The sequence below is a fragment of the Homo sapiens genome, chromosome 15 (genome assembly GCF_000001405.40).
Source record: "Homo sapiens chromosome 15, GRCh38.p14 Primary Assembly".
Classification (NCBI taxonomy): Eukaryota; Metazoa; Chordata; class Mammalia; order Primates; family Hominidae; genus Homo; species Homo sapiens.
The window spans coordinates 20,874,033-20,994,006 of record NC_000015.10 but is presented as its reverse complement, the minus strand read 5'-3'; the positions used below and the strand labels follow the sequence as shown (position 1 = coordinate 20,994,006).

General features: G+C 38.0%; 1 long non-coding RNA gene, 1 other non-coding gene and 6 pseudogenes across 2 annotated transcripts; 5 read left to right on the top strand and 3 right to left on the bottom strand.

Moving 5' to 3' along the window:
* Window positions 1–702: 702 nt before the first annotated feature.
* Window positions 703–53,569, bottom strand: LINC01193 (long intergenic non-protein coding RNA 1193). The gene is made up of 5 exons (NR_040094.1): window positions 53,241–53,569; window positions 51,447–51,632; window positions 21,858–21,901; window positions 12,027–12,184; window positions 703–3,387 (listed from the first exon to the last, which is right to left on the bottom strand). It is a non-coding gene; the product is annotated as a long intergenic non-protein coding RNA 1193 (long non-coding RNA).
* Window positions 23,798–24,757, top strand: OR11J5P (olfactory receptor family 11 subfamily J member 5 pseudogene; annotated as a pseudogene).
* OR11J2P (olfactory receptor family 11 subfamily J member 2 pseudogene) lies at window positions 32,400–33,345 on the bottom strand (annotated as a pseudogene).
* Window positions 53,570–53,673: 104 nt separating the features above from the next.
* Window positions 53,674–53,755, bottom strand: MIR5701-1 (microRNA 5701-1). Its single transcript, NR_049886.1, has one exon. It is a non-coding gene; the product is annotated as a microRNA 5701-1 (primary transcript).
* Window positions 58,299–77,325, top strand: NF1P1 (neurofibromin 1 pseudogene 1; annotated as a pseudogene).
* Window positions 91,932–93,468, top strand: ZNF519P2 (zinc finger protein 519 pseudogene 2; annotated as a pseudogene).
* Window positions 100,045–100,900, top strand: VN1R61P (vomeronasal 1 receptor 61 pseudogene; annotated as a pseudogene).
* VN1R60P (vomeronasal 1 receptor 60 pseudogene) lies at window positions 103,392–103,890 on the top strand (annotated as a pseudogene).

The following is a 119,974-nucleotide window of genomic DNA, read 5'->3' as shown; positions in this document are numbered from 1 at the left end:
AGAGGATATGGAGAAATAGGAACATTTTTACACTGTTGGTGGGACTGTAAACTAATTCAACCATTGTGGAAGTCAGTGTGGCGATTCCTCAGGGATCTAGAACTAGAAATACCATTTGACCCAGCCATCCCATTACCGGGTATATACCCAAAGGACTATAAATCATGCTACTATAAAGACACACACACACGTATGTTTATTGCGGCATTATTCACAATAGCAAAGACTTGGAACCAACCCAAATGTCCAACAATGATAGACTGGATTAAGAAAATGTGGCACATATACACCATGGAATACTATGCAGCCATAAAAAATGATGAGTTCATGTCCTTTGTAGGGACATGGATGAAATTGGAAATCATCATTCTCAGTAAACTATCGCAAGAACAAAAAACCAAACACCACATATTTTCACTCATAGGTGAGAACAATGAGAACAAATGGACACAGGAAGGGGAACATCACACTCGGGGGACTGTTGTGGGTTGGGGGAGCGGGGAGGGATAGCATTGGGAGATATACCTAATGCTAGATGACGAGTTAGTGGGTGCAGCGCACCAGCATGGCACATGTATACATATGTAACTAACCTGCACATTGTGCACATGTACCCTAAAACTTAAAGTACAGTAATAATAAATAAATAAATAAATAAATACGCCAAAAAAATAAAATAAAATAAATGCTTGGAACAAGAGATGAGAAAACTATTTTAATGTCTCCAAAGGCAAACTTATGTCATTGTTATTGCAAGAACAGAACAGAAGCAGAAAAAATATTCAAAAGGGCTTCAGTCAAGTCAAACAAAATATGAATTAGAGTATGGGGACTTTTCTCTCTTTGGGAGATTAAATTACCAAAACCCAGTTCTGGCTTTGATTTTTTGACTTCCTTCCCAAAAGTTTCCCATTGGCCTGTGTCCTCTGGAAAACAAGATCCGACCATTCAGATAAACATCCATCTTTCCTCTTCTCCCTCTATTCCGTAATCCCAACTTCAGTAGGAAGGTCATGTTCCTTCAGCAAGACTGTGGGTCCCTCTTCAATTGTACTGCCATAAAGGGAGCACTGGGATGGGGAGGTAGAAATGGAGAGATGATGGGGTGCTCTTACTGCAAGGAAAAAAACTCTCCTGGAAAATGGAGATGGAACTTGTTCTTTCAGAGATAGGAGGATATTATACAAAGTTAGTGGGAACTGAAATCCCCAAATCAGACTGAAAAAGGGGAAATCAAAAATAGAAAAGGTAACTGGGAGGGGAAAGGGAGAGAATATGATGCAATTTGGGGAGATGTTAAGAGGTTAACAAAGCACTCTCCTTCTTCCCTAGAAATTCCCACCTGACAGTTAATAACAAGGGAGTCACACCTGTGTGTGACAGAGGGCAGCCAATGGCCATTGTGGAGGAAAGAATCACCGAAAAAAAGGCTTTACTCTTGCTGCACGATAAAGTGGAAAAAAAAAATCCTTCCTGAGAAATTTCAACCTTGTCTCTGCTGACTTCCATTTTCTCTGCTCAGAGGTAAACAGCCGCTAGATAAGCCTTGTGGACAAGGTGGAAGAGCAAGTAAGTAGAAACTGACAGGGCAGAAAGCAGAAATGAAGAATCTCTCACACAGAGAGACTCTGCCCCTCTCCAAGGGAAGCCAGAGGCTTGAAGCCAGGCAGGGATTAGGTGGCATTTAAGAGGAATCTGTGTGTTAAGACTTGCCACAATTTAACTGCTCAAGTAAGGAGCTGTCATTTGTGGATAATGTAAGTATGCTTCAGGTGATACTATCAAACTTGATTTCCTGAAAGCAAAGGACCACTGCATAGCTCAGAATTCTATATTCCTAGGATCTCTACCTCAAAACCATTGCGTCTTCTTGGTCTGAGATTTACCCCAGCCTCTGAAATCTCCCTGAATACTAGAACAGAGAGGGAAGCCCAAGAATAACAGGGCATGCTATTTGACACAGTCAGGGCTCAAGAAACAGACTTTGAAAAATGTGAGGAAATAGCCATGGAAATAGGATGATGGAGCACCAAATGTATTGAATGATATCCACAATGAGGTGGATGGCTTTGCAAGGTTGAGTCATCTAGATGATTCATTCCCAGGACCTTCTTCTCAGGCCTCCTCTGAACTTTTCACTGAAATCTGAGGCATGTACACTACTCATGCTCCAGCTCCCTTTGAAGAGACATTATTACTCAAGGAAAGGCAGCTTCTGTGCTTCCAGAGCCAGCTTTCTGTGGTCACCCAGCAATGTTATCTCAAGAGAAAGACACAGAAATCCATGTCCTTTGATAGAAAATCCTCCTTTGCTCAAGGGCATGAGTTACTGAATAAGTCCAAGGAGGGTGACACTTTTCATTCTTGTTTGATGTCTGTCATTCTCAGAGCACCAGCCTGATCTGCCTCTTTCCATCTTTTCAGGGACCCAGACAGGGGACACATGATTATTGCTGATTTCATAATAGGCAACTGGAGGCTTTACCATGAAAGATGAATAAGTAAACAGTGCAACTTGGAGGTAGGGCTGGCCACCTACCACTTGGTGGCCAACGCAGGGACTGCTCACCTCCTGCTGCTGTTTCTGGAGCCTGTTGATCAGCAGCAGCTGCACAGCTACCACCGTTTTACCCGGTAGCTTCAGAAGGAGGACTATTTTGATTTACCCCAAGGTGAGGTTGAGTGGGATGCCTTCTGTGAGTGACTTTGGAGAAGGCTAAGGAAAGCCAGATGAGAAAGAGAGGATTAGAAGCTGTGAGAGGTTTAACCAGGCAGAAATCTCTCCCAGCAGGGGCCTGGATTGCCATCACATCACTGAAAGGAGGGCTCACAAAAGTGGTCTGCAGGCAGTGCTTACTCCAAGCCCGCTTTTTACACTGAAAATGATAGTTGAAGACAACATATTTGAAAGCACCTGCAAACAAAGTTCTTTCAAAAAACAGTTCTGATACCCTGCTAGTCCTCTCACACAAGGCATTCCCTTAAAAAAGAATATGCAAAAATGGGTTGGAGAATGCTATGTGCATTTTTCAAAATGAATTCCTTCTGCCTCCACTGAAAGCAATGTGTTCACTTGTTTGATAAAAAGCTACTTTATTCCAGAGGAATGAGGCAAGAATCAATGAGCTACTTGTCAGTGTTCTAAAGCTAAATTGCAAATTCAGAGTTTCTCTAATTCATGAGGTTCTCACAATAGTAGTATTGCATGAGTGAGAACAATAGTTGTGATCCTGTATTACATATGAGGAATCCAAGCACATAAAGGTTAGGTGACTTACCACTGTGGCACAGCAAACTGGATCTGGTGCTCATCCTCTGAGTCACAGTCCAGGGCTCTGTACTCTCTACTGTCTTCTGCTTACCTCCAACTGATGACAGCTTACCTTGCTATGGAGTTAAATGGGCAAAAACGAGGTAAACATCTTAAAAATACACACACGTTATCTATTTCTGAGAATATTTTCACAAATTTACAGAGATTTTGCATAAAATTATAAGTGCCCCCAGACAGAAGGATAAAGTACATTGATAAAAATGGACTATAATGTTCTCATTAAGAATCATGTTTCAAAGAACACGTAGTGCTATGGGGAAAGACACATGATATATTAAACAAAAGTATTAACAAAACTGCATGCACTACGATTCCAATTTTGAAAATAATTACATAGATATCTAATATACGAAATACAGAGAAACAGAGGAGGCTAGAAATGGTCTTAGAAATGGTATTGTGGATGATTTAAACTTCCTATACTTTCCTGTGTTATTATTTTTTTCTAAAATAAGCACATGTTGTTTTCATAATATTAAAATAAATTCTCTTTTGTAAATGGAAACCTTAGTGTAGACTAATTAGTTTAATTCTCTACTTTTTGTTGGCATGACATGAGCTTGAGAGAAAGTATAAATGTCTAAATCTGGAAAAACACAGCAAAAAAAAAAAAGGTAAAAAGTCACTGCAAACAATTTCAGAGACCATCTGTTAGACAAATGGGCCAAAGAGGGCTTCTTTATATAGCCCCCTAGGGTGTTTACTTCTTTACAGTAAGCTGAATCCTGTTAACTCAAATGCCATAGATAAGATAAATTCTGGGGCTGTAAAGACCCCAAGTTGCTGCTGTACTTTGGAGCTCTCTGACACAGAGTCCACACTGGGCTACTCAGCAACATCACCTAGACAAGCAAATCTCTCTCTTATCGCCCTCTCCCCTGAGCGCTCTCTAGTCCTCCTCCCCTTCTGGATAGAGGCCTGATGCCATAGCCTCTGAAAGGTAATGCATTGAGGGACTATCCCTGCATGAAAAGCTATCTAAGCAGCTCCCCCAGGAAAACTGCCACCTCAGGGTCAGCTCCTCAAGTTTTGGCTCAGAAAGTGAAAGACTTCCACACACATTGCTTCAGGGGAAAAAAAAAAATTAGCAATTTCTTCCTTAATAGAGTTGGAGTACTTGTAGTCCTGTGGCATAACCCTGGGGCTTTGCTGACCACAATTCCAGTATTTCATCCCCCCTCCCTTTGTCTGCTGTCAACTAGTGTTCCTTAGAAAATATTATTATTATCAATGTTAATAAAACTTCACGTTCTAATTAGCCTTAATATTTTCCATTACAGTTTTTTATGTTGTTGAAATCAACCTGAATGGTTTTTTTCTTGAAATATCTTAGATCGTATCATGGAATTTCAAGATTGAAAGAAATTTGCATCTGATGCTTAGATACCCTCTCCCACTTTCCCAACCTATATCTGACAAAAGCAACTGATAGAAAGTATTGTTCTTCAGCTCGTTCCATCATTGCATATATTTCTCTGTTAAAAAGTAAGTCTCCATGATGAATTAAAATGTGTCACCCTATAGAATTATAGTAATTCTGTACTTTAGAGATTAAATGGGACAAATTCAATTGCTTTATTAATTACCCTTCATTTGTTTCAAGAAAACTTTTTGTTCTCCAATTTAAATATCCCAATTCCTTCTACTGTTACTCATTTTCCGTACTTCTAAGTCCCCTCTAGTTGTTCTTCGCCAAATTCACTATAGTTTGACAATGTACTTCTTAAGTGAAACTAAAATGACAAATTCATGAAACAAGTGGGCAAATAGTTTAAAGTTAAGTGCCACTAAAACAGATATTGATCCAAAAATCTCAACATAAGTACAGAATCCTTGGGGCTGGCACATGTGCAGAATTGTAGAAAGAAGGGAAGAGATAGATAAGCCTTTGAAGCGTTTTGTAAATTCTTTGCCATAACTGACTTCTGTCTTTATATCCTTGGACTTCATAGAACCCCTTTCTCTTACATTTTCAGTCCTAAATCCAGTATCATCTATTTTGTGGGAAAACATAGCTATGTTAGTATAAAAACATATATCAAGGCTTCCAATTATATTTGATATTCTGATTCAGGCTTAAGGTCAACTGATTATTCAGATTAGACCCAGGCCTCATCATCTTTCCCTTTTTCCCTGAAGGCTGAACCAATTAAGATCTCAGTTAAAGAAACACTTTTTGAGATCTTCCCAAAACTTTCTCACTGTTATCCCTAGATGAGTCCACTTGGAAATGTTGGATGATCCAGAAGGGTCAAAAATAAACCTTGGCACATTTATTTAAAAATGAAGCAGGTGGAGACTGGAGGTCAGCAGTGAAGACTGAGCGTACACACAGCGTGCTCTTAGTCACCACTCCTCCAAGAGGAGCTGTCCAGGGTATGATAGCCATGGCTCAAAATGTGTCTGCTACATACTCTCCTAAAGAGTCAGGTGTAATCGGTGCTTCCTAAATCAGGAAAGACTGCAGTGCCCTTTACATCTGCTTGTAACCACAATATGGTTATTGGGTGGGCTCCAAATAACTGCTGTACTTGATAATGTTACCTTCCAACACTGACCCTTTTAAAGGCCTTCTAAGAAATTTTGGATGTGAGCGCCACTGTGTTCCTCTTTGCTGAACACTTTCTCAAATGGGAGACCAAGGAGGATGAGGTTGACTCATGTATTCCAGCAGACAGTAACCTAACTTTAGATGTCTACTCTCTACATGTTTCTATAATTCTCACACAACAGCTTCAGGTAAGGCACAGCTCAGATTTTTTTCATGTCTTTTCCACTTTCCTTTAACCCTGTGTTGCATTTGGAATCAATCACAATCTTGAAAGACACAGTTCCAAACACCATAATCGAATGTTGAAAATCAAAAGAACAAAATCCTTAAAGTCTAAAATTCCAAAAATCGCCATCCCAAAAGACTGAAATCCTGAAAATTTAATTCTGGAAAAAATAATTTTAAAAATTCTTTAAGATATATTTATTTACATTTTTAAAAGGTATTTATTTGAGTAACATATAAAAACACAAAAATAAAAACACAACAGAACACTTCAAAGATCACCTTACACAATAAAATAAGCGATAACACACATTTTTGCAAGCATAAACATTCAGGCCTTCTATCAACAGTCACACAAGTATAAGAGTTATAAACAGATGAACTATATTCATGAAGAAATAGGTCAAAAGGTGAAATATGTAAATGCATATCATTGTGGTTGGTAATTGTATGCACCCAGCTCTATAACTGTAGTCTTCTGAAATACCATGATAGACAACATAAGTATTTTCATGATACTGATTAATCACCACCACAACAGTCACCTAAAGAACCAAGATCTCAAGAAATAATGTTTTAAATGTTTCTGTAGTACTGTAAGGTGAATATAGTTAACTATAATTTATTGTGCATTTTTACAAAGCTAGAAGAGAGGATTTTGAATGTTCACAAGACAAAGAAGTGCTAAATGCATGAGGCGATGTGCTAATTACCTTGATTTGATCATCCCGTATTGTCTATGTGTATTGGACTAGTACTCTATATCTCATAAATATAATTATTACATGTCAACTAAAAATAAAAGGAAAAATATATTTTTAAAATGTTAACTCAAAAATCTTAGCTTAATAGTTGTAAAGAAAGAAGACTCTCCCATCAGAGTGAAGTGGGAGGGATCTTGCTTCAGGAAATGAAGCTGCATCAGCATAACAGGACTTTGACCTGAAGTCCTAGCTGCTGGCTGAAGCAGCCACTGAGGAGCCTTTGACAGCAAAATCTGTAAAAAACATTGCGTGATAGGCATACCTAATCGTTAAAGATAAAAACAATACATAGGTACACGAAGACATTCGTTGTATCTCATATTTTCTATAAATGTTCTAAGGAAAAGTACTTGTTGCCTAGAGCTCATTTAAGAAACAAGGTTCTCTTCAGTGCAGCATGTGCTGTTTTAGGGACCCTGCCAGTGTCCTTCCAATAGGACCAATGCTCTAAAATCATCACATAAATAAAGTGTGACAAGAGTTTCAGCTTCTTGGTTTCGTACTCCTCCCTCAGACATACTCTACTTTGTACATTTACATTTCCTCTTATCTATCTCAATTCTTCAAGCTTCCTCATTGAAAAATAAGCCCTGGAGAATGAATGGAATATGTAAATAAATGAAACATCCACCAGTAGATTATTGTTAAGAACTGTAGTATGTGTACATGATAGAATGCTTCCCCGTATTAAAGTAAATATTTTTAAAGATTATCCCAAAATATGGGTAAAGACTTAAGATAGGCTATTAAAGTGATAAAAATAGAATAAAAAGTAGAATTCAAAATTAGTCATAATATGATTCAAAGTAGAAAAAATAGTAATGCAGCAAAGTATTAGTAACAATTTGATGTAAATGAACTGTGCCATTAATAATTTTTCTATATTTTTCATATTTGTCCATTTTTTGTTTCATTTTCTAAATAGTTAAATTGTGCAAAATTTTCTCTACAGTATAAATGTCTACCAACAACTCAGAGAGAAAATGTCCTACAGTGGCATGTAACTTCAAATGATCCAGACCTTTACATAAGTGCTAAAAAGTGTTAATGGTGTCATTTCTGGGAAGGAGGTGCCCTAGAAGAGGGAAACAGACTGGATTCTCAGGCCTTTAAGGTTGTCTTCTTGAGACAGTCTCAGTGTCCTAACTATCAGCACCGTGTATGGAGCCGAGACCCAATTTGCATATTTCAACAAGCTTAATTTTCTCAACAGTTATGGCTTTCACTTTCCCCCATCTTCTTCCAGCCATCTCTATTTATACACCCAAGAAACTTTCAGATTTTCCTTAGTTTCCTCTCATAACACAAACGTGCCTGAGATGTTATCAGGCACATTTATCATTCACATGTCTCTTGAAGGCGTTCAGAAGAAATGAATGGTATCCTTTCTCCTGGAACTGCATCCCACCCTGGAAACCAAATGCTGTTTACATTACTCTTATAGGATTTTTCCAGACATATGATAAAAGAAAAAACTTCAGCTGAATTAAATTTAAAGGAGTTGAATTGAGCAATGAATGATTCACAAATCAGGCAGCCCCCAGAATCACAGCAGATTCACAGAGGCTCCAGCACAGCCATGTGGTGGTAAATTTATAGACAAACAAAAGGGAAATGACATACAGAAATCAGCAGTGAGTTACAGGAACAGCTGCATTGGTTACAGATTGGCATTTGCCTCATCAGTGTATTAATGATTGAAGTATGGCCACTGAGATTGGCTAAGACTTAGCTATTTGTTGCAGGTGCATACTCGTAAGTTAGGTTTTCAATTTTGTCTGCCTATTAAGCTAGGTTACAGTTCATCCACAAGGATTCAAATATGGAAGTACAAGTCCTTCTCAGGCCATATTTAGTTTGCTTTAACACCTATGAGCTTAATACCGACAAAGTGAACACTATTTCCTCATATCATACAAAACCAAAAGTGTTGAAACTAAATTGTCAGGATCTAATACTCAAATATCATAGTATGATATATTTTCACTTTCCCATGGTGTTCTTTCCCTCCTTTCATATATTCCTTCACTCTTATTTTTTAGCATATTCATTCATCACCCAAAACTTCATCTTATGTGCTAGGTGTTGGGCCAAGGCTTGGAGGAACAAAGTGATGCAAAATACTGATAGACTTTTTAAAATGCTTATTGAGTCAGAGGGGCATGAGATTCTGCATTTCTTTTTATAGATATATATACTTTAGGTTCTGGGATACATGTGCAGAACGTGCAGGTTTGTTACATAGGTATACACGTGCCATGGTGATTTGCTGCACCCATCAACCAATCATCTACATTAGGTATTTCTCCCAATGCTATCCCTCCCCTAGCCCCCCACCCCTGAAAAGCCCCCAGTGTGCAATGTTGCCCTCCATGTGTCCATGTGTTCTCATTGTTCAACTCCCACTGATGAGTGAGCCAACATGCGGTGTTTGGTTTTTTGTTCTTGTGTTAGTTTGCTGAGAATGATGGTTTCCAGCCTCATCTATGTCCCTGAAAAGGACATGAACTCATCCTTTTTTATGGCTGCATAGTATTCCATGGTGTATATGTGCCACATTTTCTGTATTCAGTCTATCATTGATGGGCATTTGGTTTAGTTCCAAGTCTTTGCTATTTTGAACAGTGCTGCAATAAACATACTTGTGCATGTGTCTTTATAGTAGAATGATGTATAATCCTTTGGGTGTATACCCAGTAATGGGATCACTGGGTCAAATGGTATTTCTAGTTCTAGATCCTTGAGGAATCACCACACTGTCTTCCACAATGGTGGAACTAATTTACACTCCCACCAACAGTGTAAAAGCATTCCTATTTCTCCACATCCTCTCCAGCATCTGTTGTTTTCTGACTTTTTAGTGATCACATATGCAGAAAGCTGAAACTGGATCCCTTCCTTACATCTTACACAAAAATTAACTCAAGATAGATTAAAAACTTAAGTGTAAGACCTAAGCCCATACAAACCCTAAAAGAAAACCTAGGCGATGCCATTCAGGACATTGGCATGGGCAAAGACTTCATGACTAAAACACCAAAAGCAATGGCAACAGAAGTCAAAATAGACAAATGGGATCTTATTAAACTAAAGAGCTTCTGCACAGCAAAAGAAACTATCATCAGAGTGAACAGGCAACCTACAGAATGGGAGAAAATTTTTGCAATCTATCCATCTGACAAAGGACTAATATCCAGAATCTACAAAAAACTTAAACAGATTTACAAGAAAAAAACAAACAACCCCATCAAAAAATGGGCAAAGGATGCGAATGGACACTTCTCAAAGAAGACATTTATGCAGCCAACAAACATGAAAAAAAAGCTCATCGTCACTGGTCATTAGAGAAATGCAAATCAAAACCACAATGAGCTATCATCTCACACCAGTCAGAATGGAGATTCTGCATTTCTAAAAGTCTCCAGCTGACACTGATGTTGCTGGTCAATAGACCATACCTCATGTAGCAATGATCTAGTGATGACCTAGTTAAAATGTCCAAGGAGACAAGTTCCGGAACAAAAAAGCCTCAGAAATATCTCTACCTCACCCACATAATGATGAGAAAAAGTCAGAATTGGGAGTGATTCTTAAAAATCAGTGTTTCTCTCTCAAAGTCAGGTTAAGGAGTAGACATTGCCTGATTTCTATTAAATCCTACTAAGATTCTGCCAGATAGTAGAAAACATTGTAATACAAATTGAAAAACATCTTTGTTCCTGTCATTTATTGATTTATATAACATGTTATTTGTTGAGAACCATGGTGCACTGGGATGTGTGGTACTAATCAGGGATACATGGTGACCTAAACTAGACCTGGAACACTCTTGAGGAGCTTACAATCTAGTATAAATCCTAAACACTGAATAAAATAGCCAGGTAAATAAATGCCAAATTAATCATTCAGTAAGTGTTATAAAGGAAAGGTACATTAAGGCCTAACATGATTCAATGGAGGTGGCGCAGGGAACTCTGTCTCACTCTTCATACCATAAAAGGCTTCTTGAGAAAGGAATGCTTGAGTTGAGACCCTAGAAAAATGAATAACATACTTTAAATAAAGGGAGATGAGGGTGAAAAGTGGATTTCAGGCACAGAGAATAGAATATGACATGATTTCATCTCCCTTTTTGAAACAGTAACTGTGGCCACGGTAGTGAAGAGTTTAGAGAAGGACAAGGGTAAATGTGAAACTAATTATGAGGCAAGTATATTTGTTTTTGTATTTTTGTGTATTTTTGCAAGACAGGATGAATTTTATTCTGTTTTTAAAATAAGTAAATTTATCTTTGTTCTTTGGAAGACCTCTAGTAAAGAATAAATGTCATGACATGTTAATCCTTAAAATTGTTATAGTTGCTCAAAAAAGAAACTCAAAAACTAAAATTGGATCCTATCAACCCAGATAAAACACTGAAAATTATGAAACTTTCACTCAAAATACAGTGATGACTGCAGAAAAGCAGCAACTATTTAATCATGCCCACCAACAATGTGCAGTGTCCTCCATGGGCCAAACACACTCCAGGTGGCGGCCATGGATGGAGGGGAAGAGGACTGGGGTTTTCTATGGGGTGATGGCAGTGTTTTGGAGCTCAAAAGAGGTGGTGGTTGCACAATGTGAATGTGCTGAATGAGGCAAGTATATTTGAAAAAGATGGAGGCAGTCAGTAGAGGTGGTGGTAGAAATTGAAGGAAATGCATATTATTACATATTTGGGAAGTAAAATGTATTTAAAGATTGGAAATGGAGGTGAACGGTTAGAAAGATGGTCAGATACCTTGCCATGGCGCCTCACCCTAATACTTCAGTGCATGCCAGCCTGACTTCCAGCATTCACCCCTGCATTTCCTTACCTGAGGGCTTTCTCTGATCACAGAAGCCGCTTTTGCTGTCCCTGCTGCAGGTTGGGCATGCTGAGGAATCAATGCCGCTAGGAGACAGTCCATAACTAATGACTATCAGAAACTGTTGTACGAATACCCTTTATCTCTCAGCATGTTTCTGAGATGAGTTATCTACACTGGATCTCAGAGTTATTCCAAGTTTAATCCACAGTTATCCATTCTGGTAACTGCTTCATAGTTCACTCTTTATAAGGGTCTTTGCCCCACTTCCCAGTTCTCCTACCAGAGATTATGATACCTACCAAATGAATCACCTGCAGGTGAATCTTAGTCTCTGGATCTGCTTTCAGGGTAGCACTGTAGTCAGATGAATGGGAATCCATTCTCTCAGAAATGCAAGAAGGGAATGTGGTTTGGGAAAGTTCATTAGATCAATTTTGGAGTTGAGTTTGAGGTGCCCCTGAAACATTCAAGTAAAACTATCATCCAGCAGTCAAATATTAATACCATGTAGCAGTTGTCATCTGGAACTCTGAGGATGCAATTTGTATTAACAATTTGATATACTCATTGGCAAATAAGTAATAACCAAAGCTTTGGAGAAGAAAATGACCTAGACAATAGTATAGCATTGAAAGATGTGAAGGCCTGGAACTCAGCCTCACAGAGCTTCAGAATTTAATGGCCAAATAAAGGAAAAGAAGCCCACAAATCAAATAGAGGAGTTGTAGCCAGAAATGTGGGAGTTTTCTGGGCAATCAGGAGGCAAAGTAGAATAGAGTTGACACTGAAGCCACAAAGGAAAAATGTGTTGGAACAGCAGTGCTGAATTCTGCTGAGAAGAGATACATCTTGAAAAAAAAATGTCCATAAGACTTAGACACATGAATGTTATTGGTGATTTCTGCAATGGCCATTGCAGGGTTATGATGGGGAAGGAACCATATTTAAATATATTGAATGTGAGGCAGGCATGAAGAAGAGATGAGGCTTTCTTGCTGTGTGTTAAGCATGCCAGCCATCCCCCTGCCTTGTGGCGCCTATACATACCATCTCCTCTGCCTGTAATGCTCTTTTGCTAGATATTTATATTTCTTGCCCCAACACTTCCTTCAAGTCTTTTCTCAAATATCACCTTCTCAGTGAGGCCTTCCCTGACTAGCTATTGAAAATTACACCCAGTGGGGATGGGGAGATATTGGTTAAAGGGTTCAAAGTCTCAGCTAAACAAGATCAATAAGATCTGGAGATGTACTGTATAGCATGGTGACTGTAATTAATAATAACATATTGTTCAGTTGTCTCTTTATATCTAGGGGAGACTAGTTCCAGCTCACCCTGGAGACAACAAAATCAGCAGATGCTCAACCGCCTCATATAAAATGGTGCAGTATTTGCATATAACTTACACACATCCTTCCATGTAGTTTAAATAATGTCTACATTTCTTATAGTAGCTAAGACAATGTAAATGCTACGTAAATAGTTGTTATACTATATATTTGAATTATTTTTTGTCATATTGTTATTTTTATTTTTTTCTAAATATTTTCCATCTGTGATTGATTGAATCTGCAGATGCAGAACCACAGATACTAAGGGCCAAAAGAATACTTGAAAATTGCTAAGAGAGTTGATCTTAAATGTTCTCACAACAATAAAATGGCAAGCATGTGAGGTGACAGATATGTTAATCAGTTTGATTTAATCATTTTGCAATGTACACATATATCAAAATATCACCTTGTATACCATAAATATATACAATGTTTTCAAATTAAACCTTAATTAAGCTGAGGGAAAAATGTACACCTGCCACCTGTCACCTCCAACACACACTTCCTATTGACCTGAACCTTCTAATTTTTCTCCATCTTTACTCATCGCCCCCCAAGCATGCCACATAGTTTATTTACCCCGTCTTCCCCCATTACAATATAACTTCCACAAGTCAGGAATTTTTATCCATTTTGTTCACTGCTGTATTCATGAGTATTTATAGTAGTGTCTGGAATGTTAACAATTATTATTGTTGAATTAACTAATCAATTATTAATATTTTAAAAATATAAATAAACATGTATATTACATTTTGCATTTAAATGCCATTAGAGCCCAACTATAAATATAAGTATAGATGGAAGGGGAAACCTTAAATGGTTTTATCCTTATATTCTTTTTGCCAATATGTTTTCCCACATTTCTCTACAATAAACTTCTACACCTTTATAATATTGAGAGTAAATACTTCTTAAGAAAAATTAACCTTAAGAGAGAGCTCAAAAAAATAAATAATTCACAAAAAACTGCTGTGAAGGCTATGCATGGAAAGGGCAGAAGGGAGATGGAGGGACTGCAGAGACCTGTGGGCTGAGTCTGAGCCTCAAGGCTTTTTCAGCATGAAACTCAGCAAAGACAGGTGTTAAAAAGGCCTGCCTCCCACCGCCCCTGCTGTTCACTAAGCTTAGGCAATCAAAGTGTACCAGTGTTTTTTCACTGCCCAGCATATACTGATTTAAGGACTCAACACTCTGACTTGAGAAAACCTAAAACATGAAGTTATCTCAAAGGTGGGTGAGATTCTAAGGAGGCTCAAATATATAGTCCTCAATTAATTCTCACCTCAACTTAGTTACAATCTGATACAACATATTAGGAGACAGGAACAGCACAGTGGTAAAAATCAAACCTCACCTCAAAAGATCGTAAATTATTGCTCTCAGATTAGTATTAACTGACACAATATGTGCAGTGAGTATCTTCTCTTCCTCCTCCCGAATTACAGAAGAGAACGTGAAAGACTAGGAGCCATACACATTACCCCAGGGAAAGCAGAGTGAAAGGGCAGTCTGGGTGTCCTTAACTGCACCACTCACAGAGGGGGCCTGTCCCACAACCAGCCAGGTTATTTCAACCTATTCTTACCTGACAAAAAGGATCTGGGGGCCTTGGCTCCACTGTAGGTGGGTAATTTTATTCCAACTGGTTTTGGGTGCTAGTTTTCTGCCTAGTGGTCAAATTCAGAAACCCAATCAGGACCTAGGTCTCCACCTGGAGCTCTTAGGTTAGCTAATCAATGTCTTCTTGGTCCTCAAGGAAGGGTTTATTGTTTTTGTTTGCTTGTTTGATTGGTTGTTTGCCATTGCATTAAAATTCTTTCTTACCCAGCAATTGATGAGTTCAAGGCTATCCTGTCACATTTCGTGATGTGGCCTGAGCCCTCCCAGAGTGTTACTGACTGGGACCAACTACTAACTAAAGTTTAGTGAAGAGAAGACAATGAGCTTGCTGGAACGTCACAGAGGCTTGGTTGCCATGGTAGTGATTGTCAGATGAGATCACAGAGAAGGGTGTAAGAGAAAAGAAAGAAAAACATGCAGGAAAAGCTGAAGCATAATATTATACTAAAATATATATATATTATATATATATATTTTATACATATTTATACTGTCTAAACTTACAGTGGAGTAATGTGTTGAAACTTGAGGGGAAAACTACTTTTTGAGAAAGACTGACTTTCCAGCATCTTCTTAGAGAGATGTGGTTTCATGGAAGAATGGTGTCTGAGCTACATTTTGTCTTATTCTAAAAGTAAAAGGAATGGGACTGATCTGGAAGCACATAGATTCCAGATCAATACTAATACCAGACTATTGTAATGCCAATTTATAAAAGGAAGCTAGGTATCCATTAAAATGACAGAAAATCAACAGGTATTTTTTGTAACAGATCATTGAGTTGGATGTGAAATGGTTTAAAGCTTTAACTATTCCAGGGGCTCCTGCAAAGTGTAAACTTAGTGTTTCCTTGAGTTAGCACTGAAAGGAGAGCAGGATTGAGGGACAAAAGAAGCAATCCAGTCATCTAGTAATATGACTCTGGATGATGTTTGCTCTAAATTGCTCCCAGCATCAGTATGTGGAAGGTGGACAGTGTGTGTGAACTTCAAAGCCCCCGCAGGGCTTCAGTTGGCTTGAATAAAATGTTACTGGTTATCCTGCCACCTTGTGGCTATGGGCCAACATGCCAGGGTGTGGAGGAGGAAGGGAGGAAATTAATGAATCACAGAGTTGCCTGACTGAAGAAGGAAAGCTCAGAAACACATCCTCTTCTCTCTTCCCTATAGATGTCAACTTGCCCATCACTTGATTAGCTAAAAGTGAATAGGGCTTAAAGTTCAGTCCTTGAGTGAGATTTTGCTTATATAGCCCTCCTAGGACTTTTGTCCTATCAGAGTAGCTTGTTGCACAGTGTGCTCCTTGTGATCAACGGTTAGTTAATCTTGTCTCTCCAAAATCTAAAGTTTAAATCCTTATTCATTAAATCAGACTGTTTATCAAGTATAGTGCTTTACTAACGAGATTATTTCAGAAATAAGCGAACAAAACAATAAGACGTATGCTGTTTGTTTTTTGAGACAGGGTCTTGCTCTGTTTTCCAGGCTAGAGTGCAGTGACACAATCACGGCTCACTGGAGCATTGACCTTGTGGCTCAAGCAATCCTCCTACCTCAGCTTCCCAAGTAGCTGGGACCAAAGGTGTATACCAACACGCCCAGCTAGGTGTTTTTATGTCTGTCTGTTTGTTTGTTTTATTTTGCAGAGATGGAGGTCTCCCCAGGTTGTCCAGGCTGGTCTCAAACTCCTGGGCTCAAGTGAACCTCCCGCCTTGGCTTCTCAAAGTGCTGAGATTATGGGCGTGAGCCACTACACCTGCCCAATATTGTTGATCAGAGTAAAGAAATGACATAAACACCCAGTAACAGTTAGAAGCCGTATTCAGATTAGCTATAATTTTCACTAGAACCATCCCAATCTCTTGAAAGATAAAACATCAAATTAAATGTAGCCAAATCTAATTGCTTCACCTCTGATTTTTTTTTAATCACTTGAAAAGGGTAATGGTTCCCTCACATTTTGTATATAAAATCTACTGGCTAGGGGAAGGCTCAGAAACTTGAATGTTAAATAGGATCCCAGGTGATTCTTACACACACTGAAGTATAAAGGTCACTGGACCATTCTAGTGGCCATGGGTCCCCTCTGGTTGGCCTGTAGTTGAAATCTATGGGAACAACTTTCAAACTACCACATCTGAGGAATCAGTGGAGGTTAGGAGGTTACTTTTAGAAGGTGATTGGGAATGTACTCGAATTTGAGATTTGTTAAAGTTCATTATAGTTATCACATATGAAAGAAGCAGCACACATGAGGAAAGGAGAGCTCTGGGGCTCCATGATAATTCAGCATGCCACAAGAGAACACTGAGACACAATTAAATGAAATCACAACAATGATAGATGAGCAAGATAAAAATATTGAAGTAAAGATATAGAAATTTTACAAGAAGAAACAATTAGAAATTCTGGAGCTAAGAATTCTATGACGGAAATAAAAAAAATCACTAGGGGGTGTTCACAAGTAGACTTGATCAAACAGAAGAAGGAATCAGCTAATCCAGACACCAGTCATTTCAAATTACATAGACAAAGGAGCAAAAGAAAAAAGAATAAAAAAGAGCCAATGAACCTACGGACTTAAGGTACATCATAAAGTGAAATAATATACTGATCACAAAAGTTCCAGATGGAGAAGAGAAAAATAAGAAGGAAAGTACAGTGCTGGCTAAAAGCTTGCCAAATCTGTAGAAGAAAAAGGACATACAGATACATGAGGCCAAATGCAACTGAAATAAAACAAATTCAAGGGAAGTCCACACAAAGACATATTATAATTATATGTCAAAAGTCAAAAAGAGTGAATTTTGAAGAAGCAAGACAATGCTGAAAGAGAGAAATTCTCAACCAAGAATGCAATTTCTGGAAAAAAAATTTCTTCAAAAATGAAGAATAGATAAAGACTTTCTCAAGCAAAAGCTGAGAGAAACAACTTCATCACCACTAGATTTGTCATAAAATAAATGACAGGTGAGCTCTTTAACTCAAACAAAATAATACTAAATAGCAAAACTAAGCATAACTAAGCATATTAAAATATAAAACTTACTGGAAAAGCTAATTATTTAAACAAATACAAAATTGTGCAACATTGTAATGGTGGTGCACCTTTTTCTAATATGAAAGTCAAAAGACAACAAAGTAGAAATTACTATAACTACAGAAGTATAATAGTAGATATACACATATAAAAGATGTAATTGTGACATCAATAACAAAGTGGGAGAAGTGCAGAATTTTTTATGTGATTAAAGTTGAGTTGTTATTAGCTTAGAATAAACTTTGCCTCCATATATATGATGTTTTACATAAGCCCCAAGGTAACCAAAAAAATAAAATACTACAGAAAATATACAAAAGAAAAAGGAAATAAATACATATCAATACAAAAATATCAATGAACACAAAAGAAAACAGCAAGAGAAAAAAGAAAGAAGAATTATAACACAGACAGAAAAAATAAAATGAAGTGCCATAGCAAGTCCTTACTTATTAATACAACTTTGTAAATACAGTTGTCCCACAGTATCCATGAAAGATGGGTTTCAAGATCGCCTGTGGATACCAAAATTTATGGATGCTAAAGTCCTTTATATTAAGTGATATAGTATTTGCATATAACCCATGCACACCATCCCCTATACTTTAAACCTTCTCTAGATTACTTATCATATCTAATAGAATGTAAACAGTATATAAATACCTGTTACACCATCTAGTTTGCATTACTTTTATTATTCCATTTTTTATCATTGTTATTTTTATGGGGGTGTGTGATTTTTTTTATGCATGGTTGGTTGACTCTGTGGATGTGGAACCTACATCCAGCTGACTGTAAATGGATTAAAAATTCCCCAGTCAAAAGACAAAGAACGTCCAAATGCATTAAAAAATAAAATCAAACTATAGGCTGTCAACAAGAGACTATAGATTCAAGGATGCCCAAAGGCTGAAAGTGAAGGGAGGGAAAAAAATATTCCATGCAAATCATAACGAAAAGACAGCAGGAGTGGCTAAATTTATACCAGGCCAAATAGACTTTAGGTTAAAAACAGTCACATGAAATAAAAAAGGTCATTATATAATGATAAAAAGGTCAATTATCAGGATGTTAGAACAACTATAAATGTATAGGCACCCAAGATCAGAGTACCTAACTATATATAAGGCAAACATTGACAGATTTGAAGGGAGAAATAGACAGCAATAAAATAACAATGAGACACAACATTACGCCACTTTCAATAATGGGAATGAATCTCTAGCAGAAAACCAGTAGGGAAATAGCAATCTTAAACATCCTATAAAACAAAAGGACCTCATAGACATGTACAGAACTATCCAGTGACAGCAGAATACACATTCTTCTCAAGTGACTATATAACATTTTTCAGGATAGGTCATCTGTTAGGCCACATAACAAGCACAAGTAAATTTAAGAATATAGAAATTATGTAAGTAGGAAAAGTATCTTTTCTATCTATAATGATATAAAACTAAAATCAATAACAAGCAAAACTAGAAAATTCACAAATATGTGGAAATCAATACACTCTTGAAAAACCATTATGTCAAAAAGATATCGAGGGAAATTAGAATGTATCTACCTATAAAAAAAGACCAAAAACGCAAAATAACAAAACTTATGGATGCAGCTAAAGTGGTATTGAGGCAGTATAGCAATAAACATCTACTCTAAACATAAGAAAAATGTCCAAAAACAAACCCACCTTACTTTAAACTTCAAGGAAGTAAAAAGGAACAAATTAAGCCCAAATTTACCAAAGGAATTAAATAACAGAGATTAGAACAGAAATTAAATAAATCAAATACAGAATAGGAAAACAATAGAAATAATCGATGAAATATAAAATAATGTTGGCAAATCTTAGCTAGACTAACCAAGAAAAAATAGAGAAGACTCAAATAAATAAAATCAGAAATGAAAGAAGAAACAATACAACTCATGCCATAAAAATACAAATGATCATAAGGGATTACTATAAACAATTATTTGACAATAAATTGGAAGGCCAAGAAGAAATGATAAATTTCTGGAAATATACACCCTACTATGACTGAATCATGAAGAAACCAAAAATTTAAACAGACCAATAGTGAATAAGAAGATTGCATCACCAATAAAAAACTGATTAAAAACCTCTCAGCAAAGAAGCTCAGGAAGAGATGGCTTTGTTAATAAATGCCACCAAACATTTTTTAAAAATACCAGTTCTTTATATACTCTTCCAAATTATTGAAGAAAAACCACATTTCCAAACTCATTAAATGAGGCTAGTATTTCTGTGATATCAAAGCCAAAGACTTTATAAGATAAGAAAATTACAGGTCAATATTCTTGATGAATAAAGATGCAAAAATTCTCAACAAACTTAAATACTCACAAACAGAATTCAACAGCACATTAAAAGTATCACACCTCATGATCAAGAGAGATTTATCCTTGAGATGCAGGGATGATTCAACATATGCAAATCAATAAATGTAGTACACCACATTAACAAAAATACTAAAAACATATAATCTCCATAGATTCAGAAAAAGCATTTGGGGCCGGGTGCAGTGGTTCACGCCTGTAATCTCAGCACTTTGGGAGGCCAAAGTGGGCAGATCACGATGTCAAGAGATCGAGACCATCCTGGCCAACATGGTGAAACGCCATGTCTAATAAAAATACAAAAATTGGCTGGGTGTGGTGGTGTGCACCTGTAACCCCAGCTACTCAGGAGGCTAAGGCAAGAGAATTGCTTGAACCTGGGAGGTGGAGGATGCAGTGAGCGGAGATTGCACCACTGCACTCCAGCCTCGTGACAGAGTGAGACTCCATCTCAAAAATAAATAAATAAGAAAAAGAAAAAGCATTTGGAAGTGGCTGGAGCAAAATGGTGGAATAGAAGGCTCCATCAATTGTCCTCCCACAGGAACACCAAATGTACCAACTGTCTACACAAACACAGCACCTTCATAAGAACCAAAAATAATATGAGCACTCACAATACCTGGTTTTATCTCCGTATCATTGAAAGAGGCACTAAAGAGAGTCAGAAAGAGAGCCGTGAATTGTTGATGCCAACTCTCCCTCATCCCCACTACAGCAGCCACATGGCACAGAGAAATGTGTGTTTGGGAGAGGGAAAGTGCAGCAATCGTGAGACTTTGCATTGAACTCAGTGCTGCCCTATCACAGTGGAAAGCAAAACTGTGCTGAACTCAGCTGACACAGACCCACAGAGGGAGCCTTTAGACAAGGTCCAGCCAGAGGGCAATTTGCCCACTCCAGCAGATGGAGCTTGAGTTCTGGCAAGCCTTGCCGCCATGAGCTGGCGTACTCTAGGGTCCTAAATAAATTTGACAGGCAGTCTAGGCCACAAGGACAGCAAGTCCTGGTGCTGAGCTGGGCTTGGAGCCAATGGACTTGGGAACACATGACTTACTGAAACAACAGCTGGGGCAGCTAAGAGAGTCCTTGCCCACACCTCCCCTAACCCCAGCAGCACAGCTCGTGGCTCCAAAAGAGATCCTTTACTTCTGCTTGAATAAAAGAAAGCGAAGAGTAAAGATGATCTTTGTCTTGCATCTTAGATCCCAGCTCATTACAGTAAGAAAGAATATTGGTCCGTCATGAGGCACCATTCCAGGCCCTAGCTCCGAGATGACATTTCTAGACACACCCTGGGCTAGAAGGGAACCTGCTGCCTTGAAGGAAAGAACCAGTCCTGGCAAGACCCATCACCTATTGACTAAAGAGCCCTTGGGCCCTGAATAATGAGAAGCAACACCCAAATAGTATGCCATATGCCTTGGGTGAGACTCAAGACATACTAGCTTCAGGTGAGACCTAGCACATTCCCAGCTGTGGTGACTACAGTGACAGACTCCTTCTGCTTGAGAGAAGCAAAGAGAAAGGTCAAGGGGACTTTGTCTTGTACCTTAAGTACCAGCACAGTCAAATGGGCATAGTGCATCAAGGGGGCTCTTGAGGTTCCCTATTCTAGCCCATGGCTCTTTTATGGCATTTCTGGAGCTTCTCTGGGCCAGAGGGGAGCCCATGTCCATGAAAGGTGATTCCCAGGCATAGCAGCATTCACCACAAGCTGACTGAAGAGCCTCTGGGCCTTAAGTACACACAGGTGGGAGTGTGGCAGTTACTCACCATAGGCCTGTGATGGTGGTGGCCACAGGGTCATTCTCCTCTGCCTGTGGAAGGAAGAGGGAAGAGTGGGAAGGGCTGTGTCTTGTGGCTTGAGGGCCAGCTCAGTTGCAGTATAATAGAACACCAGGTAGACGTCTAAGGTTTTTGACTCCAGTCCCTGGGTACCAGAAAACACCTCTAGACCTACCTGGGGCCTGGAGGACTCGCTGCATGGAAGGGAAGGACACAAACCTGGCCTCAGGTGATGTATCTAATGTAAACTACATAATCTATAAGAAATATGTAAATAATATTTTCCTATGATATATAACCTCAGTTCCTAACACAGATGTCCAGAGGCAAATCTTTCAAATTCACAAGCAAAAATTAGATAGAAGCAAGTTACATGTGAACAAATGGAATCAGATGCAATGAGAGAAAACAGCTAGCACATTATATACATAGCTGAAAGCTGGACAGAATAAAAACTTGAATTTTAGATTCAATGTATTTAGAAGCACAATAGAATTCAAATGGTACATTTAAACATGTGAGAGTGTTTTTCTACTCTAAAACTGGAGAGGAGAGGGGAGGAGGATTTAATGAGATAATGAACATTATGTAACTGTCACAATAAACATTTAATACATGACAGTGGTTGTTGTTATGCTTACTATCTTAGAAGTCAAATGTTCTTTAAAGAAAGTGTCCAAAAGTAGATTTATGCCATAAATGGTGCCAAGAATTAGGGCAAAGGGCAGGTCAAAGGTGAATAGGGGATATGATGTAGCAATTGTCAGCTTTGGTTAGTAACCTGGTTAATGTCCTCCTTTATTATAAATAGGGATCTAATTCAAAGGAAGGAACAGTATAATACATACACAATATACTTTTGCAACCATCTGAGCTGACAAAAAAAGCAGGGTCCCACAATAGCAGAGGCTTATGAGAAAAAGTCTGAACTGAATATATGAACACCTAAGTTTTAGGCCTCTTTCTTCTAACAGCCAACATAACTTTGGATCATTCTAACCTCTCTGGTCTCAGTTTCTGTGATACGAGGAAATTGAGCTTAATAAGACTAGAGGTCCTTTCTGACACTAACATTCTACACTGGTGTATTCCTCTCACATTTTTAAAGTTAAATTTATGGTTTATTTTTTAATATAAGATAATTCATCACCAGTATAGTAACAAGATGAGAAGGCATCTGAGCTAAGGAAATAGATGTTTTTCCATCTGCCTCTTGCTGTTTTTCTATCATAGAGCAAGATCTTCCTAGTAAAGGGTTGAAGGCAACTTTTCTGTGTCAAATTAGCTGTTGCTCAGCAAATAGAAGTTAAATGCCACTATACGGAGCAAACAAACACGTGCTAGCATGAAATCTGTGGCAGCATCCTCAGTACCCTACTTCAGTCAACAGAACTATCCAGGACAGATCTCCTAAAAACATAATTTATTGACAACATAATGAGGTTCTCTTTTTGTACTGACCTAATTCAATTTTAGATTATGTTTAAACTGATTTTTCTTAGAATTTTTCAAAATACAATACAAAATTTTCTAATAGGGAGAAATTATATGTATAAATATTTGAATATGTGTATTACAAAACATTACATCAAAGCAGAATTAATTTAAATGCAAATAGAGAAAGTCGTTTGGACCCTATGTTATGTGATGTCAATGAAACTTACACTCTGAAAAACAGAGATATGATATAGTGGAGGCTGTGGGATCACGTAGTAACATGTTGAGCCACATTCTCCCATAACCCTGATTTCATTGAACTAAGACAAAGATGGGAGGTGAGTTATTGAATTGAGAACTATATGGAACTTTTCACAAAAGTGCATTAAAAGATTGTCTTGGAGTCAAAAGAAATAAATATAACACTTTAAGAGAGAGAAAATGGCTATTGTAGTGGTCCCTATCGTTCATTTCCTTCATAGATTAGAAGAATGAGTGTCGTAGAAGCCAATAACATTTCTGGGCCTGTGAGTGAATTTATCCTCCTGGGCTTCCCCTGCCTGCTGCAGGGAGACCAAGATCCTCCTCTTTGTGGTCTTCTCCCTCATCTACCTTCTGACCCTCATGGGTAACACATCCATCATCTGCGCTGTGTGGTCAAGCCAGAAACTCCACACACCTATGTACATCCTCTTGGCTAATTTCTCTTTCCTGGAGATCTGCTGCATTAGTTCTGATGTCCCAAAATGTTGGCCAATCTCATCTCCCATATCAAGAGCATCTCCTATGCTGGCTGCCTGCTCCAGTTCTTCTACTTCTCCATGTGTGCTGCAGAAGGCTACTTTCTGTCTGTGATGTCCTTTGATCGGTTCCTTACCATCTGTCGACCTTTGCATTATCCCACAGTCATGACTCACCACCTGTGTGTCTGATTAGTGGCCTTCTGCAGGGCAGGTGGTTTTCTATCCATACTGATGCCTGCAGTGCTTATGTCCCGAGTGCCTTTCTGTGGCCCTAACATCACTGACCATTTTTTCTGTAACCTGGGACCATTGCTGGCACTGTCCTGTGCCCCAGTTCCCAAAACTACTCTGACTTGTGCTACAGTAAGCTCTCTCATCATCTTCATCACCTTCCTCTACATTCTTGGGTCCCATATCTTAGTTTTGCGAGCTGTTCTGTGGGTCCCAGCTGGCTCAGGCAGGAACAAAGCTTTCTCTACATGTGCTTCCCATTTCTTGGTTGTTTCTTTCTTCTATGGCTCAGTCATGGTGATGTATGTGAGTCCAGGCTCCAGGAGCCGCCCTGGGACACAGAAATTTGTGACATTGTTTTACTGCACAGCAACCCCATTCTTTAATCCCCTGACCTACAGTCTCTGGAACAAAGATATGACAGATGCCCTTAAAAAAGTGCTGGGAGTGCCATCAAAAGAAATATCTTGGAACACACTGAAATGATATACATTCTTCTACAATTATTCCATAAGAAATGCAAAATTTCTCTCATTTTAAAAAAAACTATTTTCTGGTGATGTCTGAGCACTTGGCTTCTTACTCATAAAAGCGTGACTCATTACACACAAAGAGCCCTGATCCTATCTCAAAGCAAAAAGTATACAAAGTCCTAAGTTTCATCGTAGGTAAGATCTGTACAATTTTTATTCATCTATGTATCATTTTTCCATTTTGGAGATTTTTTAAGTCCTAAAACTATATGTAATTCAGTTGGTATGTACAAAGCTAAGACCCATGTTTCTAATTTGTATTTTGGCTTTATCCTAATGCAACTTTATGCATCTTAAATGTGTTTTAAATTTATCAACTGTTTTTTCCTTGCCAACTATAGGTTTTTCTATAATGAAAAACAGCATCTACTCACTGTACTCACAAAAATTAAATTGCTTTATCTATAATATCAAAGAACGAGAATCCGTCACTGAAACAAGAATGTTTTTTAATTTGTATTTTCCTTATTACTAAGTCTTGGTAAGGTGTTCATGGTGCGCAGCAAATAAAAACTAGAAATGGTATAGATTCTTAAGGGAAATTCCTGTTCCAGCTCTGAAGAGAATGCATAGAAGGGCATGCATACATTCAAATATGCCAAATAATTAAATATTTCTTACTCAAACCTGGGCTTCTATACTTTCTGAGCTTATAGTGAAGAAACATCTACCGTTACAGAAAATAAACATAGGATACCAGGGAATCAACTCTATCAACCAAAATATAAGCTACCTTAAAGCAGTCACCACCTGGATTAAGAAAATGTGGTGCATATACACCATGGAATACTATGCAGCCATAAAAAATGTTTGAGTTCATGTCCTTTGTAGGGACATGGATGAAGCTGGAAACCATCATTCTCAGCAAACTATCTCAAGGACAAAAAAACAAACACCGCATGTTCTCACTCATAGGTGGGAATTGAACAATGAGAACACTTGGACACAGGAAGGGGAACATCACACACCGGGGCCTGTTGTGGGGTGGGGAGAGGAGGGAGGGATAGCTTTAGGATATATACCTAATGTAAATGACGAGTTAATGGGTGCAGCACACCAACATGGCACATGCATACATATGTAACAAACCTGCACATTGTGCACATGTACCCTAGAACTTAAAGTATAATAAAAAATACATATAAATAAAAATAAATAAAAAATTAAAAAAAGTCACCACTTAACATAAACTTCTTTACTTAACCTGATCACCTGCCAACACTCTGAAATTTTCATATTTTTAACTAAGGCACAAAAATTAGGGGGATAGGAAAGAGAGGTGTTTGTGATGTTGTCTCCAATATGTTGAAGAGAAAGTTAATGATTTGACTAAAAACATCCAGTCTACATTAGACTTCATATTCAAGTTTTTTCTGTGAACATATACCTCTTTTATTATTTGTTAAATTTTATTTCTAATGAACACATGATAATTATATATTTATGGGATACAATGTGATGTTTTGATAATCATTTACATTGTGAAATGATTAAATCAAGCTAATTAATAAATTCATCATCTCCTATACTTATTTTTTGTGGTTAAAACATTTGAAATCCACGCTTTTAGTAGTTTCTAAATATGTGGTGCATTATTATTTATTATAGTCACATTCTATGAAACAGATCACTAAATCTTATTCCTTCCATCAAACTGAATTGTTGTATCCTTTGATCAACATCTCTCCTCCCCTCAGCCACCTCTTCCCTCCAGCCTTAGTTAACCACCATTCTACTCTCTACTTTTAAGAGTTCAACTGAATGAAGTATCACCTCATATCTGTTAGAATGGCTATCACCAAAAAGATGAAAGATAAGTATTGCTGAGGGTGCAGAGAAAAGTAAACATTTGTGCACTGTTGGTGGAAATGTAAATTAATATAACCGTGGAAAACAGTATAGAAGTTCCACAAAACACTTAAAATAGAATTACCATATGATTAAGCAATTTCCCTTCTGGGCATATATCCAAAGAAATTGAAATCAATATGTCAAAGAGATATCTGTACTTCCAAATTCATTGCAGCATTATTCACAATAACCAAGACACGGAAGCAACCTAGGTATTTGTCATCAGATGAGTAGATACACAAAATGTGATATATACACACAGTGGAATACTATTTGGCCCTTAAAAAATAGAGAAATTCTTCCATTAGTGACGATGTGGATGAACCTGTAGAACATTATGCTAAGTGAAAAAAATCCAGACACACACAGACATCTTAAAATCCTCTTCCAAGTTATTTTGACTTTTGGAATATTTTCTTCAATAAAATACGTTAAGGGATAAAGCTTCATAGACCACTGTGGAGCTAAGGGAGAATTCAGAGCAACCTGCAATGCCAAAGCGTTAGTTCTTCTTGCCCTCTGCAGATTGTAGAGACTATACCCACCTGAGATAACTCTATTAGAGTATAATTCTGCCAGTGTTCTCACTTACATCCAATAAAAGCTGACTCTAGCTGATTATGTAAATGAAAAAGGACTTATTGATGGAGTAGCAGGAATCTCACAGAACCAATGAAAGCTAAAGAGCCAGAGTTGAGGCTCAAATTCAAAGATACATATGCAAACCACCATGCAGAACTGATGATGAAAAATCATGACTGCAGTCATGGCTGTGCTATAGGCCACCAAGATGCTACATGAGCACCACTGTCATTCTGTTCTAGGAACTTGTCTTTTCTGCAATAAGTGTGCTACCTTCTTGTCTTTTTTTTTTTTTTTTAATTGAGACGGAGTCTTGCTCCGTCTCAGGCTGGAGTGCAGCGGTGCGATCTCGGCTCACTGCAAGCTCCGCCTCCCAGTTCACACCTTTCTCCTGCCTCAGCCTCCTGAGTAGCTGGGACTACAGGTGCCAGCCACCACGCCCGGCTAATTTTTTTGTATTTTTACTAGAGACGGGGTTTCGCCGTGTTAGCCAGGATGGTCTTGGTCTCTTGACTTCGTGATCCGCCCACCTTGGCCTCCCAAAGTGCTGGGATTACAGGCGCGAGCCACTGCGCCCAGCCTGTTCATTGTCATTTCTTATGCCAATATTTCAACATTGTTGCTCTTCCTACTTCTGCTTCTTGATTCAAAGCCTGGTATAGCTGTATCTGGTAAAGGCAAGAGTACATTCCTACAACTTTAAGTGCAAGGGAAGCTAGGAGAGCTAATATCTGGCAATATAAACAACAATTACATAAATAGAAGCTCCAAGCCTGATAATATTGGGATTACCTCAAACATAAAAAGGGATGGAGATACTGGACAGCAAACACACACACACACACACACACACACACACACACACACACACACAGAGCGAGAGAGAGAGAGAAATAACTCAAACAACCCATTCATTTTGACTATTCCATATCTCTGAGCTATGTTTCCTCTAGAGATTACACAGGGTGGAAATCAAATTATCCACCTATGCAACAGCAGTGAAAGGGGAGCAGGATGAGTAAGGGGTAAAACACTGTCTCGGGTAGTTGAGGACTTGTCTATCTCATGATGAATGCTGTTAGAAGATACTGTGCTGCTTATAAGTTACTACTGCATTATCTGGAGTTCTGAGAGAAAAAGTTAAACTAAAGGTAAATAAATTATCATCTGGAAAATCTCTGTAAGCTGCAGTGAGATTTAGTGTTGTGCACTTGCCTTTCATCTTTCTTAGAACTAGTGAAGAATGGATATAGAGGATTCTTCACTTACTCTTTCTCTTTAAGCCAAAAATTCTTAGACTTGGGGGAGGGGGCCAACGAACCATAATTAACTGAATAACTAAAATCCTCACTTGTATCTAAGCTCTCATTGTGCTTGAAAAAGATGTTCATATATAAAATTGAAATATTTTAAAGTATGTTTTTAGTCTAAATGTGTACATAAAAACATAAAAGTTTTACTAACTGGGGCTTGCTTAGCTACACTGAAATGAATTGTATTCCATTTTGTCTACTTTTTAATTATACAAATAAATCATATATTTTATAGTGAATAGTCGTTGTAAAGAAAAAAACTATAAAATAGTGAAAATTTTCACATCTCCACACCTCTACACACACACATGCCTCCTCAGCAACGTGTTTAGTTTGGTGGATGTATTTCTAAGTCCTCTTTCTGTACATATAGAAGCAAAATCTCTGGGTTTTGAGTGGGTATATAAATTGGATTATACCTAAGTATTGTTCTACAACTGATTGACCCTCCCAACCACTCTGTACTCTCACCTAAACAGCAATGTCTGAAAGGGAAATTTTAGCCAGCTCTGCAGGTACTTCTGTCAGTTTGGGACAAATCAGGACAAACAGACTGAAGATACAATTCTTCAGGAAAGACTTTCCCAGGAGATGGAGCATGGATGTGTAAGGTCACTAGTTCCAACATGTAGCACACTCAGTGGGTTCTTTCCCCTGCCAAAATCAGGATTTCAATTAGGAAAATACGTGAAATAAGAGCATGCTTGTTCTCTCCAGGCAAAGAAACTTCATTCTGAAAAATAAAGTCAATTTAGTATTTGTTTAACCTCAATATTATTTGAGGTCTGTATTTAGTCCTTAGACCTCTCTTTAACCTGTACTGTCCAATACAATAGCCACGACCCACATGTGGTTACTGAGCACCTGCAAAGTGACTAGTCCTAATTAAGATGTGCTCCAAGTATAAAATCAAATACCAGTTTTGAACACTTGGTGGGATGAAAGAATGTAAACATCTCATTAATAGTGTTTATACTAATTCCATGTTGAAATACTATTTTGGGTGAGTTGGGTTAAATAAAAATATTATTAAAAATTTCACGGCTGCTCTTCAGCAAGGTGGAGTGGGCGCGCCACATGCCCTTCTTCCCCAAGCTGCCGGTGGCCGACCAGGTGGCTTCGCTCTGAACGCGGGTTAGGTGGCATTGTCCCTGCACACTGCTGCCATTTTTCAATGGTGCATCTTCAGGCACATTTTTAAACCAAACTTCTTGCCTTTCTTAATAGCCACCATTTGGATTTGGATCTCTAAGTGTACTTGTTAGAGCATTTCCACACTCATTTTGATGATTGCCTTGCTTTCCTGCTCACCGTAAACTTGAAATAGGAAGGACAGAACTCCCTCACTTCCTATAGGTCTCCTCAAAATTTAGCTTAAATGAAGCCTTCCCAGACTATTCTATTTAAAAGAGCATCCCCACTCTCACTAGTATCTATTCCCATCATCTGCTTTGCCCTTCTTCAAAGAATGTATCACCACAGGAAATATTGTATCCTACATATTTATTTCTCTATTTCTTGATCCCTGTCTTCCCATACTGTAATATAAACTGCATGGGAATAGGTATCACTGCTATAGCTTCAGTGCTCAGATAATGCCTAATACATAATAGGAGCTCAATAAATGTTTGTCGAATAACCTTGTTAACTCAATAATTGAGCTATTACTATTGCAGAAGCCATTCAGGAGCAGTAAAAAGATCATATTTCCTGCCCTAAAGAAACTTATATTCTAACTGGTAGGAAAGTAAAAAATAGCACAAACAATGCTGTAATAGATACCCAAAAGGCAGACCAATTTTGAGTAAATATTTGGCAAAACTCAAAAGGCAATGAACTTAGAAAATAACATTATGATATACTGCAGTGGGCAAGGAAAGTTTCGTATGAGGCATCTAAACATGGGCAAGGTATGAATAGAACAATTTTAAGCTCAGGTTGTAAAACTAAGATTATACTCTGTGAATTAGAGAGAGTGAGTCAAATGGGAGTGATGAGACATATATTAAGGTAAAAATAAAGTTTAAGAAGAAATTCAGAACCTAAAAACATTTACAAGCTAAAGAATTTGGGATTTTTTCCTGTGTTTAGGTAGAGAGAAAATAAGTGATGGAGGTTCAAGAACATAATTCTGGAATTTGACATGGGAGATAACAGAGACAGACCATTTATGAAGTGATTATGCCATCACAGATATGGAGTGCTAGGAACCTGCACAGAAAAGACGAGCGTAAAGATGACAAATGATCCCAGGGAAGATGCCTAATCTGTTTAATGACAGATTAGAAGTGGGAATGAGATGGTAAGGAATTCTACTGTCAAGATTTCAAGTTCATGCTATAAATCAACAGATCCATGAGAAAATAAGGATGGCTAGAGCTAATTTAAAAGGAGATTAACAAATTTAGGATTAGACATTTGAATTTGAAATAGATCGTCATGTAAAAATATCCAGCAGAATGCTGCAAATATTTAACTACACTTTGGTAGTAAAGTCAGTGCTGGAGTTACCCCAGAATCAAGATTTAGCACAAGATTTCCTCATGGAGTGCAGTACTGCAAATTAATAAATTGCTACTCAAAAAAATAAATTAGAGGGTAGAACTTACCCGAGGAACACTTTTCCAGAGTTTAATGAAGAACTACACACACAAAAAAGTGCTTAGTAGGCCTAGATTGTCAGCGATCTCACAGATTCTATGGCTCTTTGGTTTGCACTGGGCATCACCTGACCTTCTTGTGTCTACATATGCCAAAGTGTTAGCATTGGCAAAATGTGAGGTGTCAATCAAGTCAACATAATATTATTGAAGGCCCTTGTTAGCCCCAGAAGTTATACTTCAAATTATAAAGAATAAAAAGGCAGAGCTTAAAATTGTCCCTGAATTGTTGAGAGTTTTGGGGGTGTGTATGTGTGTGTGTGTTTTAATCTGGTAATTTGAAGGATCAGTGGAAAACTATTTGTATAGTTGCAATACATTCAACCATTGCTATGCTCTCAAAAAAAATGAAACAACTTGCTTCAATGAAGGCAGAATCTGAGGATGTTGAAACATACCAAACAGTATGTACTGAAAACCAAAAGAGTAAGCAGAAGCTCAGTTTTAGAGAAATAGATGAAAATATTAAGTAGAATTGCAAAAATAAAAAAATCTATTTAAGGTACAAACATATCTGGACCATAATAGTAATAACTTCCTAAGACTGAAACCATGGGTCCAATTAATTCTTTCAAATTATCTTCCCAATATATAAAAGTAGAATAAAATGGAAAAAAGCATGATCTCATTGGTCTCATCATCTTTCATCCTTCTAAACATTAATGATGAATTATATTAAATTTGCCTCTTGGATCCTTTAGAAATTTCCTACTATAACACATACATAAATTTTTTTGGCTATCCCTCCCCCCCCAAACCCACAACAGGCCCGAGTGTGTGAAGTCCCCCTTCCTGTGTCCAAGTGTTCTCATTATTCAATTCCCACCTATGAGTGAGAACATGCGATGTTTGGTTTTTGTCCTTGCGATAGTTTGCTGAGAATGATGGTTTCCAGCTTCATCCATGTCCCTACAAAGGATACGAACTCATCATTTTTTATGGCTGCATACTATTCCATGGTGTATATGTGCCACATTTTCTTAATCTAGTCTATCGTTGTTGGACATTTGGGTTGGTTCCAAGTCTTTGCTATTGTGAATAGTGCTGCGATAAACATATGTGTGCATGTGTCTTTATAGCAGCATGATTTATAGTCCTTTGGGTATATACCCAGTAATGGGATGGCTGGGTCAAATGGTATTTCTAGTTCTAGATCCCTGAGGAATCACCACACTGGTTCAATCGACAGTGTGGCGATTCCTCAGAAATTTCTTTAGTGCCTCTTTCATATCCTTGTTCCGGAAACTGTAGATCAGAGGATTAAAGAATGGAGTTGACAAAGTATAGAACAAGGTCGCAAATTTCTTTATCCCATGATAGTCCCCAGAACCTGGGCTAACATACATCACCATAAGAGAACCATAGAAGAGAGACACTACAGCAAGGTGACAGCCACAAGTTGAGAAAGCCTTATGCCTTCCTAAGCCTGAAGGCACCTGTAGCACTGTGCTTAGAACACAGAAATAAGTCCCAAGGATATACAAGAAGGTAAGAAAGATGATGAGAGCGCTAATGATACCACAAGTCAGAGTAATTCCAGGTATTGGAGCACAAGACAGTGCCAGCAAAGGTGCCAGATCACAGAAAAAATGGTCGATAGTGTTTGGACCACAAAAGAGCACCTGAGATATTAGTGTCAAAGGGGTCAATAACCAGAGACAGCCACCCACCCAGCAGAAGATCACAAAAATGAGCACAAACGTGATGGGTCATTAAGGTGGGATAGTGCAAAGGTCTACAAATGGCAGGAAACCTATCAAAAGACATCACTGACAGAAATAAGCACTCTGCAGCACACATGGAGAAGAAGTAGAACCGGAGCAGGCAGCCAGCACAGGAGATGCTCTGTGTCTGGGAGATGAGATTGGCTGCCATTATGGGCACGTCAGAACTGACACAGCAGATCTCCAGGAAGGAGAAATTGGCCAGTAGGATGTACATAGGTGTGTGGAGTTTCTGGCTTGACCACACAGCACAGATGATGGATGTGTTACCTAGGAGGGTCAGAAGGTAGATGAGAGAGAAGACCACAAAAAGGAGGATCTGGATCTCCCAGCGGCAGGGGAAGCCCAAGAGGATGAACTCATTCACAAATCCAGTGATATTAGTAGTCTCCAAGGTCCTCACTGGTTTGGCCTGTAGAGGTGACAGAGATAGTAAGAACCACAGAAATTCTGCCCTGTCTCCCTTCTATCTCTTCTGGTGAATAGATATATGTTTATTTTCTTCAATTTGGATTTGGGATACTGCTCTCTTCCCCTTGGAAGGATGAGCTGTTCTTTCCTTTTCACCTCCGTCCTAGTTTATTCAATAAATAGTCATTTTGCAAATTATTGCTCTAGAAGATAAAGAACAATGAATAAAATAAAAAAGAGTCCCTGATCTTATAGAGCTTATGTCAAATACCTTTTGTTCAAAGCAACCTCAAGCAGTACGTTGATGGCTCCAAAAGTTCTACATAGGGCAGGCCTTGGAGCATACATGTACTGGAAGGGATCTGAGGAGATTTACCTTGGAACATCATTTGGATAGCGAAGATACTGTTTTTACTTAAATTGTATGCTTCTGATAACTTCAGGAGAAGCTGACACAAATTATGGGGTTGATGTGAGCGTCCCTCCACCTATATCAAAATGCTGCCATTGACACAGTAGCAGTAGAATGTGACAAAAACAAAACTTTCTGTGGTTGTCTGAGACACACATAATATTCATTTGGAAATAATAACAAAAGGCTTTTGAGAAGAAAATGAACGTTGACAAAATATAGAATTTTCCATAACGATGGCGGGAAAATGTTATTTGCATATAATAAAAATGTAGAAAGATTTGGATACAAAAAATTATACCCAGAGAAGAGTATAAAATAGTACAAGTGTACTTGCAAAAAGTTGTGAGACATAAGGTATAAATATACGGTAATCACATGGCAGAGGACTTGCTGCCAGCCAGTCTAACTAGTTCAAGCTTAATTTGCTAGTCAAGGAAAAACAAGATGTATTAAGTAGAAGAATGAAATAATTGAAGCTTTATGAAAACAGCATTTTTCAAGACCATTTGGTGCAGGTTAATAAAATTAGCAGAAAAATTTGGAAATTATTTCAATAGCCCAAGGAAAAAGTGTAAAAAGCTTGACCTGGGGCAATTACATACAAACAAATACCAGGGAAGGGACAGAGGTAATTAAATTCTGCCCAAGAGGCAGAGAACGAGGACAAGGAAAAAAAAAAAAAAAAAAAGCAAGGTTTCACTTTCCATTTGCCACAGATAGTCCTCTGCATGGGGTATCTCACAGGCGAGATCCACTTTCAGCACAGTAATTGTGCATTGAGGACCTTTCTGTACCAAAAGATTAGCCTACTGAAGGGTCATGTTGGATATCTCTTAGATTCCCCAGTCCTTTTTTCTTTTGACTCTTTTGAATCAGAATGTTAAATTTCATGAAATAAATTAGCTACCACCTACAAAGTTTTCTCTCCAAGTCACACACAATGAGTGAATATGTGCTACGCTGTATCTGTGTGAAAGAGAATAAACAAGAGAGTTAGTCCAAATTATTGCCCAAACCTGCACCAAATGGTCTTGCAAAATGCTGTTTCCATAAAGCTTTGAACATTTCATTCTTCTAGTACATCTTGTTTTTCATTGACTAGCAAATTAAGCCTGAACTAGTTAGACAGGCAGCAATGACTCCCATTTTCCTGTCTTCTAAGAATATAATCCTTTTGAAGATAATCTGCAAGGACAAAATTACTATTTGACAAAATTTCTTAATTCTGTGTCTAATAAGCCTAATAATAAAGCTGTTTGTGAAGGAAAATAGTCATGAAAATTTATGCTCCTTTTTATACCAACATCTGAAACAAAGTGGACTTCGAGATACAGAAAAGTTACTGCTCCACCTGCCCATAATTCCATATCCTAAATGTTGCCCGGGAGTCAAATAGCCTCTAAGTAAGGCACCTTTTGATTCTTTTCTTTACAAAGGCCCCTTTCAGGCTTTACTCAGATGTAGAACATGCCACAAATCTCCCCATTCCTCATTACTTATCCCTTCCAGAGTCTGAGGCTCTGTCTCTGGAGATCTCAATCCTGGGACCAGTGGGGGCAATTAACGTGCATTATGCAGGCTTGAGTATGTTTCATCTTCAGAGATAATCATATTGGAGACAAAAACTACATAATATGCATACACGCTCATGTGCAGTCACACACACACTTACACACACACAGATCAGGCTGTTAACATAGCAGTATTCCTTCCAGAGTTTCCTCTCCTAATCTTAATAAATTATCTTTGCGCTAACAAACTTTTTCTGCCATGAGAGGCACCATTACCTTCAAATTTTGTTAATCTCAGAAACTGAGAAGAAAAAAAAAATTCTGGGTCTAAACAGTTTAATAACAAATAAACAAAGGTACCACACTTGGCAGATAAAAAATGACTTTTTGTCTATGTGTCTGTGCAGTTAAAACAGATTTAGATTCCCCATTGGGACAAAAGGAAAAACACACAAAAAAAGGAAGGAGGTTCTTTTGAAAAACATACTCCCTTGCTCCAAATATGTAACAATTTTTTTTCTCTTTTTAAATTCACTACACAAACTCTGTGATGAGGTAAGAAAAGCGACGAGGGCTCTTCCTGCTTTTTTTCTTAAACCATTAAAGTAAAACCCGTAATTTTCTACAGAGTACAACACAAGTTCACACAAAAAAGACATTTTCTTTTGCAAATCAAAACAGGAAAGAAAGGAAAAGCTCAAACAAGGTGAAGGAAAAGCATTTCTACAGCTGAATCACGACTGAGTTGATCAAAGCCCATTGTTGCTGCACAACAGACTGTGCGTTTGGTCACAGCGGCAATTTTTTTTTCTCTTCACATTGTGAAATCACTTTACATTGTTTTCTAGTAGAAAAGGCAAAAAATTGTACAAAACCCCTAGTGTTAAATACGTTTGTACCAATAAAACACTCACACAGGTTTGTCTCCAAAATGTCAAGTTTCTTTTTCTTTGCTTTTTAAATTATTCACAAGACCCAAAATTTTTCATCCATGTTGCCCAATTGGCAGTTTGAAGATCTTGCCCACTAAATCCAGAAGGATCTTATGCCCAGAAATCCACAGAGCTACCCATCTTTATTTCTTATAAACTCTTTTTCTCCACATATAGATCAAACAAGGTAGATGTTAGTCAACCCAGAAGTTAAGATATCAATTGTGTGAAAAAGACAAATCCATTTCCTCTTTTTCAAGTGTAGATCACATTTCTGGGTCCCCTTTGGAGTTAGGTGTGGTCATGTGACCGAGTTCTAGTTCAGAGAAAACAATTAAAACTGCTGTGCAACACTTCAGGCCCTACCCATATAAGGGCCTTGATGATTTTTGATACCATTGAGCACAATGACATTGAAAGACATTTATGAAGATGATGAAGTCAAAGAGAAGTCCTGAATTCCAGAATCAGCACTTGAAGAACCTGCCAATCAGGAGCACCCATTCAGATTTTAAGTGAGCAATAAACTTCTTTTGGCCCAGCATGCTGGCTCATGCCTGTAATCTCAGCACTCTGGGAGGCCGAGGTGTGTGGATCATTTAAGGTCAGGAGTTCGAGACCAGCCTGGCCAACATAGCAAAACCCTGTCTCTACTAAAAAATACAAAAATTAGCTGGGTGTGGTGGCACACACCTGTAATCCCAGCTACTCGGGAGGCTGAGGCAGGAGACTTGCTCGAACCCAGGAGGCAGAGGTTGCAATGAGCCAAGATTGCGCCACTGCACTCCAACCTGGGTGACAGCGAGACTCCGTCTCAAAAAAATAAAGAAAGAAATAAACTTATTTCATGTTTGATCCACTTTAAAAAAATTGTTTGGAGAAGAAAGTGACCAATTGAAACCAACATTTTTACATTTTGAAGAATGTATTAAAAAAGCAATTTGTGAATGGCTGTATCAACATATAATTCAGTGGGCTTATTCCCTTCAAAGACTCAATTCTGAAATAACAGGAATAAATTACGGAAATAATTTCTGGAGACTGAACAATTACTAGGAAGGAATAGAAAGTGAGTGTTAGTGGATACATTTACCACAAGATCACCATTAGGTTGTATTTGAATTTGAATATGATTTCCTTTGAAATATATGATCTTGTGCCTATCTACATTCACGGCAAGCACAATCCTTCCTTTAGCTTGAGCCAAAACCTGTGGGGCAGAAATAAGAAAAACCTTTAGCAGTAGGAAGCAGTGTGGAGTTTTTTAGTTTTTTGAATGCAAAGGTTTACAGAGACCTGAGGACCTTGAATTAAGTGAACATAGTTACAGGGGGAAAAAATAGTAAGAACTATCCCTACCATCAGCATTCAATTAACAGTAGTGAGAAAATACAGCTGTAAACCCAGTTGCAGAAAGTTGAGGATAGGACAAATTCAGAAGCTCTTAAAATCCTGGTAAGTAGAATTAAATTTAATTTAAAGCCAGCCATGGAAATTAAAAGATATAATTAAAGTTTAATTAAAATGTAGAGCGTTTAAGACTTTATGTGAGTGGTATATCACTTTCTTAGATGCTATAAAATTAAATTAGAAATATTGATAGAAAACATGTTCTTGAAAATATTATTTTGCTGCCCTGTTTCAGGTATCTCTATGTCTATAAATTCAATCCCTGTCTTCCATGGGTTTGCTAATGCTGGTCTTTCTGCCCATATGCCCTCACTTTCTATCTCTGCAGTAAAATGTCACCATCCTTCTTAGGCAAATCACACACTAGCTCTTACAACTTCCATCTGAAAATTGCATGCCATTACATCTATTCAGAAATCGATAGGCAAATCAGGGTAGTCTTTTGGTCACACCTAATTTCCAAGTGTCAGGGAGGTACAATTCTATCATGCACTCAGGAGGAAAAACAAAATACTGGTGAACAGAGTAACAACTACAACATTTAAGCTTCCTTTGTTCTTCATGTAAGCATATGATTAAACCTTTATTAAAAGAATGTAAAACAACTATATGTTTAAATTAACTATAATACTTTAAGCTCTTTGATGCAAAGATCTTTTCTTGCCTTTTGTCTTTTTACCTTAGAAAGCCCACAGGACCATGGGTTCTTACTTTGTATCTAATAAATTTTTTAAAAATTTTCCTTCAGTCAAAAATTCACTGAGTGAAGATGAGTACTATATACAACCTCTTCCAGGATACCCCTTTCTGGATATTGGTCATGCATACACTGCATACACTCAACACCATTGCCAAAATTTTGACAACTTGCCCTCAGAAAGATTAGCTACTTTGTTAAATTTTGATTCTTCCCTTTTTTTAATTTAGTTTCTACCCTTGAATCACAGGATTTCACACATACATTGCTATACATATCAGAGTTCAGTACAAGATAGAAAAACAACTCCAAATATTTTAAGCAGAAAGAAATTTAACAGGGAATTAATGCTTGATTAACTCTTTTTCCTTGTTATTCATAGTCATCCTTAGAGAGGTAGCATAATTTTACCACATTAGGATAATCTGCACTTTCGGTGTCTTGTCTTTCAATATCTTAAATGTTTCAAAATGTTCTGTACTATACATTTGATGATATTTATCATACATGGTATCATTAATTGATTCAATCCTTGAGTCAATAAATATTTGTGAAATAACTACTATTCACCAGACACTTTTTTCACTCACTCTTGATATCACAGTAAGGAAATCTGCCTCCAAAAAGTAATTAATTTGTGACATAGCAAACCCCAGAAGGGAAAATTTGAGGTAACACAATGAGTTCACTTGTACACATGGTCAACTATGTGTCACTGAGATATCCAAGTAAAGACAACCAGTCAGCGATTGGACAGAAAAGTCTCAAGCTCAGGAGAGGGTAATAGATATATTAGATATTAGAAGCTGCTAGCACAGAAAGGGCATTTGGACCTGAAGTGGGTATATACTTCCTAAGAAATACTGCCTAAGAAATATGTATGAGAAAAGAGCAGAGTGTCTAACGTCAAGCCACCAGCAATGCCATAATAAGCACAAATAAATATATAGTGGATAGGTGGAGAAGCAAAATACCAAAAAAGAAACAGGAAAAGTAAATAAAGAGGGAAAAAAAAACAGAAGAAAATAAGCAAAGAAAATGGGATTTTCTTTGAATTTTCATTTAGAGAGTTGTCAGTCTGGTCAAACACTGCTAAAAAGTCAAACAATTCACGAACTTACAAGTAACCATTTGATTTAGGTACATAGAAATCACTGGTGACTTTGGCAAAATTTCAGAGACATTGTGGAGAAGGAAACCAGATTGCTGTAGGCTGAGGAGTGAAGTGACAATGAGAGATACAGAGAACCGGTATAGACATGGGGCTTGGCTAAAGGAGAGGAGAGAGATGAAAACTGAAGGGGGATGTTAGATCAAGGAAGAATTATGTTTTTGTTTTTGTAAGGTAAGGTTGAGCAGGGAAAGGAGAGAAAGGTGGTAAGCAAAGGTACTCGCTCCCTGTAACTGTGGTAGAGGATGGAATACAGAATGTGAAGGGGGAGATTTCAATTTGAACAAAAGGGTAAGAATCTCTTTTATTGCTTATAGGAAGAAATGAAAAGAATGTGAGGACAGATTTTTTTACTTTAGTATGTTCCAATCATCAATAACAATCTTCCTGTGTTAAACTATTGGTTTGTCTTAAGTGATGTCCTAAGTGAAACACACAGTACACTAGCTTTGCCTTCAAAGCTTTCTTTTACTTAAGTAATCCAGCCACATAGAAAAAAATAAATATTGAATAGTATTTTTAGACAGTAAGATAGCTCTCCCACCCAAGACCCTCAGTTCTTCTAAAAGAAAACTGCTATTCCTAAGTCACATATAGATAATCAGTGCATTTACAAATATGTGTATAAACACATGGCTTTGGGCATTTAATTTTTAATTTACATAATGCATAATATTAACAGGTAATAGTTTTACATATTTACAAGGTACACGTGTTATTTTGATACAGGTATATAGTATGTAGTGACCAAATCAAGGTAATTGGGATATCTGTCACCTCAATCATTTATCATTACTTTGTAAGCACGTTTTTAAATAAATTATAGCGTACTAATCACACATTTCTGTACTTTATTTCACTTAGAACTACTTCTTGGACATATTGCTTCTTATCAAAATGTATACATCTATCTTAATTCTTAATGGCTGTGTAGTTTTTCATTCTCTAAATGTAACATGATTTATTGATTCAGTCACCTATTAATAGACGTATTTGTTTCCAAGATTCAGCTATGACAAATAATGCTGAAAGCTTATTAATTTATGTAGAAATTTGCAAAATACACAATATCTGAAAGAAATATTCTGAAAGTGAAAATGCTGAGTCATAAACTGTGCACTTTTTTTTTTTTTTTTTTGAGACAGAGTCTCTCTCTGCCACCCAGGCTGGAATACAGTGGCATGATTTCAGCTCACTGCAACCTCCACCTCCCGGGTTCAAGCGATTCTCCTGCCTCAGCCTCCTGAATAGCTGGGACTACAGGCACCTGCCATCACACCCGGCTCATTTTTGCATTTTTAGTAGAGATGGGATTTCACCATGTTGGCCAGGCGGGCCTCAAACTCCTGACCTGAAGTGATCCACCCACCTCGGCCTCCCAAAGTGCAGGGATTATAGGCGTGAGCCACCACACCTGGCCTAAGTGTGCACACTTTAAATTTTGGTCAATATGGCCACATTTTCCTCCAAAGAGGTGTCAGTGCTTTCCTCATTACTGTTGCTTTTCTCTCTATCCTTGGCACCAAGGCCTAGCTTTTCACAAGTTCTTCAAAATGAGCTTCACAAATTATTTTAGCCACAATGTTTTATGGCTTCATTATGGTGATATGAATACTGTCCATATCAGTGACATTAATTACTGTCAGTTGAGAGAATACGGTACATATTCTTGAAGTAAGACTCTTTCATCAAAGGTGACCCAATGTCTACCCTTTAAATCTATATTGTACACACTTAATAATATAAGGTCAGTGACCACATGAAATAAAGATATGGAGTAGGAGAAGGCTGCAACAGCTACCCACAATGCATTATAGAACAAACCTAGCACTGCCACTATTTCAATATGGGCATAGATGGGATATATGATTCTTCAGAACTCACTAGATCTGTTACCAGGCTAACCAGTTATTCCCCATAAAACTCATGACTTCTTACAAATCATTTGCTGGAAAATTTTTATATCCTAATTTCCTGAGATGGGCTCTACATTGTGGCAGATGGCTTTTTGACCTCTTAACTGTACACTCAAATTTTATCTGGCTTGTAAAAGCTCTATGACATTTAGCACAGACTGTATCATACATTCTATATGCAATAGAAAAAAGGTTCCCAAGGATATAAGCTATAAACAAAGCGCTTGTAGTAGTGTAATATAAGGGAGTAATAGTTGTTGCTATCGTTATTTTTTAATTTTAATTGACATACTAATTATACATATTTATGGGATAAAATATGATGCTTCAATACATGTATACATTGTGTAATGATCAAATGAAGGTAATTAGCATATCCATCACCTCAAACATTTATAATTTTTGCTGTGAGAACAGCAAAGAGATACATTCTGGTTGAACTTGCTACAGAATAGTAACAACTGATGTGCTTCTGCTAGTCTTTTTTTTTTTTTTTTTTTTTGAGACAGAGTCTCACTCTGTTGCCTAGGCTGGAGTGCAGTGGCACGATCTCAGCTCACTGCAACCTCTGCCTCCTGGGTTCAAGCAATTCTCCTGCCTCAGCCTCCTGAGTAGCTGGGATTACAGGTGCCAGCCACCATGCCTGGTTAATTTATATTTTTGTAGAGACAGGGTTTCATCAAGTTGGACAGGCTGGTCTTGAACTCCTGACCTCATGATCCACCTGCCTTGGCCTCCCAAAGTGCTGGGATTACAGGCGTGAGCCACTATGCCTGGCCAACTTCTGCTAGTCTTTTTGCAGTTTGCCTATTTAGTTATCTATGATCTCCTCTACTTGCATAACTTACCATGAACTAACTTAAGAGCATTCTATGTCAACTAACCTTAGTAACTTTCCCTTGTCTGATGCGTTAAATTTCCTTTCCAATCAATGTGATTGACTCAACATCACACGGTTCAGCAGTTACTAAAATGCACCAAAGAGTTACTACAAGACTGTAATTTAAACCCAGGCAGGCAATTTCAAAAAGCTGTACCTGGTAGCTTTTCTGCAAAGTGGTTGTGACCCAGATGTTCTATCTATGTGAAGGCAGCTCAACAATATTTCTATGAAAAAGGCATTAGCGAACAACCTGACACGTTATCTCAAGAGATACACTATCATTCTACTGTTATACTGGGTACACTTTTGCATTGTCAATAGCTCCCATGATTAAAAGAGAGAATTAATGACAGACATCTTGATTCATACTTTATTTCAATCATCTCACTTGATCCTTCAAACCCTATGGTATTATGTATTTTTTCATTGTAGAAATTAATGCTCAGAAATAAATAGCGCACTACAAAATGCCATAATTGAAACCCAAGCTTGCCAGCGTCTAAAGCCCATTCTTCTACCATGATACCATGGTGCTTTTTTCAAGCGATATGGCTTTTCCCTCTCCTCTAATGACTTTTTTATTCACCTCTCCACCTTGGCTTTATGGCGTGCGCGCACTCACACACATACACACACACACACACACACACACAGAGCTTAGGTTAGCTCATCATTATTTCTTTAGTACCTGTTATTTGATTTTTTGCCAACCAGGCACCAGACTTAATTTTTTATATTGCATATAGTTTGCTAAATAAGGGACATGTAGTAATAAAATAATATCCCAGAGGACATTTTCACATTTTACTTGCTGTTTCTCTTTCAAAATTTCCAACTTTAGAAGAGGCAAACAGCCATAGGCTCTGGATATAATAGCTTCAGCTGCAAATAAAAAAATTGTCTTTCTGGATGGAAGGTGTGAAAAGGACTATTATTGCATCAGTCTCTCAGCTACTCTCCCACAGAACATTGCGGTCTGTTCAAACGAATGAGGACAGTAGTGAATAAACCAGTCTTTTAAACTTGTGTAAGATTTTCCATACCTGGGTTTCAGATCATTTTAGAGGCAAGTATTAATTTATTCTTTTTTCTCCTAATTTTTCATATGGACAAATTTAGGCACAGAGGAGATAATGAACTTGGCAGAGAATCAGGAGCAAAACATTGATGGAAAATGATGCTGATTTAAATGTTTCCTGCTTGCATTTCTCATAATGAAAGCACAGCCATATTGTGACACTTGTTATTTTATGGTTCACTGAAGAGCCGCAATAACAAATTTTAAATACCTATCAAATGTCATAAAATGTCATTTAATATTGTTCTTCGTTTGTTAAAGGGAAAATGAAAACTGATAAAGTTCATGTATATTTTGTGCTAGTTCAATAAACTAAATACCATACTCTAAGACTTTCAGCAAACATACAGTCAATTGTAATATGGTAATATTAAATAAGAGGGTACTACACTTTTTCAAGAGAAAGTGGTCTTATTAAAAAGGTTATTTTAATGATGCTCTAAACAATTTCTTTGGCTGCATCACAGCATAGGTTCAGTTCATAATAAAAGTTGCCTTTGAACGAAGTATTCTAAATTTTTACAAGACTCCAATTCTCCTGTGCAATTACGGAATTTGAAATGTAATTCTCCTGGAACCATAAAAGAATTAAGACCAGAGAACTGCTGTTAAGAATAAAGCAAGATAAAAAGGAATTGCTTCAAAGACCCTTTTTATTCTTCTATTTTTTAGTGCCACGTTATATTCCAAGTCACTATGTTGTTATGGAAAAGGACAATGAGAAAATCCACTCTAGACAATTGAACATTTCTAGAATGTTGACTCAGGGCTATTTTTCTCTTGATAATTATGTATTAATTCAATATGGACATCTGTATGTGAAATCCTCAAAGAATTTCCAGAAGAATGGATGATATATCAATGCACAACTGTTTGGCATTGGCTTATTGTGGACTCAGCACTGTGTTAGGCACAATGGCTCAGGCAAATTGTTTGGGAACATGGCCCCTGCTCTAGATCTGCATGGCATTTGTTTATCATTTGAACTGAGATGTGGTTATTACAACTTAACTTCTATCTCTATTTCACATTCCATTAATCATCAAGTACTATAGATTCTATCACCTTCATAATCTTTCAAATCTGCCCATTTTACTACATGTGCAATACCACTGTTAATGATGATCACAATAAGCTCCTAACCATCCTCTTTGTCTTCAATCCTATCCACTTTAATTCATTCTGAACAACAGTTTGGAAATAAAATTGTGAGTGTATCACCCCTCCATTTTAAACTGTTCCAGAGTATTTTCATTTAACTCCTGCCACAGTTTAAGCCCATCAGCATAACCAGGCAAGGTCCTCCGTAAGCTGACCCTTCTTAAACTTCTAGCTTAGAATTTTTACTCCTTCTGCAAATATTTCATCCAAATTAAATATCATGTAGTTTCCTAAGAGAGATTCTTCTCTCTTCTTCTCCCAAGTCCTTTTTTATTTCCTCCTTTTAGAGCGTACTTCCTCTCACCTTTCACCTGACTCATGTTACCAGTCTGTTGAGACTTAGTTCAGAAATCACATCTTTCATTTTGTCTTTCCCCACCCTCTCCTCTCCTATGAATTAAGTCTTGCTTCTATGTAAACAATTAGCTTAGATATTTATAACTGATGCTGTACTTATATGGTTCTGTTGTCTTCCATGAACATGTGTTAGATCTTTGAAGACAAATATATGTTATTCATCTTATGAAATTTGTCCTACACAGAATTTGGCACATGGTTATCCATTCAAATGTTTGTGGAATAAATATGAATAAACTCAAAATAAAGAGAACATATATTAATTTTGTCCTAATTTGCAAAATTCTCCATTTTATTTCCCTCACTGCAAACTATCCCCACTGACAGAATTGGTATCTGATTTCATAGTGTTGATTTCTAACATTTTTAAACAAAAAACTATGTTTCAATTATAAATCATGTATTTAGGTAAGAATCCTTGCTTCATCAACTATAAGAACATAAATTCTAAGACATTTTCTCTACTGAGATGTTAAAATGTAGGGAGAAATGTGTGTTTTATAATTAACGAAATAAAATTCCTTAAGGTCTTACCATATGCTTGGCCCCATGCTGTGTTTTATATTAATTAGTTCTCTTAATCTTCACCACAGTCCTATGAGGAGGGTATTTTTATTATTCTCATTCTAAAAGTTAATAAAATAAGTTCAAAAGAAAGGTAATTTTCCCAAAGTTACCCAGATTATAAGTGGCAATTGTAGGATTTATCTCTATCTTACTCTACTGTCTGAAACATTCTCGATATTCCTTTTTTGGGTTCAGTACTAAGAAAAAACTATAGAAAATAACATTACTGGTCCTCATTTTAGAATATTCTTTCCTTGGGTTCATCATACACACACGTGCACACATAAACACAAACATACACAGTAATTGTAAAAAGTGTGGTAATTTCTTTAAATTTTGTTAAAATACCTCCCGAGAAAAATGGAGACAAGTAGGGGAGAGAATCTCAGAGCTTGAAGACTATCTTTCTGAAATAAAACAGGCAGGAAACAATAGAGATAAAAGAATAAAAAAGACTAAACAAAATCTCCAAGAAATATGGGATTATGTAAAGAGACAGAACCTACGACTGATTGGGGTACCTCAAAGAGATGGGGAGAATGGAATCGAGTTGGAAAACATACTTTAGGATATCATCCAGGAGAACTTCCCCAACCTAGCAAGACAGGCCAACATTTAAATTCAAGAAATTCAGAGAACTCCAGTAGGACACTCCATGAGAAGATCAATCCCAGGACACATAATGATCAGATTCTCCAAGGTTGAAATGAAAGAAAGAATGTTAAGGGCAGCCAGAGAGAAAGTCCAGGTCACCTACAAAGGGAAAGCCATAAGAGTAACAGTGGACCTCTCAGTGGAAACCCTCCAAGCCAGAAGAGATTGGGGGCCAATATTCAACATTCTTGAAGAAAATAATTTCCAGCCTAGAGCTTCATATCTGGTCAAACTAAGCTTCCTAAGCTAAAGAGAAATAAGATCCTTTACAAACAAGCAAATCCTGAGGGAATTTGTCACCCTCAGGCCTGCCTTGTAAGAGCTCCTGAAAGAAGCACTGAAAATTGAAAGAAAAAATTGTTACCAGCCACTACAAAAACACACTGAAATACACAGACCAGGGACACTATGAAGCAACCACATGCACAATTCTGCAAAATGACCAGCTAGCATCATGATGACAGGATCAAATTCACACATAACAATACTAACTTTAAATGTAAATGGGCTTAATGCCTCAATTAAAAGACACAGAAAGGCAAGCTGGATAAAAGGCCAAGACCCATCACTATGCTGCCTTGAAAAGAGCCATCTGACGTGCAAATACACACATAGGCTCAAAATAAAGGGAAGGAGGAAAATTTACCAAGCAAATAGAAATCAAAGAAGGGGTTGCAATCCTAGTTTCTGACAAAACAGACTTTAAACCAAAAAGATCAGAAAAGACAAGGGCATTACATAATGGTGAAGGGTTCAATTAAGCAAAAAGAGCTAACTCTATTAATCTACATATGCACCCAACATAGGAGCACCCAGATTCATAAAGCAAAGAGTCACAAAGAGACTTAGACTCCCACACAATAATAGTGGAAGACTTTAATACCTCACTGACAATATTAGACAGATCATTGAGACAGAATACTAACAAAGATATTCAGGACCTGAACTCAGCTCTGGATCAAGCAGACCTGATAGATACCTACAGAGCTCTCCAGCTCAAAACAACAGAGTATACATTCTTTTCATCACCACGTGGCACCTTAAAATTGATCATGTAATCAGAAGTAAAACACTCCTCAGCAAATGCAAAAGAATTAAAATCATAACAAACAGTCTCTTAGACGGCAGCACAACCAAATTAGAACTCAAGATTGAGAAATTCACTCAAAGCCACACCATCAAATGGAAATTGAACAACCTGCTCCTGAATGACTCCTAGAAAAATAACGAAATTAAGGCAGAAGTCAAGAAATTCTTTGAAACCAATGAGAACAAAGAGACAATGTACCAGAATCTCTGGGACACAACTACAGCAGTGTTAAGAGCGAAATTTATAGCACTAAATGCCCACATCAGAAAGTGGGAAAGATCTAAAACTGACATTCTAACATCACAATTAAAAGAGCTGGAAAGGCAAGAACAAACAAATTCAAAAGCTAACAGAAAAAAAGAACTAAGATCAGAGCAGAACTGAAGGAGATGCAGAAATAAAAACTCTCCAAAAAATCAATGAATCCAGGAGCTCGTGTTTTGAAAAAAATACACAATCAATAGACCACTAGCTAGACTAATAAAGAAGAAATGAGGGAAGAATCAAATAGACACACAAAAAAATGATTAACTCCACCGAAATACAAACTACCATCAGAGAATACTATAAACACCTCTATGCACATAAACTAGAAAATCTAGAAGAAATGAACAAATTCCTGGACACACACACCTTCCCAAGACTAATTCAGGAAGAAGTTGAATTCCAGAATCGACCAATAACAAGTTCTGAAATTGAGGCAGTAATTAATAGCCTACTGATCAAAAAAAGCCCAAGACCAGGTGGATTCTAGGACGCAAGGCTGGTTCAACATTTGCAAATCAATAAACACAATACATCACATAACCAAAACCAAAGACAAAAACCACATGATTATCTCAATAGATGCAGAAAAGGCCTTTGATAAAATTCAACATCCCTTCATGTTAAAAACTCTCAAACTAGGTATTGGTGAAACACCGCAAAATAATAAGAGCTATTTATGACAAACCCATAGCCAATATATTGAATAGACAGAAATGGTACGATGGACATAATACTATTGCACCCCTACTAGACTACAGTGTAGTATAAACATAAACTTTAGATGCACTGGGAAACCAAACACTTCCGTCTGACTTGCTTTATTGCAGTGGCCTGGAACTGAATCCACGATATCTGAGGTATACCACTATTTGAACTGAATAAAATTGGTAGCTTTCACTTTGTTTTTACTTCTTCAGCAATCATAACAAATTTTGGTGTATTTAAAGTACAGCAAGGTAATTATTATCTTCAAAGAGCCCCTAAATTAGTAGAGAAGAGAATACCTATAAAAATGTAAAAACAATGCTGGTAAATAATGACAAATGGCATAATAAGGGAATAGATCCAATGGTTAAGAATTGCACAAAAATAAAAATCACTCTATTTAGAATTGGAAAAAGCACCAGGAATGGTATCTTATTTTAACAAAATTTGTAAAACTCAAAAGGCTGACATAAGTGATGGGCTCTGGTTATATGAACAGGCTGAGCAAGAGTGGAGTGTAGAAATTTCCCAGAGAACTGAGAAATACTTTTATGACTTGTATGTCAGAGAGTACACAGCAAACATAGCGCAATGTTAAGACTATAGATCTGGAGTGGTTTCTAGCCTCCACTCCTGGTTATTTCCTACTGATTAGCTGTGGGGCATTAATGAAGTCACTTAACATCCCTGAACTGGAGTTTTCTCATAGATGGAATGGGACTAGTGATACAACTGATTTACAACTATTGAGATAGAATTTTTTGTTAGTGGAAGAAAGAGATGGATAGATAAAAAGATGAGATAAGTCTGGGGAAAGAAATCAGGTCTTTTAGAGATGTACATTAGGGATTTAGAACTTCTTGCCATAGGGCATGTAAAATTTAACTTGGATTACATGAACTGGTTAATGCACATGATACAATTATTTAAATTAATTAAATTCAGAAAAATTATTAACTTTTGCTTACTAGATTACCTATGACAATGAACTTTCTGACATTGAAAACGCAAAGATAAGTAATAGCTACAATGTATTTTCAGGTCCCTATATAGTTGATATTTTATTAGATTCTACATGCTACTAGAACATTCAAATAGATACAGTTAAGATAGAGCAATGAGAATAAAACATTTCAAAATCTAATTTCCCTTAACATATTAATTTAACGTGATGTTAAAATATTTTATATAATCAATATCATATAACAAATTTTATAATAAAATATTCTTCGTTATGACAAAACTATTTTTCCTTGACTGGATTTACAAATGGTTGAGAGCAGTTATTTGCCTTTGACTCTTGTGGAGACCACAATCTGCTGGTTTACATTATTTATTTGTTTAGAGACTCATTTCCCTAATTAACTGAACAGAGGCAAACTTCACAGGTTCCAGAAATTAATGATATTTTATTGGCCTAGTAGTCCAGATAAAAAGGGAATTTCTGACAGGATGATTTAGATAATTGTCTCAATTTGCTTCATAGCTTTCTACTTATTGATACATCATTAGAGTTTACCTCGTGTATTCTCACAGGCACAGGTAATCAGTTGAATATATCTATAGGTGATTCAGCCTGTGTTAAGTGCCTCCTCAGTAAAGTATGTGCACATGATTGCATTGTTGAAGGTACATTACCAATAAAGATACCATGAAATTGCAAATCAATTCATAGATTTGTTAAAAACACTGAAACTTTTTCTTAAGAAAAATAGCTTTTTCTGTGTTTTAATTTTTTTCTCAATGATAATGTCAGCGTTAAAAAGATACACTCAGGTGCCTCGATGCTTCCTCTCTGTAAGTTGTATCTTGGTAAGTATTCAGAACAAAAAATAAGCATACAGATTTCTTAAACTTCGTTTTGGTAAAAGCTAACACACAAATACACACACACTAGCCTAGGCCTACACTGGGTCAGGATCATCAACATCAGTCTTCCATCTCCACATCTCGTCCCACTGGAAGGTCTTCCGAAGCAATACCACACATGGAGCTGTCATCTCCCATGGTAACAATGCCTTCTTCTGAAACAGCTCCTGAAGGACCTGCCTCAGGCTATTTTAGTTAACTTTTTTGTTTGTAAGTAGAAGGAATGCATTCTAAAATAATGTCAAAAATCATAGTATACTAAACACATAAACCAGTAACATAGTTGTTCATTATCAACTTTTATGTACTATGTATACTTAAATGTGCTATACTTTTTTTTTTTTTTTGAGACAGAGTCTCGCTCTGTCGCCAAGTCTCGAGTGCAGTGGCGCGATCTCGGCTCACTGCAAGCTCCACCTTCCGGGTTCACCCCATTCTCCTGCCTCAGCCTCCCGAGTAGCTGGGACTACAGGGGCCTGCCACCACCCCTAGCTAATTTTTTCTATTTTTAGTAGAAACGGGGTTTCACCGTGTTAGCCAGGATGGTGTCGATCTCCTGACCTCGTGATCTGCCCGCCTTGGCCCCCCGAAGTGCTGGGATTACAGGTGTGAATCACCACGCCTGGCCTATATGCGCTATACTTTCATAGAACCAGGAGCTCAGTAGGTTTGTTTACGCCATCATCACTACAAACACGTGAGTATTGCGTTGTATTACAAGGTTAAGACGGCTATGCTGTCAGTAGACAATGAGGATTTTTCAGTTTCATTATAATTTTATAGAACTACCCTGATACATGCAGGCCATCACTGGTGAAACCTTGTTATGCAGTGCATGACTGTATTATATTGGAAGAAAGAGTGAGATAATATGCTGACACTCACACCGGGCTCATGCGCCAGTAGGAGGAGGTCGCCCTCCAGAGACTGCAGGAGAAGGGGGAGAACTCCTCCTTGCCCTGGCTGTTCCTCCACCACTTCCACCGAGGCCTGTGGTACAGCACCCGAAGCTTCCTACCCACCCTAGGCCTGGCCGGGCAGGCCCCGCAGCTCTCCTACTCCCTCTTCCCGGCCCCTGGACTTGCGGCTGCTGCCACAACTAGCGCAGATGTCACTATAACCATCGCTGCTGTTGCCCTCAATGCACTGGCCCACCCTACAAAGCTCCTACTACCTGGCCACCGCCGCAGCCCTGCCCCTGCCATGGCCACAGCTGGCCGTCCTCCTACCGCTCTGGTGCGAGGTAGTCTCGGTAGCTGCCACCAACCGCAGCAAGGCGAGCAGCAGCCCCAGGCTATCTGCAAGCTTCCAGCATGTAACTCCTCCTCCTCCTGGCATGGAACAGCTGGACACACACAGCCAAAAAAGCCTAGAGGAGAATGCAGAGACTGATAGCGTTAGAGCCTCACCTTGTCATCCTGGCCACTGGGTGGCAGGGGCCAGTCTCAGTGAAGGCACTCATATCCACCCTCCAAAGTCCAGCCTCTCCTTTTGGCTCAAGCGGGCCAGGAACTGGGACCTGGAGTGGTGACTGGTAACATCACACTGCCTGGCTCCAATCCACAGGAACCGCTGGGCCCACCAGGACTGCGCTCCTTGGGGAACAAAATCAGCAGGAACTCAGACACAGCCAGCCCTCCCACCCAAATGCCGGTTCCCCATCCCAATGCCTCCACCCACAGAGCCCTGTCTCCCCGTGGTGTCCCCGCCACTCCGTGTCCAGCGTGCCTAGGGGTGCCAGGTGGTCTCCGCAACACAGAGCGAAAAGGGCATGGCCCCGGGAACCCCGGCGGGTAAGGGGTCCTTGCCGTGCTCAGGATTACTGCGGAAACGCCGTGCGCTCGCTGCGCTCTAGCAGGAGCAGGAGGAGATCGCCTTTTAGAGTCTGAAATCCAGAAAGAGGAAGAAGGCTCCTTCCTTGGAGACCCTGTTGCTGCAAGCTCTGCCGCCACCAGCAAGGCAGCCCCTGATGGCGCCCCTAATCCGCTGCCTGATGTTGGCTCTGGGATAGCGCCCCCAACACCGCCCCTCGCCGCTGCAATGTAAAACCCAATAGCGCCCCCAACCCATCCCTGCCTCGGACGTCGCAGCACCAGATAACTCCCCCATCCTACCGTCTGCCGTCGGCCATGCAGCCACCGATAGGACCTCCAACTAACCCCCGGCTGCGGGCAGTGATGCCCCGGAGAGCACGGCCACCTGCTCCATGCCGTCAATAGTGCAGCCATGGATCCTTAAGGTCCCCAACCCCCTCCCCACGACGAGCAGTGCAGCCCTACATAGCAGATAGCACCCCCAACTGTCCCCCACCCAGGGGGAATGATGCCCTGGATAGTGCACCCCACCCGCACCCCGCCATGGGCAGTGCAGCCTCCGACAGCACCCCTAACCTGTATACCGCTGCCAAAAATATGGTCCCCGATAGCACACCAACCCAGCCCCCACCACAAACAGTGCAGCAGCTGATAGAGCACCTAACTCGCCCCACCGCCACTGACCACAGTGCAGCCCCCGAACGGTGCCCACAACCCACCCCACCACCCCGCCTGCCACCGGCCGGGTATCACCCCCAAACCGCCCCTTGCTGTGAGGAGTGTATCCCCTAGTAGCGCACCCAAACCTGCCCTCTATCATGGGCAGTCTGGCCCGATAGCGCCCGAAACCGCACCCTCCAAGCACCTACCCGCACCCACCGCTGCCCCGCCCCACCACCAGCAGTGTAGCACCTGATACTGCCTCTAACCTCTCCCCTGCCATGGACATTGCAACCCCACATAGCGCCCCCAACAAGCCCCCACCATGGGCAGTGCAGCCCCAGATAGCATCCCCACCCCGCTGTCGGCAATGAAGCCCGACCAGTAAGCACCCCCACCAGTCCGCACCCTAACCAGCCCTCCCACCACCATGCCGCCGGCAGTGCAACCACAATAGCAGCCCCAACCCGGCCCCTGTCGCGGGCAGTGCAGCACCCAATAGCGCCCCCAACCAGCCCTACTGCTGCCATCAATACAGCCCAAGATAGTGACCCCAACCCGCCCCCCACCAACCCCCCCCCCACCCGCTGCTGAGGGCAGTGCAGCCCCGGATAGCACACCTAAAAGCAGTGACGCCCAAAATAACACTCTAGTACACCCAAAGTAGTGACACCTGGAATAATACCCCAACCAGCCCCCGCCGCGGGCAGCCCTGGATAGCTTACCTACCCCATTGCCTTTCTACACTCTGGCCAGCTGCAGTATCCGTCGCTGCCACCAACCACAGCGAGGCCAGCCAGGGAGGCGAGCCAGCGAGGCCAGCCGCAGTCCTGCAGGCTCTAGCCTCCAGCCTATGGTAGGTGCTTTCTCCTTCTTTCCTTCCTGTAGCCAAGCACGGAGCAGCTGTCACTGCCAGCTGCCTCTCTCCATTGCCACCACACACCATTCAAGGCTCCAGGGCTCCAGGTTCCAGGCTCCAGCCTGCGGCAGCACAATCTGCTGCCGCTTTCTCCAAACTCTGCGGCAGAAGTACAGGTTAACACACGATAGCCTGCAACAGCGCGACGCCCCCTTAGCATACCTTATATACTGGGGGGTTGTGCAGGCCTGGTTCTCGGACTTCACGTTCTGATTGGATGAGAGAAACATCTACGCCTACTCTGATTGGACGTTATTTTCATGTTCTGATTGGATCAGAACAAGTCTTAGGCTAACCAATCAGAACGTGACAATAAAGTCCAATCAGAGTAGGCCTAGTGTTTTCCTCTCATCCAATCAGAACATGTAGTTTATAATCTCGGTATATAAAGCATGTTAAGAGCTAGAGTTGCACTATTCCAGCCTCGTCGGCATCTGACTTCATAGCTGCTCCATTGCCAGCTTGGAGTAGGAGGTGCCAGCCACTGCATGCTGGAGGCTGCAGCCTACCGGGCTGTGGCTGGCCTCCCTGGCTCACCACCTCGCCGGCTTGCCTCGCCTTGCCTCGCTGGCTTGCCTTGCCCGCTGCGGTTGGTGGCAGCGATGGACACTGCAACCGGCCAGAGTGTAGAAAAGCGTCGGGGTAAGTGCGCTATCCAGGGCTGCACTGCCCTTGGCCTGGGACGGGTTGGGGGCCCTATCTCAGGCGTCACTGCCCACCTTGGGTGGCTGGTTAGGTGTGCTATCTGGGGCTGTGCTGCCTGCACCCGGGGGTGGTTTGGGGGCCCTAACCGGGGCTGCACTGCCCCCGGCGGGGAGCCTGTTGGGGAAACTATCCCAGACTGTATTGCTGGCAACAGTGAGGTGGGCTAAGTGTCCTATCCAGGGCTGCACTGCACGGCTGTTGCGGGGGGGTGGTGGTTTCAGGTTGAGGGTGCTATGGGGTGCTGCAATGCCCGTGGTTCGGGGAGGCGGGGCGGTTTGGGTGTGTTGGGTGCGCTATTGCGGGGGGGCTACACTGCTGGTTGCAAGGGGGCAGGGTGGGTTGGGGGCCATATCAGGGGCTGCACTGATTGCTTTAGCTAGGGTTTCCAGTACTATGTTAAATAACAGTGGTGACAGTGGGCATCCTTATCATGTTCCAGATCTTAGAGGAAAAGCTTTCCATTTTTCCCCATTCCATATGATTCTAGCTGTGGGGGTCTCTCATGTGGTTTTTATTGTGTTGCAGTATGTTTCTTCTGTACCCGTTTTTTGAGGATTTGTAGCATGTTCCCCAAATTGAATATACCATTTTTTAAAAAGAGACTGAGTCTTGCTGTTATGTTGCCCAGGCTGGTCTCAAACTTCTGGACTTACGCGATCCTCTTCTGCCTCAGCCTTCAGATAGCTGCAGCTATAAGCATGCACCACCGCACCCAGCTTGAAGGTACTGTATTTTTAATTCCATATTGTCAAGCGTTTAAGATACTTTTCTTTAAAAAATTAATATTAATTCAAAGGAAGAAATTGGCAGAGTGAAAAGACAACCTACAGAATGGGAGAAAATATTTGCAAAGTATGTATCCAGCAGAGGATTAATATCCAGAATATACAAGGAACTCTTGACATCTCAATAGCAAAAAAAAAAAAAAAAAAAGAATCCAACTGAAAAATGGGCAAATGACCTGAATAGATATTTCTTAAAAGATGACAGACACATGACCAACAAATATGTTTTCCTAAAAAGCTCAACATCACTAGTCATCAGGGAAATGCAAATCAAAACCACAATGAGGTGTCATCTCACCCCACTTAGAATGGCTACTATCAAAAAGACAAAAAATAGCAAATGCTGGCAAAGATGTGGAGAAAAGTGAACACTTAAATGGGGCTAGTGGAAATGTAAACTAGTACAGCCACCATGGAGAACAGTGTGGAGGTTCCTCAAAAAACTGCAAATAGAACTATTATATGGTCCAACAATATATTATTGGACATTTATCCAAAGAAAAGGAAATCAGTATATTGACGAGACATCGGCACCCCCGTGTTTATTGCAGCACTATTCACAATAGCCAAGATATGGAATCATCCTAAGTATCTAACAACAGATGAATGCATAAAGAAAATATGGTATACATACACAATGGAATACTATTTAGCCATAAGCAAGAATGAAATCCTGTAGTTTGAGGCACATGGATTGAACTGGAGGACATCATATTAAGTGAAGTAAGCCAGGGACAGAACATTAAGTACTGTGTGTTCTCATTCATTTGTGGAAGCTAAAAAAACGTTGATCTCATAGAGGTAAAAAGTAGAACAGAATACTACAGGCTGGGAAGCATAGGGTGCAGGGATGGTAGAAAGCAATTTGTTAAAGGTTTCAAAATTACAGCTAGATAGGAAGAGCAAGTTCTAGTGTTGTATAGCACTGTAAGATGACTGTAATTAACAACAATATGTTACACAGTTTCAAAGAGTTAGGAGGAGGATGTTGAATGTTCCCAGCACAAAGAAATGATAAATGAGATTATGGATATGCTAATTACCTCGATTTGATCTCTGCAAATCTATGGGAATGTTACTATGTTATTCATAAATACTAATAAATACATCAAAAATTTTAAAATTAATAATGAACAAAAGATAAGGGGCCCTGAACTCTAGCTTTAGGGCTGAATTGTATCCAGTCAGATGGTTTATATGTTATTTAAACTTTCACTTTAAATTTGGAGTGGAAATATGTTTGGAAATCCTTACTTTTAGTATGTTGATTTGTGTGTGTGCGTGAGGTAAATTTGGTTGGCTATTGGCAAATGTACTGGGTAGCTACTTAATGAAACATTTCCTTCCAGTGTTTCAGCTTTCTGATTCTTAGAACATGTGTATATTTAACATAATATGCATTATCACTTTTGAAAGTAGTTATTCTAACACTTATTTGTGCTAAATTAGAATATGAATTTGGGAACTATTACTCTTTTCTATGGTCTGGAATAATTTAAGTAATAGAAATTATCTGATTAGATAGAAATTCATTGTAAAATCATCAAGTTTAGAAGCTCTTAAGATTTCCTTTGACTTTTGCTTTTAGTTTTAAAGAAAAAAATAAATTGACATAATGGAAATTTTCACTATACATCAGGAAGGGAATTCAGTGGAAAAGTAAGCTTCCTACTCCCTCTTGACCTTCAATTTATACTTTTCTTCCTAAGTCAAGTACTGCTACTGGTTTCTTATGCTGTTTCTAGAACTAGCTTATCTATTGTCTACTTAAAATAACTCTTTAATCCTTTTATTTGAGCTGCCTTATGGATCTATGTAGTTTTTCTGTCTCTCTTTAAAATTTTTTATGCGGTAGAATACATATAACATAAAATTTACCATCTTAGCCATTTTTAAGTACACAGTTTAGTAGCACTATCTTTCACATTGTTGTGCAACCAATCTCCAAAACCTTTTCATCGTGCAAAACAAATTCTGTGTCTATTCAACTGCTCTCCATTCTTTCCTACCTGCAACTCCTGCAACCATCCTTCTACTTTCTGTCTCTCTGAATTTCACTATGTCACATAAGTGGAATCATACAGTATTTGTCTTTTTGACATGGGCTTATTTTACTTAGCATAATGTCCTCCAGTTCCATTCATGTTGCCTTGAAAGGCAGGATTTCATTCTTTATGGCTGAAATAGTGTTCATCTTGTTGTAGCATGTCAGGATTTCCTTCCTCTTGAAAGCTGAATGATATCGTATGTATATACCAACATTTTGTTGATCTAAATGTATCTGCCAATGGATTTTTCGGTTGTTTCCACCTTTTGACTATTATAAATAATGCTACTGTGAACATGGGTGTGCCAGTAACTTCAAGGCCCTGCTTTCATTCTTCCGAATATACATCCAGAAGCGGAATTGCTGGATCATATGGTTATTCTATTTTTAATTTTTTGAAGAATTTCTATTATTTTTAAAGTCACTTTTCATGGTTTGTTCTTTCCTACAAAACATGTTTTTCAATTTTATCAGTGCAGAGTTGTATATAATATTTATATATTTTACTTGTACAATTAAAGGCTGTATTTTATTTCTATATTATCATATAATTACCTTCAGTATCTATGTTTGTAACTGTTTCCTCATTTCTTTTTTTCCTCGTTCACGTTTACTATTTTATTGGTCTTTAAAACCTAGGCTTTCTTTTTTTTTTTTTTTTTTTTTTGAGACAGAGTCTTACTCTGTCGCCCAGGCTGGAGTGCAGTGGCGCGATCTCCGCTCACTGCAAGTTCCGCCTCCCAGGTTCACACCATTCTCCTGACTCAGCCTCTCCTGAGTAACTGGGACTACAGGTGCCCGCCACCACGGCCGGCTAATTGTTTTTTTATGTTTTTAGTAGAGACGGGGTTTCACCATGTTAGCCCAGGATGGTCTCGATCTCCCAACCTCGTGATCCGCCCACCTCGGCCTCCCAAAGTGCTAGGATTACAGGCATGAGCCACCATGCCCGGCCTACTTCTTTTTTTGTCATTTCTAATTGACTGGTAAGTACATTATATCATTACTGCAGCAGATTTATGTTACAGTGTTTTACCTGTTTATGTTAGAATCAGTTTATGTTTCTGGAATCTGGAATAGGATAATACCTATTTGATTTGAAATTGGACAGAGAGTAGCTTTATGTTGGTCCAGATAATCTCATTTCTCATTTGGACAAGATATTTGAGGGTTTGAAAAATTCCTGTGATGATTAAAGGAGAAAACTCTTGTGAGTTATTGTATGCTGAGACACACACACACACACACACACACACACACGCAGTTTATTGCATTGTTGGGTTTTATACATAAAATTACCCAAGTTGCAAATATATGTCTTACAACTTTGACTCTCAGGATAGTGCAGCAGGATGAAGCGCAACCGCCCCCGCCCCCCCTTCCCCGATTTGCCAACAAGGGCAGACCAAACTAGAAGTGTGGCGCTGTACATGTTTCTGTGGAACCCTGACAGTGAAGCTGTTCTGGTTGCCATGTCCTGTTTCCGCCACCTCTGTGAGGAAGCAGATACCTGGTGTGGGGTGGATGAAGTGTCAGTGCATCACCTCTTGCCCAACTGTAGCACATTCATGGAGTTTGCCTCTGTCAGCAATGTGATGTCAACAGGTAAATGTGAATAGTGGTTTTTTTACTCAACCTGCCTGAAGCACGTGGCATCTAATTGTGAGAATGTATTTAAGGTTACTACTTTGTAAGTTTACAGGGGAGATTCAAGTAGCTTACTTGAAATCCTTTTCTGAACAAAGAAATGAAACAAAGATGAAAAGAAAAAGCATTTGAAATAGTCTCCCAGTGAGTTTTTAATATGCTATATGTTTTAAAAATAACTGGCAGTATATGTTACTATCAGTTGTGATCATATAATTTACCCCACCTAAGTTGTAGATAGTGAAGTTTTATGCACATTGGCATATGTTTTGAGTAAATTATAGGTGGGAATAGCTATTTTGTGCTGTGGACATTGTAGAGTTTAAGATAAGTACCTTTCCTGTGAGGTTAGTGAAAGGAAGTTTTTGGCTTTATCATTTGAGGCATTTGCTCTGCTCCTCCTACTCTGCCTTTTGGGTAGGGCTTATGAGGTTCTCCATGGGCAGGCAGGGCTCTAAGTGCAGTGACTTGATTGGCTGTTGTATTTGCTTAGGAACAGCAGCACTTCAGAAAGAGTGATGGCACTGCGGAGGCGCACTTAGCATCCCACTGCAGGAAACACTGAGGTGTGCTCTTAGCAAGAGAAACACCCCTCCTAGGCGCCCACCCTCAATTTTGGAAACCTATTGTTACATATGTGTAATCAGGAATAGCTTTTGAAGTAAATCCAAGATATGTGCGTGTTAGAAGTGTAATATCTGAGTACTTATTATACATCAAGTTTGAAACTTGGCCATTGCTGATTGACGTTTAGCTCTAGACTTAAAGTTGCTTTCAAGTGATAATTGCCTTCATTTTAGGCTTGGGAAGATACACATGCAAAATGGGAACAAGCAACAAAACTAATCTTTAACTATCCAAAAGCCAAAATGGATGACAGCCAGGTAAGTCTGTAAAGTTGACTTTTGTCTATTAACTGATCTGCTAAATATATGTCCTTCTCTTTGGTAATCTCTCACGAGTCACTCAGTAAAGTAAGCATATAGTTGTCTGAAGACTGATATTTAGTTGTGGTTTATCTAGACCTGTACTTCGTAATATGGTAGCCACTAGCTACGTGTGACTATTTAAATTTTAACATAATGAAAATTAAATACAATTTAGTTCCTCAATCATATAGTAGCCACATTGCAAGTACCCAGTAGCCACATATGACAGTCTGGACAGCAGAGAGAGAAAATGTTTCCATCATCACAGAAATACTGGGCAGCACTGCTAGAGACTGTTGCAGAGACCTTTTCTTGCTCTTTATCCCTTCATCAGGGTGTTTCACAGAATTTTCAGAAAAGGAGCAACAGAGGTAGAGAAAAAAAACATGGAAACAATTCATTTTGCTATTTTGTTAAGTATTCTAATTAAGGAATGTCTTGGGCAAAAGATTGAACCCATAGATTAAATGAGATTTTAAAATGTGGACAGTTCATTCAACTATTACTATTGACTATATTATCTGTTACTCTGGAAATTGATGAGTTGGTGTTTGTGTGTAATTGATTTGTAATGTTCATATTCCTCCCATTATTAGGCAATTTATATAAACTGGTTATTCCCCCATGTTTTTTTCTGTCATACTTAATTACAATAAGAAAAATGTTATGTTTTTATGAAGCAAAATTGTGTACCTAATAGCTTTATTTGGAGGGGACATGTAGCTTTAGAATGAAAGTTTTTGGGGGGATAACTGTTTAATATACCATACAATTCACCCATTTAAAGTGTCCAATTCAGTGGCTGTTTTTAGTATATTCCCAGAGTTGTGCAACCATTACCACAGTCCGTTTTAGAACAATTTCATCAGTTGAGGAAAAAAACCCCTGTATCCTTTAGCTATTTCTGCCTCTAACACCCTACCCCACCTCCCCGCCACTTTCTTGTCTCTCTTCCCCCGGCTTCTCCAGCCCTAGGCAACCTTGAATCTACTTTCTGTCTCTGCAGATTTGTCTCTGCTGGATCTTTTCTGTAAATGGAATTTTAGAATATGTGGGCTTTTGTGATTAGCTTCTTTCACTTAGCATAACGTTTCCAAGGTTCATCCATGTGAAATCAAAGCTTTTTAAAAGAAATTTGATACTTGGGCGATTATATTAGTGTATGACAAAAATAAATCAGTGGCTCTTTAAAAATGTATATGGTAATTTTTGGGGTTGATTTTAATGTGTTTTTTACATTTTTTGTACTTTTGTCATGGAAGAAATGTTGGATAAAGAGTAATTTGTCAAGTCTCAACTAATGTAGGTTTAATTCATGCTTTGCCCAAAAATTTTGTGTTTAGGCTGCTGAAAGTTTCACATGACCATTGTTAGGAGTCGAATGTCCCATCTGAGTGGAGGAGGACGCGCAGATTTGTCTGACACAGACTCCCTACAGGAATGGATCAACATGACTGGCTTCCTTTGTGCCCTTGGGGGAGTGTGCCTCCAGCAGAGAAGTAATTCTGGCCTGGCAACCTATAGCCCACCCATGGGTCCAGTCAGTGAATGTCAGGGTTCCATGATTTCAGTGATGTCCTCAGAGGGAAACGCAGGTACACCTGTCAGCAAATGTATGGATCAGCTGTTGTCCTTAATGGTGTGTAACCATGAGAAAGTGGGACTTCAAATACGGGCCAATGTTAAGGACCTGGTGGGTCTAGAATTGAGTCCTGCTCTTTATCTGATGCTATTTAACAAACTGAAGAATGCCATCAGCAAGTTTTTTGACTCCCAAGGACAGGTAAAGTGTGCTCTTTTTTATTTTTCACCTTGTTTGAAATAAGGAAGGCTTTTTCTTTCCAATTATTTAAATTAGGTGCTCACAGTTTTTAAAAATTGCCAAAAAATTGCAGAAAGAAGAGTCATCTCAATGTAGGGGTCAGCTTGCTTCTTAGGAACTCTGGTGTGTATGTGTGCCTGAGGGTATACCTGCCTTGTGTATGGGTATGAGTGTCTGCATGTATCTGTATGCTTGTTTGGCTGTGTGCCTGTGGGTGCACTTCTGTGTTTGTGTGTTTAGATCAGTCGGTTGCATCTCTCTAGAGGTCTGTCTTCTGGGCATTGATGGCAAATGATTAATATATTTGTTCTTTCTATAGGTTTTATTGACGGATACCAACACTCAATTTGTAGAGCAAACCATAGCTATAATGAAGAACTTGCTAGATAATCATACTGAAGGCAGCTCTGAACATCTAGGGCAAGCTAGCATTGAACCAATGATGTTATATCTGGTCAGGTAAGCGTTCTACTGAAATGTAGCAGAAACATACTTTAAGAGATCAGAAAAACCTCTTACACATTGATATTGGTAGTAATTGATAAAATAATTTGCCATTCTTTACTGCACACAAACTAGGGTGTGACAGTCAGGTAACCAGAAGGTGTGTATGTTCTCATAAAAATAAATATTGTTTTCAGACTTACATGTAGTTCATTTTATTTGATGACTAAAGTACTTTGAATGCTTTCTCTTTTGTCTATATCTGATAATTTTTTTATCGTCTCTGTGTCTGTATAGGTATGTTCGTGTGCTTGGGAATATGGTCCATGCAATTCAAATAAAAACGAAACTGTGTCAGTTGGTTGAAGTAACGATGGCAAGGAGAGATGACCTCTTATTTTGCCAAGAGATGAAATTTAGGTGAGTTCTCAAAAGAGCAATGTAGGGTCTTGTAAATCTTAATTTGTTGAATGAAGTACAGAAATAGAGTAGATATCTGGTTATTGGTAGGAAGGAAGACATAAAAAGAGAGCAATTTACACGTTTGTGTTTCTCTACGTCTCTCCTCAAATTTCCGTAAGCTTTGTGCCTGTGGCAAGCCTCCCTTTTTCTAAAACTGTGCTGTACTTGAGCTAAGAATTTGATTCTGTTTCCAATTTGATACCATAAATAAGGGCCATGTTGGAGGTTAAATATCCACGTTGCTTGTTCCCTTCTGGCTTTTACGTCTGTGACATCAGTATCTCTTTTATAAAGTCGTCATGTCACCTGGGTTATCTGCCAAATTATTTGCACTGTAAGAAATCTTACACAATTAAAGGTGTGTGTGTGTGTGGCTTCAAAAAAATTGTTGGCTGTTTCTCTTTTCTCCGCCATTCTTTAGGAATAAGATTGTAGAATACCTGACAGTCTGGGTTATGGGAACATCAAACCAAGCAGCAGATGATGATGTAAAATGTATTACAAGGTAAAAAAGAGAATGACCTTCAAGTATTAGTGGGTTTTCCTGTAAGAATTATAATTACTTCATTACAGCTTTATACTTGTATTTTATGTGTATTTAAATTTTTTAGATGTCAAACTTTTGTGGTTGAAATATGTAAAGATACTAATCTTTATTACTACTTTTTTTTGACTGATAGACTTTCTGTAAAAATAAATGTGCGAGAGCGGTATGTTTGGGAAGTTAGTGTTGTCAGTTTATGAAGAATAGTCTACCGTTATTGGGAAATAAGGTACATAAAGCCTCAGATTGCATTTATGTTATGATTAGATAGAAAAAGGTATTATTTGAGGAACTCATTGTGTTGGTCTTTCTAAAAAATAATTGATTTCCTGATTCAGGCACCAGAGACAGAAAAAAAAGGAAGTAATTAAGTGTAATTAAGTCTGCTTTAATGATAAATGCTTATTGACACATATCAGAAAGTGATTAAACACTATGGACTGTATAATAAGCCTTTACATATGTTTCTTTGACCAAGCCTAGCTTTATAATATGGTCGTCTCTCAGTATCTGTCAGGAATTGGTTCCAGGAACCACCCCCCAAACTCCTGCCCACATCTCACTTCCATGAACACTAAAATCCACAGACTGAAGTCCCTGATACAAAATGTCATAGTATTTGCATATAAACTATGCACATCTTCCCATATATTTTAAATTATCATTAGATTACTTATAATATCTAATAAATATAAATCTTATATAAACACAAGTTGTTATACCATATTGTTTAGGGAATAACAACAAAGAAAAATCTTTACATGTTGAGTACAGATGAAACCCTACTTTTTTTTCCCCCAAATAGTTTCAATCCATGGTTGGTTGAATCCGTGGATACAGAACTCGCTGAGACAGAGGGCCAATTGTACATGCTTCTGATTGAAGATAGTCATTTTGCCAAGATTACTTTGTAGAAAGTTACTATTGTCTTCTCCTCATTTGAGATGATTTTGTATTCTAGGATCTGCATATTAATTCAAATTATTTGGGTTGTGCTAATAATTTGTTTAATGAAACAGGTAGTTCCTAAAGTTTATATCTGTTAATAAGAGGTTTATTTGAGAGGAAGTGAAATAACCTGAAAGATTTATGGTCTCTAATTTTTTTTTTTCAGAGATTTGGACCAGGCAAGCATGGAAGCAGTAGTTTCACTTCTAGCTGGTCTCCCTGTGCAGCCTGAGGAAGGAGATGGTGTGGAATTGATGGAAGCCAAAGGGGACACAGTTATTTCTTAAGTAAATTTCAGTCACCAAAAAACACAAAGCAAAAGCAAATAAAGCCCCCCGCCGCCACACACACACACACACACACACACACACACACACTCTCAAAGACAAAACAAAACAAAAACAAAAAAACAAAAAAGAAAACAAAGAAATGTTCCCCATGCAGGACTAGGATTAGGAAAATAACTGTGTTTTATGATTTTTAAAGAAAATAATATGATCCCTGAAATTTTGCTTGTAATAAAACCCAGATTGCTTCACTAAGTCATTTACAAAAGTGACATTGTGTAAGCTGTTTGGACCACTAATTTTATATACTAAACATTAAAAATGACACATTTACCAGGAAACATTGCATCTATTTGATGCTTATGTTATGAAAGGTATGCTAGGCTATATCAGGTATAATCATGCCCAACACAGCATGCTTCATAATGAGTCACCCTGGCTGATTATCCTGAGAGAGGAGAGAAGCAGTTAATCCAGGGCCAGTCACACCGTGCACATGTGATAGTTTTGGAATGTCTGGTTAGCTTTCTAGTTGATACGGCCTTTGCTATGTAAAGGTCAGTCTTTTTATTTCTCAGATACTTCACACTATTTATGAACCTTTTGAGTGACTGCAGTGAAGCTGAAGATGAAAGTGCACAAACAGGTGGCAGGAAACGTGGCATGTCTCGGAGGTTGGCATCACGGAGGCACTGTGCAGTCCTTGCAATGTCAAACTTACTTAGTGCCAGCATAGACGGTGGTCTCATGCACTCCATAGGTGAGATCAAATGAAAGTTTCATATAGAAATACACAGCCTAGAGAACTGGCTTGTAAGATAAGCAAAAATTACTTCAGTAAGGCCATGTTAGTAAATTTGCATCCATTTGTCCACATCAGGTTTAGGGTACTACAAGGATCTCCAGACAGCTACATTTATGGAAGTTCTGATGAAAATCCCTCAACAAGGCACAGAATTTGACACACTTCAGAAACGGTATTGGCTGATGGGTTTGAGCAATTGGTGGAACTGGTCACAGTGATGGGTGATCAAGGAGAGCTCCCTATAGCGATGGCTCTGGCCAGTGTGGTTCCTTGTTCTCAGTGGGTAAGTGCATAGAGTAAGTGGGGAAGAAAAGTGCCTGGCACATAGCAAATCCTTCAGAACATATTTGTTCAATAAATGTTTGTTGAATGAATTGATAAAATTTTAGAGCCAGAAGAAATCTTAGATGTTTAGTTAGGTGACTTTTCAGCTGTAGGGAAGTGGTTGGCACTGCTAGACCTGAATAGTGTCCTATATCATTTCATCCCACTGAAAAATTCCATTTAAACACTGATTAAAAATCACTGATCTACTCCGCTGTCTTCATATATTTGAGAAGGTAATTAAGTTAAACCTAATTTCAGTCAGTTGTTGCAACGCTGGAATTGGAATCCACGATTTGTGCCTGTTTACTACCTCCAGTTTGCTGTTCTTTTCCCCATAATATCTTACACAATTTTTAAAAATGTAAGCACTGTATTTGCATTTGATATTATGATATTGTTTGTTTTAAACACTGAAAACATCATATGGCTATTAGGTCTCTCTCTTAATTTAATGAAAAATTTTCCTCAAATCACATCATTCCTAATACATGTGAAAACGTTGAGAAGGGTGGTGGTTCCTTTCCAGTGTTAAAAGGCTATTTCCTTTTTAGTGTACCAAAAATGGTTTCACTTATAGTAAAGTATAACTAATAAGGTAATCTGTCATTGTAGATTTGTTTCTGCTTAAAGCTGTAGGATATTTGTTACACCTGTACTTAAAGTAAAATTCAAACTCCTTATCCTGTCCTACAAGGCTCCACCTGATTTGGGCCCTGCCTCATCTCTAACATCATCTTATGCCATTTTCCTTCTTGTTCACCAAAGCCACACCAGCTACCTTTCTGTCCCTCCTTGTTAGACTTGTTTCTGCCTTAAGCACCCTTGCTGCTGCTACCACCTGAAATGCTTCTCCTCTGGTATTTTATTTTGGTGAGAACGCCTAGCATGAGATCTACCCTCTAACATATTTTTAAGTGTAGAATACAGTATTGCTATCTGTAGGCAGAATGCTGCACCACAGATCTCTAGAACTTACCTTGTATAACTGAAATTTTATACTGATTGATTAGCAACAGCGCCAAATCATTGAAATCTTCCTAAAGCCTAAAATTACTTCACAAACGTTCAAATGTTTTGAAAATGACTATTGTGAATTATCTTATTAGGATCTACCTATGATTAGCACTGAAAATACTCAGTAATTTTTTAAATAAAGAATCAGTTAAATTCAAGTAGCTTTAATTTGTTGTTGAGTTTTATATTAAATGACTTTGAGAAGGAATTTTCTATTAGGCCAGATCTCACCTATCACATTATTGTAATCCTGGGACCAGGCAAGAATTAGAGAGCTATGGGCCATGATCCTGGCCGTTGTTGTTACTGCTTGAGGATTGAGGCATCTTTTTATGGCTACCCCTATTCTCTATAAATTTCTTCTTGTGATTAAACAGTGATTTACCAGTAGATCATTTTTCTTGAGTGTACCCCAAACTGCTTTACTACAGGGAGTTACAAGGATGTCATTTAGGTAATTGGAATTTCAGCCCTCATCCCTGTCCCCCTTGCTTTGTATGTAAATCTGGCTGATCTCTGGGTTCTGAACGCCCAGTTCCTTTTCTTCCTGATTTCTCAAAAATCCTATAGTCTTTCTGTTTTTGTCATGTCTCTACCTAGTCTATGTTCAGCATTCACTGAGTTCCCCTGACTGTATGAGAAGAGAGTAGAACTCTTCTGATCATCAGTCTTATTTCTGCTCTGTGCAAATGCTTGTACAAATCAAACTAAAGTATTTGCTGTCATCTTCTGTTTCTGTTCTCTTTCATTTTGTGATGTAATTTGAACTGAATCTTGGAGATTTTGTCTCCTGGTAAAGCCTAGGCCTCTCTTAATAGCTTTCACCGGTTAATCCTTGGAATTAACAGCTATCGTAGACATCGTATATAGTCATCTATCATAAACAATATACGCAGATAAATCTCAGGAGAAATATTAATCAGTCACCTTTGCCTTAATTTAGCAAGTAGTTGTCAACTTTGGGTTTATGATTTTGCCACTCTTCAGCTATCTACCTGAGAACAAAAATGCACTAACCTGATTTTGTTTTGTTCTCAGGATGAACTGGCTTGAGTTCTGGTTACTCTATTTGGTTCTTGGCATTTACTCTACCAACTGCTCTGGAACATGTTTTGTAAAGAAGTAGAATTGGCAGACTGACTCCATTCAGACTCTCCTCTGAGACAACAGTTTGGCCAGTAAAATAATGACACTCTGTTTCAAGGTTTGTATCATTCATTTTGTGTGTGTGTGTGCTGAGGTATGTCAAGTAATGATTATGTACAGAATGTGCAGAGCTGATTGTCTTCTTTTAAGGTAAAATGTATGGAGCAGGCATAATGAAGTCCTACTCATGCATTTCTATAGGTATATGGTGCTACCTATCTATAAAAACTCCTGGATGCTTTATTACGAATTGAGATCACATCCTCTGATGGGCAACATGTTAGCTTTGAAGTGGATCCTACCAGTTTTATCATCTTTTCACATAAAAGTGCTCTTTTTTTTTTTTTGCTAACACTGCATGAAGCAAGGCCCTCATAACTTCTCCTCTTGATCATTAAAATTTGTTTTTAATTATAAAAGTTATATACAAATATGCTTTTCTTTAATGATATCTGTAATTTTTTTTAAGTTATCCTTCTTTTTATCTGCCTTAGATCCAGGGACAGACAGGAGAAGGATGTCTTTGACTTCTACCTCCACAGACCGTTACTAGTTAAGCCTCTTTCCTTTTTCCATGACTTTACATATCACTTTACACAGTCACTTGCATGCTCTGTCACCCAGACTGGAGTGCAGTGGCACGATGGCTCACCGCAACCTCCACCTCCTGGGTTCAAGCGATTCTCGTGCCTCAGCCTCCCAAGTAGCTGAGATTACAGGCGTGCACCACCACGTCCAGCTAATTTTTCTATTTTTAGTAGAGATGGAGTTTCACCATGTTTGCCAGGCTGGTCTGGAACTCCTAACCTCAATTGATCCACCAGCCTCAGTCTCCCAGAATGCTGGGATTACAGGCGTGAGCCACCATGCCCAACCAGAGAATTGTCTGTTTTGAGATTAAAATTTGGGAGTTTTAAGAGAACCACTCAGTAGCAGTGATGGTCTATGAATATTCTAAAATTATGTGAAGAAATTTGTGTGAAAGCATACATCCATTTTTCTAACCTTTATCAGATTTCAAAGAGGTTCCTCATCCCCAGAAGGTTGAACACTATACTGGAATAGTCGAAGCACTCAAATTTTTTCTTAATTCTTTATCTTTTTATAGTTTTAGCTAAAACTTCTATATCTAATTCTAAATTTATATATTTCAGCTAAAAATAAATGGTATTTAGGTTTTAAAGCCATTCTAATAAAGCAGCTATATTTAGCCACCTTCACCAGTTTCCCCTTATTGAAGGGTTAAGGTTGTTCTTCATGCAATAAACACTGTAACATAAAGAAAGCTTCCTGAACTGTGTGTAGTGTAACTGAAGGTGGGACTATATTGTTACACCTCACCGCTTACAAATACTTTATTCTCTAACATCTAATTTTTACTAACTTCCTATTAGAGATTACAGAAAGCTATTTTGAGATTATAAGCAGTGATAAGAATGCATTTAAAATGTGGACTTCATGAAGCACTGCGTTGAACAGGATGAAGTGAAATAATCCCGATTCCAGAGTTAATCTGGAGTCAGCCATGTGAATTTAGGACAGGAAATATTAATTTATTGAGGCATTGTGCAAAAAATAGTTAAGTGATATTCTGCATGTAAATCTGGGTCCCCCACACCAATATCCTTTGAAAGGAAGGTTTATCCTCGGAATCACAAAACATTGAGTGGAATGCTACAGTTTTGTAATCACTGCTACTTTAAACAGCAGTTAGCCACACTAAGCAAGAATAGCTGTAGAGATTAAAATGTTACATTGTGTTCTTTAAAAATGAATATATATGGTATATATAAAAATGTAAATTCCAAAATAATATAATTTTCATCTATAACATGATTTAAAGCAGGGGACACTGGGAAGGGATGGGGGCTGAACCCATTTTATGGCACTCTTCCCAGTCTAAGGTACCTTTTACTTTATCTTAATGTAGAATGTTTTATAAAGAGAAAATCAATCCACTTTAAATATTGGGTTCACATTACTTTTCAGGCTGGACAACCATTTCTTGAATTCTTAAATTATTTTTATTTGACAGAATTATACATTGAGGTAGACATAGGGGTTCGCTGTTCTGCTGAGATCCTTTTTTCTTTTAGGTGCCCAAGAATTCCCATCCCTCCATGGTTCAAATAATAGGTAGGTTGTTATAAAGGAAGCTGGCAACAGGCAATAACATTACTTGTAAGTAAGTTTTTTTTTCCTCAATAGGAATCTAAGATTTTGTTTTTTTATAGCAAGCATTTTTTTCTTCAATTCAGTTGTAACTGGTACACAACAAAACATAAATATGTGCTATCAGGTATAGGATGTTTTGGGGGTGTGTTGTTGAAAATTTAGTTTCACCTTATAATGTTGACCACACTTTCATGTCTGTTAATCTTAATAAATTATGATCATCTTTGTGTGAAAATTTGGTCTGTTTTCATGACTCCTCAAACTTGCAGTATAGGTGATGATACAGTGAAGATCTGTTTTCAGGTTTCTTCTACCCATCTCATCCATGAGGTTTTTCTTTCCTCTGAGATACCTAAATTGTACTTTAATATGATACAAGACTAGAATTGAGAGGAAACTTTATTTTCTCATGTTTTGGGAGAAGAAAAAATAGAAATGTGTCATTCATGAGGACTGATTGACTCAGAGTTGTGCAAATTTTGACCTTTGAACTCTTTGTTCCCATGCCCCTATTTTAATTCAAACCTTATACTCAAGTCTCAACTTGTTTTTAGGGGGTTAGCCAACGTTTCCCTCAGAACAGTATCAGTGCAGCAGGAAGTGCCATGTTCCTCAGATTTATGAATCCTGACATTGTCTCACTGTATGAAGCAGGGATTTTAGATAGAAAGCCACCACCTAGAATCGGAAGGGGCTTGAAGTTAATGTCAAAGGTGAATTATTTTGATAATCTAGCTATCTTAAATTCCCCTTCCAACTAAATTTTCAGCTTTTCTTACAGTACTTCCTCTTACATTTATATTGGAAATACCCTACGGTTTTCAGTTATGTGTTTTTATTTTGTTTATATTACAAAAGAATTCATTAGTTAGGTACCTGATGGACCTTATTTTCATGAGAATACGTTTTATTATAGCAGATGTCTTGTGTCATGAGGATCATTTTTTGCGTAATCATTCTAGACATTCTGAAACAGACTACAATGAAGGCTGTAGGATTTTTTATTTTAAGACATTAAACATTTTTAATATGTATTTGTACATGTAAATATAATTATAATTAGGAAGAATAGAAACACTACCTAAAATATAGAATGAGAAATGATTGATTTTAACTACTAGCAGAAATTATATCGAGAAAATTCATATTTTTAAAGAATATATTAATGTATAAACTTCATACAATAAGTAATCTGATTATTTATAACCCTGTTTTATTGTGTAAATACTTCAGAGTATTGCCAATCATGTTCTCTTCACAAAAGAAGAGCATATGCGGCCTTTCAATGATTTTGTGAAAAGCAGCTTTGATGCAGCTTGAAGGTAAGCTACTTGCCACTTATTCACTTGCTCTGTTTGAATCAAATATTTTCAGTTTCACATAAATCCATGTACCTGTTTTACATGAAGTTCCGTGTAGGTTTTTTTCTCTTCCTGCTCTAGGTCAAGACATAGCTTGCCTTATTTTATTTTACTATAAAAGACAGTCTTGAAATAAATTAATATTTTTTATAATTTGGTAGTGATTTTCATATTTGAAAACCAAGAGGCATTTTGGACATGTCTAGTTAAATAAAGGATTTGAGGATGGTACAATATGGGGATAAGGAAGAAATAGGATTCCTTTTATTTAAAACTAAAACCAAATTGGTATTGATAATGCATAAGAATGTTTAATAAGGTTTTTATTGGTATCAGAATATTTGTGATACTTAAATTTGGAAGTGTATCTAAACTAAAATGTTATTCTTTAAACCAAGTAATGCAAACACGTAAGATTTTGTACATGCGTAACTGAACTTTATGATTTTAGAAAACTTTTCTGCTGGATTTCCATAACCAGTTATTTCACTTTATTTCTCTGAGTTATTGGTTTATCTGTAAAGTGGGGATAAACTCTTTGCCTGAGTTGTTTTTAGAGAGAAAAAATGAGATAATTCATAAGAAAGTGCTTTGTAAATTTATGTCTGGAATTCTGCTTTTCATGCAGTGTGAATCTAATTGATCCTTATCATCTAAGCTAGCCTTGTACAACTCTCTCTTCCAGTTTATCATCATTGTAATTGTTACTGACTTTTATTCTTTTAGGAAAATTGGAGTTTAAAAGGTATATTGCTGAATGACAAGCCATGTTGGAAAGAGAGTGAATGTCAGCACAGGATTCATATTCTGGCAGACTGAGGGCCCAAAGAAAGTTAAAAGGAACAAAGTTTTAATACTGGCTTTGACCTAACAGGCTATATATCTTTGGGGAGGTCTTTTGTCTGGACCTTCATTTCCTTATCTGTAAAATACCAGCCTCTTTCCAAAGTTTCATCCATCTCAATTTTGCTGTTCTTTAACTACAGAAGCTGAAGCCAGGTATCAGAAATGGAAAGCCAACTTTCTCCTTGTCCTTTTTACTTTGTCTAATGACAAATCACATTGTGGGAACAAGCCCTCCATATTTGTAATTGTCATCTCAGTTGCTTCACAAAGTTACTTCGTATAAATTTAATTCAAACATAAGTATGGTGTGTCTCTGGTGTTGAAAATTCTAGTGACTTTGCATTTTCTAATGTTTTTTCTTGATATGGCATCTGATTGTCCTACAAGTGATGCAGTAAATCATAGCCTTTCCTTCAGCAGTGACGGCAATGTGCTCGCTTTACATCATCTACTCCGGAACAATCAGGAGAAAATTGGCCAGTGTCTTTCTAGCAACAGGTAAGATTTCCCAGTCATGAGGATAGTGAACATTCTCCATTTTAATTTAGATCAATAAAATTATTGGTCATGAATAGTGCTTTTTAAAAACTTTGCATCTTCTTGGACTAAGAATTATGGTTTAGAAAGAGAAAGTCCTTTTTTTTTTTTTTTTTTTTTTTTCAAAAAAATACAAACAAAAGGTTAAGTCATGTTAAATAATCAACAAACCTATGTAGGTTCCAGTGGTGGTTATTATTATTATTTTCTCAAGTTAAGAAATCACAGATTAGCTCTTTGGGTTTGTATGGCTTGCAAACTGTCATAGACCCAAAGAAGTTCAAATTAGTGTTGGCATTTGAATCTGAAGAACAGCTAATTCATAGGAATTCAGTAATTAAAATATTGTCAGTGTTTCAATTCTATGATAAACTCATTTGTGATACTCTAAGTATATGCAAATAAAGCTTTATATAGAAAATACTGGCCTGGCACTGTGGCTGATGCCTGTAATCTCAGCACTTTGGGTGGCCGAGGTGGGTGGATCACCTGAGGTCAGGAGTTCGAGATCAGCCTAGCCAACATGGTGAAACCCCATCTCTACTAAAAATTCAAAAATTAGCTGTGCATGGTGTCAGGCGCCTGTAATCCCGGCTATTTGGGAGGCTGAGGCAGGAGAATTACTTGAACCTGGGAGGCGGAGGTTGCAGTGAGCCGAGGTTGTGCCATTGCACTCCAGCCTGGGCCATAAGAGCAAAACTCCATCTCAGGGGAAAAAAAAAAAAAAGAAAAAATACTTAAAAATTGAAATTATTAATTTGGGCATTGTTTCATTAGCTCTTATTAGTCTCTTGTGTTAACATAAATTACTTGCTGTCCCATCTAGTTATATAAACTTGTAAAGGGACAAAATTCCTAAGTATGAGGAGTTCCTTACAAAGGAAATTGAGTCCAAATTATTTTTAAATGCCAATAAAAGTGGTTAGCACATTCACAGGAAAAGTAGTGGACTATGAAGCTAAGGGTAAGCAATTGGGAGATGGGAGTTTAAACCACAGAGCATTTTAATCTTTTATGCATTATTAATGGATTGAAGTAGACATGGGCCTGAGGTCTTTTGGGTACTGTTTACAAATCAACAGGGACCACCAGCTGACAGTTAAAGGAAAAGCAACAGTTACAAGTTAAAGAAATGTGTACTGCTAAATGTGAACTGCTACTTTTTTCTAAGTAGTTTGCTATATCTAGGGATCATAAAGCTGTTGGAAGATGACCTTTTGATAAATGGCAACACTTCTTGTATACCTCGGTCCTCCAGAGCACAAACCTGTGGCAGATACATACCGGTCCAGCCTTAACCTTACCAGTTAAAAGTTTGAGGAATTTATGATGAGGTAAAGTACAACCTTGAAATGTAGATTGCTTTCTTTTTGGTTGAGAAGCAGAGTTTACCACTAGGCCACTTGTTAGATATGATAGAAGACTATGAGGAAAGATGCATCTAATAATCACATTGCCATGTTTGGGGACCCAACTTTTCTCCTATTCTATATATTATTTATTTATATATATATATATATATAGAAAGAATATGTTTTATATGTTGATTGCCATAATAGTAGTAACAAATCATATTTTATCATCTCGCTTTCATAAGTTTTCACATTTAATACCTACCAGGGAATGAAGAAAACATTATTTTCAGATGATAGTTAAGGAAAATGCAACTCAGTGTGAATAACTGGCTTGTGTGAGATCCCACACCTGATTCATAGGTCTTTTGGTTTTAAGTGCAGAACTTTTCTACTACACTATAACACTTTTCAGAACCCTCATAAAGATGAATGGTTTTAACTTCTTTTAGATTAAGGCTCAGAAAATATAGTCTACTTCAGTATTGCTATAAAATTTCTGTGGACATTTGTTTTGAATCCCATTTCATGGCATTTAGCTTGTGAACAAAAAGATCTTCATGGTTAGACACTGACTCTATGATGATACAGTGAGAGTAGTTTGCTGAATCTTTTAAAGTACATTTCACAGTAACTTATGCTTAGTAAGGTCTCCATAGTGTCTGTGAGTTGAATGTTGTGTTCACAGTATCTGCCAAAACAGAAAGAAAAAAACAAAATCTGATGATGAGAAGTTAAAGCTTTGTATATCATATGCCTTGAATTGTAAGTGCCTGTTGTTAGTTGTATTACATATAGGTCATGGTTTTGTACACATAACTCCAAACCATTGATACTGTTAAAAGAATATATGAATATATGAAAGAATGTATAAACATAAGAATGTATGGGTATATAATGTACTTTCCAAATTAATTTTTATTTTTAGCTTTGTTAGATTTTTCTTAGTGTAGCAAACGTTTATTCCTATGTAATTAAGGGCATATTTTCTGTACAGAATATTCATATTACCTAATTGAAAATTATATAATACAAAAATATAATACTATTTTTAGGCCAGGCATGGTGGGTCATACCTGTAATCCCAACATTTTGAGAGGCCAAGGTTGGAGAATCACTTGAGACCAGGAGTTCAAGACCAGCCTGGGCAACATGGTGAGACCTTGTCTTAAATAAATAAATAAATAGGTTGGGCACTGTGGCTCATGTCTGTAATCCCAGCATTTTGGGATGCCAAGGCAGGAGGATTGCTTGAGCCAGGAGTTTGAGACCAGCCTGGGCAACATAGCAAGACTCCATCTCTACAAATAATAAGATATTAACCAGGTGTGGTGGTGCGTACCTGTGGTCCCAGCTACCTGGGAGGCTGAGGTGGGAGGTTTGCTCAAGGCTGAAGTGAACTGTGAATGCACCACTGCATTCCAGCCTAGGCTACAGAATGAGACTTGTCTATAAATAAAGAAATAAGTAAAAATATAAACTAAAAGAAGTAAAAAAAATAAGTAAATAGAAATACATATAAAGATGAGTACATCAAAACAAACAATTTTTAAATTTAACATCACTGAGGGCATCCTGGCCATTTTTCTATTTTTCTAGGAAAATGTTTTTATTACTCCTTTTTTTCTAAGATCCTACCTTTCCTTACAAAGCAGTCTTTTGTGCTTTTGAAGATTATGTGATCTAATATATATAGTATACTTAGGACAGTATCTGGTACTTGTAAAGTGTTTAATAAATGTTAGATCTTATTTTTGTTCTAAATTCCCACTGATGCTTTTGGAGACCCATTTTCTGTTTTAAAAAAATGAAGGTAGCTTTATAATAGTCTCAGTTTTTTTTTTGTTTGTTTTTTTTTTTTTTGAGACAGAATCTCGCTCTGCTGCCCAGACTGGAGTGCAGTGGCATGATCTCGGCTCACTGCAAGCTCTGCCTCCTGGGTTCACGCCATTCTCCTGCCTCAGCCTCCCAAGTAGCTGGGACTACAGGCGCTCGCCAGCACGCCTGGCTAATTTTTTGTATTTTTTGTAGAGACAGGGTTTCACCGTTTTAGCCAGGATGGCCTCGATCTCCTGACCTCAGGTGATCCACCGGCCTCAGCCTCCCAAAGTGCTGGGATTACAGGCACGAGCCACCATGCCCAGCCAATATTCTGTTATTTAAAAAAAATTATTGGATTACTCAATATAGAAATCTAAAGAAAGTAAAAAAAAACTTAAAAATTGTTTATCCTCCTGCTCAGAAATAATTCAGTTAACGTATGGTGTATAGTCTCCCAGTCATTTATCTATGCACATGTATATGTTTTTCTCCTATCAAATGATATCTAGGTTGTTTCCATTAATATTTTTAAAATGCTGACCTGGTACCAGCAGCATGATGGGCTGAGTTAATATAGTCTCCTTCCCAAATCACAATACTCATAGATACACTAAGTGTAAAAGAAAACATGTATACTTAAAAAAAATTAGGAAGAGTGCAGTAGCTTACGCCTATAATCCCAGCACTTTGGGAGGCTGAGGCAGGTGGATCACATGAGGTTTGGAGTTTGAGAGAAGCCTGGCCAACATGGCGAAACCCCATCTCTACTAAAAAAAAAATAAAAATAAAAATTAGCCAGGCATGTGACAGGTGCTTGTAATCCCAGCTACTTGGGAGGCTGAGGCAGGAGAATCATTTGAACCTGGGAGGCAGAGGTTGCAGTGAGCTGAGATCGTGCCACTGCACTCCAGCCTGGGCGACAAGAGCAAAACTCCATCTGTTAATTAATTAATTAATTAAGTTTATAGCTGAAGGTAGTTTCTAAGCAAATTACCTAGCATACAGTCATTACAGACAAAGAAATGGAAAATATGAAAGAGATTAAGAGATGCAGAAGATAGAATGAGAAGTTCCAAAATATGTCTAGTAGGTGTTCCCTAGAAATTGAGCTCAGTGAGAATGGGAAGAAGTAATATTTGAAAAGGTAAAGGATGAATGTTTTCTAGAGTTGATGAATGACATTAATCTTGAAGTTAAAGAAGCACACTGAGTCTTGAGCAGACTATATAAAAAGTAAACCAGGCTTTAATACATATGGGAACATAATATATGATAAAAGTGGTATTTGAAATCAAGATTAGGATGGACTTTCAATAAATGGTGTTGATAAAACTGAGTAATGATCTGAAAAAATATTTTCATACCATTTATGAGGATAGACTCCCATAAATCAGAAAGAAAAAAAAACATGGGCAAAGCAAGGCCTTTTTCATCCATTCAAAATCCATAAACTAGAAAGGAAAAGGTTAATAAAATGAATTCGTTAAAAAATCATAAACTTCTGTCTGACACAAAGAAGTCATGAGTAAAAACAATCCTATGGTTAATATCCTCATCCAGTAGTTCTCTTAGAATAGTCCTAAAAGTGCTTTTGTGGTTCAAAGAGTAATATCTTGAGATTTTTTGTGCATGTTGTCAAATTACCCTTTAGAATGCCTGTTGCTTTTAAAATAATTTTTCATTTTAGCATTTTATTGTTTATCCAATTATGGACTGTTTTACATACTCAGTAGACAACACAAAGCCTCACAGTTACCCTGTTCTTTTTCTTTTAGGCATCAGGTATGTGAAAAAGAAGAGATCAAGGCTTTGAAAACATTAAGTATTTTTTACCAAGCTGGGAATTCCAAAGCTGGGAAGCCAATTTTTTATGTTGCAAGGAGGTACGAAATACTATGTTTTGGTGTCTCTTAACAGAATTTTTTAAATGATAGTAAATATAGAGAGATGGCAAGTTTGGTTTTTCCTGTTTGACTTAACAGGAATCGAAGACAAGTTTACCTGGGAGCATATAGTGGGGTAAATAGCCTGCCTTTCCTAAAATGATGGTCAATATCTAATAACTGCTTTTCAGACTACCCATTTCATATTGGTTTCCCTGTCCTACATCATTTTTTTAAGACTGCCTAAAATGGATTAATTACCAACAGTTAAAAAACCACAAAGAATCTTTTGTTTTCAAGTATATTCTGATTAAGTAGTACTCAACAACATGATAACCGGGAACTTTTTTCAATTTTATTTTATTTTATGATTTTATTTTTGAGATGAAGTCTCGCTCTTGTCCCCCAGCCTGGAGTGCAATGGCATGATCTTGGCTCACTGCAACCTCCACCTCCCGGGTTCCAGCAATTCTCCTGCCTCAGCCTCCTGAGCCCTCCCCTGCCAAATCCTTCCCAGCTTCTGGTAATCATCAGTTTATTCTCTGTCTTCATAAGATCCACTTTTTCAGCTCTCACATATGACTAAGAACATGTAATATTTTTCTTTCTGTGCCTGGATTATTTCACTTAATACAATGATCCCCAGTTATGCCTTGTAGCTGCAAATGACAGGATCCCATTCTTTTTTATGGCTGAATAGTATTCCATTGTGTATACATACCACATTTCTTTATGCATTCATCTGTTATGGGCACTTAGGTTGACTCCATATATTGGCTGTTGTGAATAGGGCTGAGATAAACATGGGAGTGCAGATATCTTTTTGATATATTGTTTTTTGTTTCTTTTGGATGTATACCCATCAGTGGGATTGTGGGCATATAGTAACTCTAGTTTTAGTTTTCTGAGGATCCTCCATGCTGATCCCCATCATGGCTCCTTTATGGAGAGTGTGTGAGGGTTCTCCTTTCTCAGTATGTTCACTGGCCTGCTGCCTTAGACATTAAATCAGGTGCTACTGCGGTATTCCGAGTTGTAATTAGTTTTTTATTTTGACATCTATAAATCTTCAGGCAGCCAGACAGCTTGATAAAGTTAAGCCAAATACAGTTTTTCTAGGAGTGGTGAATTAATGGGAGAAGTGGCCAGATCATCCTTGTGTGTAGGTGTGAGCATGTCTGAGTGTGGCGAGGGAAGGTGGTTGGGTAGAGAGTGCTGTGAGGGAGTGAGGTGGGAATCCCCCTAGCTAGGATTGAGTCATTTTTTTCTTCCATGCAAAATGCATATTCCCCATTGTGGATTTCTGAGTGTGTGAGTGATGAAGAAATAGGGCATGTGCCTTGACCCAGTTGCAGCTATTGCCTCCATGTGCCTGAGGTGCCTTCCTCATACTCTAGCATGTTACTGGGCAGACAGTCAGTATTAGCACATGCTGCTGGTCCTTGTGAGCACAGCACGAAGACGAGAAATGGCTGGCAGAATTTTGGCTTGAGGGCCAATAGATGTAATAAATGTAATACAGTTAGTTTTAGAACATAATTCCATGATTTGATTCGGGTCAAATAAATCATTTTAACCAAAATTTCTATTGTGGAAGAAAATCTTTCAAGAATTATGAAATTTGTGTCTCAGAATTGGCTCATTTAAGAAAAATAATACTGTTCAAATGTGCGAAGGCTGTCAAAGGGTTTGTTGTATAGCTTTGCATTGGCTGAGTTTTCAATGTTTAGACATTTGAGTATAAGAAAACTGCTACACTAAAAGTAATAGACATAAAAATAAAAAATAAACAGCTGTGTAATGTTATCAGGCTAGCTAGATGTTATGCATCTGTGATTCTGAGGCTTCTTTGCAGCATTTGGTTCATGGAGGTTCTGGTAAGACCAGCTTGTGAGCGTTGATGTTTCAGAGCAGGTTATTTTCTATGGTGTGAAAGATGCAGTCATTGCCAAGAGTCACAAAAAGTGAGGCTGGGAAGAGGATACACTGAATAAAGTTTTAAGGAAGTTTAAGAAAGCACACACCACATTGCCATTTGCTTTCTTAAAGTTTCAAGGAAAATTTCTAAAAAATACGTTCGTATGGTTTGTAAGGTTCACATGAGATAAGGAAGTAAATAGAGCACTTAGCATAGGAATTGGAAAAAAAATACTTTCAGACATAGAAGACATACAGTTAACAGATTTCAGAGTCAAGCACTGGTTAGATAAAGTCAAATGCTCTCTTTAGATGTGTACTGCAAGGCATTAGCCAGGTGCAGTGGCTCATGCCTGTAATCTCAGCACTTTGGGAGTCCAAGGTGGGTGGGTCACCTGAGGTCAGGAGTTTGAGACCAGCCTGGCAAACATGGTGAAACCCCGTCTGGACTAAAAATACAGAAAATTAGCTGGGCGTGGTGACACACACCTGTACTCCCAGCTACTTGAAAGGTCGAGGCAGGAGAATTGCTTGAACCCAGGAAACGGGGATTGAAGTGAGCTGAGATCACGCCAGTGGACTCCAGCCTGGGTGACAGAGAAAGACGCCGTCTCAAAAAAAAAAAAAAAAAGAAAAAGAAAGACAATATTGGTGTTTTAGATTATAAGAATACAATTTTGATCATAATCATTTACTGTTCTTTGTCACGAAGAACTACTGATCTGTCTTTGTAAACCTGCAAACCTGATCATTGAGAAGTCTGCATCACTATTGATGACAACTTATGGTTCTTCATTAAGTGACCCAGTTCATTTGCTGGAAGATTGGCTGCCTGTTAGCCCAGAAAAAGATCCTTTTTCTAGTGAATATCATTGCAAAGTGAAACAGGAAGAGTGGAAAGGTACAGTCTGTAGGCTAGCATGCGATGCACCATGAAACTCATCATGAAAAGGACATGTGTGTCATTAATCATGGCCACATTGATCACGGCCCCACTCTCTAGGGAAGAAGCCAGTTTTTTCCCTTCCCTGAGAGATACCATAACTGAGCCGCCATCAGTATCTTCAGCCTTCCCTTGGAGGAGGATGAACTCGACCTCGATGGTAAGTGATTGATGGTTGACTTAAGGGAATTTGGCTGGCCAGGAATTTGGCTGGCCAGAGAGATGTCCTTCCTCCCTCACTGCTTCCTCATGGAAATGTTAATGAAGATTAAACAAATTAATATATGAAAGTAATACCTGGAACTTAGTAAATCTCAGTGAATTTTAGTCACTATTACTGCTCCTGTGGACCTCAAGTATCAAGCAATGTGACTACGATCAGTAGTGAACTAGCCTTTCTGTAGGCATATTCCTTTGTTTCTCTTGGCTAAATACCTGGTAGTAGAATGCCTAGTGCATATGGTAAGTGCATGCTCAACTTTTTAATACACTGCCAAGTTGTTTCCCAAAGCAGTTGAACCATTTTCCATTTTCAGCAGTAGTGTATGAGAGTTTCAGTGGCTCTATATCTTGACCAGCTTTGGTATGGTCCATCTTTAATTTTAGCCATTCTGATACATATGCAGTGCTATATCATTATATATATCCTTTTTTGAGACTGAGTCTTGCTCTGTCGCCCAGGCTGGAGTGCTGTGGCGCGATCTTCGTTCACTGCAAGCTCCACCTCCCAGGTTCAAGCGATTCTCCTGCCTCAGCCTCCCAAGTAGCTGGGAGTACAGGCACCTGCCACCATGCTCAGATAATTTTTTGTATTTTTAGTAGACACAGGGTTTCACCATGTTGGCCAGGCTGGTCTCGAACTCCTGAGCTCAGGTGATCCACCCGCCTTGGCCTCCCAAAGTGCTGGGATTATAGGCGTGAGCCACGGCGCCCAATCTAGAGCATCTTTTCTTGTGCTTGCTTCTGTCTGTATGTCTTCTTTGGTGAAGCATCTGTTTAAACCATTGCCTATTTTTTATTAGGGTGATTTATCGTCTTACTATTGAACAGTAAGAGCTCTTGTATATTTTGGTTACAGATCTTTTGTTGGATGTATGTTTTGCAAGTGTTTTCTTCCAGGTGAGCACTGCCACTTCATTTCATTAACAATGATGTTGAAATAGGAAAATGTGTATTTTGGGGGAGTCAACTACTCTTCTCAAATCTGCCTGAATAGATTTATCCTTTAGGCCTCTTTTGTGGCAAGACAAATTCATAGCTGAGAAATTTATATGGGAGGAACAAAAAAGTAACTGTACCACTATCTAATATTGAGCACCAGTATTAGTGCAATTATTTAATAATGTAACTTCTTGTTAGTATAACATTAGTGAAAAATAATTATGAAATCTTTAGTATGTTTATCTTCTTCCATAAAATAAATTCATGGCCAGTGGGGTGTCTCACGCCTGTGGTCCCACCACTTTCGGAGGCTGAGGTGGACAGATCACGAGGTCAGGAGTTCGAGACCAGCCTGGCCAACGTGGTGAAACCCCATCTCTACTAAAAATACAAAAGTTATCTGGGCTTGGTGGTGGGTGCCTGTAATCCCAGCTGCTCGGGAGGCTGAGGCAGAAGAATCGCTTGAGCTTGGGAGGCGGAGGTTGCAGTGAGCTGAGATCACGCCACTGCACTCCATCTTGGGCAACAGAGCAAGACTCTGTCTCAAAAAAATACATTAATTAATTTAAAAAATAAATTCATCAAATAACGACAATCACGAGAGTGACTACAAAAGATGGGCGTGTCCTCAGAGTCTGGCCTCAGTGAGTTTGGAGTGGTGCATACCAGGAGCAGCAGAGGTTCCAGGGAAAATTGTAGACAGAGGAAACAAACCACCATGAAGGAGAGTCAGTGGCAATAATCATTACCAATGAAGAACTGTAGAGTCGTATTTCAAGAATGAAGGTGAGAGCCGGGTGTGGTGGCTCATGCCTGTAATCCTAGCACTTTGAGAGGCCAAGGCAGGCAGATCACCTGAGGTCAGGAGTTTGAGACCAGCCTGGCCAACATGGTGAAACCCTGTGTCTACTAAAAATACAAAAATTAGCCGGGCGTGGTGGCAGGTGCCTCTAATCCCAGCTACTTGAGAGGCAGAGGCAGGAGAATCACTTGAGCCTGGGAGGCAGAGGTTGCAGTGAGCCGAGGTCACGCCACTGCAGTCCAGCCTGGCGACAGAGTGAGACTCTGTCTCAAAAATAAATAAATAAATAAATAAAATTGAGGTAGTCATTTACAGAAAAATATAATCTTTAAGACTTAAGAGCATTTAAGACCAACAAAGTTTCAATAAAGAAATGTTAATAGAGAAGGTTAGCAAGAAAGGAAAAGATTAAGGAGTGCAGTTATGAATAGTTAGAATCTAGTAGCTAGTAAGCAGATGACACATCTGAAACTCTAATCACGTATTTGCAACAATAAGAAAGCTGTATGTAAAACAACTTCTGTTTGTGGTTGGTGGAATTAAAGGAAACAAGACAGAATAAGCGAACAACTGAAAATAAATACAAAAATGAGGTGATCAGAGTGAAGGCATTCTACAGTGTTTGCATTATTTTGTGGAGGGAGTTAAAATTAGCTTAATTTTAGCCTTTGTTAAATTGTAATGCAAAATGCAGTGTAAAATTTCAGGGAAAACAACTAAAAGAATAGTAAAGATTCCAAACCAATAGAGGTTTAATTTCCAAACCAATCAAAGGAAAAAAGATGGAATTGGTGGGTGAGGGTAGAAGGATTTAAATTATTCAAAAGAGACTGGGCAGAGTGGTTCACACCTGTATTCCCAGCAATTTGGGAGGCCAAGGCAGGTGGATCACCTGGGGTCAGGAGTTCAAGACCAGCCTGGCCAACATGGTGAAACTCCTTCTATTCTAAAAATACAAAGAAAAAAATTAGCTGGGCGTGGTGGCTTACACCTGTTGTCCCAGCTACTCAGGAGGCAGAGGCACGAGAATCACTTGAATCCGGGAGGCAGAGGTTGCAGTAAGCCGAAATCATGCCGCTGCACTCCAGCCTGGGGAACAGAGTGAGACTCAGTCTCAATAAATAAATAAATAAATTCAAAAGAAAAGCAGGAAGAGAGAGGGAAAAAAACTAGATAAAATGGACAAGTAGAACACATAAAATAAAGTGAAAGGATAAGGATATAGAAGATTCGAATAGATTATTTCCCACTTTGATTTTAATGGACATATATCGTGATTAGAGAATATTATGCAGCCATTTAAATTGCATATGTAATAGTTACCACTTTACTTGGCATAAAGCCAGTTTTAATAAATTTCAAAGAATTAGTAACAAAAATAATTGAGAAAAACTTCCAGAAACTGGAAAAGGATAATGTGCTTTTGTTATAAAAGTTCATGTTATGTTGAAATGGATAAATGGAAAACAACAAAAACAAAAAGCATACCCAGAAACATGAAGGTCACATTTTATATCACCAGAATGATATAAACTGATTTGCTTCAAAGGAATGAGAGAGACTTTGATTTGATCAGGGTGGTGACATCAGAAGCAAAAAGAAGTGCAGAAATCAATAGTGAGTTCTCACAGAAAAGAACATTGGAAATAGAAATTTACAGTCAGCCAAACTATCACTGAAACCAACCTAAGACAGAATTTATTCAGAAGTATATACTACTGACTACCTGTAAACTCTGTGAGGGGAAAAAAAACCAAAAAAACAAAACTGGAGGATGCACTCCATAAAGAAGAGAAAATGAATTCAAAGAAATGCATTAAAAATACTAATCAGGCTGGGTGTGGTGGCTCACACCTGTAATCCCAGCACTTTGGAAGGCCGAGGTGGGTGGATCACCTGAGGTCAGGAGTTTGAGACCAGCGTGGCCAACATGGTGAAACTCCGTCTATACTAAAAATACAAAAATTAGCCAGGTGTGGTGGTGTGCACCTGCAATCCCAGCTACTTGGGAGACTGAGGCAGGAGAATCACTTGAACCGAGGAGGCAGAGGTTATAGTGAGCTGAGATTGTGCCACTGCACTCAAGCCTGGGCCACAGAGTGAGACTGTCTTAAAAAAATAATAATAATAATCAATAGTTGGCAAAAACAAAGAAGTAAAAATAATAGTAAAATTTGATTAAATCTGAATTGGTGCAAATATTTAAATAAATCAGCTACATGAGACATCTCAAATGTTATCAACAGAGGGAGTAATATAGGGTGGAGCAGGTGAAGTTTGCTATTGTATTTTATTTTCTAAGTATGGATAGAATTTAGGAATATTAATAGTGTTTTGTACAGTTAAGCTAACAGCTAGTCAGTTACATTTGGATTTTCTACCTACACAGTCACCTCTTATGGAGGTAATGACAGTTGCTTTTTTGTTTTCATTGAATTATTTTGCTTTTATTCATTTTTAAATTTTCTCCTGTGTACTGGTAGGACTTGCAGTGAGCAGAGGGATGACTGAATAGAATGAGAAGCAGATTTGCCCTAAGCAGTTCCCAACTTGACTTTTCCCTTTAGCTTAGTGATTTTGGGGTCCAAAGATTTGTTTTCCTTTCACACAGCATTGTTTACATTAGCCAAGATTTAGAAGCAACATGTCAACAGATGAATGGATAAAGCAAATGTACATACACACCCCCAGGAGTACTTTTCACTTATAAAGAATAAGATCCTGTTATTTGCAACAACATGGATGGAACTGGAGATCATATGGTAAGACAAATAAGCCAGGCACATAAAGGCAAAATTTTTTCTTACAAGAACTTTGGCTATTCTGAGTCTTTCGTGGTTCTGTCTGCATTATAGGATTGTTTTTCCTGTTTCTGTGAAGAGTATCGATGTTTTGATAGGGTTGCATTAAGTCTGTAGATTGCATTGGTTAATATAGACACTAAAAATACTGATTCTTATTCATGAACATAAAATACATATTTTTGTCTTTTTAAATTTCTTGCATCAATGTTTTATAGTATTCATTGTAGAGATCTTTAACGTCTTTGGTTAATTCCTAGGTATTTAATTTTAATTTGAGGCTATCGTAAATGGGACCACTCTCTTGATTTCTTTTTCACATTGTTCACTGTTGGCATATAGAAATGCTGCTAACTTTTTAATCCTATATCTTGACTAAAATTGTGAGTTCTCATAGTGTTTTAGTGAATTAGGATTTTCCAAATATAAGACCACATCATCTGCAAACAAACATAATTTGACTTCTTCCTTTCCAATTTGCTTGCCCTTTATTTTTTCTCTTGCTAATTGCTCTAGCTGCCATGTGTTGAATAACAGTAGTGAAAGTGTGCATCTCTGTCATGTTGTCAATCTTAGAGGAAAAGCTTTTCATTTTTCCCCATTTAGTATCATACTATATGTGATATATATATATCTATATATAACTTTTATATGCTGAGGTATGTTTCTTTTTTTATTATACTTTAAGTTTTAGGGTACATGTGCACAATGTGCAGGTTAGTTACATATGTATACATGTGGTATGCTGGTGTGCTGCACCCATTAACTCGTCATTTAGCATTAGGTATATCTCCTAAAGCTATCCCTCCCCCCTCCCCCCACCCCACAACAGTCCCCAGAGTGTGATGTTCCCCTTCCTGGGTCCATGTGTTCTCATTGTTCAACTCCCACCTATGAGTGAGAATATGTGGTGTTTGGTTTTTTGGTCTTGCGATAGTTTACTGAGAATGATGATTTCCAATTTCATCCATGTCCCTACAAAGGACATGAACTCATCATTTTTTATGGCTGCATAGTATTCCGTGGTGTATATGTGCCACATTTTCTTAATCCAGTCTATCATTGTTGGACATTTGGGTTGGTTCCAAGTCTTTGCTATTGTGAATAGTGCTGCAATAAACATACATGTGCATGTGTCTTTATAGCAGCATGATTTATAGTCCTTTGGGTATATACCCAGTAATGGGATGGCTGGGTCAAATGGTATTTCTAGTTCTAGATCCCTGAGGAATCGCCACACTGACTTCCACAATGGTTGAACTAGTTTACAGTCCCACCAACAGTATAAAAGTGTTCCTATTTCTCCACATCCTCTCCAGCACCTGTTTCCTGACTTTTTAATGATTGCCATTCTAACTGGTGTGAGATGGTATCTCATTGTGGTTTTGATTTGCATTTCTCTGATGGCCAGTGATGGTGAGCATTTTTTCATGTGTTTTTTGGCTGCATGTATGTTTCTTCTATAGTTTTGAGGGTTTCTTTCATGAGGAGATATTAAATTTTGTCAAATGATTTTCAGGATCAATTAAAATGATCATGTGGTTTTTGTTCTTTCTTTTGTTGATATGGTATATTACATTAATTGATTTGCATATGTTGAAGTATCTTTGCATCCATGAGATAAATCCTACTTGATGATGAGGAATAATAAACTTTTAATCTGTTGCTGAATTTTACTTGCCAGTATTTTTATGAGAAATTTTGCATCTATTGCTGATATTGGCCTATAGATTTTTTTGATATGCATTTGTCTGATTTTAGTATGAGAGTAATGCTTGCCTTACAGAACGAGGTTGAAAGTATTTCCTCCTCCTCTGTTTTGAAATAGTTTAAGTGGGATTGCTATTAGTTTTATACATGTTTTGTCAAATTCAGTGAAACCATCAGATTTCAGGCTTTTCTTTGATGGGAGGCTTTGTATTATGGATCTCATCACGTCTTGTTTGTGTATTCAGGTTGTGGATTTCTTAATAATTCAATCTTCTTAGGTTCTATGTGTCTAGAAATTTATCCATTTGTTCTAGATTTTCCAATTTATGGCATCTATCTGCTCATAGTACTCACTAATGATCTTTTGAATTCCTGCAGTATAAGTTGTAGAGTTGAAATGTCTCCTTTTTCATCTTTGATATTATTTGAGTCTTTTCCTTTTATTCTTTTATTTATTTATTTATTTTTGAGATGGAGACTTGCTCTGTTGCCCAGGCTGGAGTGCAGTGGCTCGATCTCAGCTTACTGCAACCTCCGCCTCCCGAGTTCAAGCAATTCTACCTGCCTCAGCCTCCTGAGTAGGTGAGATTACAGGTGCCCACCACCACGCCTGGCTAATTTTTGTGTTTTTTAATAGAGACGGGGTTTTGCCATGTTGGCCAGGCTGATCTTGAACTCCTGACCTCAGGTGGTCCAGCCGCCCGCCTCAGCCTCCTAAAGTCCTGGGATTACAGGCATGAGCCACTGCCTGCTGAGTTTTTTTTTTTTTTTTTTCTTAGTCTGAGTAAAGGTCTGTCAGGTTTCTTTTTTTTTTTTTTTCCAGAAAACAACTTTGCATTTTATTAACCTTTTGTATTTTATTTCAAATTCATTTATTTCTGCTTTGATCTTTATTACTTCTTTTCTTCTAATTTTGGTTTGGTTTGCTCTTGTTTTTCTAGCTCTCTAAGATACGTCATTAGGTTTTTTTTTTTTTAAGTGTCAATTGTTTTGGAAATACAGGTGGTTTTTCATGACATGGATAAGTTCTTTAGTGTGTTTTCTGAGATTTCAGTGCACTTGTCACCTGAGCAGTGCACACTGTACTTAATATGTAGTTTTTTATCCCTCACCCGCCTCCCAGCCTTCCCCCTCGAGTCCCCAAAGTCTTTTACATTATTCTTATGCCTTTGCATCCTCATAGATTAGCTCCCACTTATATGTAAGAACATACGATATCTAGTTTTCCATTTCTGAGTTATTTCACTTAGAATAATGACCTTCGGCTCCATCCAAGTTGCTGCAAATGACATTATTTTGTTAAGTGTTCCCATTTCACCACATCCAATGCCAACATCTGTTGTTTTCTTGACTTTTTTTGGCCTACAAAAAATGGCCATTTTTGTAGGAGTTATTTGATATCTAACTGTGGTTTTCATTTGTATTTCCTTGATTATTGATGTTGAGCATTTTTAGGTTGTTATTAGCTGTTTGTATATCTTCTTTTGAAAAAATATATATTCATTTTCTTTGCCTACTTTTTAATGGAATTATTATTTTGCTAATTTCTTTGAGTTCCTTATAGATTCTGGATACTAGCTTTTTGTCAGATGTGTAGTTTGCAAATATATTCTGCTACTCTGTGGGTTGTCTGTGTACTCTGCTGCTTATTTCCTTTGCTGTGCAGAAGCTTTTTAGTTAAATTAGGTCCCATTTATTTATGTTTGTTTTTGTTGCATTTGCTTTTTGGGTCTTAGTCATGAATTCTTTGCCTAAATCAATGTCGAGAAGAGTTTTTTTTCTTATGTTATCATTTAGAATTCGTATGATTTCAGGCCTTAGATTGAAATATTTGATCCATCTTGAATTGATTTTTGTATAAGGTCAGAGATGGGGATCCAGTTTTATTCCTCTGCGTGTGGCTTGCCAGTATTTCCTAGCACCATTTATTGAATAGGGTGTTCTTTCCCCAATTTGTGTCATTATATGCCTTGTTGATGATTAGTTTAGTTGCCTGTGTTTGGCTTAATTTCTGGATTCTGTATTTTGCTTCATTGGTCTGTGTGTAAATTTTAATACCAATACCATGTTGTTTTGATAACTATAGCCTTGTAGTATAATTTGAAGTAGGGTAATGTGATGACCCCATATTTTTTATTTATTTGTTTGGTTAGTATTACTTTGGCTATGTAGGCACTTTTTTGATCCATATTAATTTTAGGGTTTTTTTTCTAGTTCTGTGAAGAATACTGGTGGTATTTTCATGGAAACTGCATTAAATCTGTCATGAAGTTGTTCATTTGAATTTTTTTATGTAGACACTTTTAGTTATAAACTTTTAGTACTGCTTTTACTGTAAATCCTAAGTATTTCCATTGTGACATATTACAGAAATATTTCAATTTATTTATTAATATCCCCATTGACCCACTGGCCTTTCAGGAGCATATTGTTTAAATTCTATGTGTTTGTATAGTTTCAAAAATTTGTCTTGTTATTGATTTCTAGGTTTTTTTATTGTAGTCACAAAAGATGCTTGATATTATTTTAATTTTTAAAATGTGTTAAGACTTGTTTTGTGACCTAACATACGGTCTATCCATGAGAATGATTCATGCACTGCAGAGCAAAATGTGTATTCTGAAGCCATTGGATAAAATGTTCTGTAAATATCCATTGTGTCCATTTGGTTTATAGTGCAGATTAGGCCTGAGATTTCTTTGTTGGTTTTCTGTCTGGAAGATTTATCCAATGCTGAAAGTGTGATGTTGCATTCTCCAGGTATTATTATATTGGAGCCTGTCTCTCTCTTTAGCTCTAATAATACTGGCTTAATATATCTGAGTACTTCAGTGTTGGATGCATATGTATGTAACATTCTTACATCCTCATGCTGAATTAAACTCATTATTATTATAGAGTGACCATCTTTGTCTCTTCTTCTAGTTTTGTCTTGAAATCTATTTTGTCTGACATAAGTGTAGCAACTACTGCTATTTTTGTTTGTTTTCTTTGACATGGAATTTTTTTAAATCTTTTTAATCTATGTGTTTATAGGTGAAGTGTGTTTCTTGTAGGCAACAAATCGCTGGGTCTTAATTTTTGTATCCATTTAGCCACTCTGTGTCTTTTGATTGGAGAATTTAGTCCATTTACATTCAGTGTTGTTATTGATTATATAAAGACTTACTCTTGCCATTTTGTTCTTTGTTTTCTGGTCTTGCTATCAGCAGCAAGAGGGAACCTGAAAGTAGGTAGCCATCTGTGAGGCTGAGTCTGGGATTTTTATGGGTTTAAAACAGGAGAATGCATGCTGATTGGTTCATGGGTGGGCTTGGAAAAGACACCATTCAATTGGTTAAAAGGCATCATTCTCAAAGAACCAATAGAGAGCAGGTTAGACAGGGATGGAAGTTCTCACTCTAGTCCATGAATTCTTTCTGGAACTGGTAGCTCAGTTTTCAGGCTTTTTAGACTGTTGTTTCCTTGAAGGTCGAGTTTCACCAGTGCACCCATCCCTGTCTGCCTAGGAGTTTGTCTTCTGTTGCTATCAGTAGGACTGCAGTGGGTCAGACCTGAAACCAGCACAGCACTTGATCACACCCATGGTGAGCTGTAACCCTACCTGGTACCACCAGTAATTGCTCAAGGTCTTGGAGCTTTATAATCTGTAGGTGGTAAGCCAGCCAGGTTTGTATCCTTTCCTTCAGAGTAGTGAGTTCCCTCAGGTTCTGGGCAAGCCCAGTGGTGCCATCCAGGAGCCAGGGGCTGGAGTCAATAACCTTAGGAGTCTACTTTGTGTTCTATTGTACTGTGGTAGAGCTAGCAATTAAACCATGAAATTCGGTTCTTCCCATTTTTCCCTCCTTACTCAACAGGCAGAGGGGCCTCATCCTATTGCTGCCATCACCACAGGCCCATCGGGAATACTGCCAGGCTTCCACCAATGTTCTCTTAAGGTTCAAGGCTCTTTAGTTCACTTATAGTGAATGATGCTTGGCCTGGTACTCATCCTTTTGGTCAGTGGTGTCCCTTCTGTCCCAGTACAGGTCCAGAAGTGCCATCCAAGTGCCAAGACCTGGAATAAGGGACCCCAAGAGCCCACTGGTGCTCTTCCTCTCTTTGGCCATGCTGGAACCTAAGTTGCAAGATGAAGTTCTCTAGTTTTTCCTCTACCTTTTTCAGTGTCTCCCTGTAGCCACCACAGTTGTGAATGTGCCGAGTCTCACCTGATTCTAGCAAGCCTCAGAGTCTCAATGAAAGCTCACAGCAAACTACCTGGTTATCACTGCAGGTTATTCCAGGCCAAGGGCCCTTTACTTAGCAGTTGATGGGTCTTGTTAGTACCGGATTTCTTCATTCAAGGCAGCAGATTTCCTTATAGTCCAGTATGTACCTAGAAATTTTAATTAGGAGCTAGTGGCTGAGAAGGGTGTTTTATAACTCTGACTGGTGGCCTTGCTGGTATCCAAAATACAAGACAAAGTCCTGTTTACTCTTTCTGTCTTCTTAAGTAGATGGAAGTGGTCTCTTGAATCTGTGAGCTGTGCAGCCTCAGTTTGGAGGAGGGGTGGTATAAGAACTCTCTTAGCTGCCCCAGCTTGTATCTTAGTAGGTAATGTGGCCCCCAAGTCCACTGGCTCTAAGCCCAGTTCAGCATGACACCTGGGAGTTGCTGTCCTTGTGACCTAGACTGTTTTAAGTTTCTTTAGGGCCCCAGAGCATTTTAGACTATGGTGGTGAAGCTTGCCAGAACTCAAGTTCCAATCACTGGGAGGGTGATTCCCCTCTGTCCAGGGCCAGTTGAAACACACCCTCTGTGGGCAGGCATCAGCTGAGTTCATTCCAGTTTTGCTTTCTGCTATGATGGGGCAGCACTGAGTTCAATGCTCACAATCCCAGTGCTCTCCCTCTCCCAAGTGTACAGATTCTGTCTACATAGCATGTGACTACTGCCAGGGCATGAGTGAGGAGTGGCATTAGTGATTCAAGACTGTCTTTCCTACCCTGTTTTAGTGCCTCTTTGTGTACTGCAGGGTTAAAACCAGGTACTGTGAGTGCTCGCCTTTATTCTTATGAAGGTTTTTGTTTGTTTTTTAATAGATAGTTGTTATATTGGTGTCCTTCCAGGGGAAATGATCACTGGAGCCTTCTATTTAGCCATCTTGCTCTGTCCTCTGTTGGTTTTCTACTATGGCATTGTGCTCATGTTCTCAGCTTGGTAAAATTTCATATTAGATTTGTAAAGTATATTCAGCTAAATTCAGTATGTAGAATAATTAGTTATTTTTACTACTTTGAGCTATATATTCTTATTACAACCAAGGCATTTTACCAGAGCAAGGCATAGAAGAGTCATTCAAAAAAGCAACACTAGGAAAAGCAACACTAGGAAAAGCAACACTGGGAAGATATGGGAGCTGTGGCCTTGAAAATTTATGCTTATGGAAAAACTGGGAAAGTATAGGTGAAGGACAAAAAGAATGTTATAATTTATGTAGCCAATATTTGACAACTTCTCATAACAAAAATTTAACTGTGAAAGGAGATGAAGAACATAGAATATTTCTGAAGAAGCCTCAGTTTCTGCCAGCTACTCCTACAGAACCGTGTATTCCTGTGAGTAAATATCAACATCAATTTTTGGAATCTGTCTTTTGTAATAAAAATCAGATAAATTTTAGCCATGACTCAAATATTAGTAAACATCAGAATACTCATTTTGTAGAAAACTATTACAAATGTAATGAATGTGAGAAAGTGTTTTATCAATCCTCAAAGTATCCATATTCAAGAAAAGCCTTACAACCCTAATGAATGTGGTGAAACTTCTGACCCATCCTCAAAACTTACTCAACATCGAAGAACTTATATTGGAGAGAGCTCACAAAGATGTAATAAAAAATGTATAATAGTCTTTAGTCAGTCACATCTGAAGAGACATAAGATAATTAACACTGGAGAGAAATCAGTAAAATGTAAAGAACGTGGCAAAGCTTTTACCAGGGGCTTACAACTTGGACATCAGAAAATTCATACTGGAGAGAAACCTTACAAATGTGAAAAATGTGACAAAGCCTTTAAGAAGAGCTCACACCTTGCTCAACATCAGAGAATCCATACTGGAAAGAAACCTATCAAGTGTAAGGACTGTGGCAAAGCTTTTAACAGAGGCTCGTACCTTACTTAACATCAGAGAATCCATACTGGAGAGAAAGCCTTCAAATGTAAAGAATGTGGCAAAGCCTTTAATAGAAGCTCATACATTACTCAGCATCAGAGAATTCACACTGGAGGGAAACCTTTCAAGTGTCAAAAAATGTGGCAAAGCTTTTAACAGAGCTTCACACCTTACTCAACATCAGAGAATACATACTGGAGAGAAACACTTCACACATAAAGAATGTGGCAAAGCCTTTAACAGGGGCTCACACCTTACTCGACATCAGAGAATCCACACTGGAGAGAAGTCTTTCAAATGTAAAGAATGCAGCAAAGCTTTTATCTAGGGCTCACACCTTACTCAACATCAGAGAATCTACACTGGAGAGAAATTCTTCAAATGTAAAGAATGTGGCAAAGCTTTTACCAGGAGCTCACACCTTTCTCAATATCAGAGAATTCATACTGGAAAGAAACCTTTCAAATGTGAAGAATGTGGCAAAGCTTTTAACAGACACTCAACCCATACTCAACATCAAATAATTCATACCAGATAGAAACTCTTCAAGTGTAAAGAATGTGCCAAAACCCTAAACTGGTGCTCACACCTTACTCAACAATTCTATCTTTTATACAATAAATTACGGTTAACTATAGTTGTCCTATTGTGTTACGAAACACTAGATCTTATTTCTTCTATTTTTCTTAATGTTTAATTAAAATATTATTTCAGGCTGGACATGGTGGCTGATGCCTGTAATCCCAGCACTTTGGGTCAGTGAGGGAGGATCACTTGAGCTCAGTACATTGAGTCTGCCCTCAGCTATGATTACGCCACAGCACTTGAGCTGAGGACAGAATGAGACCCTGTCTTTAGAAAAAAATAGGCTGGGTGTGGTGGCTCACACCTGTAATCCCAGCACTTTGGGAGGCCTAGGCAGGAGAATCTCATGAGCGCAGGAGTTTGAGACAAGCCCATGCAACATAATGAGACCCCATCTATACACAAAATTTAAAAATTAGTTGGGCATGGTGGTGTGCAGCTGTGGTCCCAGATACTTGGTAGCCTGAGGTGGGAAGACTACTTGAGCCTAGGAGGTAGAATCTGCAGTAAGCCATGATCATGTTACTTCACTCCAGCCATGGTGATAGAATAAGATCTGTCTCAAAGAAACCAAAAAAATAAAATATTTGCTTATTTTTTGAAAAAAATGCACAACATTGAGAAATACGGAAGTTATTTTAAAAGTTTTTTATTCTCTTCTAAATGCATTTTCTAAAATATACAAAAAATTAGTAAAAAAAAAAAAATGACATAACTGACCTCACATGCATTAAGTGAAATAAACCAGACACAAAACATAATACAGTGTATCATCCCATTTATACAAAATAGTAATCATACCACAATAATAAAGAGGTAATAAAAATGGACCAGGCATGGTGGCTCACACGTTTAATTCTAGCACTTTGGGAGGCTGAGGCAGGTGGATTGCCTGAGGTTAGGAGTTCGAGAGCAGCCTGGCCAACATGGTGAAACCATGTCTCTACTAAAAACAAAATTAGCCAGGTGCAGTGGTGGGCGCCTGTAATCCCAGGTACTCAGGAAGCTGAGTCAGGAGAATCTATTGAACCCGCGAGGCAGGCAGAGGTTGCAGTGAGCTGAGATCGCACCACTGCACTCAAGCCTGCATGACAGAGACTCCATCTCAAAAACGAAACCAAACCAAACAATAAAGGTGATAAAATGGAATGTCCATAAAAGGGAAATCAGTAATGATTGTCTAGTCCTGATAGTGGAAATATTTTAAAGTTATACCATGGCTATAGTTGCATAATTATAAATATACCAGAAACTTTGTATTGAGTATGATGTTATGCATATTTCATCATAACTTTTTTTTAAAAAATAAGCATGCCATAAAATAGCAAGGTGGTTAAATTGCTTGCTTGAAAACAATGTGAAAATGCAATCAATTTTTGCTCATTTCAAGGTTTTTGATTAGGTGTTTCTGAATTTGTCCGTTAGGTCTAGTTGGTATATTAAAGTCAGCAGTTCACATTGAGAATTTTCTTCTACTACCATTCTGCCATTTGTGCTTCATATATTGGGGTCTTTGTTAGGTACATGCATATTTAAAACTATTTTATCTTCTTGATAGATTTATAATTTTTTAACATAAAATTTCCTATGTCAATTAATTATAGCAATGTTGTCTTAATGCCTATCTTGTCTAAGGGTAACCACCCCAGCTTATTTTGCTTACTATTTGTGTGGAATCTTTTTACCCATCCTTTCACTTTCAACCCATTTGTGAGTTTAGGACTAAAGAGATTCTCCTATAGATAACATAAAGTTAGTTCAGGTTTTTGTTTATTTTTAAACCATCTGCCAATCTTTGCATTGTAATTGTAGATGTTAATTTCTATTTAAACTATTTATAAGGAAGGGCACACTTCTGCCATTTTTCTAGTTGTTTTCTAAAGTCTTGTATATTTTTGTTAATTAACTCTTATATTACTGACATCTTTAATGTTCTAGTATTTTTCCAAAACAGTTTTGATTCTCTTCTCATTTCCTCTTTCACTTCTTTCTTTAGTTGTATTTTTAGTGGCTACCTTAAGGATGACAATTAATCTCATCACTGTGTAACTGTACTTTAAATTAATACTGCTCATAATTCAGTTTTATTTTACAAGCTGTTTCAATAGAGATCTGCTCCTCCAATGTTATGTTGTTTTGTCACATATTACATCTTTATGCATTGTATGACATTAACAAAAATTTATAATTATTTTATGCATTAGTATTTTAAATTACATGTAAAAAAGAACAATAGATAAAAGTTACAAAATATTCTTTAATAGTGGCATTTATATTTTGCCATGTACTCATTTTTACTGGCATTCTTTATTTTTTCATATGGCCTTGCATTATTACCTAGTTTGTCATTTCATTTCAACCCAAAAGATAACCTTTGTCATTTAATGCATACCAGGTCTACTAGTGACAAGCTGTTAAATTTGTTTTAATCTATATAGCTCTTAGTGTCTTCAAAGGTCTTCAAGGATGTCCTTCATCTTTGAAGAGCAGTTTTGCTGAAAATAGAGTTCTTTGTTGGCTTTTTTTTTTTGTTTCTACACTTTAAATATATTGTCCTATCATATTCTGGACTCCGTAGTTTTTAGTGAGAAATTATATTCTGGACTCTAGTTTTTAGTGAGTTGTTAATGTCAGTGTAGATGCATTGCAAATAGTAGTCTTTTCTCCATAACTTTCTTCAAAGTTGTCTCTTTAGCTTTTGAAAGTTTTATTGTAATTTGTCTTGGTGTAGAGTTCTTTGAGTTTATACTATGAATTCAATGAGATTTTGGAATGTGTAGATTCACGTATTTCATCATGCTTGGGAACTTTTTAGCCATTATTTCTTCAGATGTTCTTTCTGCCCCATTTTATCTTTCTCCCTTCTTTCGGGAGTTTTCATAATGCTTGTAATGGCACATTTTATAGTATCCCATTGTTATCTTAGGCTCTGTTCATCTTTATTCATTATTTTTTATTTCTGCTAGTTGGGATAATACGAATTGAAGTGACCTCAAGCTTGCTGGTTGTGTCTTTCGTCTACTTAAATCTTTTGTTGAACCTTTGTGGTGAATTTTTTATTTTAGTTATCTTAATTTTCAACTTTAGAGTTTGGCTTCAGTTTATAATCTCTATCTCTATTAATATTTTCTATTTGATGAGACACTATTCTTCTGAAATGTTTTTCCTTTTGATGTTATTTATCTTTGCAGCACATTTAAGACAGGTAATTTAAAGACTTTTTCTAGATTTTTCAATGCCTACGATTCCTCTAGGACTGTTTCTGTTAATATCTGTTATCTTATTAGTGGGCCATTATTTTTTCATTAATTTATTTGCACGCTTTGTATTTCATTGCTGTTGCTGAAAACTAGACTTTTTCTATTACAACAACCCTGAAATAATATTCTCTCTCATCCCGTTGGGTTTTTTTGTTGCTTATTGTAAATTTTACTTGTTTGTTTGGTGAGTTTTCAAAATTATTTTTAAAATATCATCCTTTTGTCGTGTTTAGCAATAAAAATCTCTGCTTTATTAGCTTCATGTGAGCTAGCTATTTGACAGAGATTTTCTCAAATGCCTGCTCACATCAAATATAAATCTACTAGTTCTTGCAGTTGGGTTTACTTAGCCAGAAAGATTACAACTTTGCTGTTTTCTTTTCTTCCTGCTTGTGCAGTGCTTGGAGGTAAAGCAGACATGAGAGATAACAGCTTCGTAGGTCTTTGTGAGCATTTGCCTGTCCCTTGATTGACCCTGAACATGCTTATGGGCTTCTGGATTCTCAGGAATATGTGGATAATTTTCAAAGCCCGAATCCCCCAGGCACCTCACTCCTCAGTCTTTTCTCTTAGATATTCTACATGACTTTTGCTTGCCGCACTGATATTCTTTCTCCAAGGTGTGATGAGTAGTTAATTAGCCCTTAACTATTTTTGCCAAACATTAGGTTATTAATTTAGAATTGTTTATTTTTAATGTAGGTGTTTACTGCTGTGAATTTCTCTCAGTAGTTTGCTGCATCTCATGTTTTGATTTTTTTTGAGACAAGTTCACACTCTGACACCCAGGAATGAGTGCAGTGGTTTGATCAGGGGTCTCAGAAGCCTTGACCGTGTAGGCTCAAGTGAACTTGCTGCCTCAGCCTCACAAGTAGCCAGAGCTACAGGCAGGTGGTACAATGCCTGGCTAATTTTTGAAATTTTTTTGTGAAGATGGGTTCTCATTATGTTGCCCAGGCAGGTCTCAAACTCTGGGGCTCAGTCCTCCCACTGCTGCCTCCTAAAATGCTTAAATTACAGGCATAAGTCACAGCACTCAGCCTTTATAAAACCTTTGATATTTTTTCTTTTATTCTGTTTTCCCATGTTTGTAACATGTTGTCCCAAATTACACAATAGTTCTATGGTAGTTGTGGCAGATTTGTGACATAAAATAGAGAAAACATAAGTTACATTTAAATTTGGGGTAAACAACAAATAACTTTTTAGTATAGCTATGCAATGTTTTTATATCTGTGTATAATATGTGTAAGCAATTACTGGAGTATATACAAATAACAATTCATCATTTACCTGAAATTCAAATATAACCAAGTGTGTTACATTTGTCAACCCTTGTTCATGGGAGCCACTGTTCTTTTCTCCAGACTCAGCATTAATGACCTGAAAACCTTCATTAGAGAAAAATAAAGTTTGATAATTAGCAGATACATTCTTTTGCGGTATGTAGTAGTCATTAGAGAGGGTGTGGCATGAATTAAAGTGTGTGATCTGGATACCTTATGGGGAGAAAAAAATAGAATTCTTACGTATGTTGTTTTATCTAATTGTATTACCTCTTTCTGTGATATAACTTTTAATACATACAGTATATTTAGTAAAAGTGATTTCTACGTAAGTAGTAAGTAGTTATTTGTATATTAACTGTCCATGTTTATTTTCTGGAACTAGACTGCAGTATTTAATATATGGAGATTATTATGGCTTTAATCTGATACTATCCTGGAGCTTCTTTTAGGTTTAACATGATAAAGAACCATATCATGTTGATGGCATCAGTATATTTTGGTGGCAACTATCCATTGTTTGGTTCTGGACATTGAGATAAATGTGTACTTATACTAGATTATGTGTTAGGAGAAAAAATAAAAACTGATATATAAACTATGCAATTTCCTTTTTGTAAACTCATCCATATCAGGTGGTTTAAAATTGGTTAGCAGTTTTCTAGCTCAGATGTTAATTTCTGAGTATGAGGTAAAAAATACTGTCAAATCATCTTCATTGCCTTGCACATTTATATTTGTGGTTTGTGCATTAGTACCATCACAACTCACTGGCTCACTATAGCCTCAAGATCCTATGCTCAAGTGATCCTTCCATGTCAGCTTCCCATGTAACTGGGACCACAGGTACGTGCCACCATGCCTAGCTAATTTCTTTCTTATTTTTGATAGACACAGGGTGTCACTGTGTTGCTCAAGCTAATTTCAAACTGTTTATCTGAAGCAATGTCCCTGCCTCAGCCTCTCAAAGCGGTGGAATTATAGGCATGAGCCAGAGCTCTATTATTCTAAGCTGCGGGCTGAATTAGTTGGATACAATAGTGATGACTGTATTCAGGGCAAAGAAGAAAGTAATTGCAGAATTATTCAATAAAATTTTATGAAGGGTTCTCATACAGAGATATCATGATTAAGAGATGGAGAATTATCTTTACTATTAGTGACCTTGGTGTTTTTCCAAGGCTTGGAAAGGCATCTTTCCATGGAAGGGTATCTTCCATGGAAGGGTATCTCTGTATAAAGTGAAGCATCAAGAAAATTATCACTTAATGCAAATTCATGGATCCCATAAAGTAGAAAAAGGTAGTCCATGTACTTGTAGCATTGAAAACTGGATTTTAGCAATTTCCTCCTGAGATGAAATAAAGCTTTCATGAGATTTCTCTGGGATAAAAACAAAACTTGAACAGAGCCAGAATTATTTTAAGGGATTCGTTTAATAGGACTTGTGGTAAGTGGAATAATGCCATGCAAAGGTCCCCATGTCTAACCACCAGGTTCTAGGCATGTATTATGGTATATGAGAAATGGGAATTCAGGCTGCAGATGATATCAAGGTTGATAACCAGCTGACTCTAAAACAAAAACATTAACTTGAATTACAGATTTGGGCCTAATGTAATTATAAGCATTCTTAAAAGTGAAAGAAATAATAAGAGAAACTGAGTGCTGTGATGTGAGTCAGTTAAACTTTTTTTTCAACTTTTTCTTTAGGTGATTATTTTCCCTTAACATAAAATTTACTTTAGCTCAACTATACAAACATGTGAGTTATTGTTATGTAACCATCACTCTTCATTAAGAAATGCTTTGTAAAAAGTGAGCCAGTTTTTCATATACATTCTTCAAAATACATTCTCAACATTATACATCAAATTATATATACATACATGCACACATACACTATATATATCAAGGATTTATATGATAGGATTAATTAAGAAAAAAATTAGTGGAATAAAAATAATGTTTATGATAATTTTGGCCATAGAATATATAATACAGATGATGTGAAGTACAAAATGTTTTTTATACTTCATATTTTGATGTACAAAGTATGTTTGTCTTTGTAATTCAGATGATTACTTTGCACTTGTGTTCCCATGAAAAATGCCTTTCATTTCTAAGCTGGTATTGGCATCTCAGCCAACACTTTGCTCCTTCTTTTCTGCGTCTTCTCCTTTTCTGCTTTTTCTGGATCTCAGGCCAGAGCGCACTTACCTACCAGTCTGTCATGTGGCCCTCATCCACATGGTGGTCCTTCTCACCATGGTGTTCTTGTCTCCACAGCTCTTTGAATCACTGAATTTTCAGAATGACTTCAAATATGAGGCATCTTTCTACCTGAGGAGGGTGATCAGGGTCCTCTCCATTTGTACCACCTGCCTCCTGGGCATGCTGCAGGTCGTCAACATCAGCCCCAGCATTTCCTGGTTGGTGAGGTTTAAATGGAAATCCACAATTTTTACCTTCCATTTGTTCTCATGGTCTCTCAGTTTTCCTGTTAGTAGTAGCCTGATCTTTTACACTGTGGCTTCTTCCAATGTGACCCAGATCAATTTGCATGTCAGTAAATACTGTTCACTTTTCCCAATAAACTCCATAATCAGAGGACTGTTTTTCACTCTGTCATTATTCAGAGATGTTTTTCTTAAACAAATAATGCTGTTCTCAAGTGTCTACATGATGACTCTCATTCAGGAACTACAGGAGATCCTGGTACCTTCACAGCCCCAGCCTCTACCTAAGGATCTTTGCAGAGGCAAGAGCCATCAGCACATCCTGCTGCCGGTGAGTTTCTCGGTGGGCATGTACAAGATGGACTTCATCATCTCAACCTCCTCAACGTTGCCATGGGCATATGACCGTGGTGTCTAGAGGCTAGTGGGCAGTGTCTATACCATTGTCAGGTTTTTGGTGCTACTGAGATCTGATAAAAGGGTAATCAATGTGATGTAAACTATAAGACAAATGTTTAAAAGGTTAATTGTATGAATCCTGTCATGAGTTAAATTATTCAGAGTGTTCATTATAGAGAATAATCCAAAGTTAAAATAATTGGATAATTTATTTGTATGTAGGATAAAAGTAGTAGGAGATTGCTTCTTGAAGATTTAAAATTATATTGAGTGTAATTATTTGCATTAAAATAATTTTAAATGTTTTGAATAGCAAGTATTGATATAATTAAACTTTCGAATAACTTAGTGCTTTGCCTTTATTCCTAATGTTTATATGGAAGCATGTGGTCAATGTTTGATGCATTACAGCTCTGAGCGGTCCTTCTGTATTAGGTGGTCATCATTTATGTACTTCTCCATAAAAGATTAAGGACCTGGAAATGTAAGATACATGAAGAAAATCTAAGTGGAGAGGCTGTTTGTGGTTAAGTGATAACAGTGTTGTAAGCGATGCATGAGGTAGGTGTTCAGTGCATATCCTCTGCATTTTATTAATAAACACTGTAAAATTTAGAAGAAAATTGTTTCACCAAATGCACATAAAACTAATAAAATAGAGTGGATTTTGATATGTCTCAGATTATTTGTAAACTTTATTTGTTTTAACAAATAAAAAATATTTTTAATATGTTAAGGGTCTTGTGCATTGATTGAAGTGTCATCCTGCTGTCAACATTAACTTATTCTACCTTACTCAGGCTTGTAGGTAAAACATGGTAAGACTATACCATTAAGTAATATGGTGGAATAACATCTGTAGTGATTCTTTTTCCCAGTGGCCTTATACTTCAAATAATTTAGAGAATATTGTTCCCACGTGTTACATTTTTATTTATTTTGTAACTGTGAAGTTATTGTGATGGTTATACTGAAGATTATATAGGAGTATAATCAAAAGCCCTACATTTCTGAATTCTGAATAACTATTTAGAAAATTCAGCCTACATTTTTTTGAACATGTTATCTCTGGTTCTACAAACACAAAATTTTAGTTTTAATTTACATGGTGTAAAATTTCTAAATATATTACTCTAAAGATAAACTTCAGATATAAAAGAATTGGAGAAGTAATTGTTTTTATGTGAGTGTGGAGCTATTCTGAGTAGGAAAATATATCAGAACAAAGCAGATGATTTCATGAGTGTTTATGATATACTAGCAAACTAAAACCTCACAGATTCTGAAAGCAAATTTATTTCCTCTGCTTTCCATTCATCTCTAAAATCTTGTGGTTCAGAATCTCCCCATCCAAACCCTTTGTTCTAGCTTGCCTTCTATTCATGCTAGACCTAATATACAATTTTCTTCTGTCAAAGTTCATGAAGTATTCTTTATGTGACCTGCCTAATGATTATAGCTCTTTCGGTAAAATGTAATGGTGCTAACTAAATAATTTGAAGATCTGAGTAATTTTGCAGTGAGTATATTGTTAAATTTTATTATTTAATTAGTATATTTAATCTTTTCAATTAGAGAATTCTATTTAAGCAAAATGTTTTTATTACTGTTTCTTTCATGTTTTATAGTAGACATATTTGATATAATTATTGAATTTATTGAGCCATGCTTTTAAGGTAAAAACTCGGGAGGCTTCATAAGCCATGGGATTTTCTTGCCATTTGTATGAAGTAAACAAACACAAGACGGTGCTAGGTGTGTAACAAATGCTTTACAATTATCAGGAAATATTTCTGCTCGAGTGAGTTTGTATCTTCATATAAGAGATTAAAAACACCCAGAGTGAAGAAGTGGCATTGGTTTTGCATGGTGAGAGAGGAAATCTGTAGTCAGGCTGCACAACTAACTCTAAATTTAGACAGATAAATTCTGCTTCTTTTATTTTCTAATTATCTTCAGTTTTTCTTTCACTGTCTTTTTATCTTCACCCCCAAATACATATGCATTACAGCCCTTCTCTTTCTTTGCCTGTCTTATGGCAACATCTTGCTCACTGTTCTCCCCACCCCATGTTATTTCACACAGTACTCTGCAGGTTCTGAGGACAAGTTAGAATTATTTTTAATGTGCCTAAAAATTCTTTGTAGCTGGAGAATTTGAGGTCATTTATAGATTACAAATGCAACATTCTTGTCACTTAATTTAGATAAGATAACGCAGTATCCATGGATTAGATCGTTGGACAGATAGCATTGTTAATCATTATTATATTATAACACAAAGAATGGTAAATATCAAATTAGACTAAGTGAAGTATTAATACCAGTGGGCCATGTATTATTAGTGCTACATAAGAAAACAAATCAAAATTTGGATATCCCATTAGAGACATGTCTTAGAAATAAAATTGTATTAAGGAGAGTTAGTGGTAAGTAAAATATTTTAAATTCAAATTTCTATGAAATATTTATCCCACCGCTTATGTTTCCATGCAGAATCTTCTGTTGTTGAGTGGGTATAATAAGTTTTGGACAAAAATAAAATAACCTTTGTGGGTTTAAAATTTGGAATAATCTTTTTTGCGGATTCGTATTGCCATCTTGGGAAATTTCTCACTCATATTATTATAACTTCTTTTATTTGAATGGGCACAGTTACAGTCCACAGTTTTTATTCTCAGACACCTAATTACAGCCAAATTCTAGGTCATTCTCTTTAGAGAAATCTCAAAGACAATGGCAGGCTTTTGGATTAAAACATTTTCTCAGTGATTTTGGAAGCAAACTTGTTTTCAGTGTTTACAGAAGGGCCAGAGGTGAAACCATTAGCAGCACCTGCCTTTTTAGTGTCTTCTATACCAGGAATTCCAGGTACCTGGAGCTCAAAGTAAAAGCTCTAAAGTACATAGGATTCTCCCAGGCACTGTGCTGGTTCTTGCACATGCTGGTAAATATCTGAGTTTCTATGCTTATGACTGACAAATGAAATGACAAAAACATCACAAAAACTATATATTTTGATACTACTCTGCTAAGCTTATGAATAAGACACAGACTGATTATTTGAAACACTACCTTTTCATGTTTCTACATTTTTTAAATTGACAGATAAAATTATATGTATTGTCATGTAAAATGTGGTTTAAAGCATGCATACATTGTGTAATATTAAATTCTGGCTAATTAACAAGTGCTTTACCTCATATAGTTATCATTTTTGTGATGGAGAACACTTAACATTGACTATATCAGTATTTTTAAAACATAACAGTATGTCATCATTAACTATAGTCACCAGGCTTTACAACAGATTTTTTTAACTTATTCCTTTAATCTAACTAATTATATATTCTTTGAAAGACATCTACCCAATCCCCTTCCAAAATATCTTAGCCTCTCGTTCCACTATTTTAGTCTCTACTTCAATGCGATCAATTTTTTAAAATTCCACATATGAGCAAAATCATGAGGTATTTGTCTTTCTGTGTCTGCATTATTTCAATTAACATAATCTCCTTCATGTTCATCCATGTAATTGAAAATGACAGTATTTTCTATTTTAAGGCTGAATAATAATCCATTCGTACAGAATGGATGTATGCCACATGTTCTTTATCATTTTATTTGATAATAAACCCTGAGTTTGATTTTATATCTTGGCTATTGTGAATAGTGCTGCAATAAACATAACAGCACAGATGTCTCTTTCACATACTTGATTTTTTTGATATGTGCCCAATAATGATATTGCTGTATCATATGATAGTTCAGCTTTTAATGTTTGAGAAATCTCCATACTGTTTTGTATAATGGCTACGCTGATTTACATTCAGTGCGCAAGCATTCCCTTTGCTCCACATCTTTGCCAATAATTATTTTTTTGGCTTTTTATTAATAGTCATTCTAACAGTAGTGAGTTGTTATCTAATAGAGGTTTAGATTAGTCCTAACCTTAGATTAGCCTTAACCTTAGATTAGCCTTATGATAAGTTACCTCGCATTTTTTTCATATATTTTTTACCATTTGTATGTCTTCCTTTAAGAAATGTTTATTTACATCTTTCACCCATTTTAATAGTTACTTGTTTATTGTTCTATAGTTGTTTGAGTTTCCTGTCTATTTTGGATAGTAACCCTTTGTCAGATATATAACTCATAAATATTTTCTCTTATTTATACGTTATTTTTCTTCTGTTGGTTGTACCTAGTGCTGTGTAGAAGCTTTTCAGTTTTCAAGTAATCTCATTTGTCTACTTCCACTTTTGTTTGCTGGGATTTTGAGGTGAAATAAATAAGAAAAAATTATTGTCCCCACCAATGTCATGGAGCTTTCACTCTGTTTTTTGTAGCAGTTCCAGAGTTTTGAGTCTTTGATTTATGTTGGTGGAGGGTCTCATTTCATTGTTCTGCCTGGAGATACTCAGTTTTCATAACACCACTTTTGAAGTAACTGTCCTTTCCCCACTGTGTGTTCTTGTCACCTTTGTGTAAGATCCTGAAATTTTATGAATTTGTTTCTGGGCTCTGCATTCTGCTTTATTCACCTATGTTTCTCTTTTTAAACCAGTTATCATACTGTATCAATTCCTAAAGCTTTGTAGTGTATTTCAAAGGTAGTGTAATGCTTCCAGCTGTATTATTTGTGCTTAATTTCTGTTGCTGTTTAGTGTTTTTGTGATGCCATATGAACTTTAGAATTTTTGAAATATTCTAAATAATTTCATTTGTATACAGATAAGAGACTGCTTTGAATCTGTAGATTGTTTTGCTCAGTGTAGACATTTTAACAGTATTAATTCTGCCAATCAATGAACCAGAAATATCTTTCCATTTATTTGTGATTTAGAAAGTTTTTCTACTCAGTGTTTTTTAATTTTAATATAGAAATCTTTCACCATTTTGGTTACATTTATGAGTAAACTTTTTGTAGTTATTATAAATAAAATTGTTTACTTGACTTTTTCAGGTAGTTTATAGTTCATGTATAGAAATTCTGGCATTTTGAATTGGTTTAAATTTTTTATTTTTGTGGGTACTTAGTTGGAGATATATTGATGTGATATATGAGATACTTTAATACAGGCATAGAAAGAAATAATCACATCATGGAAAATGGGGTATCCATCATCCCCTCAGGCATTTATTCTTTGTGTTACAACCAATCTAATTTTACTTTTTTCGTTATTATAAAATGTACAATTAAAATTATTATTGACTATAGTTACCCAGATGTACTATCAAACACTAGGTCTTACTAATTCTTTCTTTTTTTTTGTACTCATTAACCATCCCTACCGTCCCCTACATTCCCCACTGCCCTTCCCAGCCTCTGGCAACTACCTCTACCTACATGAGTTATATTGTTTTGATTTTTAGCTCCGACAAATAAGTGAGAACATGGAAAGTTTGTTTTTCTGTGCCTGGCTTATTTCACTTAATCTATGGTTCCATCAATGTTGTTGCAAATAATAGGATCTTATTTTTTATGGCTAAATAGTATTCCATTGTGTATATGTGCCATGTTTTCTTTATCCAGTCATTTCTTGATGGACATCAGGTTACTTCCAAATATTGGCTGGAGCACACTGCTGTAACAAACATGGGAGGGTAGATATCTCTTCAATGTATGGATTTCCTTTCTAGTAAGTGAATCCTCAGGAGTGGCATTCCTGAATTATATGGTAGCTTTATTTTTAGTTGTTTTGAAGAATTTTCAAAATGTTACATTCCTGTCAACAGCATACAAGGGCTCCCTTTCTCCACTTCTCTCCAGCATTTGTTACTGCCTACCTTTTGGATATAAGCCATTTAACTGAGTCACGTAATATCTCATTGTAGTTTTGATTTGCATTTGTCTGATGATCAAAAATGTTGAGCACCTTTTCGTATGCCTGTCTGCCCTTTGTACGTCTTATGAAAAATGCCTATTCAAATATTTTGTTTATTGTTTATCAGATTATTAAATTTTGTACATTGAAAGATTTTACTGTGAATAGTTGACGAAAATTGGTTAAGTCCATTAAGACATGCTTCCTGCCCCTCACAACTCACCCACGCTGTTCTAGTCTCTCCGTAAGTGTCAATTCTGAAGGCCACAACTTCCATAACTTCCATATCTTCTCAGTATTACATTTCAAGATGAATATATTGTGCTTTACTCTGGCAACATGTCTTCCATAAAATGAGAATACACATCTGGGAAAAGGGAAAATAAATTACCTCACTTATTAGATTCAGGTGAGTACGTGTTAGAAACCTAATGTATAAAGTTATGTCAAGCACATTAGCAAAATGACACAATAAAAATCATAGGCCCTAATTTCTTCATATACATATACACTTAACAAAAATATCCTGAACAAAATTCCATTGTGATAAGTTTAAAAATCAAGAGTTTGCAGCACCCCAGGCAAGCAGAATGCCAAAAGCCAAATAGTAGAGGAAGGAAAATTTGTTGCATTTACCCACCACAGCCCTTCTTCCTCTCCAATGCAGCATGATGCTTATAGAAGTAAACTTCTGACTTCTTTCTGAAGAAAGAAAATAAACACACAATCCCAGAGTAGACACAGCCTGAGAACAGGCTTTAGAAACCTCCAGAATCTCTAGCCTGGTCAATTGGTGTCAGACTCCAAACCACTTTATAAAGACTGTGACAGCTTTCTGTTAATGCTCAAATCACAATGAAAGATGACAACAGAGTACCAGAGTAACATGGCCAAAAAAACACAATAAATTTCCAGATATGAACCCTAAAAAATTGAGATATACAAATTACTTGAAAATATTCAAAATAACCATCTAAATGATGCTCAGTGTATGAAATGGGAACATAGACAACTGAATGAAAGCAGCAAAATGAGAATATCACAAAAAATTATAAAAACCTTCAAAAATTATGGAGCTGAAGACTACAGTAAGTCATAAAGACAGAAATTCTCAAACAAAATACTTGTAAAATATCAAGAAGCTTAAATTACTTTGGCTAAGATAAACACAAAGTTACTCATAACAAGACAGATTATAAGCAAAATTTTAAAAGTCGTAGGCAAAAGGAATCTTGGAAGCAAGCAGTAAGATAAACCTGTTGTGTCATCTATAGCATGCTTCATTGAGATTTGCAGTGGATTTATCAACACAGTCCTTGCAGGCCAGAAAAAAAGTTAAGTGATATAGTCAAAGTGCTGAAACAAAAACTTTCAAAGCAAGAATACTATAACTAGGAAAATTCTTCAAAAAAAATTCCAAAGTAACAAAATGCAGTAAAAGTACATCACTAGTATATCTGCCTTACTGAAAATGCTTAGGGGTGTCTCTTCCACTGAAAATAAAATTCTAGAAAAAACCTACATTATATAAAAAACATATAACTCTCTAATAAAGACATGCACATAACAGGAAATTGTATTAAAATTATAATATAGAAAACAATTCTATTTTCAAAATTTGATAGACAAAAACATGAAAGTAGTTATAAACACAATATGACAATATAATTTGTGACTTACAAAGTTGAGAGCAGACATACTGAAAAAAACTATGCATCTGAATATCTTACCAATTCAAAATATATTGTAATTTTAAGAAGATTTTTGTAATCTTCATGATAACCACAAATATTAGAGAAATACAACATAGAAATTGAGAAAGAAATCAGACCATATCACCAGAGAAATCAGTGAGACAGCAAGAAAGATGAAAAAGGAACAAAATGGCTACAATAATAAAACAATGATTAATATAATAATAGTAAGTTCCATTTCAGAATACTTTAAAAATATTAATGGACTAACTTTCCCAATCAAAAGACATATTTCATGAAGAGATTCTAAAAATTGTATTAACAGCATCAACTATATTCTGTGTACAAGAGAATCACTGGATCCAATCACAAAGATAGACTAAAAGCAGGATGGAAAAAGATATTCCATGCAAATGTTAGCCAAATGAGAGCAGAAGTAGTCACTGTGACAAAAGACTTTAAGTCAATCATTATCATATTTTATAAAATTTAATTCAAAACTACAGGATAAAAAAGACATTAAATAATACAAAGGTTCATTCATTGGAAACCTATAAAAATTGTATATGTTGTTTGTGTGTGGATTCCTGTGTGTGTGCTTATACCTGTATCTACATCTACATCACACATCAGGGTTTCCAGTTATACATCTATATCATACATCAGGGTTTCCAGTTTATAAAGCAAACATTGATGACATTGAAGCAAGAAATACACAGTGAACAGAAGACTTGAATACACTATAAAAATCAAATTCAACATGCGTAGAGAACACCTCATCCAACAAAATACACAATGTTTTCAATATTTCAGAAAATATTCTTGATAGAAGACGTTAGGCCATGAAACAAGTCTTAACACCTTTTTTTAAATTGAAATATTACTGCTTATTCTTTATAACCAAAATTGAATAAAATAGAAAATGAAACATTCACAAATATATGGGAGTTAAACAATACACCCTCGAACATGCTTTTCTTCAAGGGTGGGAATACTTAATATTATGAAGATGTCCAGACTACATAAAGTGGTCTACAGATTCAATACAGTCCTTTCCAAATTCTCAGTTTATTTTTGCAGAAATAAAAAAGCAACCCCAGAATTATACAGACTACAAAGAGACCAAGAAGACTCAACAATCTTGAAATATCAAGAACAATATCGGGGGTGTCACACCTCCTGATTTTGGAATACATTGTGAAGCTACAGTAGCTAAAGGAATTTGGTGCTGGCATAAATGCACACAACAAGAACAATAAAACAATAGAAAACTTAGAAATACAGCTACACATGTGTGGTCAAATGAGTTGTTTGCACACCCATGCAGCATTATTGACAAAAGCTGATAGGCTAAAGCAGCTTCAACTTTCTTAAATGAATAAATAAAATTTGGAATATAAAAATAGAATATTGCTCAGCTTTGCAAAATCAGCATATGTAACATATAAAATCAAAATCTTAACATGCTAAATAAAGGCAGTCACAACAAGACAGGTTGTCTGAATACACTTATATGGGATATCTAGAAACAAAAAATAATACTATATTTGACGGGCTGGGCGCGGTGGCTCACGCCTGTAATCCCAGCACTTTGGGAGGCTGAGGCAGGCCAATCACCTGAGGTCAGGAGTTCAAGACCCAGGCCTGGCCAACATGGTGAAACCCTGTCTACTAAAAATTTAAAAATTAGCTGGGCATGGTGGTGCACGCCTGAAATCCCAGCTACTTGGGAGGCTATGGCAGGAGAATCGCTTGAACCTGGGAGGCAGAGGTTGCAGTGAGCCGAGATCATACCACTGCACTCCAGCCTGACAACAGAGCCAGACTCCGTCGAAAAAAAAAAAAAAAAATCAGCCCAGAGGAGAAATACACAAGATGAACCATAAACAAAGTTGGTGTTATATTTATAGAGACAACCATGCACATACATATGTATAATTTAACAGTGATAGACAGCTGGTTAATTCATCTTTGAATTAAACCCCACCTTGATTTAAAGTATATATACAGAGTTGCAAATTGTCATTCAAAATTATAATACATAGGTAAAACAGAAACACAATAAACTGCCTATAAATGTATCCTTACTAAAAACACAGTAATTAGGAATTGCAAGACAAGATAAACATTTACCTATAAAATTCTGTATGCAACATTGATATATCATTATAACACCTTTTTCTAGGTAACTACCGAGTTCACCTGTGATTGTGCACCTATGGAGCGCACATACTTGGAATCATTGATGTCTACTGTATGGCAGTAAAATTTTACAGAAAATGCACTACAGACATTAAGAAAATGCTCTAGTAAAATTTTTTTAATGATTATGTAAAGACAGTAAAGATAATGTGTTACTATTAATATATTGATGCTATTTTCACAGAAAATAAAAAGGCTGCAATTCACTCTTTAGAAGCAAAGAAAAGCATTAGACTTTGAAATAAAGTAAAACCATGTATGTTGTAAAATATGAGTTATATACAATGCAAATATTTTGAAATAATTTTTTGTAATTTATCATTTAGATATAGGTTGAGAAAACAAAAATGTTAATGATTCCTATATGATTTCAGTTAACTGTAACGTACAAATGAACATTTTAATAAATAGGGAGTGCCTGTCTGATTTACTTCTTACATGGTGTGGAAATTATAGCATATTGTTCTGAATGAATCTAAAATAACAGACAAATTTGTAATACAGCAAAATACAAAGTGAAACCATATAAGGAGAGTGACATCAGCAAGGATGTTGGAATAAGGGGATCACTCTTGTTTATCTTCCCACAGCTACAATACTTTTGCAGCCATCCATGGACAAAAGTGCCTTTATGGGAGCTTTGGGATTAGAGAGGGCATTATGATACCCTGTGAAAAACAAAGACTGAGGAGGGCTGTTTTGGGAAGGCAGGCCCTCATTCAGGGGGCAAATCTGAGAACCCCTGATCTTGTCTACAGACTAGGAATTGACCCATCCTACTCAGTCACACTGAGAATCCTGAAGTGACTCTGTAACCATCTCCAATGCCTCCCAGTTATGGTCTGGAATTAGTCCTTCCCATACAGAGAACTGGGGAGAGACATTCATGATAATGGAGGCAGACCTACAGAATTTAACCTTTCACCTTTACTGTGGCCTCTGAAGCAGGTCTGTGACTCAGTTTCAGCCCTCTTCACCATAGTTTATAGACAGTTCTGCCCACCTAGAGACCCACAAAGGGAGAGAAAACCCTCTCAGGTACTCAGCAGAAGTCACACTTCATCCACACACCTACTATCAGGGCCGCCATATGCAAACCCAGCTTCAGAACCCTGGCCCTGGCATCTGCCCTACAGATCAAAGTTCTGAAAGCAGTTGAGTCTGCTCGAAATAAGAGGAGTCACAATGAAGCCACCTTGTGCCCAATTTTAATGCTTCTATTTTAACATACTAGTAGTCCTAAGTAGAACAATTTGGGGAAAAATATTTTAAAGCCATCTAAATTGAAAAAATGTCACTTTTTGTAGATGACATGATCTTATATACAAAAACCATAAATAGTACACCAAAAACCTATTTAAACTAATAAATGCACTCAATGAATTTTCAGAATATAAAAACAGCATACAAATCTCAATTGTGTTTTTATACCCTAACAACAAACTATCCAATTAAAAGGAAGAAAATGATTTCATTTAAAATAAAATAAAAAACAATAAATTTCTTAGGAACAAATTTAACAACTAAGGTGAAAGATCTTTATGCTGAAAAATAAAATATTGATAAAGGAAACTGGAGAAGACAAAAAATGTAAAGCTATCATAGATTGGAGGAGTAAATATTGTTAAAATTCTACATTATCCAAAATGATCTATAGATTTAATAAACTCCCTATAAAAATTCCAATAACTTGTTTCACAGTAATAGAAAATACAAGCTTAAAATTTATGTGAAATTACAACAGACTTTGAATAGCTAAAGCAATCTTGAGGAAGAAGAAAGCTAAGGATATTATAGTTTCTGATCTTTTTTTTTTTTTTTTTTGAGATGGAGTCTCACTCTGTCACCCAGGTTGGAGTGCAATGGTACGATCTCAGCTCACTGCAACCTCTGCCTCCCAGGTTCAAGTGATTTTCCTACATCAGTCTCCTGAGTAGCTGGGAATACAGGTGCTCGCCACCATGCCCGGCTAATTTTTATATTTTTAGTAGAGACGAGATTTCACCATGTTGGTCAGGCTGGTCTCTAACTCCTGACCTCATGATCCACCCACCTCGGCCTCCCAAAGTACTGGGATTACAGGTGTGTGAGCCACCGCACCCGCCCCTATAGTTTCTGATTTTAAATTATATTCAATACTATAGTAATAAAAACAAGACAGCATGTGCATAAAAATGAACACGAAAACCTACAGAACAAAGTAGAGAGCCTAGAAAAAAAAACCTATGCCTATAAAATCAATTAATCTTGAACAAGGATATTGAAAATGCACAATGCAGTAAGTGAAATCCCTTTATTATTTGGAGCTAAGAAAATTGGGTATCCACAAGCAAAAGAATAAAATTAGATGATTTTTCTTACATCATATCCCAAAATTAACTCAAAATAAGGACAAATAAAACACATGAATTCTTAAAAATCCTAAAAGAAAACAAAATGTGGTCAACCTCCTTTATATTGGTCTTGACAGTATTTTTTTGGATCTGACACAAAAAGTGCGCCACAAAGGCAAATATAAAAAAGTTGGACTACATCAAACTAAAAAACTTATAAACAGAAAACAATAAGAAAACTTACAGGTTGGGAGAAAATATTTGCAAACCACTGTTAAGTGGTTAATATCCAAAATATGTAAGGAACTCATACAAATAAAAAACCAAAACAACAATAATAATGACAGTAATGATAACATGATTAAAAGACAGGTAAAGAAATATTTTTTTAGTGAAGACGTAAACTAAGAGTATTTGAAAAGCTGCTCAACATCTTCAATCATGAAGCAAATACAAATAGAAACAATGATGACATATCATTTCACACTTGTTAGGATGGCTAATATCAAAATTCAGAGACATGTATGTTATTCTGATGATGGATACCCTAAAAGCCCTGACTTCACCACCATGCAGTCTATCCATGTCACAGCCCTTGAACTGGGACACATTTACCTGAAAACCAGCCATTTCATCTTCTTTCTCTTTCTTCTCTGAGTTTTTGTCAGGTGAGATTCTCTGGACAAGTCATGGCTGTATGTTGATAATATGCCTTAAAAAGCATCAGTACAACCCCTTTACTTGCTACGACTACAGCTACAGGGAGAAGGAACTAGAAGTGCAAAAAAGTCCACTCTTCCCTGTCCTTTATCCCAGGAGAGAGTCAGGAACAATGAGCTCCTACATAAAGATCAAAATGTGTTTCTCATTTCCTGCTTTCAAGTGTCCTCTCCTATCAAAGACTCAAGCAACTTTTGCTGCAGCAACTGGACTATGGGCTGCACTAACCACCGTATCAAATCCAAGCAGAGCAGATCCTGTGACCTGGAGAAAGGAGCCGGCTGTCCTTCCCTGCTGTAACCTAGAGAAAGGAAGCTGGCTGTCCTTCCCTGGCACAGCTGCATGCAAGGAATTTTCCACCACGCTCACCGGGCAGTAAGTTGAAACATAAAAAGATTAACAAGTTGGCTTATTTTTACTTCTACTCAGAGTGCAGAGTCATCGTAATTTATTGTTTTCTATGTCTCAAATACTCTGCTTTATTTTATTTTATTTTATTTTATTTTATTTTATTTTATTTTTGAGATGGAGTCTCGTTCTGTTGCCAGGCTGGAGTGCAATGGTGCAATCTCAGCTCACTGCAGCCTCCGCCTCCCGGGTTCAAGCAATTCTGCCTCAGCCTCCCGAGTAGCTGGGACTACAGGCGCACGCCAGCACGTCCAGCTAATTTTGGCATTTTTAGTAGAGATGGGGTTTCAACATGTTGGCCAGGATGGTCTCGATCTCTTGATCTCGTAATCCGCCGCCTTGGCCTCCCAAAGTGCTGGGATTACAGGCGTGAGCACTGCGCCCAACCTGTTTTATTTTTTAGTATGTTATCAAATGAAACATTAGTCCAATTATTAAAATAAATGCTTTAGTTGTCTGAGCAACTGTATTTTGTATCTGTCAAATCCACAAGCCTAACAATTTTACCTTTCTGAAATATCTACCACGTGTTCAAAGTCAGCACGCTACTCCTAGTTCTGCAAGGCACTGAAAGTACATAGAAAGAAAGAGGGGGGAAGCACATTTAAGAAACAGGTTTTCTGCAGGATCACAAGGGTATAACAATTGCCTATAACGGTGTGGCTACTTTCTCCGCATTCAGTCCCCGTGACGAAATAACTACTGCATTTGTGGAAGTCTCTAGGCTGGGTGCTGGACCCTAATTAATGCATTTGAAATCCAGGCCTACACTGTCCCTGGGCTCAGCGACTAACCTTAGTAGAAGCACACATTTCTCAATATGCACATAAGGCAAATAGGTGCTCACGGCAGCCAAACAGAATGCTTTGAAAAGCATTTTCCCAATGAGCCCCCCCGCCAGCCCAAACCCCCGCAAACTCCGGAATTAGGAGACATAACAGGTACTTCCACCTCAGAAGCCAAAGCCCTCTGCGACTCCTGCCAAGAAGGGCAGGTTGCCATGCGTGGGTCGGCTGGGCGCGTCCTGGGGCTGGTCTGCCTGACCCGGACAAAACCAGGCGGCGAGCACGCAGCGCTGCATGCGGGAAACCGGAGCTGCGCCTCCTGCCGCCCCTCAGTCGCTAGGCAGGAACCCCAGGAGAGGCTACGGTCCCCTGACCTCCACAGAGGCTCGCCAGGGCCGGCGCGCAGGGGCAGGTGGGCGCGGGGGCTCCTGCGGCGCCGCAGCCTGGGCCTCCCCTGGCACCCGTGGTCGGCCATCCGCCGCGTCCGCAGCGGCGCGCCGAGCCTCTCCAGTTCGCTGGCCCTCCCCGGCTCGCTCCCGGCTTTCGCAGACCTCCCCCGCTCCTGCCGTGAGTCCGAGCAGAGCGCAACGCCAGCCGGCGCCTTCCTCCTGTGCTGGGAGCGAGTGGTGCAGCAGCGGCTCGAAGTCCCCCGGCCTCAAGCAGCCCCCGCGACTAGCGCGACACCCTCGCGGGATCCGAGTCCACCCTGCCACCAGCGCCGGGACGCCGCGTGCCTCAGAGCCCAAGGGCTGACCCGGGCCTTCCAGGTGGTCCATCTCGCTCCTACGGCTCCCGACAGTGGCGCTGGGTGTCCCCCATCCCGCAATTCCTACCGGCTGACCCATGTGCGCTGCGCCCAGGTACCCCGCCGGGCAGGGCTGAGCAGCCCGGACCCCGCGCTCTCCTGCGCCCAGATTCAGCGCTGCAGTCGCCAGGGAAAGTTTGCGCTCCGGACTGGCCGCGGCGCCCCGCCTGCTCTGCACCTCTCCTGGCCCACCACGCAGCCCGCGATTCGGGATCCCAGAGGAGAGGGGTGCGGGCTGAGCCGGGGCCACGAGTCCTCTCCCGCGCTCCCGCCCTTTTACCTCACTGTCCCGCCGGGCGCACGCAGAGCTCACCTTGCGTGCCGGCCGGTGGAGGCGAGCCATAGGTGACGGTGCATCCTCCTTCTCCGCCTGCTCTCGCCCGGCTGGCAGGGGCTGGAGGCTGCCAGCGCCAACCTTCCCGGCGCTCCGGGGCGGAGCAGCTCCTGCGCCCTGCGCTACCGCAGCGGCCCTTCAGTCAGCTCCGCGCCGTCCCCAGCAGAGCCCCCGGCGCACCAGCGCCTGCTTTTCCTTCCCCGAGCGCCTCAAGCAGTCTCTGGGCCGCAGGAACAGCCCTCTGAAGAGGCGCTTGGGTAGAGGCCACCAGACACTCAGCAAACGCGCCCTCGGCCCCGCTCGGCTGAGCGGGAGGGCGCAGGGCCCGCGGCTGGACCTGCAAGGGGAGTTCCGGTTCTGCTGAAGTTTCTTTAGGGCCTTCAGCAGCGTCTTCGGCGCCTCCTGTAGTCGCCGCTGTCCTCTTGTAGTGCAGGGATGGGAGGGCAGGGTCAGGAGCCCGGCAACAGAGGCCAGTTTCAAGAGCTTTGCTCCCCTAGGGCCGGCCCCCCCTCCCTGCCCAGGCCTGGGTCCCTCCCGGGTGCTCTGAGGCACCCCCGGACATGCGCATGTCTTAGTCGCTCCTGAAAGAAATTGGCTTGTTGTGGGCACTCTTTTCATCTCATTCATAGACAGGAGTGCATTGCTGCCGGACGGAAAGCCAGGGTCACATGGGACTCCATTAGAATGAAACCCTTACCTAATGCAGTATATATTTGGGGGTTTTCTGAAGTTCCATTTCTTAGCAAGAAGCCTCGGTGACAACGGGAAAGGGCCAGGGGCCAGGGGCCGCAGGTCCGAGAGCAGGTCTGGGGTGGCGCATCTGGGGTGGCGGGGCGGGATTTCCCTAGCAGGGCTTCCACGCCACGTTGGGCACTGCCTCATTAGCCACGCACATGGGGTCTTACTATGGTCATTACATAGGTGTCTTGTCCGTCCGAGTGATGCAGTTCCTGGGAGGTGAGGGTGGCGTTAATGACAGCTGGGTGGCAGCAGGGCCCCTTCAAACAACACAAGCAAGATGGGGCCAAAGCAGCACAGCCCATCGTCTCGGGGTTTCGGGGTCTTGCTTCCTCAGGAGGTGGGGGCCTCTCGACTGTAACACCCAGTGGAAAACGTTCAAGACTTACAGGAAAGCCACCAGAACATGATGGGGAGGTTTATTTACACCACTGTCCCCTTCCTTTTGTGAAACTGCATTGTTTATATTCTCTTTTAACAGAGTCATGGTAAGAAAAGGCAAATTCTTAACTCTCCTCCAGGAAAGATCTTTGACCTTCCAGTGTAGGAAGCCTCTCAGTTTTCCAGTTACACCTAATACAGTGTATTCCAAATCTAAGTTACCCACTAGTACTTCGGCACATTCCAGAAATTCTGAAATTTTCTGAAAAGGAAACTGGTAAGTCTATTCCAGGAGCGGGACATAAGTGTATAAATGTGCAAATATACAGGAAGCATTACTCTGAATACGCGTTTAGCCACATTATTAAATAACTGTTTCCAGTGGTTCTTCACAATATATGAATAAGATGCTCATTTGAAAGACTTTTTAAATTCTAAAATGGATCATTGAACACGTGCATTTCTTCATTTTCTAATCTCTCAAAAGATGTATCACTAAGGTGAAATTCCTTGGTAGTCATTAAATTTTAAAAAGTTAACAACATGGTTTTATGATCAGCCTACTATAATTTTCACCTATTAGGTGGTGGAATTCTAGGCTTAGAATTACCAGCGACAGCTGCTCGCCTCTCAGGATTAAACAGCATAATGCAAATCAAAGAGTTTGAAGAATTGGTAAAACTTCACAGCTTGTCACACAAAGTCATTCAGTGTGTGTTTGCAAAGAAAAAAAATGTAGACAAATGGGATGACTTTTGTCTTAGTGAGGGTTATGGACATTCATTCTTAATAATGAAAGAAATGTCGACTGTGAGTATGTTCTTTTGGTGGATTATGTTTAAAACTTCCATGTTTTTTGGTACACTTTCTATCAGTTTTATGTCAACACAACACATATCATCTTGGTAAGAATTTCATTTTCAGTGTCAGAGCCTAAAATAGCTGGAGGTGGAGAAGCATGAGTGGAACATGTGCCAGAGAGCGCCCACCCTGTCCCCCAGTCAGGGGCAGGAACTGAGATGGGTGGGTGTGTTTGCATGGGTGGGTGTGGCAGAGGTGGCTGAAACGTGAATGCAGTGTCATCCTATAAGTGAGACAATGTGTTATTCGTCTTTCTGTGCTTGGCTTATTTCACCAAGCATGTTCTCCAAGTCCATCCATGCTGTCAAAAATGGCAGGATTTTTTTATTCATTAATGCTAAATAATATCCCACTGTGTGTGTGTGTGTGTGTGTGTGTGTGTGTATTTTTTTTCATTTCTTTATCCATTTATCCATTGACAGACATTTAGGTTGTTTCTATTACTTGGCTATTGTTAAAAATGCCCAAATGGACATAACAGTGCAGGTATGTTTTCCAGATATTGATTTTATTTCCTTTGGCTATATCCCCAAAGAAATGGGATTGCTGGGTATAGAGTGGTTGCCAGGGGCTGGGGGAAGGAGAGATGGGCAGATGTTGGTCAAAGGGTATAAAATTTCAGTTATGCAAGATGAATAAGTTCTGGAGATCTACTGTTCAACATTGTGAATATAGCTAACAACACTGCGATGTATACTTGACATTTGCTGAGGAGGTAGATCTTATTGTTCTCACCACACACATGAAAGAGGGCAGCTCTGCGAGGTGATGGGAATGTGAATGAGTTTGATTTTGATGGCAAAGTATACATATATTAGTCATCAAACTGAACACCTTAGAAACCAGATTTTACATCAATGAATGGTTGAATGAATAGATCTGCACTTCTGGATTTCTTTAAAAATGGGAAGACACTCCATAGCTTTAGCAACGCTGGGCACCCACCCATTCCCACCCTCCTGCACCGCCTGCATTCCACAGATACCTGACATGGGTCCTTAGAGGAACGTGATCTATCCTTTTTCACACTTTGCCTCCTTTGTGTAATTAGGAAAATCGAGGCAAATGGGGCTTTTTAAAGGATTTTAATTTTTTTCTAATTTCATTGTATCTATTTTGTCTTCACTAGTGGCTTATTTACTGTATCTGTATTTTACCTTATTTTATTTTGTGATGGCTCTAGGGTTACAGCCAGCATCTTTAACTTAGTATAGCCTACCTTTATTTTGTTTATTTATTTATTTATTTATTTTTGAGAAAGAGTCTTGCTCTGTCACCCAGGCTGGAGTGCAGTGGTGCGATCTCGGCTCACTGCAAGCTCCGCCTGCTGAGTTCAAGCCATTCTCCCCCTCAGCCTCCCCAGTAGCTGGGACTACAGGCACTCACCACCATGCCCAGCTAATTTATTTTATTTTATTTTATTTTATTTTTATTTTTATTTTTATTTTTATTTTTAGTAGAGTTGGGTTTCACCGTGTTAGCCAGGACGGTCTCGATCTCCTGACCTCATGATCCACCCGCCTCAGCCTCCCAAATTGCTGGGATTACAGGCACTAGCCACTGCACCTGGCTGAGGACATGTCTTTGAAAAGGTAGCATAACTCCTATTTCTAGCTGCTCTTGCAACTAAAAGTGGCTGTGTACAGAATAACTCTATTCCTCTATATCCAGTTTGGACAAACCAACTTTCCATTGATTTAAGCACACTTTCAGAATAAAGCGTAATTTCTTATCTCAGGAATTCCAAAGTCTAATGGAAGAAGCAAGCTTATACTGAATAATTTAGCAAAGCAGATTGTGCTTGGCAATAATAAAGTAATTCAATATCTGAAACATAAGAAAAGAAGGAAATATCTGTTTCATAGTTGTAATTAATTAGAACTTTACCATGCAGAATAGGTAGAGAGGCATTCCTCAAAAGATTAAGAGAGGTATAAAGTAAATGTAAATGTCAACCATAGGGGTTTTCTTAGGCAGAGAATCATGCTTTAGGGTAAATGAAGGTGATGCTGGTATTCAGGTTCCTTTGGAGAAGGCAACAATAAAAGTAGAGTTATCATTTATGAGATCCAAGAAGCCCAAGAAA